Source organism: Xiphophorus hellerii, chromosome 14 (genome assembly GCF_003331165.1).
Source record: "Xiphophorus hellerii strain 12219 chromosome 14, Xiphophorus_hellerii-4.1, whole genome shotgun sequence".
Lineage (NCBI taxonomy): Eukaryota > Metazoa > Chordata > Actinopteri > Cyprinodontiformes > Poeciliidae > Xiphophorus > Xiphophorus hellerii.
In genome coordinates this window covers 27,997,940-28,142,118 of record NC_045685.1, presented here as the reverse complement: position 1 = coordinate 28,142,118, position 144,179 = coordinate 27,997,940, and the positions used below count along the sequence as shown (strand labels likewise).

Below are 144,179 nucleotides of genomic sequence, written 5' to 3'. Positions count from 1 at the left end.
CACACATTTAATTTTCCTTTGAAATGAATAAATAATTTAATCTCCAACATTTTCATTGGCCCTTTTCCACTGGTTCTAATGGACCCGGCTCCACTTATCCAGGTACTTACCCTTCAAATGAGATGAGCTACTATTACTGATGATATTATGTTGTTTCTGAATTTATCATTAAAAAATAATTTCTTAACTCACATCACTGAATGACAGATTTATTAGTTTCTCAGGAAGCAAAAATGTCCTGAGAATAAAAGCTATTTACAGCTGCTTCAAAAAACAAAAACAATTTTTAAGAAACAGCAGAAATTAAATTTAACTTAGATTAGATACGCCTAACTTCAGCCAATCAGAACGGTTAGAAATTTCAGTTCAAACTTTAATTAACCGTAAAAAACAGGAACCAATCAGAAACAGCCAACAATCTACCATGCATGTATTAATTAACAACAGCCAATCAGAAATGCCAAACAATGAGCAGAATAAAAGAATCGGCCACTAAAGAACAAAGTAGGATTTTTAGGCTGATTTACCTAACGGGAGCCCAGCGCCTGGTGTTTTTCTGCCAGTTTCTTTATTGCAAGCTGCAGAGAAGTAAGTTTCAGCCGTAGTGCACCAGAAGCTGCCAAGTCCAAATGATTTTGGTATTTGGACTGCATGAGGAGGACCTGGCTGAATCCCTGCTCCATGAGACATGTGGTCAGGGAATCAAGCAGCAGCAGCCGGACCTTCTGCTAAAGAGGATAACAGGTGGTGTATTTGGTCCACATGCTGCCCCAACGTTGCACTGGACATCAACCAGATGCTCAGTGTGACCACGTCCTCCTGAAAGGGCTGAACCACCCAGACGGGAACTTCCAGGTCCAGAAGGTTCTGAAGTTCATTTCCAAATCAGCCTGAACCGTTTTCAGGTTTTAACATAAATGAGGAGGCGGTCATCGGTTAGCTCAGACACCTGTAATTATTAGGCTATTATTATTAATATTAGCATGAATTATTAATAATAAATAATTATTGCTATGACTATTAATAATTCACCTAAATTAAATAAGTGTAATCAACTATAATATCCATCTTTGTTAATTGTGTGAAACAGGCCAACTACCTTCTGCCTGTGCTGTTTGTACAGATCCAGCCTGGAGTTGAAACAGTGAATGACGGCTTTGCTCTGGACAGTAACACCATTTCCTTGGAGCTTTAATGTGACTTTGTTCATTTTTTCAAAGACGCCTGTGAGGTGCATGATGTCTCAGTGGCTGGAAGTCACCTGTTCCCCCAGAGCTTCATCTACCGACTCCAGAAACTCCACAATGGAGTCAAACAGACGACAAGAAAGAACAAGGCAGTTTCCCCTGGAGAGCAGCGCATGTCTGTGTGGAGAAGAAGACGCTCAAAAATCTCATCATTCTCCTGGCGTAGCTGTTGGAACAGTCTGTCATTTAGGGTGTGGGCTTTTATTTTGTTAACTGCCTTGACTGTGATATTATTGAGGGACTCGTTGGGAGCTGGACTTTTACATTTGGCTACAAGGTTGTGGCGATGCAGGAAGCAATGGACAGTCAGGACCTTTGGGACCTGTGAAGCTGCAGTACCTGCCAACCATCAAGGGGCGCCATCAGTGGCTCATGCCAGGATATTTGTTATTGGGATGGACTTTTCCTGTAAATAACCATGAAGGGCATTGAAAATGGTCTGACCTTTTGTGTCCGTTTTCAGATATTTTGAAAACAAAAACTCTTCAGCCAAGTCCTCACTGCTGGGGGCCTGAAAGTGGATGTAAGCCATCAACAGAGCGTTGTTGTCGGGAGTCATCGTCTGAACGGAGAATCCCTTAAGATGGCACACAGCTGCTCCTCTGTATCACCACCATTTCATTAATTCTGCTTGCTACAGTGTCATTGCTGAGTGATATGGACTTCAGAACCTGCGTGGGGTCCCGCTTCAGTACAGTAGAGATTTAATGGCAGGGAGCATCAATTTTTCTCCAATTGTATACGGCTGCCCACATTTGGCTACTAGCAGAGAAATGTTATAGGACGCCACTGGCCCACTATCAGTCTGGCTGCTTTTCCAGACAGAGAGATGGTGATGTTCTCCTACCATGCTGCTCTTTAAGAGCCTGAAAGAAGCTTGTTAGCTTTATCTGTGTGGATCTTCATAAGGTGCTCCTGGAGACATGATGGCTTCATTGCCTCTTTGGAAAAACCTTGTTCACACAGTAAACACTGTGGAAGTTGTGTGTTTGTTGGAGAAGCTATGAACCCATAATCAAGGTATTCAATCAAGTACAGACAGCATTTCTTCTTCTGTGCCGTTTTTGAACACGCTTCTTGCTAGTCTCACAGAAACAACAACTGAAAATGCAGCGCAAGAATATGACAAATGTATCACTGTTGCACGGACCACATGTAGTTACTAACAATATGGCAGAATTGATAACAGGCTGTTTTGTTCATGGAGTTTGTTTGACATTGGTTGTGCTATTTTAGATTAAATAAACCTCTTTTGTGTTACATGATTTATGCTTTCGCATCGTCTTTTATTCATAGATGTATCAAAGATTGTAGACACAGAGACACATCTGGTTCTGGTACCATCTGGTTCAGAAAACAACTGGAACCAATGAAATGATGTGACTGACTTAATAAGTCAAAAAATCTGAATAATAACTGGGCTGAAAATTAAAGCAGAGGTCCATGAAATCATTTAAATTTCCTCTAAATCTAAATAAATGTTGCAACTAAATCTTTTAGTTGCAACATAGAAACTCAAAACTCCATGTTGTCCACAGGCTGATTCTACTGGCAACCAGCAGTAGAAACATGGCAAGAGTGTCCACCATATTGGGAGTGGCATGAAGTCCTTAGAAACAGGACTTCATGTTGAAGTCATGGTTCAACATGAAGTCCTGACTCAGTCACTCAACTTTCTGTCCAACTAGTGAATAGTTTTCAGTAAACTGTCCTCATTTTAGTTCTAGTAATATTGATCAGTGAGATAAAAAGATCATAATAACATAAAACATGAAAATTAAACTGTGCTGGAAATGCAGAACAGCAGAATATAAAGTTATAAAAATACTAAACCAGGATAAAAACTCAACAGCTTTGAAATATGATGAAAATAATCATAACATGGCGGAGATTAAAGTTAATTCTTCAGTAGTTTGATGAAACTGTGTGTAACTGAATCTGACCTGCAGCAGAAACAAACTGGCAGAAAACCACAGACAGCAGGAACAGAGACGCAGGAAGAGAAGAAGCCATTTCCTGGTTGAGTCGATCTCTCCGTCCGAAATATAGATTCATGCGACGTTTCTGAGTGGAAAATATTGTAACGAAACACCAAAAACATTCAAGTTTAACTTATAATACAGCAGTCTGTTAGGAGAGCGATGAAACTAGAATAAATTAAAGTCAGGAAAGAGAAACTCACAGCGCTGCGACAGAGATCTGCAGAGGCGGAAAAGGGTGGGGCTGTAACGGTCTGAGCCAGACGAGGGAGCCCTCCCTTCAGCTCATTCTTCTTCTTCTTTTCCTTTTTTATGGCGGTTGGCAAGCAACTTTTAGATGTGCATTACCGCCATCTACTGGAATGGAGTGTGGATCGGGACGCTAACTATATACACCCCCCTCAAAACAAAACAAACAAACAAAAAAAAAAAAAACACTCAAATCTTTTCTATCAATTTTGTTTCCTTAAGATAATTAATTAAATAACTTATATCTTTAGAATTAGAATTTTTTCCCAAAATATCTTGTAAATTTAACTGTAATTTATTTTCTTGTAACCGGCTAACTAATTTCCTTCTCTCAACAGAATATTTGGTACAGAACAACAAAACATGTTTTACTGTCTCTTCTTGACCACAAAAATCACAACTTCCAGTTCGATGTTTTCCTATTTTAAATAAATTACTGTTTAACCTTGTATGTCCAAAACGCAACCTAGATATAACTGTTTCCTCTTTTCTATTTCGTCCCGTTCTCCTCATTGCACCAACTTTTCTTTGAATACTGTACAGCCATCTACCATTTCTATCTTCCTCCCACTGCTTCTGCCATCTTTCCTTAACCTTTTGTTTAATAATAGATTTGATTTCTTCTCTACTAAATGGAACTAATATATCAATATCACTATATTTTGAAGCTTGTTTCGCATATTTATCAGCCAACTCATTCCCTCTTATTCCTATATGTGATGGTATCCATGTAAATATAACTAATAACCCCATTGCTTGAATTCTATATGTTATTAACTGAATTTCTAATAAAAGATCCGGTCTACTAATAGCATGATTATTTTTTAATGAATATAATGAAGAACTTGAATCAGAGCATACTATGCTTCTTAATGGACGGACTTCCTCAATCCATCCTAAAGCTAAAATAATTCCCATCATCTCTCCAGTATAAACTGATCCTCCATCAGTAATTCTTTTACATTTTTTAACTTTGAATTCTGGAACAATGAAAGATACCCCATTACTGCTATTTGAGTTTTTAGACGCATCTGTAAAAACGTGGACATATCCATAGTACTTACTATCTAAATATGATTGAACCAAATATGGATTTGAAATGTTTTCTCCTTTCCTTTTCTCCAACAAAGTTAAATCAACAACATTATTATGAAATAGAGACGGATAAACTGGAGAAAGAGGAACTGTTTGACTAATGTTTATACCAGATAAACCAAAATTTTTTATAACATTTTCTATCTCCCATCCAAAAGAATTTAATTTCTTCTTTTCTTTTTCCCAACTAGATTTTAAAATGTCTTGACATGGATGATTTCCATCATGGCCCTTTAAATTACACCAATAATTGGACTTTAACTGTAATCTTCTGAGATTAAGTGGCATCTCTCCCATTTCTATTAGCAAAGCTGACGTTGGAGTTGTTCTAACTGCTCCTGTACATAACCTCAAGGCTTGATACTGAATACTATCTAATTTTTTTAATAGTGTGTCTGATGCTGACCCAAATACAATACTTCCATAATCAAATACAGACCTTATTAACCCAGTATATATTGATTTCAATGCCTTCCTCTCAGCACCCCATTCACTTCCCACCAAACACCTCATTACATTTATAACTCTCTTACATTTATTCACTACTTTTTGAATATGATTTTTCCAAGTAAGTTTTTCATCCAACCATAAACCCAAAAACTTAAATTCCCTTACCCTTTCTAATTCATGATTATATATTTGCAGTTTTAAATTTTCAGATGCTTTCTTCCTTGTAAAAAATAAAGTCTTTGTTTTGTCTATAGAAATCTTAAATCCCCATTTAAATGACCAGTCTTCTATAATACTAATTGCTTCTTGTATCTTTTTAACAATAAACTTTAAATTTTTCCCCCTCTTCCATATTGCTCCATCATCAGCAAATAAAGAAAACCCCATTCCACTTTCCAAATTATCAAACATATCATTAATCATAATAGAAAAAAATAAAGGACTCACTATACTTCCCTGAGGTGTACCATTCTCAACAAAAAACTTTTCTGACAATTGTTGTCCTATTCTTACTTGTATTGATCTATCTTGTAAAAAATCTTTTATCCAATAAAACATTGATCCATTAATTCCCATTTTTCTCAATTTAATTAAAAATCCATCTTTCCACATCATATCATAAGCTTTCTCTATATCAAAGAAAACAGCCACTACACTCTCCTTGTTAACTTGCCCTTTTCTAATTTCATGTTCTAAACATAATAAAGGATCCATAGTGCTTCTCCCTTTTCTAAATCCACTTTGACATTTTGATAAATATCCCCTCTTTTCAACAAAGTAGCTCAATCTTTCATTTACCATTCTCTCCATTATTTTACAAATATGAGAAGTTAAAGCAATAGGTCTGTAACTTGCTGGATTTGACTGATCTTTCCCTGGTTTTAAGATTGGAACTATGATCGCTTCTTTCCATGCCAGAGGTAAAATACCCACTTCCCATATCTTATTATAGAATTCCAATAAAACCTTCTTAGATGAATTGCTAAGCTTATTAACCATAATATAAGAAATATTATCTTTTCCTGGAGATGAATTTTTTGATTTTCCTAAGGCATTGTTTAATTCAAATAAAGAAAAGGGACTATTCAATAAATCATTATTTCTTACATTTTCTTCTAATAAATTTACATTTTCATTAATTGTACAATTTCTTCTGCGGTTTTCTTCTACACTTAAATTATTACAACTATGAACTTTAACACATTTTTTAACTAACATATTTGCTTTCTCCTCCTCAGTCACAGCAATAACATTTCCATCTTTCAGAACTTGATATCCATATTCCCTTCTAATTCCATTCATTCTCTTTATCATTCCCCAGACTTTTGAAATCTTTGTTTCCCTACCTACAGAATCACAAAAATTACTCCAATAAACCTTTTTTGCATTTTTCACCGTTCTTTTAACCAGAGCTTGTGACCTTTTATATTCAATAAAATTCTGAAAATTCTGATTTCTCTTTAACAATCTAAAAGCTTTATTTCGATATTTAATTGCACCATCACATTCCTTCGTCCACCATGGAACAATTTTCTTCTTATATTTTCCTTTTTTCCTTTGGATTGTTTCTCGAGCAGCCCCTAAAATGGCCTCACAAATAGAAGAATTTATCATATCTACCTCCAAATCTATATTAACTTTTTGCATCTCTTCATCATTTATTATTTTATATTTTTCCCAATCAACATTTCCAAATAACCATCTTTCTAAGTTCTCATTAACACTTTTTCCTATTTCTTTACCAATTTCAATAGGTATAGGGTAGTGATCACTACCTATAGTTGATTCTCTTAATATTTTCCACTTACTAATCCCAGCCAAATTCTTTGAAACTAAAGTTAAATCTAACGCTGATTCTGATCCATTTCTAATATTAATTCTCGTTCCTTCTCCATTATTAAGACAAACCAAATGTTTTCTATCCATTACTTCTTCCACCACTTCTCCATTTGCATCATTCCTATTACCCCACAAAGTACTATAAGCATTGAAATCTCCACAACAAATGAACTTTCTTCCTATATTTTTAAACATTTCCTCCATTTCCTCTAAATCCAATTTTTTACACGGATTATAAAAATTTAAAATATTAATACTCTCTTTATTAATCCAAATTTCCACAGATATCCATTCGAGTGAAGCTCCTTTTCCTAAAAATCTATACTGTATTCCTTGTTTTATAAATATTACACATCCTCCTCCACTTTCTTGTTCCCTATCTCTTCTAATACTATTATACCCTCTTATGACAAAATCTAACTCTGGTTTAAGCCATGTTTCTTGAATACAAATAATATCTGGTTTATTTTTCAAATAGTTTAAATATCCTTTAAATTCTTGTCCATTTGCTAACAAACTTCTTGCATTCCATTGTAAAATAAGCATTAAATTCTTCCTCCACCTTGCTTCCCATCTATTTCAAGCCTTTTATTTATCAACTCCCAAGATAAATCCTTCACAGCTAGAAATTTTTCTGCACCTTTCACTATAATCTTGATTTTTTCAGTTTTCTGTTTCACCTGATCAGTACAATTAATAACATAAGCCATGAATAAAATTAATTTATCCATTGTAATTTCCATTCCTGACATTGTTTTTTGACTTGGTTCACGATCTGGACTAGAAGACACTTGCTGATTTTTCTGAACTATTCTTTTTTCTTGAACACTTTTTACTGCCTCTGCATAAGAAATGTTTTTAACTACTTTCAGGTGTTGAATTTCTGCTGCCTTTTTCCTTGCTTCACACCCTCCATATGCTACATTATGCTGACCACCGCAGTTACAACATTTCAACTGTACATCTGCTCCACATTCATCATATCGATGATCTCCACCACATTTAGCACATCTTTGCTTCCCTTTACACACTGATGCAATGTGACCATACCTTTGACATTTGTAACAGCGCAAGGGAGGAGGAATATAAGGTCTAACAGGAAAACTCAAAAAACCAATTTTCACTTTATCAGGAAGAACATCACCTTGAAACTCCAGAAGTATCGAAAAACTTTCTATTTTCTCCCCATCCACAGATTTTAACAATCTTTTCAATCTCCGCACTTCACCACCATGTATATTTCTTTTAAGTTTTTCTAAATCTTCCTCAAGCGGAATACCTGTGATTACACCACGTGATACTCTGTTTTCTCCAACAATTTTCTTTTCACTCACAACCTTTTTACAAATGTTATCAATCTGCAGGCTTTTATTCTTTTGTTCTTCAGACTTACATTTTATCAACATATTACCATCTCGCAAGATTTTTACAAACTCAACTTCCCCTAGTTTCTTTTTTACTTCTTATTACCTTAAACTCCTCATTTACCATTTTCCTCCTAACCACTCTGTTTTCTTCATCTGAACTATATTCTTCTAAACTTCTCTTACTATTTAGGTTACCAATCTCTCTATCATCTTTCGAAACTTTTTCCTTCCCTCTACCCCTTCCTCTACCTACCGTAGTCCATTCGTCAAAATCCATATCATCTTCATCACCACCCCCATCTACCTTTGTGGTCATCCCAATCCAGTCACACTCCAGTTTATGCCAACCGCCAAAATAACAAATCCCTTTGTAAAGTTGTTTCAAAAACTCTCGCTGCTCGAAGACGCCACCGACCTAAAACCGGGCAGCTACTGGGCGGAAGTCTCTCCCTTCAGCTCATTTACGCATGCACTAAAAGAAATACTTCCGGGGTTTTGCTTTTTTTTCTTTGTTTTTTTTTAATCATCATCATCAACAACATACATGGTATCAGTATCAGATGAACACAAACCTGAAAAACTTGAAGAAGCCAAATCAGGTTGCTTCCATACTTACAGAGAGGATGAAAAAAAAAAGAACAATAAAAAATAAAAACAAACAACAAAAAACACATCAGGGGTTTCCCATCAGTTTCAAATAGTTTATCATATTATCCAATTCTGCATCTTGTTTTTTGTCCATGAATTTTAAAGATAAGAAGAGGAGGCAGATTTAGGGAAAAGCCAGAAGTGAACATTATAACAGAAAACTTTGCAATAAACATTCATAGAAAAGATGTTCAGTCGACTCGATATCACAAAATAAACAAGTTTTATCATCAATAGCAAATCAAAGTCTAAGGATTCCTTAGAGGGAAAAACAGCTGAAAAGATTTTAAAGTGGACTTTCTGGAGGAACGGGAAGATTTAAATAATTTGTTCTAATTTTTACTATTTGAACCTTTGAAAAGAAATGAGATATAAAATTTGGATTTGATACAAAAGGAAACAAAGTCCTAGTAAAACATTCCCTAATTTTTGAGTTTTTTAGTTTATTATCTGTGATATTGGGTCCATTAATCAGAAGTCCAGGTGGATCAGGGGTTCTGTAAACATGGTTCTCATAAAAACATTTAGCACTGTCATGGAGCAGGGGGTTTTTGGTTTTCTTTTCCTCTTTTTTGTTACTCACCATTCAACCACCAGATGGAGTCAGACCCACCACCTGTCCAGAGATCGGTGCATTACTTGCACACCGGTGTTTCATCACCTCATCAGGCCAAGAGTACAAGAGGAGCGGGCTGCCAGCACTCCGACGCCAGAGTGTTAGCCAGCAATGGTATTCTGAGCCCTCTAGATCTAGGCTCTGTGTTTTCGCAAGAGTATTTCTCCGAGTGAATCCTCTCGTGTTTTTTCCCCGTCTTCAGGTGTTCCCTTTCGAGACGCCTTGGATTTTCCAGTGACGATCAAGTCTGGTTCCTCTATTGGACTCTTTCCCTCGTGACGCCGTGGGCCGTACCCACTGGTTGCCCGAGTTCCGTCTTCTACTTCCCCGTTGTGTTACATGTCTTCCCTGGTTTCCTCCGGCTGGTTGCCGAACCGCTCCTCTGTCTCCGGTCTGCCCGAACTTACCTGCCCGCCCTCCGCCGCGCCTCCACGGACTGCTCCCTCCGGACTGAGTTTTCTCATCCCCCCAGTAAGATCGATCCATTGTTTCTGTTGTCACTCCTATTTCCCACCGTCTGTGAACTCATCCTTTTCCCCGCTGTCTCTGAGTTTTGGCTGCTCCAAGAGACTTTCCCCTTCCAACCCGGACCAACAACTGTAGTTATTTTGTATATGTATATATATATATATGTATATATATTAATAAACCTCCTTTCACTGATTCCGTTTCTCCAGTGTAGTGTTCTGCATGTGGGCAAGACAAATAAAACCCATCATGACAAGCTGTGCATAAAATATTTGGGGGAAAAGCTCTAATAATGTTTTGAAATTCACTTTTATTAATTTGCAGGTTATATTTAACACTGAATCCCTCCATTATATAATAAATGCATCACAGACCAAACACCTTGTTCTAGCCAATTATGTGCAAAGATTTATTATTAATTTTTATGTAACAGCAGTTCCTTAGGGAGTATTGTGTGGGCTATAGTTATGTTTATAGATTAATCTCCAATATAATAAAACTTGCTGGTGAAAGAAGGAAAGTTTAACAGGCAGTTTTTTAAAGTCAAAGTCACATAAGAAGAAAATTAACTCCACCCAGATTTGAAAATATTTTACTTGGAATATGGAACCATAATTCATTTTGATTTGTTAGAAATGAAATTTATTTTTAAAGTTCATGCTGTCAAATTCAATATCTTGCAGTTCTTCATCTTTAAACTATTTGATTAAATTACTTTTTCTGATTTAGTGAGTTTTCTGTTTCCATATAAAGTCAAAATTCATCCTGTTGATAGATTTGATTTCTGAATTATTGTTTATTCCTAATGTATATGCAGGGTAGATAAGTCTGGAAATACTTTCCATTTTGGTGAGAAATATTCTTCCCAGAATAGATAAATCTCTGTGTGTCCATTTATTTAAATGAGTTTTACATTTTTGAAGTTTCTCCTGAAGGTTATCCTGCAATAGTCAGCCCCGCCCACTCCTCACTACTCCCCAGGGCTGCCTACTGCCCAGTTCTCCGTCTAACAGGTCCGGAAAATCTCTCTGAGACCTGGGTATTACCCTAAAAGTACTCTATAAGAGATAATCTATTTAAACTGGTGGCGAAAGTGACTCGTCTAGCTCTAACTACCTCCAATCCAGAAGTTATGACCCTTTACAGTTAAGAAACAATCAGCTGAGTAGCCCTCGCAGCTGCATAATTCCAATAACCACTTCTGTTAACGGTAGCCCACTTTCTAAATCATAACTTGCACTTGGAACCGGCTAGATTATGTTTAGTGACTTAGATGTAAGTCCCAGGGTCATTATTTATTCTCACCAAAGGAAATTATGAAGCCTCCTATTTACTGGAATCATGTACATTAGTTTTACCTTGATTAAAAGAACTGGACAAAGATTAAATGACTCTAATAATTCCAATGTCCACCAACCTCATTAGAATTTTATAGTATAAATTTATTAAGCAAGCTTAAGCAGGGATATGCGACATACAAATCAATAATCAATCGTATATAGATCAAAAACAGTGTAATAAAATTTACATGTACAATCATACTACCCTGTCTCCTTTCCCTAAGAGTTAAGTCGCACTTTCTGAAATGGAATTTCAATGAGCAGATTCAACTCATACCCAGGTGATGGTGGATCTTTTGGCAACAGGAATTTCTAGCATCCTTGGTTGAGGTCTTTACCTTGTGTGGAAAAACTCTCCTTAGAAAAGAAACAAAGCAGAACGGGTCTGAATCCTTTGCAAAACCCAGTTCCTCATCCCTAAGGGACCTTTGTCCTTCCTCCAAGTCTTGTTGCTGAGTTTGAAGTGGCTGGGTTGAGACGAGACCAACGGTCGAATAAAGAACCAGAGAAGGGGCGATGGGACCCAGTCCTTCCTTGGCGGTGTGAAGTCCGAGCTTCCCCGTGGTTCTGAAGTGCGGTCCTTAGATGAGTCTGCTTCTGCAAGTTGTTTCTCCTTCTGCGCCGCCGGACTGGGAACGACTGGTTCCTCTTTGCAGCCCGTATTTATACATTTCTCCCTCATGTATGTGTATGGGGAGGTTTGGCCTACGTGTCTTTCTTCACAGCCGCTGCGTCTTTATGAAAAAGCCCCCACATTGCCCAACCTGCTTTTGCTGACCGGAGTGGAAGTTCCCGTACTTCCCCTTTTTTCCAGCCTGTGCGCCCTGGCCATCTGTTCAGAACTGTTTGCGACATTTCCTGTTTCAGGGCTGTACTGCATTCCTCTCCTCTCCTATAACTCACTATTATTTATTATAACTCATTAAACACATTCAACCTGTTGTTAAACCTGTTTGAATTAATTTCAAATGATTACAACTTCACATTATCACAAGTTTGATCCTCAGTTAATAATCAATCACATCTCTTACTTATTACAATTCATCAACCATATCTTTCCACAGTTAAATCATTACAGAAATCTTTACTGATCACATTTCAGAAAATGCTTTTCAGAAGGTTATTATGTGATTACTTGTATTCATTTTACTTATTCATTCATATTCAATTCAATTAGCTTTTAATCAAACTACAAGATTACTTATTTTCTCCCAGGCCTCGATGCACCTTTTCTGCATGCACCCGGAAGGATCTCACACCCTATGCCAGTTTTCTTGACACCCCCTCCTTGAGATCGGACGGTGCTTCGCAGAAACCACAAAGTCCAAAGTCAAAAGAGATCAAGTCCATCACCACAATCGGTAGTGAGGATGTCCCGCTCATAGCAGGTAACCGGAGACGATGAAGGTGTCCAGGAATCCACAACCTCATACTCCGACAGATTGGATGGCGGAGAAAGCCAGTGTTCTGCGCCCAAATCGTTGTCAAGTGTAGATTCCCCTGAGACGGGAAGGGTGGAACGTTCCAGTGGAAGCTGCAGAGGCGACGGCAAGTCCATGCCGAAGTCTGGCAGCGTTGATGGATGGTTGCAGTAGCCGTCCAACTCTGCCAGCAGATCCTGGAATTCCATATCGCTTGGTGATGGAGATGAAGGGGAAAGGATGTCCTCAGTCTGGCATGCTGGGGGAGATGAACTGAGGTTCTCAGTTTGGGTACCTCTCTCGTTAGTCGCACTGCTGGCTTGGCATCCGACGTCGATAAACAAATCTGGAGACACGGGACGTGTAGGCGGAAGGTAGTCGCCCACCGCCACAATTCGGCCATCCAACAGGTGTAGAGTTGGGAGGCATTGCCGAGTAAGTTGGTGTTCCCATAACTTATGAATCACGGGCAGCCGTAGTCCCGTATACAACGGAGATGCTGTGAAGTCGTCGTCGTCTAGGCCAAACGCAGAGGTCCACACGATTTTGTGCACCCGTTCCAGGGATCTAGATGTGTAATCCGCTATGTAGGGCAAATCCTCCAGCCCTGTGGCGCAGAGGATTGCCGTTACATTGCTAAAATTGCTGCTCACGCATTTGTGACACCAGCGGAGGGAAGACGATGCAACCCAAATGAATCCATAAGATTCTGCAGTGATTCCACACCCCACACAGCAGGTTGATGCCTGAGGAGAAACAGTAACCCAGGTAACTTCATGATCAGTGGTTATTGATTAACTACATTTACTTACAAAGATGAAAAGGCGAAAGCGAAAGCTGAGAGAGTAGGCTGGCTTAAGCCCGTGTGCCGGCTTGTTGTGCGAGCCAAGGTGAATTAATCACAGGAGCCGGAATATCATGATCTGGAGCTGGTTCACCTCGATCATAGACATGAGCTGAATCATGGAATATTGCCGCGTAGGTCATCAGCCATACAACAATGGCTAGGTCCGAGGTCTCACGGAGCCAGTAGAGGACCACCAGGATCCCCCAAACCGTTGCCCAAAGAGCCAGAATTATCCACTTTTGCATCCAAATTCGCCGCCCCCGACCCTTGATAGACAAGGCCTGGCGCGCTAAGTAGATGAGGATGGATACTGCAAAAAGCCCTTCTAGAATAGCTGTGAGGATCTTAAATGGGGCGGTTCGTGTGGCTTGTGTGCCCCCAAGGACCAATTCCAATATTAGTGCTGTGGTATCGGTGAGGAGCCATAGGCAAACCACAACACCCCTGCGCCAATTAATGCGGGTACGGCCCATCAAGTAACAAGCGAAGAGGGATGAAGCCAACCCCCATTTGTGGAGAACGACGGGACGGAGGATCAGCTTGGCATATCCTTGTAGCGCGACGAAGATCCTCATAGGATGTCCCTTAGGCCAAGGACCGGTGTGGCAGAAGACTACCCAGGCCAGGGTAATCCCCAAATGCTCAAGGGTACTCACTTGAATCGGTGCAAAAAGTGAGTTGGGATTTGAAGAGTTGGTTGAAGAGTTGGTTGAAGAGTTGGTTGAAGAGTTGGTTGCCATGATGTGAGATGACGGTTGCTCTGGATCAGGTCCTGTCGGCAGCTGCGGTGAAGGTCGAATGGTTGGCAGGCACACGGCAGCTCTCTCTTATGCAGAAGTAGGCTCCTCCTTAGGGGGGAGGGGCTGGTAGTTCCTCTTTTTACAACGACACAGTGCTCTTAGCCACGCCGCCAGGACGATTTTACCGATGATCAACGCCACAGCGACGCCCAGGAGGCCCAAGAGGTATGGCCACAGCAGACTCAAAGCACTCATCAACCATTGTTCAACAATGTTGAGGCCTTCTTCCACCACATGAGCAACTTCTTCCGCAACCTCAGAAATAGCGGCCACCAATGTTGCCCCCATAGTCTCGTACCAGTAACAGTCATGTTGATCAGCGCCTTCTCCACATTTTTGCCAATTCTCTGTAGTGGTTGAGCAGGTGAGATTGGAATACAAAAGGTTAGGTCCTACCCAGTCAAACCCTGAGTCTATGTTGCCGTCACACAGACTTTTCCGGAAAGCATGTCCTTCTGCGATGGCTATAAGGGAGTCTGGGACGAACGGAACAGGAAGACCAAGTATACTCTTGCGCTTCTGGAGATGATATCCTAGAATTGCATCGGTGCAGGTCCGTCCGCTCACTATCGCCCTTCGCCAGGTTCCATTGAACTTGCGCCAAGTGACCTCAGAAGAGTGAGTGTCATACTCTTCTGCATAATGGTCGTTGCAGTAACTTTCCCAACCTCGGAGCTGTCCGCAGGGTCGTCTGGCCAAACCTATTACACATTCAAGGACGTTTCTGGTGTTGTTTTTACAAGTCATGCGCCACGGTCTTGGGCTTACGTAACTGTCCGGTCTCCAAAAAATCCCAGGCCAAATCATGCGTTCCTTAGAGTAGACCGTAGCGATGTACTGGTACTTTACCCAATAGTTTGTTGATTCTGTAAGGCATGGTGTTACCCAGGCTTCAAACTCATCTTGTTGGAGTCCCCACCACTCGTAGTCCCAATTTCGAGTGTAATCCTCGTACCAGGCCCGCAAAGCCCACTTGGCCGTAGGTGCTTTGTCAGGATCAGGGCAGTTGTACCTCCAGGTGGAGTGAAGAGCGTTTCCAGTTTGCCAGAGGTCACAACGTGGCGACGAGTGGGTTTTCTTCCAACAGGTGTCATTTAGGCTCTCGAAAATTCTTTTGGCGACACATTTGTCAATTTTTGCAAAGTCCGTTTTAGGAGCGCTCAGAAGGTCGTCAGGAGTCGGAAGGCGCTGCGTACGCAAGTTGGCAATGTATAGATCCGTTAATCCAGTGTGAGAACGAACGGTCCCCTCTGGGAAGTCTCCCATAAAGAACGTTTGGTCTTTGGCTATGTACGTCCACGGGAACGTGTTGTTCAGCCAGGGTTCAATTTCTGTACGGTGTGGACGTGTAGAGTGCCAAAAATCAGCCCAGTACTCTTCTATGGCTGATACTATATAATTCTGTCCTACACATTTCACAAACTTGTTCCAGAGGCAAGGATTTAACCAAAGAAAGTGGTGTTTGTAACAGTGCTGTTGCTCGGCCTGATACATAAACCGTCTAGGTCCTTGTTTGATCAGGAAAGCCGTCACGTTAGTTAAATTGGCTGGTGTAGGCGAAATCGTTGCATTGACTGGAAGATTACCTCGGGAGGCCTTCCGGAGGGTCCAGTTCCCCGTTGGTGCTGTTGGGATGGTGTCATCCTCTCTGCAGTTGAGGTGATAGTCTCCCCAAAACTCTCCTCGTGGGAGCCAGGCTCGACAGCCTGAGGACCTGTGTGGGGCTGGGTATACTACTTCTGTATCCCAGTACCCTTGATTTGGCAACAGTAGCAGCGATCGACAAGCCATGTTGCAATGCCATTCTGGCATACCTCGGTCCGGGTGAATCCAGTTGCATCTGACAGTCCGTCGTTCTTTGTTTTGCAGAACCCGTATCCAGCAGAGCACTCCGGTGTCGAGGAAGTCATAGTTGTAGATCTCCCAGGTGCGATTCTGAAGGTCGTCTAGGGTGGAGTCGTTCAATCCGAAAGCTCGGCGTTCCACGTACTTTTTCCCGTTGTCCTTGCTGAATAGGTTGGTTCGATTCTGGGCAGAAGTTTCGTTGTCCCATGGAACAAAAATAGCCGTGGTGCTTGTATTCCAACAATTGAAGTTAGCGTACTTGGAATGTCCATAGGTGACTCTTGTATGCGTAAGATACCATGGTCCAACTCCGATGAAGTAGAAGATAGTGGCAAGAACAGCAGCAGCAAACAGCAGGGCAAGAAGCGTTAGCAGCCCTTTCAGGCATAGGGATTTTCCGGTTATCGTAGTCGTTTTCCGTAGCAAAGGTTCGTTAGAGGTTTCCGAGTCGTCGTCATTGTCAGTAGAGCTGTCTGATTCCGATGTAACATCCAGCAACTCCGGGTCTGTAGGCCGGCGCTTCATGCCGATAGCATCCATCCTGGCCAGATTAGTGCTTCTCTGGGGTCTGATGTATCAGGCTTTGCACAGATTTTCCTCAAAGCCTTGAGGTGGCGCTGGTTGGCAGGGTTCTTTCCAACCCGTCTGGTGGCCCTTCTCTGCTGCAGGGCTGTAAATATGGGAGAGGGGTAGGGTAAGTCGGGCTCCAACCCCCTCCACACCCACTTCCAGTGGAACACCCTCCAGTAGTCCGGCCGAGGAAACGCGCCTTGGGCGGTGCCAGTTTTCAGCGCCTGGTCATACCAGGATTCGTGTTTGTACCCTATTGGGGCAGGCACTGAGATGTAGGTGTATAATGATTGTCCATGCAGATTTAGTCTAGTGCGGTACCCCCAGGATGACGGAGTATAAATCCTTTGGTGTGGTGGATTGGGGTAGACCCTGTCTATTTCCAATTTCAATGGAAGCTTGGTGTTATTAAATATATAACATTCTGGATCCGTTTCCCTCTTGATTATGGTTTTCGCCATGCTTGGTGAAGTGGTCCAAATGACCATGTTGTTAAGTGTGATTTCACAATACAGTCCTTGCAGTGGTTCAAGGTAATGGGGACCCCACCTAATCCGCAGCTCGATCCCCCGTACCCTGAAATACACTGTATTAAAAGTCCATGGTAAAGATCTTGGACACATAGGTGAGATTGATGCAAAATTAACCGTGTTTTCGGATCCTCTTCCTTGCCAAGCAGGCGGTGCGGTAGGGATAAATAAATGTGGCTTCGTGGAAGGGGGCGTCGTGTATTCTTCACTTTCCCCCACCTGTTTTACGTTTTGGAAATTGGTGGGTCGGAGATATATGAGAAACTTGAGAAAATAGGCTTCGGTGAGCGGATTGGAAACAGTGAAATCTTCTCTTGGCATATCGAGTAGAATGGAGGTGGTAGGGAGTCTTAAAAACGGGCCTCTGTCTGACAGTCCCGATGAGACTCCAACCCCCACTTTGAACAATCTAGTCACAAAACACTGTCTCCCCTTTCTCCTTTTGGGTTTTTGCTGACCTTCAGACGTGACGACTCGTTTTCCTCCTTCCGGTGCGTCCATCAGTCTTGGTTTGTCTTTCTCCATGGAAATGCTGAGGTGAGTTTTTGCCAGGCGTGAGTTTTTGGTTTCTTCTTGGGAGGCTCCGGCTCCGTACTGGACACGGTGGCGTAAGTCTGCTCGTCTGGTACCACTTTGATGGCTGCTCCGACTGAGTAGATCCCTTTATAGGGGACGGTGATCATGCGCACTGACAGCTGGACCTGACAGGAGGTGCTAGGGTCAGAGGGCGTGCCCGCCCTGTGAGCCACGCCTCCCGGGTGTTGCAAAACTCCATCCCGAAACTGGGATTCCGCTGTCACCCAGAACAGGCAAGACTTCTCCTTCGGTCTCACCGCGTTGCTGCCCCACCCGTCCACTTCAGTGGTGTAGTAGTACATGTCTGAGCTGCGCACCCCATCTTCCCGTGGTGCATCCGGCAGATCTACTATTGGTATTGTGCAGTCATTGATGACCTCCAAAATCAGATGTGCCCAGGTGGTTAGCTCCCAGGGGCCTGTCCACCCACCGTTAACGGCTTGCTCTCGGGCGTCATCTGGGAGTGCACTTAGCTCCTCAGCTGATGGTTGGTATGCATGAGGCCGATGTACTCGGAAGACCACAGGAGAATGGTTGGTATTCAATGGTGGAAATGACAGAGAAGCTCTAGCAGCGTCGTACGGCCAGGCGGCTTGAACAGAATCCCACAGGACATCCTGCGGTCCTTCTTCCCTCTTCCACACCCATGGGTCCAGTTCTTCTGGAGTGTTCGGAGGGGCGGAAGGTCCTGGTAATATTATCGGTATGGGGCTCCCATAGTTCGACTGCACTTGCCCATAGGTTCTGTAATATCGCAGTGAGCTGTAGAACCTTGTCACTTGCCACCCTTCAGCTTCGCCAGTCAGTGTTACCTCTCCGCTCCTTAGCTGTTCCTTGCACACAGGACAGTGATGTAGCACATCTCCATCCCACGTGCAATAACAAGTTTTTGGTTTTTCCTTGAGCCACCCCCATTGGGTTTCCAACTTAAGCCGGGGCAGGTAACCCACTCGGCAGTTCCCACAGATTGTATTGTTCAATACCGTGACCGGGGAGACGCGAAGATGTTGTAGCATCTCTGCGGTAGCCCCCTGGTGCCTTGGCTTCTCATGGCCCGGTCCTTCCCAGATGACGGGGAGATGGTGGTCCATTAAACAAACCGGACAGCCGCTTCCAGCTTTTCCCCAAACCAGCATTTCTCTGTCCTCCGACAGGACTCCATTTTTAGCCCAATCCAATTTCTTCAGGGCTCGTCCTGCCCAAATCCCTGAAGGTGTTCTTCTAATGACAACCACCCCTTTCACGGTGGCCAGTCCGAGATAGGGTGGAATGGTACATGATTCACTGGCCATTTCACCGGCTTCTGTTTCACTTTAGTCAGGAACTGGCTTGAGCTGCTCAACTCCTTGGATCCCTTTTCTTTTCAGCAATACTGTGTTCCTGTCCAGTACTTGCTTGACGATGTCAGTTGTGTCAAACTTGGGTTTCACTGCTGCATGTACAGGTTGCTCCCTTGCCTTGACCCACACGCGCTGTCCCTCTCGGAATGGCACTCTGGGCGTCAGCTTCTCCTTTTTGTCGCTGGAGCCCCGCCCCACTTCCTTCGTGGTGAACGGCCGTTGGTTGAGTTCCATCGCGGGGGCGGGTCTTTCGGCTCTGCTTCTGTCGTTTAGGGCCTGCCCTATTTCCACCGCTTGGGTGCTCCAACCGTTGGTGTTAGCATTTTTAGCTATCCAGCTTTTTACTAACCCAATGGCTCGTTCCACCACTCCGTTGGCTTGTGGGGTGTAGGGTGGCGAGTAAACTCGCATCACTCCATACTTCTGACACCACTGGTCAACCTGTGAATTACGGAAATGAGTCCCATTGTCCGTGCGCAGCTCTTTCGGGATTCCCAGGGCACTGCATACTTGTTCCAGCATGCCGACAACGCTATTGCCGTTTGCTTTCCTGGCTGCTTTTGTAGTTACAAACCCCGACATAGAATCCACCAGCACTAAGAGGTACTTCTCACCTCTCCTTCCTGTTATCCCCATGGGACCTGCAACATCCATGCAGACTGAGCCCCAGGGGACCGTGCTTTTGATGGACAACCCATCCATCCGCTGCCCTCGGCGACCTGCGTTGTATTGACCACACACTTCACAGTCCCTTAGCACGCGTTGGACTTGTTTCACTGGGATCCAAAGATCTTGCTCCTCCAGTTCCTTACGTGTAGGTCGCACGCCTGCATGTCCAAGGGCCTCATGCACGCTCCGCACGACCTCGACCACGTATTCTTCTGGGACCTCCCGTCCTCTGGGAGTACTGTCCCACTTCTCGGTACCGACAAAGACGATCTTTCTTTGTTGGACATAACAGTCCACTTCATCATTCCCACGCCAATGAGCTCCCTCATGCGTGTGTGCTCTTTGATGTTCAACATCTATTTCCAACTGCAGTGTTAGCTCAGCAATCTTTTTCCACAAGTCTTTGTGTGCCACTGGTTTGCCCTTTGCTGTCTCGAAACCATTTTCTTCCCAGATGGCCAAGTCCTCTCTAAGGGCCTGAGCACAGTAGTAACTATCGGTTACTAACCTGGCACTTTTGATTTTCCTTTTCACCAGCTCCAGCAATCCTTCCAGTACTGCCGTCACTTCTCCGGCTTGAGCACTACCGGGGGCTTTTCCCTTCTGACGGCATCTCTCTTTGCCGTCTTGCTTCAGAATAAATCCCCAGTAAGCCGACTGGTCGGACCCCTTTCTGGATCCATCGGTGTAGATTGTCCATTCCGGTTGTCCTGGCTTCTCAGGTGTTTCTTGTGGTTTTTTCTTACTGGTGGGTTGTGCTGGCCCAATTTCAAGCTCCGGGTCCAGCAAGATGTCCTCCCATCTTCCCCACCGAGTATTGGTTGCTTTAGTACTTTCCACAGTCCCTTTTCTTAGGTACTTGTGAACTTGGCTTTGTGTGATGACTTTAACTGGTTGTCCTTGTGCTAAATCTTTCAGCACACCCCAATAGCGGGCTAACACCGCTAGCTCTTTCTCTTCCTGCGGGTATTTCTTCTCAACCGAAGTGAGGGTGTAACTCCACAGGGTAACCAAGCCTCCATTGTCGTTACTCACTTTGATCATGGCATCGTCATTCTCGCAGCTGATTTCTGCCACTAGTCTTTCTGACAAACTCCTTGGCTCCAATCTCACAGCTGCTTGAATGGCCCTTCTCAGTTCCTCTAAGTTCTGTTGATTGGCTGCTGTCCAAACCCAGGGTCTTTTTCCGTCTTTCTCTTCGTCCTCACTTTTCCTCAGGCAGTGGTACAAGGGTTTGGCATATTTCTGATAGTTGGGCACATGGTCTCTGACATAGTTGCACAGTCCCAATATTTTCTGTAAGTCATTTTCTGACTGAGGTGGTTGAATGTTCGTCAGCTTTTCTCTGTACCCATCCGAGAGTCCCAAGTCTGACGTGACTTGGAAACCCAGATAGTTCACCTGGAACTGTCCAAATTGACATTTCTTGAGGTTTAGTTTTAGACCTGCCTTTGTGAGGTTTTCGACCACTTTTTGTAGTCTTTCTAGGTGTTCTTCTTCTGTGTCATCAGCAATAAAAACATCATCAATGTACACAGTAGCACCTACTTCCCCCAGTACTTCCATCACTGCTGACTGGAACACATTTGGGGAGTTCTTGTATCCCTGGGGTAACCTTTGCCACACATAGCTTTTGCCTTTGTGAGTGAATGCAGTTTTACCTTGCGATTGTCTGGCGAGGCGTAGAGAGAAAAATCCATTAGCTAGGTCGATGCAAGACTTGAACTTCTTGACTCGAAGAGTTTTCAGCGCTCCTTGTGGATTGATTAGACTGGCTCGGTTTGCTATTGTTCTCCGATTCAGGGCCTTGAAGTTGATAACTGGCCTCCAACCCCCTCCAGCCGATTCAGGTTTCTTCACTGCCTGGATGGGGCTGTTGGTGATCGGGTTGAGTTCCTCTCTGATGATCTCTAGGGCCCCCAGTTCCTTCACGATCTTGTCCATCTCCTCGACTGCCCCTGGGTTCAACGGGTACTGCCGAACAGGTGGATGAACCCCACCTTCGATGTGATGAACAAACTTTGGGCCCAAATCTCCACAATCGTTCTTGAACCGTGCCACCTGCGCCGTAACGATGATCTCCCGCAGCTTCTCTTTCCCAGCCGGGGAGAAGTCACTCTCTTCAAGTTTCTGCTCCGTCACCGTTGGTATGTCGACCGGTTTGTACCAGTCTTGCTTCTCTGATCCTGTTTGGGTCGGGCCGACTTTCACCAATCTTGCTTTCAAGCTTGTCAGCCTTCGCTCCAGTCGGCGATGTGTGCCTTTCTTTTTACTGAGTTCGTCTAAGTCTTTTACGGTGAGGAGATTGTAGGGACCTTTCACCCACACTACTCCTTTCCAGGTCCCATATGGCATTTCTTCTATTTTTCCATTAGCAAACTGAACCTTCAGGTGTCCTGCTGTTTTTAGGTCTTTGCGGGTCATAGACACCTCCGCTCCTGTGTCTACTAGGTAGGGTACTCCCTCCACTTTAGCGTAGATTTCGTCCCCCTCCCAGTAGGCATTTTCTAGAATGACCCGCGACCTGGACGCCATTACTTTGGTGACCCTCCGGCCCCGGCTTTACGGGACTCACGGAGGGCCGTCCTCTCTTCTGGGCTCAATTTCCTATACTCCTCATCTGTCAGGAACTGACCTTTTCCTGGCTGGTTTGATGAAGCCGGAGGGTTGGTCGGTTTCCCTTGTGGTCCTGGTGGTTTCTGCTGGAACGGCCGGTTCCGGAAGTTGGATGGCGGTGCTCCTTGTTGAAACGGTCTGTTCTGGAAGTTGGATGGCGGTGCTCCTTGCTGGAACGGTCTACCCTGGAAGTTAGATGGTTGTCTGATGTTAACCCTTCCAGGTGGCTTTGCCGGTTGGCTAGCCTCCTTCTTCCTTTTGTCCTCGTAGTACTGCTGTTCCAGGTCGAATCCTTGCACTGCTACATCCATCTGAGCGACTGTTGTGCTTCTCACTGGCAACTTCACGAACACGATCTCTCCCCTGCGTCCTTTTGTCACCTCACGCAGCACTTTCACATATCTCGCAGGAGAAACGGTCTGCTTAAGTGTGTGCCAAAGCGGTTCCAACCGGCTTCCTCTGTCCAGCCGTCCTCTGGCCCTCTTCACCTGGGATTCTTCATCATCCATGTCCTCCAACACCAGCCTTTCGTAGTTGCTCTGTGCTGAATCCGTTCCAACCATCGGGTCCGTGGTCACGCTGGTCAGCCACAACTTTTTGGCTCCTTCATGGTTGGTGGTGGACAGCACGGTTGGCCAAACATCTTTCAAGTATTCTTCATTGTTTTCGTCTGCGTTTTTACTCCTAATCACCAGCCTTAGATTCTTCAATTCGGCGTAAGCATCCTGTCCTGTATTAGTGGCAGGTGGCTGAGCTGACACCTCTGGTTGTCTCACCGGGATCTGCGGTCCTGGCTCCGAAGACGTCGCCTGAGGTTCCTCTTCATCAGCCGACACTTCGTCCAGCTGCTGTTGAGTTTCCCTGGAGTACTTGTAGGCGGCTTTCTTCAGTCGTCGCAGCATCACATCATACATAATTCCAATGTATGCGTTCCTGAAGTTGGTAGTCAGGGAATAGTGTGCTGTCAGGGTGGAGCAGGATGGTGTCATCAGGATGTTGGCCCATTCTCCGATTGTCGCTTCCACCTCGAGCCGCACCCGGTCTCCCAATCTGCTGGCCCATCCTGCCGGGATCTGGTACTCGGTTTGGCCGACCTCGGGTACATACGTACGCCGTCCGTCCTTGGCCTGTACTGGACCCCAGGTCACGTCTCTCGCCAGTCTTTCAGAAGGTTTCTCGATGTCAAAGGTTTCCATTTCTTTCTTCTTACCCCGGTGCTGTCCTGTTCGGAGTGCCTTATGCTCTGTCGGTGGTTGCTTTGGGTCGGAGAAGATGCTGCCGTGATCACTTTCCTCCTCTTCTTCTCCAGGATGTTCGATCTCCGGTTGCTCCTCTCCGTCCTCCGAGTCGCTGATGTCCTCATACTGCTGTTGTCGAAGAGGTTCTCTTCTGGGGGAGTTCAGCGGTCGAATCTTAGCTGGTTTCATCGGTCCTTCTTCTTTCTGGACCGTCGGCTGCTCATTCTTGACTCTTCCCTTATTGGGTTTTTTCAGTTCGCTGCTGCTTTCTTCAAACGAGAACTCCTTAACGTACTTTGCTGCGGAGAACCCTGGTTCAACAGGTGCCTCTTTTATCTTTATCCTGGGTGGCTGCATGACTTTGGCTTTACCTATCTGGGTGGTGTTTGAAACCTCACTCTGGGGAATTCTTAAGGGATATTTCTTGATTTCTTGTGATGGATGGCTAATGCAGCCTTGCTTCTCCATCTCGGCTGCCAATTTCACCCCTTGCTCAGTGCGGAGTCGATGCAGACGGGGGTCAACCACCACCACCACCTCTTTGAGCACAAAGAAATGACTGTTGGTTCTGGCTATATTCACCACTCCGTTCTCCGCAATTGATCTGGCGGTGTCCCTTGGCAGATCCGGTGATCTTAGCCCCTGTACACTCACTATCACTCTTCTCATGCATTCGTTGCTGGCTGCCGTCAGGCCCCGCTCGAGTCCGTGCCACATCTTCTTCCGATATTCCTCCAGACTCTTTCCTTCTTGGTAGACGTCAATCGGGACTAGAATTACAGCACCATAAGGGAGATTATGGCCTTTCATTATTATTACGTCTCCTCGAGTTGCTGCGCTGCAGGAAGCTTCCAGCAATTTTGAATCGGTTTTGTAACACTTTCCTGCCTGGTCCTTAAGGTTGCGTCGGAAGTTTTTATTGTGGATCTTGTATCTGTCGTTGGTGAACACAATTAGTCCATCACCCTCAAGATCCCATATTTCCCCAATAAACTGATAAATCATGAGCCCGGATTGCAGTCTTATGCTGACGGTCCCTGATGGTATTTCGGCCAATTCTCGGGCCATCCTCCAGGTATCCGATTTCTGAGTCTTCTTCTTGGGGCGGCCGGTGCACCACTGCTCCTCGTCCGATTCCTCTTCGTCTTCGTCGGAACTGCTGGCCGCTGAAGTCTTTGTAGATGGCAGAGGATGCTTCCTCTCCGTGCTGTGGACTCGGGGATGAAACCCGGGCTCCAGACCTTGTCGAGGGGACCATTCCCTGGCCGCTTGCTCCAGCTGCTCCTCGGTGAAACCGACGACGAGTGGTCCCTCGGGGTCTTCCTCATTGGTCGGTGCAGGTGGGATGTCCTCGTTCCGCGATGGACCCGGTGGAGCTGAGGGACCTCCGTCGCTGTCGTCGCTGCCGTCACCGCCGTCGTTGTCGTCGCTGCCGTACGTCAGGTCTATCAGATCCCTCGTAGGTTGCTTCTGCGGGCGTGTCGGTGTCGGGGCTCTGCTGGGCAGTCGGGACGGAGCCTCGGCCACCTCCGACCCTGCCTCCTCGAAGGCTTGCTCCTTTTCTTTGCCTTCTTTGTAGGTTGAGAGTCTCTGCATGGCCTCGGTGTAGTCTTTGTACTGGCTCACCCCCTTGACGTTTGGGTTCACCAGGATTCCATCGATGCCCGCCGCCAAGGTAGCTGTTTTCACTACGCGGTCATACTTCTCGGAGGGGCTGTAGACAACCCGCAGCTCACCATCCGTCCATCCTTCAAGGAGTTCAGCGAACCATTCCAGCCATCCCTTAACCTCCGGCTTCTTAGTCACTTTCACTGGGCATCTGACGACCCCCAGTCTGTGGCCGTGTTTAAGCTGGGTGCAATAGTATATCCGGCTTTGCACTATGATTTCCATCGGGTTCCGAGCCACGTCCTTATTAGTAGTATAGTGAGATTCAAAGAAAGTCTTCTTATTTATCTCAGTCCAGGAGTCCAATCCATCACCGAGTAATATCAATTTTACAGGAATTTGTGATAATGTAGATTTGGAAAGGCGGGATTGATGATTCTCCCCATCCCGGCCGGTGTTGCTTGCCTCTTGTTCCTTTGCTGGCTCTTGTAGGGGATCCAGTTCCCCTCTTTCTTTTCCATCCATATTTGTCTTTGTCTTCGAGTCGCCTATCCCCCAAAGCCTCTCTTTGCGCTTTCGAGTAGGGATGGGTCCAGGCTGTGTTGGCTACTGGCTTCACTGTCTGGATCTGGTCATTCCATCCTCAGTAGAAGCTTTCCCTCACCTGTATGCTATACGGTTACTGCGAGGGTTGTGACTGATGGCCTTATCAGTCACCACTAACTCTCTTCCCTAAGAGCTAGTAACCCAAGTGAGCTATTCAGAGTCTCACATCTGTTTTTACTGACTTGGTTTCTTTGGGGCCCGCCTACTCAGTTGTGCGCCGCCCCACGTTGGGCGCCATGAAGGTTATCCTGCAATAGTCAGCCCCGCCCACTCCTCACTACTCCCCAGGGCTGCCTACTGCCCAGTTCTCCGTCTAACAGGTCCGGAAAATCTCTCTGAGACCTGGGTATTACCCTAAAAGTACTCTATAAGAGATAATCTATTTAAACTGGTGGCGAAAGTGACTCGTCTAGCTCTAACTACCTCCAATCCAGAAGTTATGACCCTTTACAGTTAAGAAACAATCAGCTGAGTAGCCCTCGCAGCTGCATAATTCCAATAACCACTTCTGTTAACGGTAGCCCACTTTCTAAATCATAACTTGCACTTGGAACCGGCTAGATTATGTTTAGTGACTTAGATGTAAGTCCCAGGGTCATTATTTATTCTCACCAAAGGAAATTATGAAGCCTCCTATTTACTGGAATCATGTACATTAGTTTTACCTTGATTAAAAGAACTGGACAAAGATTAAATGACTCTAATAATTCCAATGTCCACCAACCTCATTAGAATTTTATAGTATAAATTTATTAAGCAAGCTTAAGCAGGGATATGCGACATACAAATCAATAATCAATCGTATATAGATCAAAAACAGTGTAATAAAATTTACATGTACAATCATACTACCCTGTCTCCTTTCCCTAAGAGTTAAGTCGCACTTTCTGAAATGGAATTTCAATGAGCAGATTCAACTCATACCCAGGTGATGGTGGATCTTTTGGCAACAGGAATTTCTAGCATCCTTGGTTGAGGTCTTTACCTTGTGTGGAAAAACTCTCCTTAGAAAAGAAACAAAGCAGAACGGGTCTGAATCCTTTGCAAAACCCAGTTCCTCATCCCTAAGGGACCTTTGTCCTTCCTCCAAGTCTTGTTGCTGAGTTTGAAGTGGCTGGGTTGAGACGAGACCAACGGTCGAATAAAGAACCAGAGAAGGGGCGATGGGACCCAGTCCTTCCTTGGCGGTGTGAAGTCCGAGCTTCCCCGTGGTTCTGAAGTGCGGTCCTTAGATGAGTCTGCTTCTGCAAGTTGTTTCTCCTTCTGCGCCGCCGGACTGGGAACGACTGGTTCCTCTTTGCAGCCCGTATTTATACATTTCTCCCTCATGTATGTGTATGGGGAGGTTTGGCCTACGTGTCTTTCTTCACAGCCGCTGCGTCTTTATGAAAAAGCCCCCACATTGCCCAACCTGCTTTTGCTGACCGGAGTGGAAGTTCCCGTACTTCCCCTTTTTTCCAGCCTGTGCGCCCTGGCCATCTGTTCAGAACTGTTTGCGACATTTCCTGTTTCAGGGCTGTACTGCATTCCTCTCCTCTCCTATAACTCACTATTATTTATTATAACTCATTAAACACATTCAACCTGTTGTTAAACCTGTTTGAATTAATTTCAAATGATTACAACTTCACATTATCACAAGTTTGATCCTCAGTTAATAATCAATCACATCTCTTACTTATTACAATTCATCAACCATATCTTTCCACAGTTAAATCATTACAGAAATCTTTACTGATCACATTTCAGAAAATGCTTTTCAGAAGGTTATTATGTGATTACTTGTATTCATTTTACTTATTCATTCATATTCAATTCAATTAGCTTTTAATCAAACTACAAGATTACTTATTTTCTCCCAGGCCTCGATGCACCTTTTCTGCATGCACCCGGAAGGATCTCACACCCTATGCCAGTTTTCTTGACACTCCCAAATATTCAGATTTTCTAACTCAGATTTATTTTTATTTATATTCACACCCAGATATTTTACAGGAATATTAAAAGCAGTGGATATAGGACAGTCTGTTAGGGGCTAAATTTCACATTTGTTTAAACTTAATTTAAGTCCTGAAGCCTTTGAGAAAGTTTCTATTAAATGAAGAATTTCAGGAATTTCATTCAGGTTATTTAAGTAGATAGTTGTGTCATCAGCTGACTAATAGAAAACTCTTTGCCTCCCACTGATAATTTACCAAATTTATCATTATAATTGATATGGAAAACATTCCTGCAGCAGCAATAAACAGCAGAGGAGAGATTGAACAACCTGGTTTTCTACCTTTGTTAAATCTTTGAGAGGTTCCATGAGGAAGACACACTGAACTGTTTGTATCTTTGTAAAATGTTTTAATTACATTAATACATTTATTTCCAAACCCAAATAAATCTAAAGCTTTGAACATAAATTCATGTTCTATCATATCAAAGGCTTTATAAAAGTCTAAAAATAATACAAAGCCTTAATTTTCAATTAAGTGGTTCTAGTCAATTAAGTCCAAAATAAGGCGGATATTATTATGTATAGACGCCTTTTATAAATCATTATTTAATAGTTTTATTGGTCTTATTGATCAAGAAGAGTTGGATCTTTTCCAGGTTTAGCCTGATGACACCTTGTTTGGGTCAAACAGCCGTTTTCTAATAGTTCTGTCAGCATCCCTGCCCGGGTACTGATGAGGAGGCATAAATATGACCATATCACTCCTGTCCTCAAAGCACTCCACTGGCTACCGATCAAACAAAGAATTCATTACAAACTCTGTTTGCTCACCTATCAATGCATCCATGGCCCCTGCTTACCTCAATGAACTCCTCATACCACATGCCACCTCTCGAAGCCTTCGTTCCACCTCCTCTCACCGCCTGCATCAACCAAAGACCAAGCTTGCCACCATGGGAGACAGGGCCTTCCAGGCAGTAGCTCCGCGGCTTTGGAATGTCCTCCCAGAGTCTCTGAGAGCCCCACAAGGTGTGGAGGCCTTCAAAAAAGGTCTTAAGACACACCTTTTTAAACAGGCTTTTTAGATCTGTTAGTTTTTTTTTTAAATTGTAAGTTTTAATTTGTTACCATTTGGTGTGAGATGTATTATTGTATGTTTTATTGTAAGTTTTATAATCAATTTTCGTCTCTGTAGCACTTTGAGATTTCTCTGAAATGTAAGGTGCGTTACAAATAAAATGTATTATTATTATCCAAACAAGGTTCTGATCTGAACCCAAAAATGTTTATAAAAGTTCCTTGTTAAGCCGTTTCAGCCTGGAGTTTTGTCCTTGGATAAAAAGCTTTATCCAGTTCCTCTGTGGTGATGTCTGCCTCACATATCTGCTTCAAACTGTCATCAGTTTTAGGAATCAAATGTTGAACAGAATGATAGAAAGTTTCTGCCATTGAGTTATTATATAAATTGCTATAAAAGGTAAAAATTTCTTTGGATATTAATTTTGAATCAGTTCCTGGTTTATTATTAATTTGCAAGCAATTTATGGCATTTCTTTCTTGTCTAATTTTTTCTAATCTACAAAAATATGCAGAACTTTTCTCACCATCTTCAATCCTCAGATATGATCCTTTGGCTTTTTTAGTATAAAAATCATTTAACTGTTTGTCATCATCATTAAAAACGGTTTATATTTTTGATGTGACTAAGTTCCTGAATGATTTCTAATTCCTTTTCCTTATTTTGGGTAGCTATTAATTTACTGTTTGATTGAGATTTGATGGACTTTAAATTAAAAAAATTCCCATTTTTCCATGTAAGAATTCAGATTTTTATCACTACAAATTAAATTGAGATGCTCCAGGATTTCGTTATTAAACTTTTCGTTGTTAAGCAGGTTGAGTTAAACTTTGTTCTGGGATTTTTTCAACCGAGTTGTGATACTAAGTTGTATCAGGCAGTGATCAGATAAAGGTGAAATTCCAGCATTTACACTATTTTGCATCAGACTGTCTGAAATTAGCCAGAAGTCGATACGGGACTTAGCTGAGCCATCAGGTTTAAACCAGGAGAAAAACTGACCTCTGACCTCTGACCTGCTTCTCTCCAAGGATCCACCAGGTTCAGATCTAAGCAAAAGTTTTATAAAACTACATTTATATGATGAGGTTGGAGTTTAGAGGGTGATCTATCAAGCCATTCATTGTACACCATATTGAAATCTCCTCCCAATATGAAATTGTTAGTGGAATATTTCTGAGCTAGTTCTGTTAGATGACTAGTTAATTCAGACAATAAGATTTATTCTGAGTTAAACTGTTGTAACCATCAATGGTTACAGAGAATCAGAAAACTAGTTTCCATTTTGAGAACAAATAATCCAGTGGTTGTCTTTCCTATGAGTTTCTAGTTTATTCTGAACATTTTGAAATAGTAAAGCAACACCAGCAGATTTATTAGAACCATGAGACAAAATTATTTCCCCCATTGATTAGACCAGAAACTCTGATCTGCCTTAATAAAGTGTTTCTTATAAAAATATGCAGTTAGCTTTTGCATTTTTCCAAAAAAGAAATATTGATTTTCTTTTAGTACCATCTCTCAAACCTCTAACATTTAAAGACATTTAAAGTTAAAGATATAAATAAACACAGACAGAAAAAGGAAGCAGCAGAAACAAGGAGAAGGAAACTGAACTTCTAGAGTTCAGGAAAAGGAAAGAATGAAACACAAACTAACTTAAACTGAGTTTAGAACAGAAACTGACCTCTAACCAAATAACAAGATCAGAATCTATTTATCCATAAGATTTACCAAACCTGTGAATATTTAACTTTGCCTTTCTAAATAGTCTTATTTATTGAATTGGCCTTTGTTAGAATAATTATGTTTTGTTATCATTCTTACATTAGCAGTTTTACCAGTTTGTTTTTCATTTAAAGGTTTAGTTTTCACACCCCAGAGGAGGAATCTGTTAAACCGTGTGAACGACAAAACTTGCTTTTTCCCTAAACCTTGAAGCTGCAGCTGCTTCTTATCTTGGGTTCCTCCTTAAACTGCTTGTGTGTAGAATGTAGTTCTTCCTTGTTTCAGAAAAGCCATTCTTTGATTTATCACTCTCCCACATTTCACTCTCGACTCCTTTCTTTTCTCATGCTTAATAAAAAGACAGGATTTGAGTCATGAACAAATGGTGAACTGATCGGAGGAGCAGTTCTCTGTGTCTTCTCCTTCTGCAGAAGCTTGGTTGAAAACTCATAAACGTTTTCTGTGGTTCTTTTTATGTACGTTTGAGAAATACCTACCAGCCTATCAAATCAATAGGAACTTTAGAAATAAAAGAGTACAACTTTTCTTGAATCATAAACTAACACCTTGAGTTCTCGTGCAATAGTGTGTGATTACTAGACACTAAGACTGGATCTTCAGTCAATCAGGGAAAACCTGAAATCCACTGATGCAGCCGACGTACCCTCGGCAGTAGACATTTCACCCTCGGCAGTAAACATTTTACCCTCGGTAGTAGACATTCTACCCTCGGTAGTAGACATTCTACCCTCGGTAGTAGACATTTTACCCTCGGTAGTAGACATTTCGCCCTCGGCAGTAGACATTTTACCCTCGGCTGTAGATATTTTACCCTCGGCAGTAGACATTTTACCCTCGGCTGTAGACATTTCACCCCCTGCAGTAGACATTTTACCCTCGGCTGTAGATATTTTACCCTCGGCAGTAGACATTTTACCCTCGGCAGTAGACATTTTACCCTCGGTAGTAGACATTTTACCCTCGGCAGTAGACATTTTACCCTCGGTAGTAGACATTTTACCCTCGGTAGTAGACATTCTACCCTCGGCTGTAGATATTTTACCCTCGGCAGTAGACATTTTACCCTCGGCAGTAGACATTTTACCCTCGGTAGTAGACATTTTACCCTCGGTAGTAGACATTCTACCCTCGGTAGTAGACATTTTACCCTCGGCAGTAGACATTTTACCCTCGGCTGTAGATATTTTACCCTCGGCAGTAGATATTTTACCCTCGGTAGTAGACATTCTACCCTCGGTAGTAGACATTCTACCCTCGGTAGTAGACATTTTACCCTCGGCTGTAGATATTTTACCCTCGGTAGTAGACATTCTACCCTCGGTAGTAGACATTCTACCCTCGGTAGTAGACATTTTACCCTCGGTAGTAGACATTTCGCCCTCGGCAGTAGACATTTCACCCCCTGCAGTAGACATTTTACCCTCGGCTGTAGATATTTTACCCTCGGCAGTAGACATTTTACCCTCGGCAGTAGACATTTTACCCTCGGTAGTAGACATTTTACCCTCGGCAGTAGACATTTTACCCTCGGTAGTAGACATTTTACCCTCGGTAGTAGACATTCTACCCTCGGCTGTAGATATTTTACCCTCGGCAGTAGACATTTTACCCTCGGCAGTAGACATTTTACCCTCGGTAGTAGACATTTTACCCTCGGTAGTAGACATTCTACCCTCGGTAGTAGACATTTTACCCTCGGCAGTAGACATTTTACCCTCGGCTGTAGATATTTTACCCTCGGCAGTAGACATTTTACCCTCGGCTGTAGATATTTTACCCTCGGCTGTAGATATTTTACCCTCGGTAGTAGACATTCTACCCTCGGTAGTAGACATTTCACCCCCTGCAGTAGACATTTTACCCTCGGCTGTAGATATTTTACCCTCGGCAGTAGACATTTTACCCTCGGCGGTAGACATTTTACCCTCGGCGGTAGACATTTCGCCCTCGGCGGTAGACATTTCGCCCTCGGCGGTAGACATTTCGCCCTCGGCAGTAGACATTTTACCCTCGGCAGTAGACATTTCGCCCTCGGCAGTAGACATTTTACCCTCTGCAGTAGACATTTTACCCTCGGCGGTAGACATTTTACCCTCGGCAGTAGACATTTTACCCTCGGCTGTAGATATTTTACCCTCGGCAGTAGACATTTTACCCTCGGCAGTAGACATTTTACCCTCGGCTGTAGACATTTCACCCTCGGCAGTAGACATTTTACCCTCGGCAGTAAACATTTTACCCTCGGTAGTAGACATTCTACCCTCGGTAGTAGACATTCTACCCTCGGTAGTAGACATTCTACCCTCGGTAGTAGACATTTCGCCCTCGGCAGTAGACATTTCACCCCCTGCAGTAGACATTTTACCCTCGGCTGTAGACATTTTACCCTCGGCAGTAGACATTTTACCCTCGGCAGTAGACATTTTACCCTCGGCAGTAGACATTTTACCCTCGGTAGTAGACATTTTACCCTCGGCAGTAGACATTTTACCCTCGGTAGTAGACATTTTACCCTCGGTAGTAGACATTCTACCCTCGGCTGTAGATATTTTACCCTCGGCAGTAGACATTTTACCCTCGGCAGTAGACATTTTACCCTCGGTAGTAGACATTTTACCCTCGGTAGTAGACATTCTACCCTCGGTAGTAGACATTTTACCCTCGGCAGTAGACATTTTACCCTCGGCTGTAGATATTTTACCCTCGGCAGTAGACATTTTACCCTCGGCTGTAGATATTTTACCCTCGGCTGTAGATATTTTACCCTCGGTAGTAGACATTCTACCCTCGGTAGTAGACATTTCGCCCTCGGCAGTAGACATTTCACCCCCTGCAGTAGACATTTTACCCTCGGCTGTAGATATTTTACCCTCGGCAGTAGACATTTTACCCTCGGCGGTAGACATTTTACCCTCGGCGGTAGACATTTCGCCCTCGGCGGTAGACATTTCGCCCTCGGCAGTAGACATTTCGCCCTCGGCAGTAGACATTTTACCCTCGGCAGTAGACATTTCGCCCTCGGCAGTAGACATTTTACCCTCTGCAGTAGACATTTTACCCTCGGCGGTAGACATTTTACCCTCGGCAGTAGACATTTTACCCTCGGCTGTAGATATTTTACCCTCGGCAGTAGACATTTTACCCTCGGCAGTAGACATTTTACCCTCGGCTGTAGATATTTTACCCTCGGCAGTAGACATTTTACCCTCTGCAGTAGACATTTCACCCTCGGCAGTAGATATTTTACCCTCGGCAGTAGACATTTTACCCTCTGCAGTAGACATTTTACCCTCGGCGGTAGACATTTTACCCTCGGCTGTAGATATTTTACCCTCTGCAGTAGACATTTCACCCTCTGCAGTAGACATTTCACCCTCGGTAGTAGACAATTCAATTTTCAAGAAATGTTATTTGTTCTTTGCATGTAATATTCAATGCAAACAATATGTAATAAAAAAAATTAACATTTTTACAATATTACCATTGCTCCTTAATAAAGAAACCAATAAATCAGGGTCGAAAGGAAAACAACAACAAAGGCCTTAAGTGCAAAGAAAAAGGTTATTCCATTCCACAAAATGTTCACTTATTCAACACATTTTAATAAATTAACAGGCACCTTCCATGCTGATAACACCTCTTCGTTCCTTTGTATCAGTTTTTCTCTCCACATATATTCTTTAACTGATGATCCCACAATCTTTAAAACATTTGTTTTGGATATTTCATTTTTCTGTATATCAAAATGTTTCTAACTTTCCATATTGCCTCTTTAACACAATTTACCACTATCCATCAAATCTGTTCACCTCGTTCCCTTTCGTCTTTTAACAAACCATAAGTCACCTTTTCGTATGTTAAAAGGTGACATCCCAACATTAACAGCCATACGTTTTTTGCAAATGGACAAATTCCAAAACAAATGTTTTGTTGTCTCGTCGTCACCACATCTAGGTCTAGGGCATCTAGGGCTTCTTGTACAATTTCTTTTGTATAAGAAAGCTCTAGTTTGTAAACATTGATTGACAATTTGCCAAGCCAGATCTTTGTGAATATTCGACAAGTTTTTTAACTTCATCCTCATTAAATTTTTCTACTGGTGTCAATCTATCACAAGAACCCAATTTATTCTCTATTTTATTTTAGACTTCTTTTAAGCCGCTTTTTAATGCTTGAATTACAATCTGAGAGATTGAGGGATACCTTTCTGCAAAGGGTGTATCTAAAGTTATTCTTATATTCCATTCTTTCATTACTCTCCTTCCCAACCAAAATTTAGCGAAAGGAGGCCATATGGGTTCCGGTGGTAGATACAGACACGCTCTTAAAATTGGTGTGATGAACATTGCCTTAACTTTTGTTCCAAAGTCAGGTACCTCTCTCCCTCCTTTTTCTAGTTGTCTATACATAATTTATCTTTTAAGCCTTTCCTGTTGACTACCCCACAAGAACATAATTTTTCTAACCTTTACCATTATCCTATGTGGCATAGGAATGTTGCTGCAGGGAAGCTAGAGGTGATATTACATCTGCTTTTATCACTAATACTTTGCCTATAAAAGATAATTCTCTATCTTTCCATTGTGTTAGCTTCCCTTGGATTTTTGGCAGTTTAATTTTCCAGTTCTCCACCTCCATGTCTTTCCCTATTTGTATTCCTAGCACCTTTATTGTGTCACTTTTCTCTATTAAGTCCCATTTTTCTCTTATTTCTCTCCAGTTACTATATAATATCTCACTTTTTTGTTTATTGATCCTCATTCCTAAAGCTCTTGTGAATTTCTCACATATGTTTAAACTTTCATATATAGAAGCATTGTCTGTTAACAAAAGGGTCAAATCATCCATATACATTGTTAGTTTTATGGCTTTACCATCATTACCAGGTGGGATTATTCTGTTGATTATTTTATTTTTCTTAATAGCACATGTTAATGGCTCTATTGCCACTATGAATAATAAAGGGGACAGAGGGCATCCTTGTCTTACTCCTACTTGGATTGTAAACGGGGTTTAAAAGTCCATTCACTGCAGCTACTCTACTGCACCCATTGTATAAAACCTTCATCCATCTTTTAAAATTCTTCCCAAAATTAAAAAGGTCTAATGTTCCCTCTAAAAATTTATGATTTACGCTATCAAGGCTTTTTCCAAGTTCCTAAAATGGCCATCGAGAGATGTCTCTCCTGACTATATAAATAACTATCTCTAATCAGGGCCAAGCTACACTCAAAAAAATGAACTTTGGGGGTTATTACATTAACAAAAGAATATCGTACTTTTAACACAATAATTTTATGTTTCAAACAAAGACGTGACACAATCATGTTGGATAAACAAGAAATTCAACAACTTAACGTTTATGAAATTGAATCATGTTGAGATAACATGATTCATTATAGTCAGATTGATCTTGTGCTGAAGACGAGTGAGATCACAGGAGAATCATTTTTTGTCTCAACTTGAATAAAATCTATTCAAGTTGAGACAACGTGATTCAATTTAGTCTGATTGATGTCCCTCTGAAAAAGGTCTAGCGAGATCAGGAGATCACACCAGATTATGGAAGATCAGGGCCGTGCAGAGACCTTTGGAGGGTCAGGGGCTCAAATTTAAAAAGGGCCCCATTGAACAAAAACTCCGTACAACAACATAGCAACAACCCATATTAACCAAGAATCTAACTGGATCCTACTGGATCATCGCCATCATGCAGGAAATGCAAAGCAAATCTAGTCTCTATTTTCCCCAACAGGTAAAAAGTTTCTGTTTCTGCTGCTGACAGTCCTGGAGGGCTGAGCTGATCTGAGACTGTAGCTGTTAAACAGGCCAGAGGAGAGAAGGTCAAAGGTCATGAAGTTATGAAATAAGCTAATTTGCTGCCATTTTACTAATGAAGCCCTAATAATATCTATTTAACCTCTAGAACAACCTGGCTGCAGACTGATTTATAGATCAGAAACTCAAAGGGGTTAAAACTATATAATAGTTTGATGTTAAACCTCTAGATCTAGAATTATAAGACTGAGATATCAAGGCAAAGAAAACTCAGTAGCTGCTGGTAGGGGCCATTCAGGGGCCTCCAGACACTCAGGGGCCTCCCGACATTCAGGGGCCTCCAGACATTCAGGGGCCTCCAGACACTCAGGGGCCTCCAGACACTCAGGGGCCTCCAGACACTCAGGGGCCTCCAGACACTCAGGGGCCTCCAGACACTCAGGGGCCTCCAGACTCTCAGGGGCCTCCAGACACTCAGGGGCCTCCAGACATTCAGGGGCCTCCAGACATTCAGGGGCCTCCAGAGATTCAGGGGCCTCCAGACATTCAGGGGCCTCCAGACACTCAGGGGCCTCCAGACACTCAGGGGCCTCCAGACATTCAGGGGCCCCTAGAAATGGTCTAATTGTACCACAGACCATAGATCTAAACCTGTAGCATCATTTATAGAGAATAACAATGTTATTACATTTTATTAAATGCATCAGCTGAGAAAAATAAATAGTACATTTAGGATTTAACTAGGACGTTTACTTTGTAAAAGTTTAAAGAATCATCTTGATAGTTTGATTGTTGTGTTACCATGGTTACAATATGGTGTAATCTTTGTGTTTGAATTGGGTTTGTTCACAAATACATCACAGCCAATAACCAATAATCAGTGATTGATTTTAAACTGGGCCAATAAACCTGGTCTCCCTCTCACAGATTCACCTGATCGACATTTAAACATGTTAGTGATGCTGAGGTTCTTAGTAGGACGGGGGGTTCTGGCTAAGGCCCCATATTACCTTGGGCCGGCCCTGGAGGAACAGCTGCTGCCATGCGCATCTCTGGAATCTACCTGGAATCTACCTGGAATCCACCTGGAATCTACCTGGAATCCACCTGGAATCTACCTGGAATCCCCCGGTGGCCCCTGTCAGTCCCCCGATGCTTTGGAGACATTTTGGTTCATTTCATTGTGGCATGTTTGGCTTTTTGCTGCGGTTCTGATTATTGCTACAATATTTTCTCTGATGTTTATTTCATGAACTCTAATTGGGCCGAATCTTCCTTTAACACTTGAGGTTCTGCAGTAACTTCTGTTTACAGCCCAGAACCTCCAGCGGCTTTAACCCGCCTGGTAGAAACGGTAAGGAGAAGCAGAGAACAGAGAGCAGGTGGTACCGGGTGGTACCGGGTGGTACCAGATGGTACCAGGTGGTACCGGGTGGTACCGGGTGGTACCGGGTGGTACCGGGGCTTTGAGCTGCGTTGCGACTCGCGGTGACAGTCTCAGTGTCTTATATCAGGATGTCTGATATAAAGACAGATATTCTTTCTATCTGTCGGTGGTTCCGACCCAGACTGCCTGTAGTGAACCGGGCTTTTAGCAGAATGATGAAGTTAAAGTCAGAAGTTTCTCTGCAGCATTTCTGAGTTTAGTGGTGAGGCGGGTTTTGTCCCACTATTGCAGGACGATTATAAAAATATAAATAGAAACAGTTTTTCTAACGTCAACATCAGACCTACGTTTTTATTCACAAACCAGTTAATGAAAATATTGTTGCCCATAATTAGATAGATAGAGGAACAGATCCTCCTCCTCCTCACCATGGAGTCTGAACAACATGGAGGCTCTGGGAGTCATTATTAGCCTGAGGGCAGCCAGACTAGTTTATTTTACTACATTATTATATTTAGAGAAATATTATTGCTGAGGGGAACAAACAGGCCTTCTGACATACAGATTAGAAATAAAAATAAATTTTTTTTGAAAAAAAAAACAAAACTTAAAAAGGGCATCAAGGATAAAAAGGGCAGGCCCCCCCCCCCTCCTCTGCACATGCCTGAATTCAACCAGTAAAAACAGGAAAACCAAACCACAAAGAGATTGTTGTGATTTTAAACTCGATGGACCAAAAACGTGTGAGCACACGAACAGGAAATCAGCCACACAGAATAACCAGAGTTTACTTTTTTTATTCTATTTTAGCGCTAGAAAAGAGAGACGCTTACCCTCACAGGCTAATTTGTTGTGAAGTGAATATAACCGAAATTATACAGCATCTGATCAAAAACGGACGATCCATTCCCTATATCTAAGTCACGCCTATTGGTCGCCTGATGTGTTACGTCAGCTAAGTTGTTATTTCTACAAAGGCCTTTGTGTGAAAGTGAAACATGCCAGGTGTGTAAAAGTTTGTGTCCTTGATAAGCGTCTCAACAAGATGCACTGGGAAGCAACACTGGGAGAGAGACGGAGGAAGAACCTGGACCAGGTGTGACTGTAGAGTCAGAGATGTTGGTGAGTTTCTCTAGAAAGAAGAAGCTGCTAAATAACCATCTGCTGTAAACATCAAGACTCAGAGCTGAAGGAGAAGCTGCTCACCTGAGGAAGAGGAGGAGGAGGAAGGTGGAGAGGTGGTTGGAGGTTTCTCTAGAATAAAGAGGTTTGATTAAATATATCACCAGATTGTGGATTCTCAGACATTATCAATGAGATTCACTGTTAGAGGATGACCTCTGACCTTTGACAGAGATCCTGCTGGATGGAGACTCTCCATGACCTTTGACATTACATTTATAGAGGCCTTCATCAGAGCTGGAAACATGGAGGAGGGTCATGTGACCTGATGGTCCATCACCAATGAAGGAGCCATCTTTATAGAAAGCAGCTGGGAGGTTGTGGGTTGGATTCTTTGCTCTGCAGCTCAGAGTGACGTCATCTCCCTCCATCACAGGGAGGACAGGACTCTGCAGGATCACTGATCCACCTCAACACAGAGACAAACTACAGCATTTCATCCATTTCCACACAGCTTCAGCAACACTAACTCCACAGTCTGATCTTACCAGAGACAGAGAGCTGGATGCTGCTGCTGGAGGATCCAGACATGGACTCACACCAGTACAGACCAGTATCTGATGGGTGCATGAAGGTCATGTTACAGGTAGAACCATTTAATTTCCCCCATACATCTCCACATCGGTTCCTGGTTCCTCTGCTTGTGTTTCTCCTCACAGTCCATCCATCAGGTCTGTTTTCATCCTCACAGATCAGAGTCACTGATTCTCCTCTAAAGAACTGAGATCTGCTGGGACTCACAGTCACACAAACTGGGAGGACTGGGATGGAAGAGATAAAGAACACATCTGTTATTCCAGCAGTTATTTTTTATTTCTTCTCAGAGAATTGATCCAGAATCATTTTCAAACTTTTAAAATATTTTAAGTGAAATATTTCAAACCTTGACCTGACATCCAAAACAGCAGTGAGATCAGAACTGAAATTAAATAAAAGGTTTATTTAAAAAAATCTTTGAGCATAAAGTATTAACCAACATCAGATTCTCTACATACCGTATTTTCCGCACTATAAGGCGCACCTAAAAACCTTCAATTTTCTCAAAAGCCGACAGTGCGCCTTATAATCCGGTGCACCTTATATATGGACCAATATTGAGCCACAACAGGTATCGCAACTACGGTAAGCAGCCGCTGACTTCATTTTCCCGTAGAAGAAGAAACGGAGGAAAGCAGCCGCCGATGCAGCCAGCGGTGCACGCTGGGTTTTGTGTAAAGACCCCAAAATGGCTCCTATTAAGAGACACGCTTACAATGCAGAGTTTAAGCTCAAGGCGATCAGTCACACAGTAGAACACGGGAATGGGCTCTTTGCACCTGCCGCACTGACGTCACAACCGCATGCGCAAATGCGGCTCTTGTTTTCGCTCTGAGTTACCATGACAGCTAGAAAAGATAAAGTCTTATTTCAGACGCAAATAAAACAATACTATGAACATTATTGTCTTCCTAATATAATGGGCTTTTAAGTTTTTATGGATTTCCAAAAGATCCTGAATTAAGAAGACGGTGGCTTGTAAATATTCGTCACTACCAGTTAAAGCTAACGCTGCACAGCAAAGTTTACAGCCTTCACTTCACTCCGGATCAACTTCTTCAGCCTAAAGCAGAAGGTAAAGGAGCCTCCTGTGTTATTTCCATGGAATCACTTCTGTATTCAGCCTGAAAGGGTTTATGGGAACCAGAGAGCAGACCAGAGCCAGACAGCCGAGCAACTGACCCGCCTGTACACACTGCTGGAAACACCGTCCTGCTTCACAAGAAACATGCTAAACTAATAAAGCGAAGTAACACGGAGACCTTAAGGAACACGGCCATATTTTTCTAAAAGCAACAACTCTGAACCTGAACAGTCAGCTGAACTAGAACTCCGATACCAGAGCTGCTCTACTGTTAAGCTATGGTGTGACGGACGTGTACATTGATGGCTAGTCGCCCCCTCACTGACTATGTGCTCCGGTCAGAGAACAGCTGCGACTTTAGGTGATGTTATGGGATTTATTGATAAACATATGTGTATGTGTGTGTGTGTGTGTGGTCTCTGCAAGATAAACATATACAGAAAGAGTAATTAGAATATTGTACATCTAAATTCCACGTATACATATACAAATTCTAACGTATGCAAAATATTCGATTTCAGGTAGAATCAAATATACACATCCAGTTACATTAACAATATATATAATTGTAATTGCAATTCAGTAACACTTCAGTAACATTAATGTAACAAGGAAGAGAATTACTGCAAGTAACAAGTAATAACAGGATAATATAGGTGAGAACTAGGCACTCAAAGTGTTAATACAGAGCATATAGATGCAGTACACTTAATGACCACAGGGTGGCACATAAAGACCACGAATGGTAGAAGCGGTTCTTCCCGCCGCAAGATCGAGAAAATGTTTATCCACTCGAACATACCGGCTCCATAAGCGCTCGATGCTACATTTGGAAGCTAGTTTACCGCCCTGAACATCTTCAGAACAGTAGAAATAACACTACAATTCAGAGTACTGCCAGACAACTCTCAAACTGAACTATTCTTGTAACGTTAAACCAAGAAATGAGCGTTTAGCCAGGCATTTAAGAAATAGGCATTTCCTCATCAAATACGTTGGAGCTCGCGGTAACCAAGGTTACACGGTTGCCGAACTAAACAGCGTGTAAGAAACACAAGCGGATGAAATGAATTATGTACTTACATTGTCATCAACGCACACGTACACACAAAGAATTCAACATTTTAGTGAGGAACAGAACTGCATGTGTCTGCTAGCGAAGCACACTGAAAGTCAAGAGTCATGCATACGCGCAGGCGCGTGGTACATCCCCAATAATGTCTCTGACGTCACGACGCTGGCTCCAGCAGGGAGTTTTCCACAGCCGCCCCCGGATTCGTGGAATGAATACGTAGACCAGGAAAGTCTCTGCTGGATTAGCGCAGCTGGGTTCTCAGTTGTCAGGCATCTCCGGAAGTTCGACCAGCTTGGCGACGGGACGGGTGTAGAGGTTACCCTTGATGTCTACCTCTGCAACTCGCACCTTGCCGTCGTCGCTGGGGATGATGCGGGTGATGCGCCCAACGGGCCATAGCGCCCTTGGGAGCTGTGAGTCGAGCACCATGACGACAGTGCCCACTGCCAGGTCTGGGGTAGTAGTTCTCCACTTCTGGCGTGGCTGTAGACCAGGTAAGTAATTACGGATGAAGTGACTCCAGAAGAGGTCGGCAAGTACCTGACTATGTCGCCATCGGCGTCGTCCTAGTAGGTCGCTGGACCCGTAGACTGCCTGGGGAAGTGAAGCATCTCGCCGCCCCATGAGGAGGAGATTGGGGGTAATCGGGTCAGGATCGGCCAAGTCTGAAGATGCGTAGCCTAAGGGCTTAGAATTGAGGATTCCCTCAACTTCAATGAGTACAGTCATTAGAGCTTCCTCTGGCAGAACTTGGTCCTTCAGGACTGTCTGGAGGGAGGCCTTGGCCGATTTAATCTCCCTCTCCCACACTCCCCCAAAGTGTGGAGCGAGAGGGGGGTTGAATTTGAATATGATGCACTGTTTGGCCAGCTGTTCCTTGAGCGATGGCTCAAGTGCGGCAAAAGATTGCTGGAGTTCTCTCTCACCGCCACGGAAATTGGTACCCCTGTCACAGAGTATCTCATAGGGCTTGCCCCTGCGTGCTATGAAGCGGCGGAGGGCAAGAAGAAAGGAGTCCGTGTCCATACTTGGCATCAGATCGAGATGGATACAGCGGGATGTGAGACATTTGAACATGATGCCCCAACGTTTCTCGTGCCGTCGTCCCAACTTGGTAGTGTATGGGCCGAAGCAGTCCACTCCGGTGGACCAAAATGGCGGCTTGTTAATACGAAGACGCGCAGCAGGCAGATCAGCCATCTTGGGGATCGTAGGCTTACTTCGCCATCTACGACACTCAACACAGTGTCGTTGGTGTTTCTTGATAGCTTGGCGGCCTCTGAGGACCCAGTATGACCTCCTAATCTCCGCGAAGACTCGCTCTGGACCAGCGTGTAGAAGACGGTCATCGTAGTCCTTCACCAGGAGCTGAGTGATGGGATGCTCTGGTGCCAGGACGACCGGGTGGATTGAGTCTTCGGGTAAATCATCAGCTTTGCGGAGGCGACCTCCCACCCTAATAAGGCCAAGTGTCTGGTCGTACTCTGGTGAGAGAGATCTGAGGCGACTACTAGGTCGGATTGGACGGTCGTGTTGCAGAGCACTGAGTTCTTCAGGGAAGCTATCTGCTTGCACCCGCTTCAGGAGAGCTACTTCTGTCTCTATGCGAGCTGAAGCGGGCATGGGGCCCACAGCCGCCCCGTGTTGAGACTGGTAAGTAGCGTCCACTAGGTCAGACCAGGTCACGTACTGCAGTGGATCGGGATAGGTGTCAGGGACTGTAACCTGGCCACAGAACATGTACTTCCTGAGCTCTACTGTATCTTCTGCTTTCGCCACCAAGTTCTCTGGCCATTGGCTGGGGGGTTCATACAGGAAGGCAGGACCATTGTTCCAGCGGGTGGGCTGAGCGAGCTGATGTAGTGACTTCCCCCGAGTGATGTCATCAGCTGGGTTCTGGTCGGAGGGAACGTACCTCCAGTCACTGACATCGGTGTGCTCTTGGATTTCCGCTATGCGAGTTCCAACAAACACCTTGTATTGAGCTGAGTCAGACCGGATCCAACTGAGCACCGTGGTGGAGTCTGACCACATGACGGTGTGACTCATAGTTAGAGTGAGCTCAGAGTGCAGCAGTTTGGCGAGCTGTGCTCCGGTCAACGCAGCGCTGAGCTCCAGGCGAGGCATGGATAGCTGCTTCCGTGGTGCGACCCTGGATCGTGCCATAACGAATGACACATGTGAGTGTCCTTCTGCATCTTCCATACGGAGGTATGCAACGGACCCGTATGCCTTCTCAGAGGCGTCACAGAAGACATGTAGGGAGACATTAGAAGGTTTAGCGCTCACGTTGACAGGCATGTAGCAGCGTAGCATGCTGACGTGCTGAAGGTGAGAAAGTTCAATCTCCCAATTTTGCCACACCGAGAGGAGTTCCCCGGTGATGGGCTCATCCCACTGTTGATCGTGTCTCCAGAGGGCTTGGATCAGGACCTTAGCACGAGTGGTATACGGAATAATATACCCTAGTGGGTCATACTGGGACGCTAGGACTCTGTACACGTTCCTCAGTGTGGGCTCAGAGGTAACTGGTTGACGGTACTTGTAGCCAAGCGTGTCTGAGGGACAGTGCCACCGTAGACCTAGGGTTGACTCCTGAGGATCCGCTCTCTCCGCAGTTAGCCACAACTCGCAGCCTTCAGACCTTGCCTCTGACGAAAGGTGGGCGATTACCTCTGGTCGGTTGCTTGCCCACTGCCTCATATCGAATCCACCAGCAGCAAGCAGAGCTCTCATCTTGTCTATCAGCTGTCTGGCCTGTTTTGGAGTGCAGACAGACTGAAGGCAGTTATCTACGTAGAAGGCGTTATTGACTGAGTTCAGGACCTCTTCGTTGCTGGCACTGTTGGTCTTGACATGCTGTTGCAGTGCATATATGGCACAGCACGGACTGCAGGTAGTCCCGCAGGGTAGAACACGCCATTCGTAGATGTCTGGGTTACGCTCCTTCTCCATGTCACGCCACAGGAAACGAAGGAGTGGTTGGTCTTCTGGAAGTAACCGGATCTGGTGGAACATCCCACGGATGTCTCCGCTGATGGCTACCGGGTACTCTCTGAACCGGAGGAGCACGCTGAGGAGTGAGGCTCCGAGGTTAGGTCCAGGAAGTAGGATGTCGTTGAGGGCAGTCTGCTGGTACTTGAACGAACAGTTGAACACCACTCTGGCCTTCCCGTTGTGGTGAACAATATGGTGCGGAATGTACCAGGACTCCTCTGACTGGCTTGCTTCATCGCTGCTGATTTTGACGACGTATCCAGCTCTCTCCAACCTGTGGATCTCTTCGTTGTATACCTTGGCCAGATCTGGGTTGCCGGATAAGCGTCGCTCTGTGGCTCGTAGCAAGGGCATCACTGCCAATGGAAGCGCATGTAACTTGGGGGCTGATGACTTGCGAAGTAGAGGTGTAGCGTAGCGAGCTATACCATCTACGGTGACACGGGCAGTTCGTTGTTCCAGTGTGTTGACAGCCAGCTGATCTTGCTTGGAGCGTGTTGCTTCCTTCTCAGAACGAAACGGCAGGGTGTCGACTTGCCAGAGCATCTCAACATGCCGATGTAGGTCTTGATTAGGAGACTGGAACGCTGCTTGGAGACATGACGTCTCTGTGGAGGGGGCCTGCAGGAAGTTGGTCGGTCCCTGTATGGCCCATCCCAACAGAGTGCACACAGCGACTGGACTGCCTTGTGGTCCTCTCAGTACCGGACATACAGGAGTGATCAGGTGTGGGTGATCGGAGCCGATGAGGAGTAAAGGCTGTACTAAGCTGAAGCCTCGCACCGGAACTCCACGGAGATAATCAAACCTCCTCTTGAGTATCTCTGCCGGGCAGGACTGTTCTGCAAGACTGAGCTCATCTGCGGTAAAGGCATGACTGATGGCGTATTTCTCTCGAGTGCTGTTAGAATTGCATACCTCGAATGACACCGACGCTCCATTAAGCTTCACTACATCTTGTCTGATAGTGCGAAGCGACAGAACTTCATTCTCCCTCTGCAGGCCAAGGTACTTGGCAGCGGCAGGGAGGAGAATGGTTCTTTCAGAGCCGTCATCCAGTACGGCGTAAGTGTCCAGCGTCTTGCCTCCGCTGTGCAGCTGGATAGGGACGACCTTCACCATGACGCGGCTAGAGTGACTGGACTGGCTGACGTACACCATGCTGGAAGATGTAGCAACTGTGAAAAGGCTCTGGCAGGCTTTGGTGGCCACTTCGTGCAGGACAAGAAGGTGTTGCTCATTGCAGGTGGAGCATGGCTTCTTCAAGGTGCAGCTCTCCGGCTTGTGTCCACGCCCACATCGCCAGCATTTACTCTTCTCTTTGATCCAATTACCTTTCTCAGTTGTGCTGAGCTTGGCGAACTCTGTACAGGCACTGAGGTAGTGTTCTTGGTTGGAGCAGTAAGGGCAATAGGGCTTAAAGCGCTCTCGCTTCTTGGATGCTTGGCCGGGTTTAGAACTGGCTGGGAAGGTAGCAGAACCTTGTGGTGGCTCTGAGTTCTCAGGCTGGTTAGTCACATAGATAGTAGCAGACTTAGGTGGTTGGGTCTTGACGGTCTTGTGCCTGCGCTCGGGCTGAGTGACTGCAGGTGTGGAGGTTTCAGTAGCACGTCTTGCCACCTGAATAGCTTGTGCCTTGCGTTCCAGCCAATCGGCAAAATCAGGGAGTGTGTATGTCCGGTCACTGCCACTGCGGATGATCCCTTTAGCTATGCAATACTCTGCGAAGCGGTCTCTGTAGGTGGCGGGCAGCTTGCTCAGCAGCGTGTCCACATGAGAGCCGCATCTCAGTTCAGCTCGAGAGGAACCATCGATAGTGCTTAGCAGGCCCACTAAAGTGCTGACAGCGTATGAGAAGTCCTCAAAGGCCTGTGCGTCACCTGGCTTGATAGGGGGAGAGTTCAGGATAGCCTTCAGCTCTCCTTGGACAAGCTGGCGCGGCTGACCATAGCGCTGTTCAAGGGCGTGCATAGTACTGGTGTATGGCGTTTGGTCGTTGACATACCTCTTTGCCACCTGATAGGCGTTTGGTAGTTTGAGGAGGTCGAGGAGTACTTGGTACTTGTAGTCCTCGGTTAGGTGCTTGTGTGGACCCAGCACACTGTCCAGTCCCTTCTTCATCATTATGAAGTCACTCTCCTTGCCAGAGCTGAATGGGATAAGCTTAGGCTTTGGAATGCCGTAGGAAGAGGCAATGGCCATTTCCAAGATGCCAGGAGCTGTAGGTTCCGATGGTAGGACGGTTTGCCTGTTAGGCGTTTGCGTTAGCATTGTAGTTATTGGTGTAGCTGGCAGGAGTGATGGGTAATGGGAGTAGTGTTGAACTGCAGGTGCATAGGCAGGGTACTGAGGGTAGGACTGATATATGAAAGGAGCCTGAGGCATAATGGGCTGTGGCACAGACCGTAGCGGTTGTCCATTCTGTCTGTTTGGAGTATGGGGTGCAGAGATGGGGTTGGAAATCCATCCGTCATCAACCGGCACTTGTGCCAAGGCCTGGTGGACTGGCTGGCTAAGCATGGCTTGGTCTTGTGTACCTGGCTCCCCGGTCTGCAGTTGAAGACTGGGCTGTCGTGATGGGGAGCTGCGCTGTGACATTGGCTGCCGTGGGGGTTCTTCGTCAACTACAGTAGTGTAGCGAGTGGGGCTGTGTACTGGTGTTGACCAATGGCTGCTAGCAGGACTGTCCAGGGTTAGCCTTGGCACTCTAGTGATCTGTGGAGGATAGGGTGGCTGATACACTGGAGCACTTTGTGGGTAGGACAGTCGTTTAATATTGTCCATTGCGAGTTGCAACTCCTGTAGTTGTTTGGTTAGGTCATTGTGGTGTGCTTCCATGCGATGCCATTGCTCCTCTTTGCTTGCACTCTGCCGAGTTGGAACAGGTGTGATGAAGTCGGCAGGCGCTAGCTGGCTAGCTGGTTGACTCTCGGTAGACTGATGGGGATGTTGATCAAAGGGAGGCAGGTGTTTGGCTGGGAAACCGAGTTCGTAGTCCCCAAGATGCCGTGGGACCTGTCTCACTCTCTGAGGACGGGCTTGGATGTTGTCCTCTCTGTATTCACCTTGGAAGGTCGCCATAGCGCAGTGGGCGGAGCTAATCCGGCTCGAAGGACCACTTGTGACGGACGTGTACATTGATGGCTAGTCGCCCCCTCACTGACTATGTGCTCCGGTCAGAGAACAGCTGCGACTTTAGGTGATGTTATGGGATTTATTGATAAACATATGTGTATGTGTGTGTGTGTGTGTGGTCTCTGCAAGATAAACATATACAGAAAGAGTAATTAGAATATTGTACATCTAAATTCCACGTATACATATACAAATTCTAACGTATGCAAAATATTCGATTTCAGGTAGAATCAAATATACACATCCAGTTACATTAACAATATATATAATTGTAATTGCAATTCAGTAACACTTCAGTAACATTAATGTAACAAGGAAGAGAATTACTGCAAGTAACAAGTAATAACAGGATAATATAGGTGAGAACTAGGCACTCAAAGTGTTAATACAGAGCATATAGATGCAGTACACTTAATGACCACAGGGTGGCACATAAAGACCACGAATGGTAGAAGCGGTTCTTCCCGCCGCAAGATCGAGAAAATGTTTATCCACTCGAACATACCGGCTCCATAAGCGCTCGATGCTACATTTGGAAGCTAGTTTACCGCCCTGAACATCTTCAGAACAGTAGAAATAACACTACAATTCAGAGTACTGCCAGACAACTCTCAAACTGAACTATTCTTGTAACGTTAAACCAAGAAATGAGCGTTTAGCCAGGCATTTAAGAAATAGGCATTTCCTCATCAAATACGTTGGAGCTCGCGGTAACCAAGGTTACACGGTTGCCGAACTAAACAGCGTGTAAGAAACACAAGCGGATGAAATGAATTATGTACTTACATTGTCATCAACGCACACGTACACACAAAGAATTCAACATTTTAGTGAGGAACAGAACTGCATGTGTCTGCTAGCGAAGCACACTGAAAGTCAAGAGTCATGCATACGCGCAGGCGCGTGGTACATCCCCAATAGTGTCTCTGACGTCACGACGCTGGCTCCAGCAGGGAGTTTTCCACATATGGGCTTGTTGTTCCTCAGGCTTCAGAAGCAAAAAGCCTGAACCGTAAAATCCCCGTTACTTGGTCTCTGACACTAACGACAATAAACCACGTAATATACTTGAACATAAGGTAAAAACATTGTCCGTTAGAATGGATGAAAAATGTTTAGATAGTTAAATAGCACATTTTTACAAGAAAAATGTCTAGCATAAGCTAAAGCTAATGTTAGCCACAAAGTTTAAAGAAAGTAAAACTCACCTTCGTATCTGTGTATAACGAGGCTAACATGTTAAAACCTTTCTCCAGCTTATTGTCAGGGCTTCGGATCGATGTTCATCATTAATTGTTACCTTGGACAAGCCCTGCAAATACTGAGTCTAAAGAGCCTTTTTCAATAGATCGGAAACGATTGAGCCGCTTTTCCCCGAACGCGGAAGCTGAGGAGCAAAGAGCCCACAGAGCAGCAGCCAGAGAATTTAACATGAACAATCAATGGTGCTGAAGTGGAGGAAGCAACAGCTGTTCATTTTGGGAATGAACAGAGTTTTCAGAACGCTGGTTTGTAATCTATTAAAGTTTGACTGACCTATCTGACTATTTTGTCGACATTCCCTTTATTGCAGCTCCATCTAATGGATGCATAATGTAACCGCAGCCTCTACTGTAGGGTCTATTCTATGCGCCTTATAGTGCGGAAAATACGGTAAATGTGATTCATTTATAAAGTTGACATTTAAAGTATTTCTAATATTTCTTGTGCAAATATTTAAATTTACAAATGGTTTTTCTTGAACATTTAACTTTCTGTCCTTCATTTGGAAATATTAAATCAAACTGAACCAAATATTTTGTGGTTTTATTGGTTTAATCTTGTTATCGATCAATATATTTGCTCATAATGTTCAGTTTTTTGCTTCATTAACTTCTTGTTTAAGGATTTTTCTGCTGTCAGTCTGAGTTTGTGATGTCATCATTACACTTTTTATTGAATCATATTTATATGAAATATAAATTAAACTGATTTTAATATTGTGACTTTGAATTAACAGAATCTCCAGACCAACTTTTCTTTTTTCCCCTCATCTCCATATCAGTTATTAAACATTATTTCTGTGCTTACAGATCAGACGGTGAGCAGCTGCTTCCTTCATGGCTGCTGACTTTGACTGGACCGATTCACTAGAGGAGAGTCAGAGGAAGAAACAGAGTCCGCCTCTTCCTTTACACATTATGGTTTTAACATGTCTCAGGAAACGCAGCCTTGAGGCACTTTAAATAATATAAATACATAATTATAATTATAAAAATAATTATAACATTAATTATAATCTCTAAATATTAAACATTGAGGGATATAATTGAAAATCTTATATATTTTAGTGGATTATTTCTGGATACTGTTTTTAAACACACAGTATAAATCAACTGTGTGTTTATATGTTTATATATATATATATAAATAATCTCAACTGGTCATTATATCACCCAGTTAGAAATAATGTAATGCAATAAATGCACAAACACTGAATTTAACGTTAACTGCAGATTATTGCATTATTAGATTTATTTCTAAGCATTTCTACATAAAATCATTGAAAACATAAAGGTGATCTCTTTAATGTTTTTACCACAGACAGACTGTAGCTCCAAAGTGACAACTCTGGCACGGCTTTCTTAAGACGGGCTCTTTATTAAATGCCGTGAAAACTACAGAAATAAAACACAAAGCTTTAGACATGGATACATTTACAAACAGACAGGTGACACGTGCTTTGACAAAAAGTTACCTCGTGGCCGCCTGCCACTTCGGAGGTCTTTAACCGAATGATTCGTCGTTGTTCACTCTAAACCAAAATATTAAGTAATTAAAACACCATAAAACACCATAACCAATAAATTCACAAAACATTACAAACATAACTACAAAAATACCTGGACAGCTACAGGACATGAGGCTGCTACACATAGTTCTGGCACGAGCTTCTGCTTCTTCTATGGTTATTTAAGTCTCGCAGCCTCACACATGCACACAAATCTCGCGATAACTTTCGACAAAAAATAATTTGACACAAAATAAAATACAATCATTTAACACAAATCTTAAAACGTGAACCAAACAACTTAAAATACATTATTCTATCTTTTAGAAATAAACATACATTTTTTCAAGAAATAAACTATTTTATTGACACTTACACAGACAGACAGACAGACAGACAGAGAGACAGACAGACAGACAGACAGACAGACAGACAGACAGACAGACAGGATCATCATGTTTGTTAGCAACAAGCTGCAGAGCTGCAGGTTCAACAGGCTGAAGCTGCAGAGAAACAATGGAGCTGCTGAGGTTTTAACATTCAGACATTTCAAATAAAAACAGTTTCTGAAAACATGAGACTGAAAACTGAGAATGAAACATTAAATACATTCATGAGGCTTACAGAGAAAAAACTCAAACATATTCAGATGGACAGGTGAACATTTTTCTGGAGTTGATTTTATTCTCCTGCATTAATTTATTGTAAGAATCATAAATCAGATTGTTCTGAATGAACAACTTTCTAATGTTTCCAGTTTATTAAAGAAAGCTCTCTGAGTAACAGAACTGATGTTTTCTTCCTGTTGTCAGTGGATCCAGTTTCACATCAACAACATTTTCTGTCTCCAGGAGTTTCAGCATCAAAGTTTTTCTTCTTCTTCTGTCATGGTGGCGTACAGAACAGTAGTGAAGCAGCGCCGCCTCAGAGCTGCAGAAGAAGAAAACATCCAATCACTGAAGCTCAATCATTTAGCTGCAGCTAAGCTAGCCTCTTTAGCAGCACTGCTGTTAGCATGGCTAATGCTAACTGACTAGCCTGAAGCTAACTGTTGCTGCTGGTAACAGATGTTGAACTATAAAATGACTCATTGTTAAAACTTCCTGTCAGCAGAAATTTAATTATTCCATAAATATTGTAGTAATTATGGATCTGATCAGATGTTTCTGTCTCCATGTTCTGCTGAGGAAATCTGGATTCTGTCTGGATAATCTGGATTCTGTCTGGCTAATCTGGATTTTCTCTGGCTAATCTGGATTTTCTCTGGCTAATCTGGATTCTGTCTGGCTAATCTGGATTCTCTCTGGCTAATCTGGATTCTCTTTGGCTAATCTGGATTCTCTCTGGCTAATCTGGATACTCTCTGGCGAATCTGGATTCTGTCTGGCTAATCTGGATTCTCTCTGGCTAATCTGGATTCTGTCTGGATAATCTGGATTCTCTCTGGCTAATCTGGATTCTCTCTGGATAATCTGGATTCTCTCTGGCTAATCTGGATACTCTCTGGCGAATCTGGATTCTGTCTGGCTAATCTGGATTCTCTCTGGCTAATCTGGATTCTCTCTGGCTAATCTGGATTCTCTTTGGCTAATCTAGATTCTCTCTGGCGAATCTGGATTCTTTCTGGCTAATCTGTATTCTCTTTGGCTAATCTGGATTCTCTTTGGTTAATCTGGATTCTCTCTGGCTAATCTGGATTCTCTCTGGCTAATCTGGATTCTCTCTGGCTAATCTGGATTCTCTCTGGATAATCTGGATTCTCTCTGGCTAATCTGGATTCTCTCTGGCTAATCTGGATTCTCTCTGGATAATCTGGATTCTCTCTGGCTAATCTGGATTCTCTCTGGCTAATCTGGATTCTCTCTGGCTAATCTGGATTCTCTCTGGCTAATCTGGATTCTTCCATCAGATATCAATGTTCCATTAATCTGATTCTCTAAGTTGCTGTCAGGAGGAACTCTGGATGTTTTCATGGTTGTTTGTCCAGTGAAGAACCACAGAGAAAATGTTGAATATATTTTGGTTTGTTTCACAAAAGTCGGATTCAGAAATCCAGGATGAGATCAAGCCGGGCTTAACGCCATCAGTTCATCCTGACTTGATCCATTCAGACCAAACCAGGCTGAGGAGCTGCAGCCATGTTGAGTCAGACTGAAGTCATTCAGGTAAATCAGCAGATTTCTAAAGTGACCAATGAGATCCATGAGGTTCAATGATGCTACGCTAGATAAAAACGCCAAACCTCCCACCAAACAAACATGTTTTGATTGAGGATTATGAGGAACTGAAGCAGATCAAACTAAAGAAAGAAACTGAAGCTACAACAGAAAACAATAGCAGGAATATTGAATTCATAATTAGCCCAAAATATACATTTCCAAACCATTCCTGACTAAAATAATATAATCCCTGTTATTTGTTCAAATAAGCAACTTTAACCTTATAAATGGACAGTATTATATATAACGTGTTAATCTGACAGAGCATTCATTCATTCATTCATTCATTCATTCATTCATGCGACTGTTTTTGTTCCACATCTTATCAACATTTATACAGAATAAACATGACAACAGGTTGAGATTAAATGCAACAACATTAGAGATATTAGGTTCACCCTTCAATCATAATTTATGACTTTATGGTTATGAATATGAAAATAGGGTTTGGAGTTTAGGGAGGTTTATATGTTGATGAATTTCTCTCCTCTCATCGCAGCAGGTGGTAGCTATTGATGTTTCTGAAGTTTTAGAACGAACCGTCTGATTTTCTTTAGCCGACTAAATTTAACCTCCATAAAGTTTTGCCTTGGAGCAAAACAGGTTCTGAGTTTGAAGGTCAGATTCCTTCAGCCGTCTGCTGAACCTGGACTCACTGTAAAATAAAACAGTTTAAACCAATATAATGGAAATGAACAACTTTTATTTTAATAAGTACTCTATCGTTTGCCTGCTATAAAAACAACAATGTAAAAGATACAAAACTTTTTTTGCAGGGAAATTGTTTCCTACAGACAAACATCAGTTGTTCCTGTTAATCCAGGAGCTGCAGAAGAAGAGAAGTTCATTAATGTTCATATTACCAGGATTCTGTTCTGGTTGTTGTACAAAAGACTGTTAATTATCTGTTTTTAGCCCTCTAGTTTAGTTTTTCTTTATCAAGGTGTTTCAGATGTAGCGTTTTTTTTCAGCCACTGTGTGGCTTCTCGTTCATTTTGCTACTTCTTGCTTATAGATCTGAGTATTGAGTAGTGCGGCTCTTACACTGAAAAAAATAACTCTTTGGGGGGCGCTAGTGAGCACCGTATGGAGTAGACGTGTTTTTCCAGGCTCCTCACCACTTACAAGTAATTTCTTATTTATTTTGATTTTCCACTCATATTTCGGTTCCCCTGTGCTTCGACCATCTGTCTTGACATTGAGGATGACTAAACCCAAGGCGGATAAAGGAAAGAAGCAAGATAAGCCTTCAGAAGAGCCGACGGAGCAGCACGTGCTGGAGCTAGCTAAGCAAGCTACAACCATGGCGGGCGCTGATTCAGCGTGTGAGCATGATGCGGGATCCGCTACCGTCCTCACGGCAATAAATAACATGAATAAGATAATGAACGATAGATTTAATGATCTTGAAGCAACTCTCGCTTCGACCCAGGCAACGTTATTAAACCTTGTTGACCAGATTAAAGAGGTGGAAGATGCTGCATCCCAGTGTTGTATAGTAACGAAGTAAAAACACTTCACTACTTTACTTAAGTATATTTTGGAGTACTTCATACTTTCCTCGAGTATGAAAATTTTTGATAACTTTCACTTTTACTTCACTATATTTCCGAACTTAATTGCGTACTTTTACTCCGATACATTTTCAATGTGTGGTTTAGTTACTATTAAAAAAGAGGATCATTTAATGCTAGCTTTGGATAAAAAGTTTTGGCTCTTTCCTCTTTTAATCTTCCGAGTCCTCGGCGAGCGGCGGCGTTCTGCTAAAACGAAACAACAACAAAGCGTGTTGACGTCACAGATCACAGAGTTTAATCTCATACAAAGCCATCGACAACAAAGCTGCAGAGGAACAGAGATATACATTTTCTCATAAGAATAAGACACACAAGGGGAAACAGACAAACACAAAACAAAGACAAACAAAAAGCAAAGAGGCCTCTTTGGAGAGAAAAAAAGGCAAAATGTTGGCCGCTCTCTCTCTATCTCAGCATTGACCCAAATTTTATACTGAGTAGGTGTTCCTTCAATTTAATATATGCAGTCAAGGCGTTCCGGTCTTTGACCAATTAGAAACTCCGTAGGGACTCAGAAAAACTTGGAAACTCCCCTCATTATGGCAAAGGTGTCTGGTTTTTGTCTAAGTAAAAGGGCGGACCACTTCGTGGTCATCTCTGTCTGGTACGGGCAGAGGCGCCAAAGAGTCTCTTGCCCCCTATCGGACTGTAAATTTTATTGTTGTGTCTGTCAGCGGGGGAGGAAAAAAGGGCCCTGCTTCGGCCTGCTTATCGCATCTCAGACGAAACCTGTTCCAAATAAGAGTATTGTATATAACTGTTACACATGTCGTAGATTAACTGTATTAAACACTAAAATTAATCCTTTTTCTTAACATTACTCATTACAAAAAAGCGAGAGAGAGAAACGCAAGTGTTTTGAACCCACCTACTGATTAGCAAGTAGCAAGTAGGCTACCGAACAAAGTCCGTAGCCTACTTGCCTGGGCTTGTTCATCACCACCAATAGGATACACCTGTTTCGCTTCTCCCGTTAAACACAAAGCAAGTCTGGCAATCAGCAGCAGCCACATGGAGGAGGAGACGGAGACCACAACGACTGCAACTACGTCGGACACGGCTCCAGGGGAACCACCAGCTGGTGATGAGAGCCCATGGCCTTATTTAAACACAATACACTCTTTCGTGGGTGTTAAAGATTCGTCATACCGCATGCAGTTTATGTTATTCCTGCCCGAAGATGTGGAAATTCTATCTTACAAAAACTCCCCGTCCAACTTGAAGAAACACATCGAGGTAACGTCTTATGAAATGGTTATAATCCTCCTGTTTCAGTAACTATAGCTTGGTCACTAGGCACTATTGTGAAATCTTGACCATAACGTTACCTGTATAAATGAACTTTGTTTGGCATTGTTTCAGTTCCACACGTGGTGTATTTAGCTTAGGCCTAATGTTGACTGTAGCAGGCAGAAACCTGGGAAAGATCAGAGTAACCCTGTAAATTACAGACCAATAGCTTTAACATCTAATCTGTGTAAACTGATGGAAAGGATGGTGAATGAGAGATTGACACAATATTTGGAGTCAAAACATTTAATTGCTCCTTATCAGAGTGGTTTTCGTAGAGGGAGAGGAACAATGGATCCTATTTTATGTTTAGAGGATGATATTAGAAAAGCTCAGATTAATAAGGAAACTGTTATTGCTGTGTTTTTTGATGTGGAGAAAGCATATGATATGTTATGGAGGGAAGGGTTAATGATTAAATGACATCAGATAGGTATAGGAGGTAATATGTTTAATTGGTTATGGGATTTTTTACGGGATAGAAATATTCAAGTTAAAATAGGATGTCAGTTTTCGAAATTATGTAAAATAGAAAATGGAACCCCTCAAGGAAGTGTGGTAAGTCCAACATTATTTTCAGTTATGATCAACGATATTTTTAAAGAAATATCCATCGGTTTTGGTAAGTCACTTTTTGCTGATGATGGAGCATTATGGAAAAGGGGAAGAAATGTGGACCATCTTATTGTTAAAATACAGGAAGGTATAGATAAAGTGAGTAAGTGGGGAGTAAAGTGGGGCTTTAAATTGTCAATTGAAAAGACAAAAGTAATGTTTTTCACAAATAAAAAAATAGGGGTTGATAAAAAGTTGTGTTTATATGGGAAAGAGTTAGAAAGGGTTGATTGGTTTCGTTTTTTGGGAGTAGTTTTTGATAAGAAACTAACTTGGAGAAATCACATAGAACATATTATGGAGAAGAATAAAAAGGTTCTAAACATTATGAGGTGTTTAGCTGGGTTGACATGGGGTGCAAATTTCGATTCCCTTAAAAATATATATGTGTCTCTAATTAGATCAAGAATAGATTATGGGAGTGTGGTGTATGGATCAGCAGCTAAAACTAGGTTAAAAAAGTTAGATGTTATTCAAGCCAGAGCACTGAGAATATGTTTAGGGGCAGTTAAATCAACACCAATATGTGCATTACAAGTAGAGTCAGGAGAAATGCCATTATGCATTAGAAGACAGCAGCTAATGGTAAATTATTGGATAAGTTTAAAAGGACATAATGCAGATCACCCGGTTAAGAAAGTATTAGGAGAGTGTTGGGAAAGAGGAAAGAAACAAATTGATAGCTTTGGGTGGGTTGGGGATGATAGAGCGAAACTTTTTAATGTATATTATAAGGAATTTAGTCCAACTGTATTGTGGCCTTTGAGACCGACATGGACTTGGAAATATATTAATGTAGACAGAACACTAACAAATATTAGGAAAAGGAACACATTAGATACTTGCCAAGAATTTTATAATCAACTGCAGAATAAATATAATGAATATTTGCAAATTTATACGGATGGGTCGAAAGACCCTAAAAGTGAAGCAACCAGTATAGCTGTAGTGATTCCTGAATTAAAGATTAGTATTTCAAAAAGAACATCTGATTATTTGAGTGTATTCGCGGTAGAACTAGGTGCTATTTTAGTAGCTTTAGAATGGGTGGAGGAAACTAATAGGAATAAAATAATAGTTTGTAGTGATTCTCTATCTGCGTTGATGAGTATCGGAAAGGGACGTACAAAAAATCATCAAAATATTTTATATGAGATTATGGCGGTTCATCATAGGATATGTGAACAAAATAAAAATGTTGTATTATTCTGGACTCCTGCTCATGTAGGTATTATGGGGAATGAAAGAGCGGACAGGCTGGCTAAGGAGACAATTAAAAAAGATGATATTGATATGCAAATAAAGTTGTAAGAGCCAGTTAATGGGGAATTCATATAGAATAATAATTTAGATTAAAAATGTATAAATATGCTTAATTTAATTTTAAGAAATTCATGATGAGTATATTTTCTAGAATGTATAACTTAGTTAATATAAAGGGATACTTTTATTGTGAAAAGTAATTTTGGCTTTGTTAAGAAAAATTATTATTTTTGGTGTTTAATACAGCTAATATACGACATGTGTAAAGGTATAGCCAACACTTTGGAACAGTTTTCTGTGGAGCATGTGGGAGCTGACAATAGCAGACATTTAAACAAGCAGGGCCCTTTTTTCCTCCCCCGCTGACTGACACAGCAATAAAATTTACAGTCCGAAGGGGCAAGAGACTCTTTGGCGCCAGGGATCTTCCGTATCAGGCAGCGATGAGCACCTAAGTCAGGCATGTCCAAAGTCCGGCCCGGGGGCCAATCACGGCCCGCGGTCAGATTTTATACGGCCCGCAGCTTCGGTCTTATAATGTATTATTTATGGCCCGCCTGCACTGTGAAACAGAATAAATAAATCATAAAACTTGAAACTGTAATTCCTCCTTTCACCAAATGGTGGCAGCACCACTTTAATACTATCAGTCTGCCTCCGTGCAGCGAACCCCTCTCCACTCATTTCTGCCATGGCCACTGCAAAGAAAACAAGTTGACAGTGAGGGCCGCCGCTTTCAAGAGAGATGGGAATTATAATACTTCTTCACTGAAAATCAAGGCAATTGTGCTTGTCTAATTTGTAATGAGACGGTTGCCTTGTTTAAGGATTTCAACGTATAGAGACACTACCAGACTAAACATGCTAACACATACAACAAGCTAACAGGAAGTGACCGTGCTGAAAAACTGAAGGAGCTCCAAGCTGCACTGGCATCACAACAGCGATTCTTCACGCGGGCCTGTGAGTCAAAAGAAAATACCACCAACGCAAGCTACGATGTTAATGTTAATAGCTAAACATGGCAAACCTTTTACTGAAGGTACATTTATCAAAGACTGTGTTATGAAAATGGTGGAGAACATTTTGCCCTGAGAAGAAGCAAGAATTTGAGAAAAATGTTTGCCTGGCACGTAACAGTGTGGCACTGAGAGTTGAGGACATGAAACTGAGTGTTTTGAACGGCAACATCTGTCACTATCAGCAGTGAAAAGCCAAAAGAACATTTATGCACCTGGATTTATGGCACTTATTTTTATTAAACTCTTGAGTAAGATTTGGTTATGAACCTGTAGATATTGTAAATGACGAGCAAAATTCACTTGTTTTAAGATTTAATAATAACAGACAACTTTGCATTACTTTAACTCCTGTTTAAAATGTTCTTGAGGCAAAGATATTTTTAAACTCATGTAAATTTAAGGTATTTCATACAGTTTGTTCAATGTTATCTGACTCTCCAGATATGAAAGAAAGGCAGAATTTGTGTTTTTAGAGTTGTTCTCATTTGCCTGAGTGGCTTATATTTGTTTGTTTTTTTTGTCATTTGAAAAATAAAGATAATTGTGACAATGAAAATTGTTTTATAACAGTGTGTGAAACTTTTGTAGTTAAAAAATGTCCGAACAAACTATTGGCCCCCGGGCATCTTCACTTGATCAAATCTGGCCCTCTTTGCAAAAAGTTTGGACACCCCTGACCTAAGTGGTCCGCCCTTTTGCTTGGACAAAAAACAGACACCTTTGCCATAATGAGGGGAGTTTCCAAGTTCTCTGAGTGCTGAGGGAGTTTCTAATAGGTCAGCACGAGGAACGCCTTGGCTGCATAAATTAAATAGGGAAACACCTATTTGGTATAAAATTACGTACACGGAGCATGCCAAAGAAAAAAGAGAGAGAGAGAGCGGCCGCTATTTTTTGCCTTTTTTGTCTTTGTGTTCGTTTGTCTTCCCCTTGTGTGTGTTTTTTATTTTTATGAGAAAATGCATATCTCTGTTCCTCTGCAGCTTTGTTGTTCATTGCTTTGTATGAGATTAAACTCCGTGATCTGTGACGTCAACACGTTTTGTTGTTGTTTCGTTTTAGCAGCACGCCGTCGCTGCGCGTCGCCCACGGAGAGCGTCGCTCGCCGAGGATCCCGGGCAAAATTAAAAGAGGAAGGAGCCAAACGTTTTATCCAAAGCTAGCATTAAATGATCCTCTTTTTTTAATAGCTTCCACTACATAATGCATAACATTAACATTGCCCGTATGCACGTTTGAGGTCAGTTTGCAGTTGGATACGGTAAGAGTATAATCAATGGTAACCCTAACCATTTGCTACTTCTGAAGACTCAACCAACCCTGCCTCCAGGCGTCTTCAGCGAAGATGACATCAACACCAGAAGAAGGTGGAAGCAAGTCCAATATCTCGCAGACTTATTCTGGGCTCGTTGGACACGCGAGTATCTTCCACTTCTTCAGGAGCGACAGAAATGGCTGAAGCCTAGAAGAAACTTCATGGCAGGCGATGTAGTGCTTTTGGTGGACAGTTCCTCCCCCCGCAACTCCTGGGTCATGGGAAGAGTAGTTGAAACACTGCCAGACTCAAGTGGAGCAGTGAGAAGAGTGAAGTTGAAGACCAATACCAGCACGCTGGAGCGACCTGTGAACAAGCTATGCCTGCTTCAGGAAGCTACGCCAGAAGACTAATGAAGAAGACAAGTTTATATGTGGACATTTTATTTAAGGATTTTGGCTCTTGGTGTTTTAAGTTTATAAATGCTTCGTTTTCCAGCCTCACCAATTAGGGGCCGGGTAATGTAAGAGCCAGTTAATGGGGAATTCATATAGAATAATAATTTAGATTAAAAATGTATAAATATGCTTAATTTAATTTTAAGAAATTCATGATGAGTATATTTTCTGGAATGTATAACTTAGTTAATATAAAGGGATACTTTTATTGTGAAAAGTAATTTTGGCTTCCACTACGTAATGCATGTTAGAGATTTTTTGGTATTATCATTTTATTCTTACTCTAGTTCACATTCAGCCTATAGATCTTTGTGATTTTCTGTTTAAAGTGTTCTCTTCTTTAAATGACCTGGAGGTCACTACTGTCTGTTCAACTCTACGAGAAATAGATAAAACTAAGTTTCTCAGACCTTAAATCCTTTTACAAGAACACCTCCTAATTTAGTAACTACCTGTGAACAGTCGTATTTTGTTTTGTTGACAGTACTGACCGAGATTTGAACCGGGCTCAGACCTTTGATCAGATATCACATCTGGAACTGGGTTGTTAGATGTTTGGGTTAGAAGCTTTACGACCTCTGTTGTTTTTCCTGACTGCCCCCTTGCCTGTTCTTCTTTGACAATAAAAACAGGAGTTTTTGTGAGGGCAGATCAGAACGCTCTGTAGAACTGCTCGGAGGAGAAGTTTGATAGAGCCTTCCCTTTTGCAAAAGCTCTACATAAAATTCATATACGTTGTCTGTGGTTCTTTCTTTTATTTAGGTTCGAAAGGAAAATACCTATCAATGCATAACATTAACATTGCCCGTGTGCACGTTTGAGGTCAGATTGCAGTTGGATTCGGTGGAAGCAACACAATTTTTTGACCGATCTGTACCGAGCCTTTCATTTTTTCTGTAAGTGAACTTTTGGAGTTCTTTAAGTAAACATCATAAAAGAAGACTTGGTTTCAGTCGAGTGATTCAAATATTTGTTGTTAGACAAACTGCAAAGGTGGTACAATGAACTTTTGGGACGCAGAGTGCCACTACAAAAGTTATCTAAATCTGAAGGCGAAAGTATAATTTGGAAAGAAAGCAAGAAGATGTGGGAAGCTAGGTGGGTAAATGAAATAAATGGAAGACATTTATTTAGAATACAAAATACAGTCGATGTAGAAAGAATCAGAGGATTAAACAGGAGGGAAGAGATAATTATAAATAGAATAAGAACTGGGCATAGTTTCCTAAACGGAACTCTCTTTAAGATGGGGAAACACCTTACTGGTTTATGTAGATCAGGGCTCACCAACACGGTGCCCGCGGGCACCTGGTCACCCGCAAGGACCACATGAGTCGCCCGCAAGCCCGTTCTAAATATAGGACAACTCACTAGTGAGCTGTGTCTAAAATTTTTTTTATTCTGTTGCTATTCTTTTTTTAATCACACTTGCATTTATATAGCTTTAAAAATGACAGTATCTTAAAAATATCCTCATTATACATGACGTTTAGAAAAGTTAGGGTGAACTCTGACTTACTCTAGTTCTAATTCAATGGTCAGTATTGTGCGCATGACAAAACCAGTGCCAATGGAACGTAGGCTAGCGGACACAGCGAAGATGGGTGCTGAATGCATTTTCTTTCCCCAAAAATATGGCTGAAAAAAGAAAGAAAACTTATCACTTTAACGAGGAATGGGAGAAGGAGTTCTTTTTTACGGTTGTGAAAGAAACCTGCGTGTGTCTCATTTGTGGGGCGACCGTAGCGACGGCAAAGCGGCACAATATTGAGAGACATTTCACTACGTGTCACAAAAATTACCATGCTAACTACCCACCGGGAAGCGCAGTACGTGCAGAAAAAGCCAGTGAGCTAAAGGCAGCTTTGGGTAAGCAACAATCTTTTTTCACGAGGGCGGGAAAAAAGTCACTAAAAGCAACCGAAGCCTCGTTCAGAGCTACACATTTTCTGATCAAGAAGAAGAAGGCATTTTCAGATGGAGCAGTTGTCAAAGAAGCAATGATGATAATAGCTAACACTGTACTTAAAGATGACAAAAATGGAACCGATCTAATCTGTACTCTCTCCGACGTCCAACTGGGGGCATCTACGATGGCTAGACGAGTGTCAGCTATGTCTGGTAACCTGGGCGATCAGCTGGACCGGGATCTGGCAAAGTGCAGGTGGTTTAGCATCCAGTGCGACGAGTCCGTGGACAGCAGCAGTACAGCTCAGCTGTTGGTCTTCATCCGGATGGTGTTTGAAGATTTCTCCACAAGAGAAGAACTCCTGACACTACTGCCCTTAAAGACAACTACGAGGGGAGTTGACATTTATAACACGCTGAAGGAGTTTTTCGTGCAGAAGAAGGTAGCATTGGAAAAACTGGTGGCGGTGACAACAGACGGGGCTCCTGCTATGATCGGCCGACATACAGGTTTCATCGCTCACTGTAAAGGTGACCCAGACTTCCCAACATTTCTGCATTATCACTGTGTCATTCACCAGCAGGCGTTATGTGCAAAAGTGATCGGCTTTGAGCACGTGATGACTCCCGTTGTAAAAATCATTAACAACATCCGCTCCAAAGCTAAACAGCACAGGATTTTCAAGGTGCTATTGGAGGAGATGTCAGCTGAAGATGGTGAACTGCTGCTACACACAGAAATCCGATGGCTCAGCAGAGGACGAGTTTTATTTCGTTTTTTGTCACTTTTGGGTGAAATCAAAGAGTTCATGCAGTCCAAAGGCGAAGACGTCTCACTGCTAGAAGACACAGAGTGGACCCTTGACCTTGCATTTTTGACGGACATTACTGGGAAACTAAACGTCTTGAACTGCGAGCTGCAAGGCAAAGGTAAAACTGTTGTTGATATGATAAGTGCTTTAAATGCATTTAAAGCCAAGAGGAACATTTTCTCTGTGGATTTACAGAGAAAAAAAGTGCTGCACTTTCCCTCTGTGCAGTTGGTGCTGAAAAACAATGCTTCTGCATCTGAGACATTTGACAAAGTTGCAGAAAAGTACTGTGAAGTCATAAACAGACTTGGGCAAGAGTTTGAGAATAGGTTTTGTGATCTTGATCAGCTTGAGCCATGTGTGTCATTCATTTCCAATCCTTTCATGAATGTGGACACAACATACTTTGCTGAGAAACTAAGTGCAACATTCAACTTGGATGCTGGACAGGTGGAGATGGAAATCATAACATTGCAAAATGACCTACACCTCAAAGTTTACCAGACTGCACCAAACTTTTGGTCCCTTGTTGACACAGAGAAGTACAGTGGTGTATGCACAGCAGCTATGAAGGTTGCCAGCCTGTTTGGTTCAACCTATCTCTGTGAATCAGCGTTTTCTGACATGAACTTCATTAAGAACAAACACAGAACATGCCTCACTGATGCACATCTGAAAGATGCACTCACAGTTGCAGTTTCAAGTTACACACCAGATTACAGTGCACTGGTGAACAGCATGCAATGCCAGTCTTCTCACTAATAAAGAAACCAATGCCAGATGTTAGTGGCAACATGGCAGTGTCATGGCAAAGTTTAATTAAAATATTGAGGAATTGTGTTCAATTTAAAAGTGTGTTCATGACATATAAGTTATAATTTTGTTAAAAATGCAGCAGATTTGGTCATGAGTTCAAAATGTGACAAGATTTATTTAAAAATATGTAAGTTGATTTTTCTTTAACATTACATAATTGATAACTTTTTGAAACATGGTGCAACATAGTTCATGATTTGCTAAAAAAAATGTTTGTGAGTGGCTAGTGAAAATTGGACATTTTTCCTATGAAATGTAGTGATGTAAGTGATTATCTAAAAATGTGACAATTACTGAGATTAAAAGAGATAAAGTGCTGAATATTGATATCTGTTTCCCACCTTGTTTTCATTGCTAATTATTGGGAGAAACCATTAACATGATCAGTGTCTTCTCATAGATGAGTATCATTAATCATTATTGATAATGTATAACTAAAGGCAAACTGAGTAAATTTGTTATTTCAGAAGAGCGTGTCAAACTGGTGCCCTTTGTATGACTCAGTACCCATGAAGTAGCTCTCAGTTTCAAAAAGGTTGGTGACCCCTGTCCTAGAGATTTTCTGATGAAGTTCATTCCGGAACTGCTTGGTGTGGATCAGTTTCATACACAGCTGGATGTGGACCGGGCGCATCGGCTGGGAAGCAGGCTGCCTGGTGATGGCGCGTGGCCGAGGGTAATGATAGCACGAATTCACTACTACTGACCAAGGAGACGATTCTTCGACTGGCCCGTCAACAGTTCCCCCTCAGTTTCAAGGGGAAGCCGATCTACATTTTCCCTGACTACCCAGCAGAGGTGATGAAGCAGCAGCAGGCTTTTGATGCGGTGAAGAAGCGGCTCCAGGATTCTGGAGCGAGGTGCGGGGTCCTGTATCCTACGGGACACCGCAGGATACAGGACACTGTTGGCTCTACGGGTCACCGTTGGCTCTACGGATAAGACGTTCTCCTCGCCGCGGGATGCAGGGATCTTTGCAGAATCCTTACAAAGCCACTGAGTATCTGGAGGTTAGAGCCACTGTGGTATGTGCTCATTGTTTTGGGTCATTGGGGACCGGAATCGCTTTTATAACAGCTGGATGTTTGTACCATAATCTAAGTCTGTTAAATTTGAATGGATAGAGGAGCCTTTTTGCGGAGTTAGTTCGGTATTTGTATGGCCCATACGCCCGGCTTGCTCTATTTTTCTATGTGGGGTTTTTATTCTCGCTTTGTTTGGGAAAGTGGGATGGGGGGAGGGGGGTAACTTTTTTGTTTGTTTTTCTTGTTCAAAAAGTATTTTACATGTTGCAGTACACTGTCAGGCTAACACATGAGTGCTTTGAAGCCATTCTGTTGAAAATTTTCTGTGTACCATAACACGTCATTACAGGGCGGTGGCATAAACTTTACCAGTTGGAATGTCAGGGGTTTGGGGCATGTCCTAAAAAGGGCTAAAGTATTTTCTCACTTAAAGTCCTTATCAGCGGACATTGTATACCTTCAAGAAACACACATAAGACCAGGCAGGGAGAGGTTATTGAGATGCAGTTGGGCAAACCAAATTTTCCAGTCTACTTTTTCAGGTAAAGCTTGAGGGGTGGCAATTCTGATTCGTAGAACAGTTCCTTTTAGACATATTTCCACTGTGACTGACCCAAATGGTAGATTCATATTGGTAACGGGATATTTATACTCCTTTCATGTCACGCTTCTTAACGTATATGGCCCTAATTTTGATGACCCGGGCTTCTTTAGAAAAATATTTAATTTGCTTCCTGACCTGGCTGATACTCATCTAATTTTGGGAGGGGATTTTAACTATGTGCTAGACAACTACCTGGATAGATCAACTCGAACAAGGCAGCCTCCCTCCTCCTCCTCTGCGGTTTTGAACACCCTTATGACCTCAACAAATCTGGTTGATGCCTGGAGGCTGCAGCATCCGGTGGAGAGGGATTATTCCTTTTTTTCAAATATGCATAAGCCTATTCAAGAATAGATTATTTTCTTCTTGACTCTAAATTAATATCTAATGTAATATCTTCAAAATACCATACAGTTTTAATCTCGGACCACTCTCCAGTCTCACTGACTCTCGACCTTAACCATAAGAAACAACAGTACTTCTGGCGCTTTCACCAATCCTTGCTATCAGAGGAGACATTTTGTAAATTCCTAGACGATAAAATTTCTGAATTCTTAGACACTAATGATACAAAAGATGTTACAGATTCTACTCTATGGGAAACTTTTAAAGTTGTGATCAGAGGCCATATTATTTCTTTCAAAAAGTTTCTGAAAAACAAAAGGCGAGAACGTCTCGCAGGAATTGAGACTGAATTGGCACGCTTAGAATTTAACTACAAGTCCTCTAATGATCCTATGACTTTACAAAACATTTTTGCTCTAAAATATGAATATAACACCATCGTGTCCAGACAGGTGCTTGATCAGTTGTTCAAAATTAAGCAGAAACACTTTGAGCTGAGTGATAAGCCCCATAGATTACTGGCTCGTCAACTGCTGGGTTTGCAGGCCAACAGGGCAATTCATGAAATTAAGTCCAGGACAGGAAAAATTATAACTGATCTAAAAGGTATAAATGACTCCTTTAAAGAATATTATGAACGACTGTACATGTCTAAGGCAAAAGGAAATATCTCAAACTGGCTCAAAGATCTAAATCTCCCTAGGATGAGTGAAGCCGCTGGTGAGGCTCTTAATGCAGACATCACTGTGGAAGAGATCCTGGATGTAATTAAAGCATTCCCCAAGGCCAAAGCCCCAGGGCCTGCGTCTGCCTCACCACCTACACCACATCAATTCTTGACAGATTTTCAGTCTAAAATCTCAGATATTATTGATTCCATTAAAATGAAGGTTGTGTCTGGTAAAAAGAAATCTCCATGGAGAAATGCACAAACAGTTAGATCTGCAAGACAACTCTGCCGTAGGGCAGAACGAAAATGGCGTAAAACTCAACTCCACGTTCATTGTGACATCTATAAAGAAAGTCTACGTAACTATCATTTAACACTAAAACATGCAAGAGAGGCTTTCTTTGCAGATGTCATAAACAAAAACATTAACAATGCTCCAGCTTTATTTGCAACAGTTGACAGGCTCACAAACCCTCCTGTGACGTTACCGCCTGAATTCCAATGTATTGCTGCCTACAACCAGTTTTCCAGCTTCTTTTCAGAGAAAATTCAAAAAATCAGAGGATTAATCTGAACATCCACTATAAAGTCAGTACCAATGCTGAGCCCAAACAAAACAAATACAGGAAAAATGACCCAATTCCAACTACTTAATTATAAAACCCTACAGGAAATTATAAGTCAAATAAGCTCCAGTTCCTGCTGTCTGGATGTCCTAGATCTATAACTCTAGAACATTTCTTTAAGAAAGTCCTGCCTGTTATTGCTGCTGATCTGATCCAGATAGTAACTCATCGCTCTCATCAGGCGTTTTCCCCCAGGCTTTGAAAACAGCAGTAATCAAACCACTTATAAAAAAGAACAATCTGGACAAATCACTAATGCAGAATTACAGGCCGACCTTTGACCTCTGACCTCTGATTCATCAGCAAAGTTATTGAAAAAGCTGTTTAAACAATTAACTAGCTTCTTTACGATAACCAACCGCTTTGACTCCTTCCAGTCTGGTTTCCATGGTTACCACAGCACAGAGACTGGCCTAGTCAAAGTGTTCAATGACATCCATATAAATACAGACTGTGGCAGAACCACAGTGCTGGTTCTGTTGGACCTCAGTGTTGACCATGACATATTACTGAATCGACTGGAGAGTTGGGTCGGACTCTCCGGTCCAGTGCTTAACTGGTTTGAATCCTACATAAAGAACAGGGATTTCTTTGTTTCAATTGGAAACTTCTCATCAAAGAGGTCAAAGGTCACATGTGGGGTACCCCAAGGTTCAATGCTAGGGCCCCTTTTATTCAATATTTATATGCTCCCACTAGCTCAGGTTATAACAGGAAATAATATTAGCTACCATAACTATGCAGATTACACACAGTTCTACATTACGATGTCACCAGGTGACCTTTGACCCCATCCAATCACTGAACAGATGCTTAGAACAGATAAATGTGTGGATGTGCCAAAACTTTCTCCAGCTGAACAGAAACAAAACTGAAGTTATTATTTTTGGACCTAAAGAGGAACAATCTAGAGTTATAGATCTAGAGTTATAGGTTTAGAGTCATAGATCTAGAGTCATAGATCTAGAATTATAGATCTAGAGTTATAGATCTAGAGTCAATGCACAGCTTCAGTTATTACAACTGAAAACCAGCGATCAGCCTGAAACCTGGGAGTAGTGATGGACTCTGACCTGAACCTCCAGAGCCACATAAAGACAGTTACAAAGTCGGCCTTCTATCACCTGAAGAACATTTCCAGGATTAAAGGACTAATGTCTCAGCCAGATCTAGAGAAACTCATTCATGCCTTCATCTTCAGTCGTATTGATTATTGCAACAGCGTCTTCACAGGTCTGTCCAACAAATCAATCAAACAGCTGCAGCTGATCCAGAATGCTGCTGCTGGCGTTCTGACTAAAACCAGGAAGATAGAGCACATAACACCAGTTTTAAAGTCCCTCCACTGGCTCCCTGTAGCTCAAAGAATAGACTTTAAAATACTGTTAGTTTATAAATCACTGAATGGCTTAGCACCACAATACATTAAAGATCTGCTGTTGTTGTATCAACCTTCCAGACCTCTCAGGTTCTGGTTCTGGTTCTGCTCTGCATCCCCAGAACCAGAACCAAATGAGGAGAAGCAGCTTTCAGCATTTATGCACCACAAATTTGGAACAAACTTCCAGAAAACTGTAAAACAGCTGAAACACTGACTTCTTTTATATCTTGACTAAAACCAACCTGTTTAGGATTGTATTTGAAATGTAATCAATTACAAATTTATTGATGGAACTTGACTTAATGCTGTGTTTTGATTATTGGGGCCTGCCATGCAAAGCAATGGCAGGAACCTATTACTCTACACCCAACAAAGCGTCTCTTTAATCTTTATTTTTCTTCCGTAACCGTTAATGCGGCTCATACCGCTGCGTGCACACCTACAAATGAGGTATCAAAACGTGCAGAAAATTCACGCCATTGGAGCTATTACTTTTGGTGGGATTCGGGGTTAACATGGCGACATAATTCGCAAAAAACTACGAAAAAACCCCCATTATAAGTCAATGGGAAAAATCCTAGAAATACCCTATTTTTGAGGATTTTCTGTGTCGTCACGAATTCACGTAGAAATGCCATTCAAATTTCATTTTGTAGATACGTCTGTGATGTCTTCGAAAGTGAAGACGGCTCGTCGATACCAGTTACGGTTTGTCCACAATTTGCCTCTAAGCGACCCAAAGTTTCTCATTTTTCCTAAAATTAGAGTGAGTCAGGGCCTTTAGATCTCGGCTAGAGTGAGAAATGAAGAGAATTTTTCACCCCAAAATAATTTTGAAATCGCCATCACGCCCACAAATATCGCACGATTGGTATCAAAATCGGTCCTGACATTGATACGCATGTCTGCTCCGGTAAAATGTTTTCGAAATTTATCTAGACCGTACGGTTTTCTGTCACGGTGCTTCAGAGCAAAGTCATGCGACAGGATTTTCTGAGGCTATCTCAGGCTCTCTCCCATGTATTTCACTACAATTCCAGATCTGGGCACAACATTTCTTTCTCTCATCGCTGTAAATGCTCTGAGTGAGGTACAGACATGAATCTCGGGACTATCGCAGAAGACACATTGACCTCTCATACGCTTCAAACGGTTTTCGAATATGTATTACGGTTCCCGAATGGAAAGGATTTGTTTCCAATGCTTTTTTTGGGTAAAACTGGCTGGCTCAAACAGAGATTTGTCTGCCCCAACCTCTCTCACTAACACTTCACACTTTGGTGAGAAACTTATTTAACATAGCAACGGAACTCAAGAGGCTATTGGCTGTTGATTAGGACTACAAATACGCATCATTGTAGTTCTATCTATAGTGGAACCCTCAGTTGAAACAGATCAGGACTTAACTGGCCTTTAGAACTACTTGCTGCTATGGGCTGTATATAACTGATTTAACTCAGTAACTGTTACACATGGGATTAGTTTTGAACTTTAAAATGAAGCATAATAATAATTTCAAAATAAAAGCCTTGAATATTTTTAAATCAGGTAATTGCTCTGTTGAGCATTATATAACTGATTTAACCCAATGACTGTTATACATGGGATTAGTTTGGCCCTTTGAAATAAAGCTTAACAAAAATTTCAAAATAAAAGCCTTGATAATTTTTACATCAGGTATTTGCTCTTTTGGGCATTATGTGACTTTTTTATCCAAAGCACTGATACACATAGGATTAGTTTGGCCCTTTGAAATGAAGTTTAACAAAAATTCCAAAATAAAAGCCTTTAATATTTTTACATCAACTACTTGTGTTTTGAGCATTATATAACTATTTTAACCCAATGACTATTACACATGGGATTAGTTTGGCCCTTTGAAATGAAGTTTAACAAAAATTCCAAAATAAAAGCCTTGACAAATTTTAAATCTTACTGAATGGTGCACGTCCACCTTACTTAACGTTCTTGTGATTCTCCACATGCTATTGATTTCATTGCAGCGTTCTTTAGCATCGATGCTAATTTCTAGCATGACAACGCCGGGCCCAAACCGACGGGCACGCTTTGGCAGGCCCCGGCTAAATTTCTTCAGAAATGTTCTAGTTGATTCTATATTGCTTTGTGTTTCTGTGTTTGTTATGATGTAAAGCACTTTGAAATGTCTTGCTGCTGAAATGTTCTATACAAATAAAATTTGATTGATTGATTGATTGATAGTTTAATTATATGAGGAAACTAAAGTTATTTACGTTATAAATGTTACTTTAAGCTAAGAGGGTTAATTTCTATCAAACCTAGAAATGATCAGTAAATGTCGTCCTTCAATGGAGGGAGTTTGCTACATGCTAATATGACTTAGTTTAGTTAAAATACGTTTGTTTCTTTATCAGTCGTTTCTCTAATCATCTCATTGCTGCAACGGTCTATTAAAGGCCTTTCTATCAAACTAGAACAGCGCTCTAAAGGAACAATCCAACAGTAACAGTCTGATTATTTTAACATTTATAATATTTTCTACCATCATAATGTTAAAATGATAATAATATTCAGTCATTTTGACAGAAAACCAAAATGAATTTGTGGTTTTATAACACAGGTTGTTAGAAAAGAGCAAACAGACAAGAAAACAGAATCAGTGATAAAAGTGATTGATTTCTGATCGGTCTGATCAGTTCAGTCACTAAGCTGCTTCTTAGCTGCAGTTTTAGATCCTATTAAACAGGAATGCACCGATGTGAAAACTTGGGTCAATAACTGATTATTTCCAACATCACAGAGATTAAATATATATTTCTTTACACTTTAGACTCTCCAACAGCAACCACACTACCTCTGTTCAGCACCAGGGGGCGCTGAAGGTTCTGAACAGGTTAGAACCGCCCTGAAGGAAAAGGCTGTGAAAGCAGAAAACATGGCGGTCTGCAACACGTTTCCACCAGTAACCAGTAAACACTGGCCGCCTTCACAGGCCGCCTGCAACCCGCCCACCACATGAACATCAATTATTTTTATCACCAGCCGTTTTTCTCTCCTTATTTGGAGTCTTTTCAGACCCAAACGGTCCAGTCAAAGTCCCAGAAGCTCTGCTCTGAGAACAGAAGCAGAAGTGGTCGGTGGTTTGCATCGTCACTCTGCAGCATGGCGTGTTTCTGTGAAGTCAACTTCATTTCTACTTTATTAGATTTGTTATAAAACTTGTTCAATCAAAACTTCAGACCCAAAAACAAGAAACTGAAAAGTTGAAAAGTTTACAGCAGAAAAATGAAGCAAGAATTAAAGCAGCTCTGAAAAATGAGACACTGACTGAATAAAAGGCAGTAATAATATAAAACACATTATGTTTTATGAATTACTTCCTCATTGTAGTTGTCATCTCCAGCATTGCCTGGTTGTCTTGTTTCTGTTTAACATGAATCTAATTGTTTCCAGATGAATCTGTTAAATCTGTCCATCATGGCAGGAAACTTTAAACTCAACTTTTTCTGTTTGATTTCTGGTTTCCTGTCAGAAGTTCAGCTTCCTGCTGATGTCGGCTGGTTTCTGATCGTTTCTCTGCTTCTGGTTTCTGCTTATTTATTCTGATCCTAATTTTAGAAACTGATAGTTTCTGTTCCTGTGATGAAATGAGATTCAGGCTGATAGAGACGAGAAGCTGATCAGTTTCTCTGCTCAGTTTAAACATGTCGACATAAATACATTTTTATTCATTATTTGGTTATTAGCTGCTGAGAGGAGATAAAACCTGATGCTGTTTATGTAGACAGATATATTAAATGCATGAACATCTGTAAAATAATCCCCATTTGAGTTTTGAATTCATTATTACTTGTTTCTTCAGACTCTAAAAAATAACATGAACAGAATCTAAAATGGAGGCCAGGAAATCCTCATTAGGAAACATTTTCTGATCAATCTGAAAATCTAACAGAAACAAAAACACATGAACATAATCACCATTTCCTGTTCCTGGTTTGCTTTTCTTCTGTTTCCTCTGGAACATCCTGATGTTTCTGGAAGTGATGTCATCCTCTCCTCTTCCTCCTTCATCACCTGAAATAAATCCAAAGTTACCAGGAAGTTTTTCAGGAAGATCTGAAAAGTTTCACTGAATGAAATCAAGAGATTTAACCAAGAGGTTTGTCTCACCTTAGGTTTGCTGTACAAATATACGACCAGTTGAACCAGTAAAAACAGGAAAAACAAAACACAAAGAGATGCACTGGGAAGCAACACTGGGAGAGAGACGGAGGAAGAACCTGGACCAGGTGTGACTGTAGAGTCAGAGATGTTGGTGAGTTTCTCTAGAAAGAAGAAGCTGCTAAATAACCGTCTGCTGTAAACATCAAGACTCAGAGCTGAAGGAGAAGCTGCTCACCTGAGGAAGAGGAGGAGGAGGAAGGTGGAGAGGTGGTGGAGGGTGGAGAGGTGGCTGGAGGTTTCTCTAGAATAAAGAGGTTTGATTAAATATATTAGCGGATTGTGGATTCTCAGACATTATCAATGAGATTCACTGTTAGAGGATGACCTCTGACCTTTGACAGAGATCCTGCTGGATGGAGACTCTCCATGACCTTTGACATTACATTTATAGAGGCCTTCATCAGATTTCTTCACTGAGTTGAGAATCTTGTTGCCAGTAGTTTCATCACCAATGAAGGAGCCATCTTTATAGAAAGCAGCTGGGAGGTTGTGGGTTGGATTCTTTGCTCTGCAGCTCAGAGTGACGTCATCTCCCTCCATCACAGGGAGGACAGGACTCTGCAGGATCACTGATCCACCTCAACACAGAGACAAACTACAGCATTTCATCCATTTCCACACAGCTTCAGCAACACTAACTCCACAGTCTGATCTTACCAGAGACAGAGAGCTGGATGCTGCTGCTGCTGCTGGAGGATCCATTGATGGACTCACACCAGTACAGACCAGTGTCTGATGGATACAAGGTTTTGATGGTGCAGGTAGAACCAGCTGAACTACCAAATCCATCATCTCCACATTGTTTCCTGGTGTCTGTGCTTGTGTTTCTCCTCACAGTCCATCCATCCTCACATATCAGAGTCGCAGGTTCATATTGATAGAACTGAGATCTGCTGGGACTCACAGTCAGACGAACTGGGAGGACTGGAAAGATACAATTATTATGATTTCAGTTATTAATAATAATAAATAACATTATATTCAGTAATTATACAAATTAACTTTTTCCACTATTTTTAAATTCAGATGTAACCTTTAATCCAAACTGCATCTCTGAATATTAAAAATCATTTTAATGTAACATAAATTTCCCAACCTGGATCTGTTGAGCAGCTCAGCAAGAAGATCAGAACTAGAGAGAAATAAAAAGATGTTTATTAGAAATTAAAGCTCTGAAACTGTGTAATTCAGACTATTTGTATTTTTAAAAGCTTTACTTTAGTATTGACCTGCTTTTATTTCTAACATTATAACTGATTGTTTTGTTCAGTTGTTTATTGAAACAGCTGATTCACTAAATTCATCTCCTGGCCCTTTATTAGACACCAGATCCATTTTATACACAGAAACATAAAGTCCACAGTAATTCTATTATCAGATGATCATTTAGTCAAATGTTTCCAGTGTCAGTCAGACAGAGAGAAATGCTGATCCAGCAGAAAGAGACTAAAACTGCTCTACTTACAGATCAGACAGTGAGATGTGCCTTCCATTGTTCTTCTCAGTGATCTGACCTGACGATGTTTCACTGAAGCTGAGAAGCTGAAGCTGAGCCCGCCTTCTTCCTGCTGCTAGTCCGTCTGCTGCTCTATGGAGACACTGAGAGAGGAGGGGCTGCAGGTTACTGACACTTTCATCACTCATGGTTCCTTCACAAACTTCACTTTTCTTCCACTCTAATAGACCAAAGCAGTGTTTCTGCTGCTCAGGCCTCCTGACCAGCATGTTGGACATTTAGTGTCTCTGTCCACAACAGCTGGTTCTAATGACTGCAGAAGCTCCTCTGCAGCAGAATCAGGCAGTAGCCTGATCATCAGCCACTGATTCAGTTCAGCTCTGTGACAGAAGGGGAACATAAAACCTGCAGGACAAAAGGACCTGAGGACCCAAATGACAGAAACACTGAATGAATCTGGACTAAAGGAACATGGAGGAGCTTCAGCTGGCAAACTGAGGAAGACTATGGAGAAGGTGATGGAGGTGATGAAGAAGAAAATGCTGAAGGCTGCTGATGCAGTAGAGATTAGGGAAGAGACGCAGACAGGCGCCCCCTAGTGGTAGCAACTGGAAGAAGATTATAATTAAAATTATTTTATAATAATTATTATAATGATAATAAACCTTCTGGGCTGGTTCCACTCAGGACCACAGAACCCACAGCAAGCTTACTGGTTTCTCATTGGTTTGTTTTTGACTTTTTCTCAAATAAGTTTCTAAAAAACACAATTTCTCATCTTGGACTCACTGATAACTGAAATATGTACATTGTAAATGTTTTTATTATAGTTGATAATGTTGCTTCTCATGTCTCCTTTATTTCCTTTTTCCTGTAGTTGATAGAGATGTAAATATATTATTTATGGTAAAGACATAAATCATAACTCTAACCCTGCTCTCCTCAACGCTGGAGCTTCACTCAGGGACCGTCAACAAATGTCCGACCCAAACTCTGCTGACAAACTAATGTTAATAAAACCTTTGTGACCAACTGACACTAAAAGTGCTAATTCATGCTGTTACATGAGACACACTGTCCTCTGTGAAATGTTAAAGTCATATTCAATATTTTAAATAATTTTAATATTCTAAGATGGCGGCGCGCGTAGACGCAGCGGCTCTGTGCTCACCGACTCAAAGTTTGTCTTTTCCACTTTGCTCGGTTAAAAACACCTAAAACCGACAAAATTTACTGGCCATTGGTCAAGCAATCGGGGAAAGTCTGTCACAGGAGCTTTTCCGTGTCCACAACAACATTCCGGTCGATATTGCTCGGACACCGGGCTCTCCCTGGATTACAACCCCAGTATCTACAACAGGGCGACGGCGCAGAGATGTAAACAAAAGAGGGGGAGTCGCAGCGGCGTGTTAGCGAGGCTTAGGAAACAGCCACACAAACCACCGCTACCAAGCATCTTTCTCTCCAACGTGAGGTCTCTCGCTAACAAACTGGACGAATGGAAGTTGTGGATTGCAACTGACAACCTCATCCGGGAATGTTGCATTCTGTTGATCACGGAGACGTGGTTAAATCCAACCATACCGGACCCGGAGGTCGAGCTAGCAGGCTACACAGCACCGATCAGCAGCTCCGGTCAGAAAAGAGGAGGTGGACTATGTGTTTATGTAAATAACAGCTGGTGTACAAACTCCACAGTAGTTGTTAGCCACTGTTCTCCCGGCGTGGAGTTCATCACAATTAAATGCAGACCCGATACCTCCTGTGGTTTACATAGCACCGGATGCTAACGCTAGCTCGGCCGTGGGACTCCTGCATGATACTATCAGCAACAACCAGAACAAGTTCACATCGTCTCTGGGGACTTTAATCATGCTGATCTGAAATCAGTCCTCCCCAAATTCCATCAACACTAAAGTGCACAACCAGGGGTGATAAAACTCTGGACAAGCTGGACACAAACATCAGACAAGCATACAGGGCTAAACCCTTAGCACACCTTGGCCAGTCTGATCACGTGTCCCTGCTACTGATCCCTGCTTACACCCCCCTGCGGAAACGTGTCCCCAGTACAACCCGGACTGTCACCATCTGGTCTGAGGATGCCTCTCACCAACTACAGGACTGCTTCCAGAGAACTGACTGGGAGGTTTTTGCACATCAGGACCTGGAGAACTACACCTCAGCAGTCTTGGACTACATCAGGTTCTGCACGGACAATGTCACCAGGAACAGACTCATGAGGATCTATCCGAATAGGAAACCCTGGATGACTAAGGAGGTCCGGGGCCTCTTGAAAGCCAGGAACGCTGCTTTCAGGTCTGGGGACAAAGCACTCTACAGTTCTGCCAGAGCCAACCTGAGAAGAGGCATCTGCCAAGCTAAGGCATCATACAGAGGGAGAATAGAGAAGCAGCTCAGGAGCAACAACACCAGGCAGGTGTGGCAGGGTGTCCAGCACATTACAAGCTACAGATCCAGCAACCAGCCATGCACGGAGGGAACCACTTCCCTGGCAGAGGAGATGAATATCTTCTTTGTCCGCTTTGAGGCGACACCAACCACAGCTCCATCACAGCTGCCTGTCCACAGCAGCTCTGCTCTCTCAGTAGAGGAGTGTGAGGTCAGGCAGGTGATGAGGAAGGTGAACCCAAGGAAGGCTGCGGGACCTGACGGTGTGTCGGGACGGTGCTTAAAGACTGTGCAGACCAACTGGCTGGAATCTTCACAAAGATTTTTAACCAGTCCCTGTCTCAAGCCACTGTCCCTCCCTGCCTAAAGTCCTCTACCATTGTCCCCCTGCCGAAAAGAACCAACATCAACACCCTGAACGACTACCGTCCAGTGGCACTCACACCGATCATCATGAAGTGCTTCGCGAGACTGGTGCAGAGTCACTTCCTCGCTGGCCTGCCTGCTGAGCTGGACCCTCTCCAATTTGCCTACAAAGCAAAGAGGTCCACAGAGGACGCTGTATCCACAGCACTTCATGCTGCCCTGACCCACTTAGAGAAGCAGGGGAGCTACGTCAGAATGCTCTTCGTGGACTTCAGCTCAGCATTTAATACTATACTTCCCCAACGTCTGGTGTCCAAGCTAGCAAACCTTGGGCTCCCATCAGCCACCTGCAGTTGGATCCTGGACTTCCTAACAGGTCGCTCCCAGAGGGTCAGACTGGGCCCCCACACCTCCACTGCTCTGAGCCTGAACACCGGATCGCCACAGGGTTGCGTGCTCAGCCCACTTCTCTACACCCTCTACACTCATGACTGTGTCTCCAACCACCTCAGCAACAAGATCATAAAGTTTGCAGATGACACGACTGTTGTTGGTCTCATCTCAGGCGGGAAGGGGGAGCTGGAGTACAGGGATGAGGTGAAGCGGCTGTCAGAGTGGTGCAAAGTCAATAACCTGCTCCTCAACACCTCCAAAACAAAGGAGCTGGTGATCGACTTCAGGAAGAACAAAACGGACATCCAGCCTCTCACCATCAGTGGGACCTGTGTGGAGAGGGTCCCAGTGTTCAGGTTTCTGGGCATGGAGTTGGAGGACAAGCTAACCTGGAGCACCAACACCAAGGAGCTGTTGAAGAAGGCACAGCAGAGACTGTACTTTCTGAGAATACTCAAGAAGAACCGTCTCCCCTCAGACCTGCTGCAGGCCTTCTATCACTGCTCCATAGAGAGTGTGCTCACGTACGGTCTGTGTGTCTGGTACTGCAGCAGCACATCCGCGGACAAGAAGGCGCTCCAGAGGGTTGTTAGGGCAGCAGAGAGAACCATAGGCTGCCCCCTCCCCACTATGGAACAGATTTACACTTCCAGGCTCCACAAGAAAGTTTTGGACATTTTAAATGACTCTTCACACCCTGGCCATGGTCTCTTCCAGCTGCTGCCATCAGGCAAGAGATACAGAGCAATAAAAACCAGGACAAATCGCCTAAAAAACAGTTTTTACCCGATGGCAATCATGGCACTAAATTCAAAGGCATAAGAACTTCTGCTCTTGACACCACTTTGTTAAAAATGTCAATTCTGTTGCGACACCTCCAGGCGCTGCAACCATCTTCTGATGTCTATTTATTTCTCATTTTGTACTATTTATTTCTTTATCTTTTTATATTATGTATATACACATAACCTGCATCTTAACTCGAGTCGAGCAAATCTCAATCTGGTTGTAATCTGTTGATGACAATGACAATAAATCTTATCTTATCTTAATAATGTTTTCTTCAATAACTTCCAAGTCATGTGACCCATTGACTGAGAAATTATTTTACATCTCATCCTGTCTCCTGGCCCTTATTCACACAACGCAGAAGTGATTTGTTCTGAACGATCGCGATTGTTGAGGTTACATTGGTGCCTGTGACTCGTTATTCAACTACGCCAGCGCGGGTGGGTGTGTCTACTTCCTGGCGGATTGTGGGCGGCGAATCGGTCCCGGGTATCGGACAATCGGTAATTTTAATAAGGAATTCAAGATGAGTCAATTTGCGGATGATACAACATTTTTTCTAAGAGATAAAACTATGGTAGACATTGCGCTAAAATCTATTTTAATGTTTTCCGGCGCATCTGGTCTGTCTCTCAATATTGATAAATGTGAACTTCTGTCGATCCATTCCAGCTCTGAGGGTCTGCTGCCTCCATTACAGTTAAGTCTGAAGTTAAATATCTGGGAATACTGATTTCAAAAAATACTATTAGAAGAGAGGAGGAAAACATTGGAAGTTGCTTGGATGGCATGAAGAGATCCTTGAGTCTTTGGTTAACTAGAGATCTGACTATTTTTGGACCAACTCTTCTGTCCAAAGCTGAAGGAGTGTCCAAGTTAATTTATCCATGCCATTCTGCTTTTATCTCTGACAAGAATATTAAGAAAAACAATTCAATAATCTTTCAATTTATCTGGAGGAACAAAACTCACTATTTAAGATGATCTCATCTTATTAAAGATTATGATAAAGGAGGAATTAGAGCTTTGGATTTTGAGGCTCTGATTGGTTCATTTAGAATAAATTGGCTGAAAAACTATTTGTCTCATTCCAACTCAATGTGGTTTCATATCCCTAAATCTATATTTAATAAGCTCGGTGGCTTGGATTTCTTGTTTAAATGTGATTTTGAATTAACCAAGATTAATATTGCACCGTCTAATTTTCACAAATATTTTAGGAAAATGATATTTACCCACAATTTTACCCCACATGGATCCGTTGTGTGGAATAGCAGATCAATATTAATAAATAGAAAATCTATTTTTAAAACTGACTGGTATGAAAAAGGTATTTTATTTGTAACTGACTTAATGGATAGTAATGGTTTTTGTTAAATCATAGAGATTTTACCAATAAATTTGATCTGAACTGTACTTGTAATGAATATCTAAAAGTATGTAAATCTATTCCTGTAGCTCTGATCCATCTCATCCAAAACACCTTCAGATATTCAAATGTTATTTCATCTTTACCCAAACTGAAAATTGGAGAATATAGTGTGACTGATAGAAAGTGCAATAATGTTCTGCTTGTGACGGCCTTCAAATCTAAATTATTTAATGATTACAACAATAATATCTTGACAACAACCAATCTGTCTATAATAAAGAATTTGTTCTCCCAGTATGTAAAATGGCCGATTTCACCAAAGGTTAAAGAAACTCAATTCAAAATCTCTCACAATTTTTACCCAGTGGCTGAATTTTTGCACAAAAGATTTAAATTTGATTCAACATGTTGTATCTTTAGTGAATGTCCAGAAGAATCATTAATCATCTCTTTTTTTCTGTCCTTTTTCTTTTAAACTATGGAGAGACATTAAAAACTGGTTGTCCCTTTAAATTGAAGCGATAACCATCACCCACATATTATACTATGTTGATGGCCTTGATAGTCAAATATCTGACATGGTAAATATTGTCTTCTTGCTTGTTAAATATAAATCCTGCTGTAAATGGAGAGGTTTTACACCTTGTTTTGATTTTGTTCTTAACCAATTTAAATTGTATTACACCTCATTGAAACATTTGAAATCTGTTTCTGCAAAAAAAAGTAACTGCCAGTATCTCTACTTTTCTTTTGTTTTAAAATCTTGCTCTATTGTTATTCATTTGTCTTACTGTTTATGTGCTTATCTTTAGTCTTAGCTCCATGTTTTTGTTTATTTTTTCTACCTATGTTGCAATGTTCTTATACCTCAACCAGTCTCTGTATACTGTTTGTTTAATAATAAAAAATAATTTAAAAAAAGAAGCCGTGGCACATACTTGTGACATCATTAGCAATACTAGAGTATCTTAAAGAGACACTACACAATTACGGCTGTTACATTTTCCCCCCTGGTCAAAAAAAGGCTGCCCTCAGCCGAACACAGCAAAGGCACAGTCAATACTTCACCAGCCTCCATACATGGATAAGCTGTTAAAAGTAAACAGGGAATATACAGCACAATATTGAAAAGCCGGCATACATGACAGTTTCCAACAAAGTGAATGTCTACTTGGACAAATATTGTAAAACGAAAATAGACTGAGAGCATTCAGGACAATTACAAAATGAAATTCCCGTTTTGTACTTTTTTTTTTTTTTTTTTAGAATCTCAGAACAATTAGCACAATATGTGAGAAACATTCAAACATGGTCCATACAAAACTTAAACAACAGTCATAACATCAATGAACACATAAAATGCAAATAAGGTCACTTCAGGTCAAACCTGGAAGTATGAAAAGGGTTGGTCCACTTATGGACTGACCAGTCAGTGGTGACCCTCGGAACACGTCATGGTCTAAAGTTATAAGAAACCCCAACAGCACACCCGTTGTTAGCAGGGGGCGAACATCTGTCTCCAAAGCAGTGTCAGTGTATTGAACAGAGTTTTGGTCCAAAAAGGGTGAAACAGGGTCAATGTAGTCAAAGTCAGTTTCAGCTGGGACGTCGCCAGAGACAATAGCAGTGTCGACAACATCACAGTCAGTCTCTGGGTCCAAAACAGCAGGGGGCAAACTGCTGTCTGGCAAACTGAAATCCAAATCTGCAGAAGCCTTTCGCCTTGAGTGTTTGTCAGATGGAGCTGTATCCCAGGTGTAGAATGGTTGAAGGTTTGCGACATGAAATACTCCAACTTTCTCTCCAGTGTCTGCTTTGGTTAGACAGTAGTTCACATCAGACATCTTTTTGTAGACACGGTAGGGACCCGTGTAGAGAGGTGCTAGCTTTGCCGAAAAGTTAGATGATGCATCTGACTTTGGGTGTGATTTTGCTCTGACCAAATCTCCAACTTTAAAAGAGACTGGGCGTCGTCTTAGATCATAGTAATGCTTTCGCCTTGTATGACTTTCTGCGAGAACCGTACGAGCATGGTCATGAGCATCTTGAATCAAAGCTCTCAGGTGATCCGAGTAAGAAGTCTCAGGGTCGTCCATTCCTTCCCACAACGGCTGAATGATGAGGTCCAAGGGAGTGTCCAACTCCCGTCCATAGAGCATCATTGATGGGCTCAAACCTGTACTCTCATGAGGTGCAGTACGCAGTGCAAAACAGATCTGGGGAAGATATTTGTCCCATGAAGTGTGTTTATCCTCAATATGTGCTTGAATGGCTGTTTTCAGTGTGCGATTCACACGTTCAGTTGCATTAGTTTGGGGATGGTAGGCCGTTGTCAGACTGTGCTCAGTTCCAAGTTTTGACACAACATGCTGAAGGTTATCCTGCAATAGTCAGCCCCGCCCACTCCTCACTACTTCACAGGGCTGCCTACTGACCAGTTCTCCGTCTAACAGGTCCGGAAAATCTCTGAGACCTGGGTATTACCCTAAAAGTACTCTATAAGAGATAATCTATTTAAACTGGTGGCGAAAGTGATTCGTCTAGCTCTAACTACCTCCAATCCAGAAGTTATGACCCTTTACAGTTAAGAAACAATCAGCTGAGTAGCCCTCGCAGCTGCATAATTCCAATAACCACTTCTGTTAACGGTAGCCCACTTTCTAAATCATAACTTGCACTTGGAACCGGCTAGATTATGTTTAGTGACTTAGATGTAAGTCCCAGGGTCATTATTTACTCTCACCAAAGGAAATTATGAAGCCTCCTATTTACTGGAATCATGTACATAAGTTTTACCTTAATTAAAAGAACTGGACAAAGATTAAATGACTCTATTAATTCCAATGTCCACCAACCTCATTAGAATTTTGTAGAATAAATTTATTAAGCAAGCTTAAGCAGGGATATGCGACATACAAATCAATCATCAATCGTATATAGATCAAAAACAGTGTAATAAAATTTACATGTACAATCATACTACCCTGTCTTCTTTCCCTAAGAGTTAAGTCGCACGTTCTGAAATGGAATTTCAAGGAGCAGATTCAACTCATACCCAGATGATGGTGGATCTTTTGGCAACAGGAATTTCTAGCATCCTTGGTTGAGGTCTTTGTCTCGTGTGGAAAAATCCTCCTTAGAAAGGTAACAAAGCAGAACGGGTCCGAATCCTTTTGCAAAACCCAGTTCCTCATCCCTGAGGGACCTTTGTCCTTCCTCCAAGTCTTGTTGCAGAGTTTGAAATTGTTGCTGGGTTGAGACGAGACCAACGGTCGAATAAAGAACCAGAGATGGGGCGATGGGACCCAGTCCTTTCTTAGCGGTGTGAAGTCCGAGCTTCCCCGTGGTTCTGAAGTGCGGTCCGTAGCTCAATCTGCTTCTGCAAGTTGTCTCTCCTTCTGCGCCGCCGGACTGGGAACGACTGGTTCCTCTTTTCAGCCCCTTTTTATACATTTCTCCACCATGTGTGTGTATGGGGGAGTTTGGTCTACGTGACTTTCTTCACATCTGCTGTCTCTCATGAAAAAGTCCCCACATTTCCCAACCTGTTTTTGCTGACCGTAGTGGAAGTTCCTGTACTTCCCCATTCTCCGTTGCCTCAGCCAAACTCACCGCACCACCCATCCTGTGCGCCCTGGCCATCTGTTCAGAACTGCTTGCGACATTTCCTGTTATCAGGACTGTACTGCATTTCTCTCTTTCTATAACTCACTATCATTTATTAACTCATTAAACACATTCAACCTGTTGTTAAACCTGTTTGAATTGATTTCAAATGATCATAACTTCACATTCATTGACAATAAATCACATCTTTCTTCTTATTGTTAATCCTTAACATAATCATTACATAATTAAATCATCACAGATCATCAATCAGAGATTCTTTGCAGAAAGTTATGGAGTGATTACTTATACTCATATTATTCAGACTTATTCAACTTAATTAGCTTTTAATCAAACTACAAGATTACTTTATGTCTTCCAAGCCATTATGCACCTTTTTCTGCGTGTGCCTGGAAAGATCTCATACCCTTATGCCAGTTTTCTTGACAATGCTCAAACAGTTCACTGATGAAAGGTGTTCCCCTGTCTGAAATAAGGTAGGATGGGGAACCATGTCGGGCAAATATGTCGGTGATGGACTTATTAGCAGCAACTTGAGCTGTTGCTTCCCTCACAGCGCTCACTTCAATCCTTTTGGAGAAATAGTCCACAAAAACAAGGATGTATGCATTTCCCCTTTGAGTGTGAGGTAGTGGGCCAATGTAGTCCACACCCGTGTACTCCCATGGTCTCTGTGGTTGGATTGGGACCATAAGACCTGCTGGTTTTCTCTGAGTTGGCTTAGTGGTTTGGCATGAACAACATGACACCACATATTTTTTACATCAGAGTTCATGTTTGGCCAGAAGAATCTGAGACGCAAGCGTGCCAGAGTTTTTGCAATGCCCAGATGTCCGGCTGTAGGATGATCATGGTAATACTTGAGCAGATAACTACGGAGTGCAGTAGGAGCAAAAAGTTGAATCTGCTTGAGTGGGTGAAGACCACACGTTGTTTTTGGATCAATGAAATATAAGAGTCCATCTTGTACAATGTGCTGTTGCAGATCTTGGTTATCCTCCTCACTCTGTTGGTCATTTTCGAGTTGACGGAGCAAGGCGCCTGTGACTGGGTCCTCCAGCTGCAACTGATGAACATGAGGACAGTCTGACACAATCACAGAAGGCATAGCGCGAAGATCCATGCTTCCGATCATGGCATAGGGAGGAAGAAGATCAATAGGTGGATCCACATCAGGGAGGGGGTTACGTGAAAGGGCATCGGGCACCTTATTACGTTCTCCAGGTTTGTGAATGACGCTGAAGTCGAAATCCTGAAGGCGAAGAGACCACCTGGCAAGCCTACCAGAGGGATTGGGTCGAGACATCAACCACTTGAGGCTGCTGTGGTCAGTGTAAATAGTCACATGTAAACCTTCAACATAGGGACGGAAATGTTCCAATGCCCAGATAACAGCCAGACATTCTTTTTCTGGAGTCGAATAGGGCTTTTCTGATTTATGCAGAGCATTGCTAGCAAAAGCCACAGCTACATCTTTGCCATCCTCATCCTTCTGCATCAATGCTGCTCCAAGTCCAGCATCACATGCATCAGTGTGGATGAAGAACGGACACGTAAAATCTGGGAACTTGAGGACTGGTGCCGAAGTTATGGAATGTTTCAGAAAGTCCACAGCTGCTTGGCACTTGTCACTCCATTGAACGTCACATCTTTTTTTGTGATAGTGAAGAGTGGCTCTGCATGACTGCATAGTCTTGTACAAAGCGGCGTAGTAACCCGTTAGGCCAAGGAACTGTCGCACCTGCTTTGTAGTGGTTGGCACTTTAAACTCAGTCACAGCTCTCACCTTGTTGGGGTCAGGATGAATGATAGATGGTGTAACACGGTAGCCGAGGAAGGTGAGTTCTGTACGGCAGAATTGACATTTGCTCAGTTTCAATGAGAGGCCAGCAGATTTAAGCCTGTAAGGACCTCCTCTAGGTCAAGTAGATGCTGCTCGAAAGTTGGTGACGCAACAACAATATCATCCAATATCATCATTCACAATGACTACAGGAACTGCCTGTGGTCCAGATGCAGGTTCAGTGATGTTGTCCATTAACATCTTTTGTACTTGTACTTGTCCACATGTACATGTGGAACAATGAGAAAAGGTTTATCACTTAGTTTAATAACAAAGGAAATACTGCATCAATTTAATGATCACTCAGATGATCCAGCCGTCCAGCAGCACGTAAAGGCAGCATGACTTTAAGGGCCGAGGAATATCATGTTACACTTAAAGATTGTACTGCTCTATATTTTATCAACCAAAGAAAAACAACACATGTCTGTGTCTTCCTAAAACACAACTGCTTGCAAAAAAAAGTTTTCCAAGCTATGAAGCGTTTAATGTACATTCAGTGTTTGAGTCGCTTACTTTCTCCTGATTAAATTCTCGTTGACAATGTTACCTGAGAAAATACGTCAAAGATAATTTGGTCCTAAGAACGCTCACTCGGTCATGGTTCTACAAATACAATATATCGTAAGTCAATATGTCACACTCTGATTAAATTTCAAACCCGAAGTATTTTGCCTCTTCTTAGAATGAATTTTGTTATGCACTAATTATGAACTTCACTACCAACTTATTGATGTAACTAATTTCCACCAAATTATATTACAGTATTTGACCAAATGGAATAACATTGGGACTTATTTTCAGCCCTGGAGCTTCATGCTTCAGACCAATGACCCACAGAACCTGTTATTAATAAAATCATGTAATTATAATGTTACATGTTGTCTATAATAACACGATGTTGTGCAAACGTAGAAGATCGTATTGTATTTTTAGAAACATGACCGAGTGAGCGTTCTTAGAAACAAACTATCTTTGACGTACTTTTCTCCAGTAACCTTGTCAACAGTAATTTAGTCAGCGGGTCGTGAACATTGAACTTACATTACACGCTTCGTAGCTCGGAAAACGTTTGTCTTTGTAAGTATTTATGTTTTACAAAGACTCAGAAATACGTGTGGTTGTTTTTCCTTTGGTTCATAAAATATAGAGCAGTGTACGTAATTTTTGAGTGTACCGTTAATATTTGCGTATCGGCTATTAATGTATATTTCCTTCCGTCACTAAAACCGGTCTGAGTGCAGAATTAAGATGAAGCTACTGGCCAGTAATGTATTTTCTCATTCTGTTGTATTTCATTTATAAAAATGTTCAGTTGTATTTCGGTTACAAAATAAACGGTGGCGGTATTGCGCTGATAAAGTGTTTTTGCTAAACTGCAAACAAGACCTAAAAATAAAAGAAGCAGGGCTAAGCTAGCTCGGCTAAGCTAGCTCGGCTAAGCTAGCGCGGCTAAGCTAGCTCGGCTAAGCTAGCTCCACCTCCATATTTTCCCGCCTGTGCGGGGCTCTGTCGTTTATTTGATTAATCCTAATTTCTCCAAAATTCTAACTGACTGTTGTGTTTTCAGTTAAACGTAAGGGTTTTTTGGTGTTTCTTGGAAATATTTTCCACTTAGAAACGTCGCATGACCCTAAATTTCGGACGGAGAAATCGACGCAACCAGGAAATGGCTTCTTTGACTGATTCTCTGTTCCTGCTGTCTGTGGTTTTCTGGCAGTTTGTCGCTGCTGCAGGTGAGATTCAGTTGTTACTTAAGTCACTTAAACTAGCTCTTTAAAATCCCAGATCTCTCTGTGCTAAAGCTCTATTAATTAATGATTTCATCACTCAGCATAATATCCATGTTATGTTTCTGACAGAAACATGGTTGAATGATAATAATGAATCGATCGTACTAATTGAATCTGCGCCTCCTAACTACAATTTCTTCAATGAGAATAGAAAACATAAAAAAGGAGGAGGCGTGGCTTCAATATTTAAGAATACCATAAATTGTAGTAAAATCTCTTTGGGTCACTTCACCTCTTTTGAGTATCTTGGAATTGAGGTTAAAGGCCGCAAACGAACTTTGACAGTAACTCTATACAAAACTCCAACATATATGAGGAAGAACCACCTGTCCTCAGAGATCCTCACGAACTTCTACCGCTGCACCATTGAGAGCATCCTCACCAACTGTATTACAGCTTGGTACGGGAACTGCTCTGTCTCCGACCGGCAGGCGCTGCAGAGGGTGGTGAAAACTGCCCAGTATATCGCCGGGGCACCGCTCCCTGCCATCAAGGACATCTACAGGAAGCGGTGTTTGAAAAGGGCCGGGAAAATCACAAAGGACTCCACTCACCCAGCACACACACTCTTTTCCCTCCTGCCCTCTGGGAGGCGCTACAGAAGCCTACGGACCAGAACCACCAGGCACCGGAACAGCTTCTTTCCCACAGCTGTCACGCTTTTGAACGCCTCCTGACATAAAACATAAACTATAAGGACTGTACTCCCCTATCCTCTCATACAACAATAACACATGGACTATCCTCACACACACACACATCACGGACTGTTTTCTTCACACACACATACAACCTGTAAATTGTATCTGCCATTATTTATCTATAATCCATTCCCTAACATTCTTGTATATTCTGTATAATCTGTGCATATAGCTCCCTTATTTATATTTATACACAATATCTACAGTATATCTCTTGCTATAACCCCTTATAGTCCATACATACATAGTCTTGTACATCTGTAAATAAATATTATATCTCGTAGAGCACTTCTGGATAGATGCTAACTACATCTTGTTGCTTGTACTTGTGACAGTGCAATGACAATAAAGTTGAATTCTATTCTATTCTAAAATGTCTTTACTGACTTGAATGAACTTCTATCTCTTATATGTATTGATTATGATTGTTTAATAATTGTCGGTGATTTCAACATTCATGTTGACAACCCCCAAGACAGAGGGGCAAAAAAGCTCGCTAATATTTTAGAGACTTTTGGTCTAACACAACATGTCAAACAAGCAACACACACTCAAGGACACACACTGGGCCTGGTTATCAGTAAGGGTGTGAATATTTCCAATCTCTCTGTAACTGATGTCGCCTGTCGCATCACTTCCTGTTATCTTTGAAAGTTCTTTATCTTTTAACCCACTTGGACAAACAGCAACCATCACAAAACGTTCTCTCACTGAAAACACAGCAGAAACTTTTAATCAAATCTACTCTTCTTCCTCACCCTTAAGCTGTAATGATGTAGATAAGTTGGTAAATGATTTTCAGTCTAAAGTCTCAGATATTATTGATTCCATTAAAATGAAGGTTGTGTCTGGTAAAAAGAAATCTCCATGGAGAAATGCACAAACAGTTAGATCTGCAAGACAACTCTGCCGTAGGGCAGAACGAAAATGGCGTAAAACTCAACTCTACGTTCATTGTGACATCTATAAAGAAAGTCTACGTAACTATCATTTAACACTAAAACATGCAAGAGAGGCTTTCTTTGCAGATGTCATAAACAAAAACATTAACAATGCTCCAGCTTTATTTGCAACAGTTGACAGAATCACAAACCCTCCTGTGACGTTACCACCTGAATTCCAATGTATTGCCGCCTGCAACCAGTTTTCCAGCTTCTTTTCAGAGAAAATTCAAAAAATCAGAGGATTAATCTGAACATCCACTATAAAGTCAGTACCAATGCTGAGCCCAAACAAAACAAATACAGGAAAAATGACCCAATTCCAACTACTTAATTATAAAACCCTACAGGAAATTATAAGTCAACTAAGCTCCAGTTCCTGCTGCCTGGATGTCCTAGATCTATAACTCTAGAACATTTCTTTAAGAAAGTCCTGCCTGTTATTGCTGCTGATCTGATCCAGATAGTAAACTCATCGCTCTCATCAGGCGTTTTCCCCCAGGCTTTGAAAACAGCAGTAATCAAACCACTGATAAAAAAGAACAATCTGGACAAATCACTACTGCAGAATTACAGGCCGACCTCTGACCTCTGACCTCTGATTCATCAGCAAAGTTATTGAAAAAGCTGTTTAAACAATTAACTAGCTTCCTAACGATAACCAACCGCTTTGACTCCTTCCAGTCTGGTTTCCATGGTTACCACAGCACAGAGACTGGCCTAGTCAAAGTGTTCAATGACATCCATATAAATACAGACTGTGGCAGAACCACAGTGCTGGTTCTGTTGGACCTCAGTGTTGACCATGACATATTACTGAATCGACTGGAGAGTTGGGTCGGACTCTCCGGTCCAGTGCTTAACTGGTTTGAATCCTACATAAAGAACAGGGATTTCTTTGTTTCAATTGGAAACTTCTCATCAAAGAGGTCAAAGGTCACATGTGGGGTACCCCAAGGTTCAATCCTAGGACCCCTTTCATTCAATATTTATATGCTCCCACTAGCTCAGGTTATAACAGGAAATAATATTAGCTACCATAACTATGCAGGTGACACACAGCTCTACATTACGATGTCACCAGGTGACCTTTGACCCCATCCAATCACTGAACAGATGCTTAGAACAGATAAATGTGTGGATGTGCCAAAACTTTCTCCAGCTGAACAGAAACAAAACTGAAGTTATTATTTTTGGACCTAAAGAGGAACGATCTAGAGTTATAGTTCTAGAGTTATAGATCTAGAGTTATAGATCTAGAGCCATAGATCTAGAATTATAGATCTAGAGTTATAGATCTAGAGTCAATGCACAGCTTCAGTTATTACAACTGAAAACCAGCGATCAGCCCGAAACCTGGGAGTAGTGATGGACTCTGACCTGAACCTCCAGAGCCACATAAAGACAGTTACAAAGTCGGCCTTCTATCACCTGAAGAACATTTCCAGGATTAAAGGACTAATGTCTCAGCCAGATCTAGAGAAACTCATCCATGCCTTCATCTTCAGTCGTATTGATTATTGCAACAGCGTCTTCACAGGTCTGTCCAACAAATCAATCAAACAGCTGCAGCTGATCCAGAATGCTGCTGCTGGCGTTCTGACTAAAACCAGGAAGATAGAGCACATAACACCAGTTTTAAAGTCCCTCCACTGGCTCCCTGTAGCTCAAAGAATAGACTTTAAAATACTGTTGTTAATTTATAAATCACTGAACGGCTTAGCACCACAATACATTAAAGATCTGCTTTTATTGTATCAACCTTCCAGACCTCTCTGGTTCTGGTTCTGGTTCTGCTCTGCATCCCCAGAACCAGAACCAAATGAGGAGAAGCAGCTTTCAGCATCTATGCACCACAAATTTGGAACAAACTTCCAGAAAACTGTAAAACAGCTGAAACACTGACTTCTTTTATATCTAGACTAAAAACCCACCTGTTTAGGATTGTATTTGAAATGTAATCAATTACAAATTTATTGATGGAACTTGACTTAATGCTGTGTTTTGATTATTGATTCTATGTTGCTTTGTGTTTCTGTGTTTAATATGATGTAAAGCACTTTGAAATGCCTTGCTGCTGAAATGTGCTATACTAATAACATTTGATTGATTGATTGATTGATAGAAACATATATGGAACGCTCTTGCCTGTTGTAGCTAACGTGACGTAGAGCCGCCATCTTGGACCGGTCGATTGCTCCACTCAGCATTATCTGTTTGCCAGGCGCAATGAAGTATCAGCGCGTTTAATTAAGAACAACTTGCTAAATAGCAAACAGATTTTTACTCTAAAACTTATTCAAACAATTATTAAAGCTACATGTACAAGGACATTTTTTATTATTACTTTTGAATTGGATTGATACATGGTTCAGCATATTTCAATATTCTTAGTGGGGAAAACAGAATAAAATGGAAATAAAATATTTCTGATTTGACCACTCATAATTTTTTTAATATTTATTTGGTAATATACATATTAAAATAAACATATAAATATGTACATTTTATATGTTTATATAATAAACATGTAATATACATGTTTATATAAACATGTATGCATGTAATATTCAGTATTATTACATGTATACTTGTTTATATAAACATATAAATATGTATTTCAATCTGGAGAGACTCAGACGGAGATAAGAAGACAATTAGAAGGGTTTATTGACAAACAGAATTTAAGGTCTTTGGCGCTCGGGCCCCGGCTGGGGATAACGGTTATCGCAGCGTTAGCGATAGGCTTCAGATGAGCATCCCCGATGCTGTTAGGAACGTCATCCCCCCAGGGCCCGGCACTGGTGGTGGAGGTTGAAGAAGGGTGCGGGCCTCAGGACCGGGCGAATGGAGGAGAAGGGGTGGTGGTGGGTTGAGCTCGGCTGGAGAGCGAAGGACGCCATGAATGAAGGTCCTTATCAGCTGGGACTTGGTCGATGATTGGACGTGACGTGGCTTGGTCCGGCGTTGATAGGTCGACGATTGTGGGCAGGTCGCTTCAATTAACGGGTCCCGGTGGGGATAAAAGAGTCTTCCAGTTTGAATTTGCGCCTAGGCTTCATATTACTAAATAAGTATAAAATACATAGAACACAAAATAATTCAAATATATTATAGAGAAACAATGATTCAATAATGGTTAATACTGAATATATATTACACTATACATATTTATATGCACCTGTACATACATACTGTATATATCTATATAGGTTATTTCCCATGTTTTCTGGCCCTATTGATTCAGCAGCTGAGATTCATCCTGTGCAATGAATTCGTCTCTCTTTAAAGACGAATTCCCATTTCTTCCTCACATCGTTGCCGTCAGGAAGCCTTCAAAATAAAAACAGGAGTTTTTTAGGTATCTTACATTTGATAGAGTGAAAGAATTATATATAAATAATAGCCTTTGCCACCTGTGTAAACCGGTGAATGTTATAACATATAGTATTATATTTATAATGGCATATATAATGTTTTATTTCTAAGGTTGGCTCTTGTATCAGATAATCTGACTCGGTTAGCCTTCATAACGGGGGCTGAACCCCAGCATTACACCAAACACTAAAGCTAATATCAGCTGTTATCTTGTCGGTGGACATAAATACAGTTTAGTAATATTCTATTCACATAACGGTAATATGTTCACCTTACTTGTGAAACGTTATCCCCCAAGATCTCACGTCAACAGACTGTCGATCTGAACAAAAATATCTGGCAGTGCTGAGACAAGTAGGAGGGACGACCGCTCCAAGATGGCCGCCATATTTGTTATGAAGCCTAGGCGCAAATTCAAACTGGAAGACTCTTTTAGCCCCACCTGCATCATCCAACCGGAGCTTCCGGCTCATCACCGTTGATTGATCAGCGCCGGTCCAAGACTTGTCACGTCCAATCACCGTCCAACCCCCAGCTGATAAGGACCACCATCCATGGCGTCCTGAGCATTCCAGCAGAGCTCAACCTGTTCAGCCGCACGCTTCAGCTCCTCAGTCAGCTATCTCACCAGATCCTTTTCTTCGTGATTGTTCGTCCTTCCACCTCTAGTGTCCATCATAAAAGCCGCTTGCTTGGCTCCTCCTTTCCCTCGGACGCTCCTCAGATGGAAGAAGAATTACTCTCGCCCCGGCCTCATTCATTCCAAGCAGCTTCTCCCGCCGCTCTCTCGCCTGACCGGGATCCACCGTCCCTTGCTCCCGCGTTACCCACTCCACGGTCTGTCTCTGGCAAGCGGACACATAATCCCACTGTCTTCATCCCCGGGCCGTCTTTCTTCGCCTCAGGCCCTGGCCGACCTGCCAAGGTCTCGCCCCACCGATCTCCCTCGCCCTCCCAGCTCATTGTTCATCATCTCTCCACCGCCGTTCATCACATTGCCTTTCCACCGGTTCCTCGCTCTGGTTCAGCCACTTCAACAGCTTCACTCACTTCCGCATAGCTGCTGGCAGCCCGGTCATCAGCTCCTCCCTTCGGATTTCCCACGCTACGCCCGCCTCGGGCTTTCAGGGTAAGACATAGCCTCACATGTTCCATTCATGTTTTGCAACGTTAGGAAACGCAGAACTTAGTCTATCCCCTTCCCGAACTTGCAGGCCCTATTCGCATGTGCCACCCGGGTGCATTTCAAATGCTTCAGAGCTTTTAATTGAATGAATGCATAAATAAATGAGCAAATAGTAGCATCCCTCCCAGCGGTGACCCAAAGTGGATCGCCAACCTCTTTTACACGCTCTTCGTAGTAACCTCTGTCATTCACTGTCATTAAGCCCCATATATTCCTCCTTTAACTTTATCTTGCCCGCACTGGACTTCCTGCTCCTTTTCCCGTCCCTCTCAAGTCAGCGGCTGTGTTTGGTCACGTTTATTTGCATTAGACCACAGGAATCAAACTCCAGTCCTCAAGGGCCGCTGTCCTGCAGTTTTTATATGTGCCACAGGTACAAAACACTGGAATGAAATGGCTTAATTACCTCCTCCTGGTGTAGATCAGTTCTCCAGAGCCTTGCTAATGACCTAATTATTCTATTCAGGTGTGGTGCAGCAGAGGCACATCTAGAAGGTGCAGGACTGCGGTCCTTGAGGACTGGAGTTTGACACCTCTGCATTAGACGATGTACACCCAGCTACATAGAGCCGTTTACGGGTTGTCATGGTTATTGCATTAATTTCTCTGCTTCAACATGTGTTTTCCGAGTCTCCGTGTTGTCTCTCTCCCCTTGATTGTTTCCAGGTGTGTCTCGTTTCCTGATTACTCCCTGTGCATCTAATGTCACCTATGTCTCAACGTCTCTGCCGGGTCCTTGTCCTCTGTTCGTAGCTGTCATTTGTCATGCGTTCTCGGTCCTTCGTTCACCCTGCTGCACCTGTGCCGAGCCCTGGGTTCCGCTCAGCAGCGCTGCCTGGGATTTAGGACTGTTTTGGATCATCATACCGTTTATTCATCATTAAACATCATCATTTTCATGACAGCCGTTCGCAATTATACGCTGGCAGAAGAGAGGCGACCCGCACTGACTGCGAGTTGTAAATTATCATTAGCCTAATTGTGCCTCTTGTCTCAGTAGTAGGCAACATGTGCCGTAGAACGTGAAGCTGGCTAATAATCCCTCCAGGGCACATCGGTACAAGTCAGCTCAGTGCTTTCACCTATTGGTAACCAAGTCACTAATCGTCTTTTGCCAGGGCTATCATCCCATCATCGTTTCTCATCAAAATTTGTTTAATGTCCCATTCACTACTCATCAAAGGTAATTTTAAATAGAAGGAGGTTTATCATCAATTTAAAGAATATGCGTTTTGGTGTTTGACCTACAGTAATTCTCCCTGTTTTATTATGCATAGAGGCCGATTGCTATTTCATGTTTCATCCCAGACGTGCAGTACTGAGTAAACTAGAAGACCTTAATGATCTGGCAGTGGTTTTTCACCAGGCCTTTAACAAAATGTCCCCTTTTCTTAGCTTAAGTTTTTAGGATTGTCCAAGTCGTTTTCTGGGTATATCCCTGGTCTCAGAACTTTACCTGCTTCCCCGCCAGGCCCGGCGGTACGGGTGAGCTTCAAAGGGTATTGCTTGCCCAGAGTCAACAGTGCACCTCCTCACCACCTGAACCGGAAGCTGTCTGTTTCCACCTTAGAACGGGAAATTCTCAGTTTTTCCTATATCGATTTGATACTATAGGGGTTCCTGCACTTCACATATCTGCGTCCCCCGTCACTTTTAGCAGTTAAAACTGTTTAATCCGTTAACACGTTGTAACCCGTTTTCCGAGCCGACCTCAAACGCAACTTGAATGCTGAGAGGCTTGCTGGGTTTACACCCGTGCGGCAGCGAAGGAGACTCGCTGCTGCTGTGCAGAGCGGCGTATGTGCATTATAATCATACCAGCAAACGCAGAACTTTGCTAAGTTTTCTCCCAAAGTAACCGACCGAGTTGAGTAACCCTGTCGGATGCAGGTAATGTCAGCTAAAAGAAACTCGGCTAATATTACAGCGCCTTAAGCCTGTTAACAAGTAGCCTGCGCTATTGAGTCGTTACCTACGCTCAGCTACGCAGATTCATTTTGCCCCCAGAATAAGTCTAAGCCCCCCGTTACTTGCTGTAACCGGGGCCAACAGTACACTGCCTCGTATTCCCACATTTCAAGCTCATGTCCCTTCTGGCGCTTCTAGGCTTCATCTCCCATCCAAATCGTCCGAATTCGCACGTTATCATTTCCCAGGCCATCCCGTCACTTCTAGGTCTCTGCAAGCGTCCCCGCATTGCTGCTCTCCGCCATAAGCTGTTATATTTGACCCACAAAGCCAAACCCCCACCTTTTTATTGTCACCAATTGCCATTAATCAATTTAATCACCTTTGCTTATTAAAGATCTGGCCATTTTAACACTCTCGCTGATAAGCTGTCTCTCCCAGCCTTCATTCAGTTCAGTCCAGCTACTAGACAAAATCATTCATTTCAAACCTTCATCCACGTCTCGCACCGTAATTTTATTCTCCATAGTTCCTCAGTTTCTCATCCTCATGTCCAGTCTTAGTTTTCTCTTTATGTTCATCCATCATTCCAAGCCCCTGCATTTTCGCAACCTTGAGGCTATAATCTATACGACATCATTCAACTCTTTAGATCACATTTAACCAGTATTCAAGCTATCCTCTCGACCTTACGCCAACAGCTTCGTAGTCATCTCCAGTATTCTCTTCATATAATTATACGTATCTCGTTCTCAGTATTCGCAGCTCCTTCAGTGCCTGATGAGCACTGCGCAAACCGCTGGTGGTGGATGGTCTTCCTCATTTAAGCACGTGCTCCTTCCCTACATCGTGACGCCACTTTCCCCTTCCGCTCTTCGCCCTCATTTCAGGTTTCTTTCAGAAGTACTTTCTCCTATCGCCCGCCTCTTTCGGCCATGTATCGTGAGTTTAATTCCTACTCCACCTTCCCGTTTCTGTAAGAAGCAGTCTATACCTCTCTTTTAAGTTCTCCCTCACCATTTCATCCTTTAACTCAGCTAGCTAGCACCTTTCTCTCTCTCATTTCTATACTAATTGTTCCACCCTCAGCTGGCTCTCTTCTCCTGGTGTTACATCACCCTACGCCTCGAAGGCTTTTTCCAGAGTCCCCATATCCCATGACCTGCCGCATTCATGCTGGCTTTATAACCAGCATCCTCTTATCCCACGCCCTGCAGCATCCCCAGCCGGTTCTCATCTACCAGCACCCCATGCCCTGCCCTGCATTCTGTGCTTCCCATTCCCTGTGTTCTGTGCATCTTACCTCCCCTTCCCCCGCTATGTTCCCCGCTGGTCTTCGCCTTCCTTTCTCACTCTCCCCTCCCGTCGCTGTCACGCCGCCTCCTTCTGTTTGGTTCTTACCTTGCAATCTAAGTCAGCGCAACTCCTCTCCTCTTTACCTCCCCGTCTCCTATCCCCCGGCCTCGGCCCTGGCCTCGACCTGTTTCGAGGGATGACATTTCTATCAGCATATGAATGCTGTCACTGTGACGTCACCTCCTTCTGTTTGGTTTTTACCTCGCAATCTAAGTCAGCGCACCTCCTGTCCTTTAGCGCTTTCCATCCCCGATTCTCCGGCCTCGACCTCTTTTTGGGGGATGATGTTCCTAACAGCATATGGAAAGCTCATCCGAGCCCATCGCAAAGTTTGCGATAATCAATGTCCTCAGCCGGGGCCCGAGCGCCAAAGATTTAATTCATGCTGTTAATAAACTTTCTAATTGCTTCCCTTTTCTCCGTCTGAGTCTCTCCAGATTGAAATGATATCAGACCAGTTTCAGAAAGTACATAATTAATTTGATGCTTTGAGGTGTGACCTCTGACCTCTGTGTTGTTCCCTCCTGCAGATCCGGTCTCAGTCAAAGCTAAAGCTGGAGCAGTCGTCACTCTGCCGTGTAAATTTGCTGGGGCCAAAGCTGTTGTCCTGGCAGAGTGGAGCAGACCCGACCAGACCTTGGCGCCGGTTCTTCTTTACAGGAACAAGAAGGTGGATGGCAATCAGCTGGCTGCCTATAAGGGCCGCACGTCTCTGCTGGCCGCCGAGAAAGGAGACCTGTCTCTGGTGCTGAAGAAAGTGGTGGGCAGAGACACCGGAAAGTATGAGTGCCGAGTTTTACTGGAAGGATCGGGAGACGAAAAAGAAGAGCTAGAGATAGAGCAGCCCCGGTCAGGCGGCAGAGGAGGAAGAAGTGGAACCTTTCTGACAAGTGACCCAATCAGCATCGTTATGCTGAAAGTGGAAGGTCAGTCTGTTTCTGGATCAGAACCTCCCTCTCTACTCCTGCTGAACCCTGGGGTCAAGGGTCACAGCTACCCACCAGCAGTAGGTAACTGGTTTATGCCTTAGCGCCCCCGCCTGGTGTGGAGGATGTCTAGCCACAGGATCAAACTGGTGTGGGTCAGGAGGAACGGCCTGCCTTTACCAGAACCAGTCCTTGATGCTGGTATCGTTGTTGCGCACCCCCCCCCCCCCCCCCCCCCCCCTCCTTTCTCTACTCTCTCACTCTCGTACTTCCTCTTCTGAGAGGGAAGATGAGGGAAGATTCCTAAATCTGCTGGGATTTACCCTGTCCAGAACTGAAGTAAACTCTGTTTAAGCTGGTTTCGAGAAACGATTCGCCTGGTTTCTGACGGCCTACATCCAGGTATCCCACCCTTCTTCCCCCTGTGAATTAGCCAGACTGAGCAGCCTACAGCCAACTAGTTTCACAGAGCACACCTGTTAACGGTCGCTCGTTCTCTATTTTACAACTTGCATTTGTTATTGAACCAGGTAGGTTTTAGTAACTCGGGCGAGTCCCAAGGATGATGTTTTACATTTGGGCTACCAGCAACCTAAAAACATTTTTCACTTTTCCCTCTCCAGAATCAAACATCACAGCTATTTTACAACCATCAAAGAACTTTAAGGCGACTCATTAACTGAATGTCCACAACATCTTTTAGATTTTCTTTATGCTAAATATTTTATTAGTAAAGCATTTTTGCAAGGGTCAGTACAGCTTCATTCAGTAGCAGAAATAATCAAATAAGTAAAATCAATCATCTAGTCTATCTTTCCCTACTGCTGACACTGAGAACTAAAAAAGGGTCACACAGGACTTGGTGCTGGCAGGAAAAAAGGCACCAGTTCTTCTTCTTTGTCTTTGCCTTTGTCTTCATCTTTGTCTTTGGGGTCTGAACCCAGCCGATGAGAGAAGTGCGATTTGAAGCCACAGGTTGTGGGCCTGACGGGTTGGTCTCCATGAGCAGGACAGTCTTCGGCTCCGTGGCCCCGGCTCTTCTTCAGCTGCAGAGTTCTTTGTCCATCTCGATCTTGGCTCGAAGCTGCCCGGAGGATCCAACCAAAGATTCCTCTTTTGCACCCACCTTTTATAGGGTTTATCCACCCTTTTGGTGCGTTTGCATTGGCTAGCACTGTTGCTGTGCTTGTTTAATTGGCTGACTGCTTGGACAGATGATCTCATATCCATCACTGTCTTAGAGACATTTCCTGACGTCTGTGCTAATGTCTCAGGGTTGCTCAACCTCCTATGTCCCTTGCCTGCACAACCTTTTCTCTGAAACATTCATTTATGATTTTATAACCATAACTTATTAATTATACTTATTATAATCTTAATGTGAGTTATTACATATGTTTTCTGAAAAGAAACCAAGAATAATCCATGATTCTAATTATTTGATACCAAAGTTACAGTTACTTGTTTTTCTTGTAAGTGTTCTCACAAATGTAACTGTAAGTATTATTACAAGTAAACCTGTATTAATATAAGTATTTTACTTTGAATCTCATCAAATTATTCAAAATGTTTAGATTTCATTCTTTAAAACTTTCATGCTTTAAAATAAGGAATAGTCTCAGCTATTTTTATAAATCTGCAGGCTGGAAACTTACTTCCTCTTTTTCCAGGAAACCTGCTTTTCCTGTTTCATGACTCTTACAACATCTCCGTCAGACTGGCTATTGCACGATAACAGACATGGCGTCCCTGGGACTCTCTCTGACTGACTATGATTTCTTATGATTAGATAGAAAAAAGTAGAATTAAAGCAAAGTTTGCTGGAGACAAAAACAACACACACAACCAGATTTATTTTATTGACACCTAAGTCTACTGTTGGGCCTTGATGTCACTTGAGTGATTCATTTTAAAGATAACTTTATTTATTATTACTGTTAAACTAAAATCTCCAGCATGGGGAAGTGGGATGAGCTCGGATTTTCTTGACACCCCCTCCACGAGGTCAGACCTTTCACATGCTGGGAGTCCATCACCCTCCTGCAGTTCGCCGTCCTCATCCCCTGGAAAGAGAAGATGTTCGTCTGGGATGTGAAGATGCAGATTCTTCATCCTCAGTTGTCACAGAGGGCTCAGTGTAGTCATCAAAACTCCACTTCTCTTGACACCCCCTCCTTGGAGTTTTGATTTCCCCCATGAGGTGATGAATGTCGAAGAAAACTTGGATCACTCTGATTCTTCTACACGAACCTTCGCTGGATGAACTGTCGGGTCTTCAGGATGTGGAATGGTTCTTTAGGGAAGGGAAGATGGGCTGAGACAGAAGGCCTCAAAAAAAAAAAAAAAATTCTGACTGTTCAGCAGAGCAAAGCAAAAAGCATAAGCATCATGACGCTTTATCCGTAATCATGATCCTTTTCCATTTTAATCCATCAGGTTGTGACAGGAGTTCTTCTTTAGCATAGTCCAATTTCTTCACGGCCCTCCCAGTCCAAAGCCTTGAAGTTGTTCTTTGAACGGCAACCTTCCTGTAATAGTGGCCAGTCTAATGTAGGATGGCATGGTGCTTGATTCTCTGGCCATCTTCTCGTAATGTTCTGGTTCGCTGTAGCTAAGAACTGGCTTGAGCACTGCTTCCTCAGGGACCCCTTTCTTCATCAGTAGTACTGTGTTGAAGTTCAGTACTCACTTTACAAAATCTTGGGCGTTGAATCTCAGCTTGATCCCCGTAGTTGCAGGCCGATCTTGAGCTTTAATCCAAACTCTCTGCCCTGTTTTCAGTGACACTTCGAGCTGCAACTTCCCTTTTCCTTCTCTGAGCAAAAAGGAGATGTGTCTTCGCCTCCCTGCTTTCTGTGACGTGAACGGAGTTCCTCTGCAGGGGAAGACCTGCTCTTCTAGCAGTTGTCACTGTGTCCATCAGCACCAAGAGGTACTTCTCACCTCTCTTTCCTGTTATCCCCATTGGCTCTGCTACGTCCATGCAGACTGAACCCCATGGGACTGTGCTCTTGATGAACAAACCTTCCATCCGCTGCCCTGGGTGCCCTGCGTATCGACCACATACCTCAAAGTCACACAGCTGCATCGGATGGGCTGAAGGGACATCCAGCAGTCCTGCTTGCTCAGTTCTTCACGGGGGTGTAGCACGCCTGCATATCCGAGGGCCTTATGCACGCACCGTACTACCTGCTCCCCGTGCTACTCTAGGACCACCTGTCCTTAGGTGTTCTGTCCCACCTCGACCCCGGCAGAGACAATCTTTCTGGGTGGCACAAAAGGTCGTCATCTTTGCCCCTCCATAGGGCTTCTTCTCAGGTGTGCGCCTTGTCGCTGCACCTCGAGTTTCAGGCGGAGCCTCAGTCCTGCTTTCTTCTTTCATAAGTTGTGATGAGCTACTTGTTTCCCGCTCGCGCTCTCAAGCTGCTTCTCTCGGGTCTGCGTGATGACTTTAACCATGTCTGCGTCTGTGTGATGATGTCAGTTGCTGGTGTTTGTTCCTCTGTTGCCGGATGTCTTCTCGATGGCTGCAGTGGAGGACGCGGTGTGCTTCCTCATCCATCGTCAGCTGATGATACTTTTCTCTGTTTCTTGTGCATGCTTGCTGGCTGGTCTTTTCTTTTCTTGTCAGCATTACATCACGAACCACTCCAGCAAGACTGAGCCAACTTTCCTTTGTCAGGGGTTGATGTTTCAGTTCCTCATTCTTGGAACCAACTTCCCCACTTGCTTCAGGTCTGAGTCACAGTAGCTGTGTAGAAAGCTGATGCAGTTCTGTTGAGGTCTCCTTATTTTCCAAAGGATCTGGGCGGCTGGCTTCCTCCGGTTTCTTCCCCAGATTTTCCTCCTCGAAGTGATCATCCATCACTCCGTCTCTCTGTCGGTTCGAGTTGTCTATCCCCCAAAGCCTCTCTTTAGCCTTCGAGCAGGGATGGGTCTAGACTATGTTGGCTACTAGCTTCACTGTCTGGATCCGGTCATTTATCCTCAGTAGAAGCTTTCCCTCACCTGTATGCCATACAGTTACTGCAAGGGTTGTGACTGACGGCCTTATCAGTCACCATTAACTCTATTCCCTAAGAGTTAACAAGCCAAGTGAGCTATTCAGATCCTCACATCTGTTTTTACTGACTTGGCACATAGGGCCATCCTACTCCGTTGGATCGAGCCCCACGTTGGGCGCAACTTGTTGTTGCGCACCACCCCCCCTCCTTTCTCTACTCTCTCACTCTCGTACTTCCTCTTCTGAGAGGGAAGATGTGCTACCAGCTCTCCTTCTAACGGGTTAATTGAGTTTCCTAAATCTGCTGGGATTTACCCTGTCCAGAACTGAAGTAAACTCTGTTTAAGCTGGTTTCGAGAAACGATTCGCCTGGTTTCTGACGGCCTACATCCAGGTGCCCCACCCTGCTTCCCCCTGTGAATTAGCCAGACTGAGCAGCCTACAGCCAACTAGTTTCACAGAGCACACCTGTTAACGGTCGCTCGTTCTCTATTTTACAACTTGCATTTGTTATTGAACCAGGTAGGTTTTAGTAACTCGGGCGAGTCCCAAGGATGATGTTTTACATTTGGGCTACCAGCAACCTAAAAACATTTTCCACTTTTTCCTCTCCAGAATCAAACATCACAGCTATTTTACAACCATCAAAGAACTTTAAGGTGACTCATTAACTGAATGTCCACAACATCTTTTAGATTTTCTTTATGCTAAATATTTTATTAGTAAAGCATTTTTGCAAGGGTCAGTACAGCTTCATTCAGTAGCAGAAATAATCAAATAAGTAAAATCAATCATCTAGTCTATCTTTCCCTACTGCTGACACTGAGAACTAAAAAAGGGAACCTTTGAGAGAGACGGACAGAGTTTGGCGTTTCGAACCCCAGACCTGGCCTGATGATGAAGAAGGTGTTGCAGCAGGAGGAAGAAGTTGATCGACGAAGGCAGGGATCTCTGTAGGTCTGATGAGCTTCTTCTCCGCATGGATGGTGAGGTCACACAGGACTTGGTGCTGGCAGGAAAAAAGGCACCAGTTCTTCTTCTTTGTCTTTGCCTTTGTCTTCATCTTTGTCTTTGGGGTCTGAACCCAGCCGATGAGAGAAGTGCGATTTGAAGCCACAGGTTGTGGGCCTGACGGGTTGGTCTCCATGAGCAGGACAGTCTTCGGCTCCGTGGCCCCGGCTCTTCTTCAGCTGCAGAGTTCTTTGTCCATCTCGATCTTGGCTCGAAGCTGCCCGGAGGATCCAACCAAAGGTTCCTCTTTTGGACCCACCTTTTATAGGGTTTATCCACCATTTTGGTGCGTTTGCATTGGCTAGCACTGTTGCTGTGCTTGTTTAATTGGCTGACTGCTTGGACAGATGATCTCATATCCATCACTGTCTTAGAGACATTTCCTGACGTCTGTGCTAATGTCTCAGGGTTGCTCAACCTCCTATGTCCCTTGCCTGCACAACCTTTTCTCTGAAACATTCATTTATGATTTTATAACCATAACTTATTAATTATACTTATTATAATCTTAATGTGAGTTATTACAGATGTTTTCTGAAAAGAAACCAAGAATAATCCATGATTCTAATTATTTGATACCAAAGTTACAGTTACTTGTTTTTCTTGTAAGTGTTCCCACAAATGTAACTGTAAGTATTATTACAAGTAAACCTGTATTAATATAAGTATTTTACTTTGAATCTCATCAAATTATTCAAAATGTTTAGATTTCATTCTTTAAAACTTTCATGCTTTAAAATAAGGAATAGTCTCAGCTATTTTTATAAATCTGCAGGCTGGAAACTTACTTCCTCTTTTTCCAGGAAACCTGCTTTTCCTGTTTCATGACTCTTACAACATCTCCGTCAGACTGGCTATTGCACGATAACAGACATGGCGTCCCTGGGACTCTCTCTGACTGACTATGATTTCTTATGATTAGATAGAAAAAAGTAGAATTAAAGCAAAGTTTGCTGGAGACAAAAACAACACACACAACCAGATTTATTTTATTGACACCTAAGTCTACTGTTGGGCCTTGATGTCACTTGAGTGATTCATTTTAAAGATAACTTTATTTATTATTACTGTTAAACTAAAATCTCCAGCATGGGGAAGTGGGATGAGCTCGGATTTTCTTGACAGAACACACTAATGAAATAAATCTAGTTTTTCACTTCACTTAAATCCTAATGAAGCAACCAGTCAGAAATCAGGAGCAGTCAGCATCATGCTGTGGGACTAACGGCGTGAGGCCAGCAGGGGGCGCAGTCAGCGCCCAGTTCACCGTTCAACCACAAACCAACTTCATCCATCTGTCACCGTTACTGGAGACAAAGTGACACACCACTAAAAATAATACCACCAATAAAACCTGGCAGCCCAGCAGGCTGATGATTCTCTGGTGAAACTAACATCTTTTAATCCTGAAATATTCTCTCCAAGTTTCTCATTACAGTTAAAACTGAGTCAAAGCAAATTCTGTAAATATTCAGAACGGTAATGAAAAGTCAGGAAGGTTACTGCTGGAAATGATGTGAGCTGATTGTGTGTCTGGAAGTCGTTTCTGTGAGACAGAACTGGACAGGAAGCTGAGGATGGAGCAGGAAGTCTCTGCTTTGGTCACAACAACACATCAACGTTTCCAGTGTTTCCAGTGTTTGGATGTTAACCTGTCCTGTCTGCTGGCTCCTCTCTGCAGGTGGGCCCAGGCCCGGAGGAGACGTGCAGCTGAGACCCAACACCGTCCTGCCAGTGGGCCTGCTGGCTCTGCTGGCTCTGATCGCTGGACTGTTGTGATCCGCTGCAACATCCGCAGGTTCATCCTGCAGGGGGCGCCGAGGCTCTGAAATATTAAACGTTAACTTTAATCTGACACAGCAGATTCTTCTACATCTCTAGATTCTTTTTGAGCTTTTATTGCTTCAACACACCTGAATAATCTTAAAGCTTATTCTCAGTTTACACATGAAGGTGAAGTTTTAATATTTTAATAGTAGTGGTGATTAATGTGTTTATAATAACGTCCATTGCTTTGATCAATTCCATGAGTCAAACGTTTAATTTTAGTGATATTTACCATTTTATGACTGAGTTATTGTTATTAGTTTCAATTAAAACAAATAACAGGAGTTAATAAATTCCATTAGTGAAAAAATATTTTATTTGGACATAAGGTAAATGTTGTGGTTTTGTATCTGTATACATCTGACTGGTCAGGAAACAAGTTGATATTAAACTGTATTTGGAGAGTTATGTCACATTAAAATAATTCAGCCAATGAGTGAAGATCCTCTGACACAGCCAGAACAGCGACCCGCCCACCAACACATCCTCCATCTTTTCTCCTCATAGGTTCAGATCCAGAATCTGGATCAGAACTGATCAGAACCTTCTGATCAAACACTTTGTCTCTACAGCCAGGAGTCAGCAGATCAGCTGGAGATGATGAAACAGAAATAACAGAACTGAGAAATCTGGAGAGAACTCCAGATTGTGCTGGATGATAAATTGTCCCAGAATAATATTATATTGAGACCATTTTACTGACAGTGGTAAAGGCATAATAATATAAGAACACATTCACAAAGATCAATAAACTGATTTCTAATGAGCATTTAACACTGGAACTGGAAGACATTTTAAATATCCAAAATAAACAAACAACAATATTAAAAAATAAAATGAATCATGAAGTCTCTGGAAACAAAACTGTCCTTCAAAGAAAGAGCCAGTTGAGACCAAAGCACCAGACTGAAGTTTAACTTCCAGAACAAGCAGAAGACGACTGAGAAAAATGATAAAAAATCAGAAAATGCCAAGAGGCAAAATTCATTTCAGGCCTTTTGTGATTTAATGCACTTCATGGAGCAAAGTTTTAACTTTCCCAATAATTACAAATACTTAAAGGCGCTAAACTGGGAGCTTCATTAACAGCACGAAGTGTCGCTCTGACCACTGATTGGACACTGGGCCGCACGTTTATAAACAGTACAGTAGTTATTTAGCCTGTCATGAAGAAAATTCAGTCACCAGCTTACTCCTACATTTATAAATGTCAGCGTTCCAAACTAAATATTTAGCATTAAATATTTAGTTAGCAAGTTAAAGATTCGGCTGAGATTTTGGTTTTGCTTTTTATTTTTTACTGGCGCCAGACCAGTTGGTGGCGGTAATGCACCATCTTCGTTGTTTCCCAACCGCCAGTAAACATTACAGAAGAAGAAGCATTGCTCCATCTCCACATAGGACCTCTCTGCAGCTCCACCTCTCTGCAGCTCCACCACCTGAGTGAAGTTGCCCCCCCACCTTCTTCAAATCAGACAAAATTGGTGTCAAACGTTTGTGCTGGTTTGTGCAGCAAAAATGTTCGTTTGTGCCGCTATCATTTTAAAGATATAAAGAAATGTTTTTAGAGGTCATCAAAGGTCAACCAGCCCCCCCACCTCAGACGAAATGGGTGTCAATTAACTCAGCTACGTTTGTGCATACCCACAGTATTGATTCTAAACATTTAAAGCAGGAACGGTTGGAAATAAGCAGAACCACAAGTCACCTGAACATCATTGCCAACAAATTCTGTCCATCTGACATCTGAAGACAGACTTCTCTGATCATACAAAGTTTTTAAGTTAAAAATGATCAAGGGCATATTTCACAACATAGAAATTATAAACATGTATGAGAATGCAAGACATTTATATACATTGCAGATATGTTTAAACAAGACGTGGTTCATTCCCACTCAGAATAGAGCAAGAACACAACGTAATAACTACTAACAGAAAAGAAAAAGGTTATTACACATCACGAAATATACAAAGGATTGGTAGGAAAAAAGGCATGTTTGAATTAATCACTGTAGATTCTTTAACATTATTGTTCCTGTTTTGTAGGATTTAACAATTAATTTTTGAGTCACAATGGCTTCCAGATACCAAATATATATTCTGCAAAAAATTAATTGAAATTGTAAAAGTGATATTGCTCAAACAGCCAAAGGCAGGTATTAGTTAATTAGATTTACTCAATTACTCTGTAAATTTTGACCCCATAAAATTAATTAAAATTAGGACTATTTTTCCATATGTTATACTCTTTAGTAAATTTTGTTGATATGCAACCTAATGCAAGTAACTTAACTGAATGAAGAACACATTTTAATCCATAAAATAATAAAACACGATACACAGATAAATGTTTATGTTAGGTTTCTTCTAACCTTAATTTGTTGTCTTGTATTAATATTTTTCATTTTTGGTTTTAAAATACCCAACAGTGCAGATAACTTCACTTTTATTCATGTCTGCTGAAATAAATGGGTAATATTATTTTGCACATTATGATCAGTAAAACAGTAGTTAATAATAGCCATTTCACCAAATACTTTGTTACTCTTACTAGTGCAGTTTATTGCAGTTACTTACTAAAACTATATTGAAGTTGTGCTACTCGTCATTAGAGTATCACATCTGGGTACTACACCCAACTATAATGGCTGCTGTTAGTTTATAAAATATATTAGACTTTCCAGAAATTTAACATTGGTGTACAAAACATATTTAAAAAAGATTAACCTTTAAAAATAAAAGAAAAGCACTAGAACATTCAGGGGCCTCCAGACACTCAGGGGCCCCTAGACACTCAGGGGCCTCCAGACACTCAGGGGCCCCTAGACACTCAGGGGCCTCCAGACACTCAGGGGACTCTAGGCACTCAGGGGCCCCTAGACACTCAGGGGCCTCCAGACATTCAGGGGCCTCCAGACACTCAGGGGCCTCCAGACTCCCAGGGGCCTCCAGACACTCAGGGGCCTCCAGACACTCAGGGGCCTCCAGACACTCAGGGGCCTCCAGACATTCAGGGGCCTCCAGACACTCAGGGGCTTCCAGACACTCAGGAGCCTCCAGACACTCAGGGGCCTCCAGACACTCAGGGGCCTCCAGACACTCAGGGGCTTCCAGACTCTCAGGGGCCTCCAGACACTCAGGGGCCTCCAGACACTAAGGGGCTTCCAGACACTCAGGGGCCTCCAGACACTCAGGGGCCTCCAGACATTCAGGGGCCTCCAGACACTCAGGGGCCTCCAGACACTCAGGGGCCCCTAGACACTCAGGGGCCCCTAGACACTCAGGGGCCTCCAGACACTCAGGGGCCTCCATACTCCCAGGGGCCTCCAGACACTCAGGGGCCTCCAGACTCTCAGGGGCCTCCAGACACTCAGGGGCCTCCAGACACTCAGGGGCCTCCAGACATTCAGGAGCCTCCAGACATTCAGGGGCCTCCAGACACTCAGGGGCTTCCAGACACTCAGGAGCCTCCAGACATTCAGGGGCCCCCAGACATTCAGGGGCCTCCAGACACTCAGGGGCCTCCAGACATTCAGGGGCCCCTAGAAATGGTCTAATTGTACCACAGACCATAGATCTAAACCTGTAGCATCATTTATAGAGAATAACAATGTTATTACATTTTATTTAATGCATCAGCTGAGAAAAATAAATAGTACATTTAGGATTTAACTAGGACGTTTACTTTGTAAAAGTTTAAAGAATCATCTTGATAGTTTGATTGTTGTGTTACCATGGTTACAATATGGTGTAATCTTTGTGTTTGAATTGGGTTTGTTCACAAATACATCACAGCCAATAACCAATAATCAGTGATTGATTTTAAACTGGGCCAATAAACCTGGTCTCCCTCTCACAGATTCACCTGATCGACATTTAAACATGTTAGTGATGCTGAGGTTCTTAGTAGGACGGGGGGTTCTGGCTAAGGCCCCATATTACCTTGGGCCGGCCCTGGAGGAACAGCTGCTGCCATGCACATCTCTGGAATCTACCTGGAATCCACCTGGAATCTACCTTCAATCCACCTGGAATCTACCTGGAACCTACCTGGAATGCACCTGGAATCTACCTGGAACCTACCTGGAATCTACATGGACTCTACCTGGAATCCACCTGGAATCTACCTGGAATCCCCCGGTGGCCCCTGTCAGTCCCCCGATGCTTTGGAGACATTTTGGTTCATTTCATTGTGGCATGTTTGGCTTTTTGCTGCGGTTCTGATTATTGCTACAATATTTTCTCTGATGTTTATTTTGTGACTCTAATTGGGCCGAATCTTCCTTTAACACTTGAGGTTCTGCAGTAACTTCTGTTTACAGCCCAGAACCTCCAGCGGCTTTAACCCGCCTGGTAGAAACGGTAAGGAGAAGCAGAGAACAGAGAGCAGGTGGTACCAGGTGGTACCAGGTGGTACCAGATGGTACCAGGTGGTACCGGGGCTTTGAGCTGCGTTGCGACTCGCGGTGACAGTCTCAGTGTCTTATATCAGGATGTCTGATATAAAGACAGATATTCTTTCTATCTGTCGGTGGTTCCGACCCAGACTGCCTGTAGTGAACCGGGCTTTTAGCAGAATGATGAAGTTAAAGTCAGAAGTTTCTCTGCAGCATTTCTGAGTTTAGTGGTGAGGCGGGTTTTGTCCCACTATTGCAGGACGATTATAAAAATATAAATAGAAACAGTTTTTCTAACGTCAACATCAGACCTACGTTTTTATTCACAAACCAGTTAATGAAAATATTCTTGCCCATAATTAGATAGATAGAGGAACAGATCCTCCTCCTCCTCACCATGGAGTCTGAACAACATGGAGGCTCTGAGAGTCATTATTAGCCTGAGGGCAGCCAGACTAGTTTATTTTACTACATTAGAACAAACTTCTAAACTAGGCCGTTGGTAGAAAGTCTCCTGTAGCAGTCTGTATTACAGCGGCTCTGAAGAAACCTCTGACTGAAGACTCTGGTTTTCTATAGCTGTGTTTCCAATACAAATATGTACAAATCTTTGTCTATTTTCTGCTAATGTTGGAAAAAAGCTGTTTTGCAGTTCTGTTGTTTCCATTAAATAAGACATTAAATTAAAATCACATGTGAAAAAGGTTTTTCATGCAATAAGTCATTAAGTCATGGCAGCGATGAATGTAAACAATTACATAACATATATTCATATGTCAGTCATCACCTCTCAGCCAATCAGAGGAGCATCAATAGCCAAAGAATTTAGATATGTTATTCAAAATCATCTTTTATATTTTACCAGAAATGTTCCTTTAAAATGAATCATAGGAGTTCTAACAGGTGTTCAGAGTTTTTAACAGAATATTTAAATATTTACCAAATCATGTTAACACAATTTGTTTACATTGTTTCATTGTAATGAATATTTATTATTCCTAATGTTTCAGTGAATTATTGATCCATGTAATTAAAATAAAAATTGTCTTATATTTTATACATTAAACAACTCTATTGAAATTGGGAGATTATATTTTTGTTTGTGTGATACATTTAAAAACATAAAATGTTATATTTTAATTTACCTTGTCCCTGTTGTAAACTGTAATGGTAACAGTAATAAATTATATAATAATTGTGAATTGAAATGATCTTTTCTTAGTTAATTTGTTTGAAATCCAAAATTTGATGCTGGAAAAGCTTGAAAATTTACCTTAAAAATGCTTGAAAAGTTCTTGAATTTTACTGCTGGAAAAGTGGAAGCCCTGAATATTTCTCATCCTTTTCTTCTCACATGGTGGAAATAGGGTTTGACCTTTGACCTTGTTTCTCCTGAGATCTACAGTGGGTGAGTTTTCTTTGATACCAGAACAAGTTGGGAAGTTTTCCGCATCAACAACTTCATGAAGAAGAAAATGAAGAAAATATGATTAAAGCAAAGGCAAAAAGAAGAAATATGTTGATGGATTTATAGAAGAAATTATCACTAAAGATTTTAATAGTACTTGAGCCTTAATAGGGAATTATAATCCATCCATCCATTTTCTAACACCTTTGTCCCTAGTGGGTCAGGAGGTGCTGGTCCAGTGAATGTTCAGAGGCGGGGTCACCTGGACAGGTCAACACAAGGCAGACAGGGCAAACAACCGTGCACACACACACTCACACATAGGGAGAATTTAGAGAGACCTTTTGGACTGGGAGGAAGTGGGAGAACCCGGAGAGAACCCCACCATGCACAGAACGTGCAGCCCAACTATAATACAGTAAATGTAATGAATATGAAGAAGGTAAATGGAGATTATTCTCCCTCTGTCAGAAATATAGAGATTAGAGATGAAACGATTAATCAGATTAATTGTGATGAATTGATTTTTTAAATAACCGTCAACTACTTTAGTAAACAAATAATCACTACAAAACAAGATGAAAGAACAACACACCCAAACTACAAACAATTAATCAGTTAATCAATAAATAACCGCCAGATCAGCTCTGAACAAAGTGTATATCCAACTAATGTCACATTTTTTACAATTGCATTTGTAAAACAGGTTTAAAACTGCACCAAAGTGATGTACAAAACGAATAAGTTGATAAAAAGATAAAGGAAAAACTAATAAGACTAATAATAAGTAAATAAAATAAAACAAAACATAATAATCTATGACTATAACAATCGTTAGCTGCAGCTAATTTATATTCTTTCTAAAATGATCAGATTAAATCATATTGAATAATTACAAAGAAGTGCAATATCTCAATTTCTCAAGGTTTGATAAATCATCTCAGACTGAATCGTTTATTTTGAAGAATATGAGATTTTTGTTTCATTTATTTTGAGCGTTGCTGCAGTACACATCATGCACCAGTTGGAGGCGGTAATGTGCACCTAACGATTTGTGCTAACCGTAAGCTAGCTCTATCTCTACGGTTTCCCGCCTCTGCAGGGCTCTGACTCATCGCGCTGTGAGTTATGATTTTTTCTCAGTTTATTTTATTTATCCTAATTTCTCCGCAATTCTAACTGTTATTTCAGCCAAACTATATTTTTTGGTGTTTCCTGGAAACGTTTTCCACTTAGAAACGTCGCATGAATCTAATTTATATAGCTATACTAATAATCGATCTCTCCGATCGATGCAACCAGGAAATGGCTTCTTCTCTGCCCGCACCTGTGTTCCTGCTGTCTGTGGTTTTCTGGCAGTTTGTTTCTGCTACAGGTGAGATTCAGTTACACACGGATGGCTGGTTTTCCATCAAACTAGTCGGCTCGAATCACTAACGTTTATCTCCGCCATGTTGAGAGTGGCATTTTTTAAAAATCCCCATTACAAAGCTGTTAGAGACGTTTTTATTCTCTGGTTTTAGGTCATTCTTTCTAGGTGTGTGTTTGTCATATTGCTATTATGAAAGTGGCCACAAGAAAATCAAGAACAAACCGCCACGTGGCGTTTTGACTTATTTACATATTCTGAAGAACTATCTATCTAGATAATCTAGACCTGTGGTCCCCAACCTTTTTATTACCGCGGACCGGTCAAGACTTGGCAATTTTGCTGCGGCCCGGGGGCTGGGGGGTGCGTCAGATAATGCTTCTGCATGTTGGCAAGGCCGTCACGCCCCGATTTTCACTTTACAAAAATCTTACAACGTTCTGCAGTGTGTGGCGTGTTCATATTCAACATTGTCTTGGCCCGATTATCTCAGCCTGTGGGGTTTTTCCCTGACTGGGAGTGAGAACAGCCTGTTGAATGTGACAGGTAGCCAATCAGAAAGCGGGGTGACGTAAGCACGGAGGGGAATCCCAAACAGCTGGCGTGGCAACTGACAGTCAGAGGTGATGTGTGGAAATGTTTATTACTATATGTAAAGGTCACTTTTATATATGTTTATTATATGTGGTTATGTTTATTCAGTTAAAAATGTTAACTACGAAAAAACACAACTCACGTCCAAATCATAGAGCAGCAAATAGAGCAGCTGCTGCCGCCATCTTTATCAAACCCTTTTCTTTTTGTTACGTCTTTTATCGCTTGAAATGAGCCATAAACTGTCACTGCTGCTTCTACGTCGTCATTTGTGTTTGATTATTCTACATTCATGTTTGGTCTGTTGGGGGTTTTACTGGACTTTCTTCTGGAATCGGTTCTGTGGTGTGTTAGACTTAGACTGACTTTATTGTCATTTTGCATGCACAGGGTGTATACAGAACCAAATTTCGTTGCATACGGCTCAGAACAATGTTTTGAGGTTCCAATGTTGTGAAGTTACTCCAGAATAAAATAAAATACAGTATAAAATATGAATCTAAATATAAAATATAAAGTGCAGGACTGACAGTAAAATAGAAGTTATTTAGCTCTGTACATGTGCAAGGTATGAAGTGGAGACCAGATTTTAAGTGCAGTCCAGTTAAGAGTTCAGCAGTCTGATGGCAAGTGGGAAAAAGCTGTTTCAGAACCAGGTGGACCTGCACCGGACGCTGCGGAACCTCTTTCCAGAGGGCAGCAGGGAGAACAGTCCATGGTGGGGGTGTGAGGGGTCACTGACGATGTTTCGGCCTCTGGGATGAAATGGAGGGAAGGGGGGCCCCGATGATCCTCTCTGCTGTCTGCTGTTGCTGCTGGACTCACGAACCGACCGAACCTGTTGGACTTTTATCGGCTCTGTGGTCACAGAGATTTGGAAAATCAGCCGACAATCCTTAAATCGTGCCATCTCGTCTCTCCACTGCCCTAACGCTCTCTGACTCTGGTCGCTATAGTAACGTTTACATATTCCTTCAAAATAAGATACAGATGCGCCACAAAAACAAACATTTTACTTTCTGAAAATTTTAACCCACGATAACGACTCATGGAGCCGTGAGCTTGTTTCTCCCATCTGGGAGAGATGAGAGACAATGAGACCGGAAGTGTTGCTGATGCTCAGGGTTCTTGGTCTCTAGTGGAGAAGCAGCTTGAAGCTTCATTTCCTCATTAACATCCGGTCACCATATCATGCAGAGCTTGGACTGTGGGAATCACCTACTGGGATAAATCCATCCTCCTGTCTCTGTTCCCTTCATAAAGAAACTTTACAAAGAATCTGATCCGTTTCTGACTCATTTTGCTGCTTGTGGCTCCATGTTGGCGGCCAGACGGAACCGAGAGAATCCGGTTAAAGGATTTTCAAAATAAAAGATCCTCCAGACTCAAATAATACATAAAAAGGAAATATTTACCGTATTCTCCGCACTATAAGGCGCACCACATTATAAGGCGCACCTTCAATGAATGGCCTATTTTAAAACTTTTTTCATATATAAGGCGCATAGAATAGACGCTACAGTAGAGGCTGGGGTTACGTTATGCATCCATTAGATGGAGCTGCGCTAAAGGGAATGTCGACAAAATAGTCAGATAGGTCAGTCAAACTTTAATAGATTACAAACCAGCGTTCTGAAAACTCAGTTCATTCCCAAAATGAACAGCTGTTGCTTCCTCCACTTCCGCACCATTGATTGTTCATGTTAAATTCTCTGGCTGCTGCTCTGTGGGCTCTTTGCACCTCAGCTTCCGCGTTCGGGGAAAAGCGGCTCAATCTTTTCCCATCTATTGAAAAAGGCTCTTTAGACTCAGTATTTGCAGGGCTTGTCCAAGGTAACAATTAATGATGAACATCGATCCGAAGCCCCGACAATAATCTGGAGAAAGGTTTTAACATGTTCGCCTCGTTATACACAGATACGAAGGTGAGTTTTACTTTCTTTAAACTTTATGGCTAACATTAGCTTTAGCTTATGCTAGACATTTTTCTTGTAAAAATGTGCTATTTAAGTATCTAAACATTTTTCATCATTCATTAACGGACAATGTTTTTACCTTGTTTTCAAGTATATTACGTGGTTTATTGTCGTTAGTGTCAGAGACCAAGTAACGGGGATTTTACGGTTCAGGCTTTTTGCTTCTGAAGCCTGAGGAACAACAAGCCCATAGCTTAACAGTAGAGCAGCTCTGGTGTCAGAGTTCTAGTTCAGCTGACTGTTCAGGTTCAGAGTTGTTGCTTTTAGAAAAATATGGCCGTGTTCCTTAAGGTCTCCGTGTTACTTCGCTTTATTAGTTTTGCATGCTTCTTGTGAAGCAGGACGGTGTTTACAGCAGTGTGTACAGGCGGATCAGTAGCTCGGCTGTCTGGCTCTGGTCTGCTCTCTGGTTCCCATAAACCCTTTCAGGCTGAATACAGAAGTGATTCCATGGAAATAACACAGGAGGCTCCTTTACCTTCTGCTTTAGGCTGAAGAAGTTGATCCGGAGTGAAGTGAAGGCTGTAAACTTTGCTGTGCAGCGTTAGCTTTAACTGGTAGTGACGAATATTTACAAGCCACCGTCTTCTTAATTCAGGATCGTTTGGAAATCCATAAAAACTTAAAAGCCCATTATATTAGGAAGACAATAATGTTCATAGTATTGTTTTATTTGCGTCTGAAATAAGACTTTGTCTTTTCTAGCTGTCATGGTAACTCAAAGCGAAAAAAGAGAGCCGCATTTGCGCATGCGGTTGTGACGTCAGTGCGGCAGGTGCAAAGAGCCCATTCCCGTGTTCTACTGTGTGACTGATCGCCTTGAGCTTAAACTCTGCGTTGTAAGCGTGTCTCTTAATAGGAGCCATTTTGGGGTCTTTACACAAAACCCAGCGTGCACCGCTGGCTGCATCGGCGGCTGCTTTCCTCCGTTTCTTCTTCTACGGAGAAAATGAAGTCAGCGTCTGCTTTCCCGTTTCTTCTTCCACAGGGGAAAATGAAGTCGGCGTCTGCTTTCCCGTTTCTTCTTCCACAGGGGAAAATGAAGTCGGCGTCTGCTTTCCCCCGTTTCTTCTTCTACGGGGAAAATGAAGTCAGCGTCTGCTTTCCCGTTTCTTCTTCTACGAAAAATGAAGTCAACGTCTGCTTTCCCGTTTCTTCTTCTACGGGGAAAATGAAGTCAGCGTCTGCTTTCCCGTTTCTTCTTCCACGGGGGAAAATGAAGTCAGCGTCTGCTTTCCCGTTTCTTCTCCTACGGGGAAAATGAAGTCAGCGTCTGCTTTCCCCCGTTTCTTCTTCCACGGGGGAAAATGAAGTCAGTGTCTGCTTTCCCGTTTCTTCTCCTACGGGGAAAATGAAGTCAGCGTCTGCTTTCCCGTTTCTTCTTCCACAGGGGAAAATGAAGTCGGCATCTGCTTTCCCCCGTTTCTTCTCCTACGGGGAAAATGAAGTCGGTGTCTGCTTTCCCCCGTTTCTTCTTCCACGGGGGAAAATGAAGTCGGCGGCTGCTTACCGTAGTTGCGAGACCTGCTGTGGCTCAATATTGGTCCATATAAAAGGCGCACCGGATTATAAGGCGCACTGTCGGCTTTTGAGAAAATTTAAGGTTTTTAGGTGCGCCTTATAGTGCGGAAAATACGGTAATTATTTCTTGCGCGGCCCGGTACCAATTGGTCCGGGGGTTGGGGACCCCTGGTCTAGACTAAAAACATTCTGATGACTAAATTATGGCTAAAACTAAAACACACCTCAGAGTTCAGAGATCGGATCCTTTCTTTCGCTCACCGTCTGTTGAAAGCTGATGTGGAAGGATAGAGGCCCACTGTGACCTCTGACCTCTCTGTGTTTCCTCTCCATCAGAACAGACCAACATCAAAGCTACAGCTGGAGAGGACGTCACTCTGCCATGCAGCGACCCTGACAATAACCCCATCCAGGTCATAGAGTGGAGCAGACCCGGCCTGGGGGCAAAATTCGTCCTCCTGTTCAAAGACGGGAAGACGGATGTAAACAAGCAGCATCCGTCTTTTAAGGACCGGGTGGAACTGCTGGATTCTGAGATGACGGGTGGAGACGTGTCTTTGGTTCTGAAGAAAGTGCAGGCCAACGATACGGGACTATTTGAGTGTCGAGTCATTCAGACAGCCCACGGGGAGGAACTCAGGAGGAAGGTCTACCTGGACGTAATAGGTGAGTCAACCTGCATGTAGCTCCGCCCCCTCCGCCAGGTGAGAGTTTGTCTCTGGATCAGAACCTGCAGCTGCTTCCTGGTTCTGGATCTCAGATCAGATGATGATGATGATCTGTGATATGTTAAGGAATATCTGTGTTTATCCCACACAATCTGCAATATTTCCATTCATTTATTTTCATTATGTGGTATTTGTGTATCATCTATTATTTTATGTATTTGTGTATCATCTAAGAGGAAGTAGTTAGCAGCAGTTTGCAGATTTTAAACATACTTCCCATTAAGCCCAGATTTTTGTTATAAATATTTTTTATTGATAGAATAATTAACTATCATAGTTTTCTAAGCTGCTCAATGGAAAATCATCATCATCATCATCATCAGAAACAAAGGCTGGAATACTTCAGTCAGTTTGGAATCAATCTATATAAAAAGTTACACTTAGTGAATAGCTACTGCAAGAAATGAACTCTTCATTTTTCTGATTTACTGTCACCTTTACTTCTGCTAACTAACATCTACTAGCTAACATTGTTATGGACTAAAGGAAGGAAACTTCCAGACGGTGACATGAAGACGATGCCTGAAGCAGGACTGTCCACTTATCTAGTCTGAGCGCTTTGATAATGTTAGTACTGCTACACCAGGTAGTAAAAGGTAGTAAATTAAATTAGCTCAAATTAAGGCAACAAATAGAATTTGACTTGGTAGTAAATTTTTCATGACCTCTTCAATATATTTATAAATATGAAGCCTAGGCGCAAATTCAAACTGGAAGACTCTTTTATCTCCACTGGGACCCGTTAATTGAAGCGACCTGCCCACAATCGTCGACCTATCAACGCCGGACCAAGCCACGTCACGTCCAATCACCTACCAAGTCCCAGCTGATAAGGACCTTCATTCATGGCGTCCTTCGCTCTCCAGCCGAGCTCAACCCACCACCACCCCTTCTCCATTCGCCCGGTCCTGAGGCCCGCACCCTTCTTCAACCTCCACCACCAGTACCAGGCCCTGGGGGGATGACGTTCCTAACAGCATCAGGATGCTCATCTGAAGCCTATCGCTAACGCTGCGATAACCGTTATCCCCAGCCGGGGCCGAGCGCCAAAGACTTTAAATCCTGTTAGTGAATAAACTCTTATAATTGTCTTCTTATCTCCGTCTGAGTCTCTCCAGATTGAATTACATTGATGCTGACGTTTTGTTTTAAGTTCGTTTAACTATAAAATATGTATTAAAAATGATATCTTCTCCCAGGACCTGAGCTGACGTTGATAGACTCTATTGACCTTTTTCACGTTTTAAAGTGGATGTGGGATTTGACTACTAATGGTGGCTATAGCTTTAGCATTAAAAGGCTAGGAAAATGGCTGAGTCTCAGTTGTTTTTGTTCAGTCCCTGGTTGTTCATGTGGGGCAGATACAGCCGTATCTGTCCTATCATTGGTTCCCAACGGACCCGGACCAACGGAGCCAGTGGATCCACGCGATCCGAAAAGATGAAGGTCCCGACTTTTGCATAAAGACAAGCAGCACTTTCATATGGAGCCGCCACTTCACACTGCAGGATTTTGTTAGTGGATCGACCACCAGCTGTTCCTCCCTTTTTGCCTGGAATAACTTCACTGCACCAGCAACCAGAGAGTCTGCTTTAGAGAGGCCTGAGAAACAGCAGTCTGTCCTCAGAAAGCTGCCAGGCTGAAGATGCTGCATGATTATGTTGCACATCCACCTGCAGGTAAACGTCAACTTAAGATAGTACATTGTATACATTTGCCATGTTAGATAATTTCAGTCAAATATAACTATTACTATAATAATGTGATTATTATTATGATCACATAATAAAGTCATTATAATGAGATTATGTGGTAGTTATGTATTTTGTGGAGAGATTGTTTATATACATACATGCTTGGACTCACAACATGTATTGATCTTCACAGAAGTAATGTTACATCTATACAATTAAAACTTCTTGCTAACCGTATCTTAAGCTATTTTATTTTGTGGTTTTACAGATGCACTTGATGAAGCTCTAGATTTTACCAAGTAGTTGGAGGCCAGACTTCAAAAAGTGGATTTGTCTGCCACACTTTTTAGCCGCTACTGTGCCTCTGATGACCAGATCCGGTTCTACACCAAATTTCCATCTGAGTGTGTGTTCTGGATCTCCTGGGAGCCCATTGCACCCTCTGCATCACGCCTTGTGTCCTGGACCAGAGCACAGAAACCTGGAGAGGAAGCCTGTGCTGAAGCCAGCCCTGCAACTTTACCTTTGAACCAGGGCAAAAAACTTCCAGAAAACTGTAAAACAGCTGAAACACTGACTTCTTTTAAATCTCAACTAAAAACCCACCTGTTTAGGATTGTATTTGAAATGTAATCAATTACAAATTTATTGATGGAACTTGACTTATTGATTGATTCTATATTGCTTTGTGTTTCTGTGTTTGTAATGATGTAAAGCACTTTGAAATGTCTTGCTGCTGAAATGTGCTATACAAATAAAATTTAATTGATTGATTGATTGCAAGCTGCAGGCCTCTGATTGATGATGATGATGAACTCATTCAGGGTAGCCGTGGGATGAAGGAGCAGCTCATTGCTGACATGTTTCAAATCAGCAGAGCCGCTGTCAGCCCAGTGACCATCACTTGGGCCGACTTCCTCTTCATTGTCTTCTCTTCCATCAACCTGTGGATTAGTTATGAGAAGGTAAAAACCAGGATGCCTCAGATTTCTGAAGTTCTCTCCAAATGTCCGTGTCATCTTGGACTGCACAGAAGTTTCTCTGGAGACGCCGTCATCCCTCACCTTACAGTCTGAAATGTTCTCTGCCTAAGAACCACACCACTCTGAAAGGGCTGATTGGATTTGCTCCCTGTGGGTGGGTGACTTTTATTTCAGCGTTGAACACAGGCTGCATCTCTGAATAACGAAGGTCAGTGGAATCCTTCCTCTGCTTGAGCTGGGAGATGAAGTCCTGGCAGATAAAGGCTTCCTCATTCAAAACCTCCTTCATGAAGTTGGAGCCAAACTCATCATTCCTCCATTTAGGCATCCAGGCCAGTTCAGCAAGAAAGAGACAGAGGAGACCCAGACCATTGCTGGACTGGGGATCATTGTAGAGCGAACAATCGCCAGAGTAAAGTTCTGCCACATCTGGGATTCTCCGGTTCCTCTCACTTTAATAGGAACTGTCAATCAAATCTGGCACAACTGTTGTGTTTTGGCAAATTATCAAGGCCCATTTTGTGTTGCACACTAAATTATTTCTGTATGTTAATTGTTGTAGTGCTATGTAAAAAGTTATTTAAATGTCTAGACTTTAAATAAATATATTCAGTTAAAACACACTTGAGCAGCATACTGTACTATTTGTTTTCTATTTTATTGTTTAAGTTTAATTGGAAGGAAAACAAATCGAGTGCAATTTACAATATCTAGTAAAAACAAAAAACCTTCAACTATTTCATATCTTATCATTGTACACCATACATTAATTTAAATTATGCTGCAAATTAATATACGGTATATCACATCTAAACAACAATAGTTGCAAATACTGAAAGATAACCTTAAGAAGAAACATTTTTAAAACAGGTTACACAACAACTGCAGTTAAAACTAATTTTCGTAAAATATGCAGAAGCCTTTTAAAGAAATTTTAACATCTGTGTATGTTTCATGAGGAACTACTATTTGAGATTGGATATTTGAAATGCAAAGGAACAAAAGGGTAAGTTACACATTTTATAATTCTTATTGCATTGACATGAACACATCAATCAAGGTGTTGAAGTAAAATAAGTCCAGTTTAGATTTAATCTGATCTCTGAAAGACTCGTCACGCCGTGACAAAGTCTCACCATTTTAATCCACTGGTTTCCAGTTGACCCTGTACCTGCCAGTAGTTTGCCTGTGAACTCCTCAAGACAGCCTGGCCATCCTGAACCTTGAGCTGAGCAACCTGAGACACATCATTCTTCATGCTGCTTTTCACCTCAACCAGTCCAAACGGGGCTGATTCTGACGGGTCACACGCCTCGCCATCCGGAGTTGCACCAAGATCTGATGTGTCGGGGCCAACAATGATTCCCACAGGGAGCAAGTTGACCCTCAACGGCTCAGCAGAGTTTGCCAGCAGCTCATGCTTCATGGCAGCAGGTTGTCTAGTGACCCCTGACCATCCGAGATGCAGACTCCTCCTCTGCACTTCCTCTTCAAGCATCAGGGAAACGGCTGGCAGTGAGTCTTGGTTGTTGAAGTTGTACCCCTGCAGGACATCTGGACTGCTGTCTTGTTCTGGCCTCTATTTCATAAGACATTTCCAGTGATGCTTGCAGAGACTGAAGATGCATAAGTTGACCGAGTTTGGGCACAAAACACATATTCAGAAGACTATGCAGCATCAAAGGAAGAGAAGGGAAGTCTGGAGCCATGTGGTGCAGAATGATGCTACCAGAGGACTGTGAGGTGGGCACTGATCAGACATTGGTGAGCCCTGGGGCACAGGCCCAGATCTGGATGGAACCAGCTCCAGATTTGAAAGACCATCCAGGACCAGAGCCATAAGTTTTTGGGACTCCAGCTGGCGTAGTTTTTCTCCTGATGCCAGAATGTCGGGATCTGGAAGTCGTCCTACAAACATCAGTGACAAAATCATAATAATCATAATAAGTTTTGACAAAGGAAATATACATACAAAAAATAAACCAAAAGTTATACCTGTGTAATCTCTGTAAAGTGTGGAGTGCAGATATCTTTTCCCCATAGTTTTGGGCTTCCTATAGTACTATTATTTTAAGATCATATATCTGACAGTACAGTGAACCTTCGCTATATCACGGTTCACCTTTCACGTCTCGCTGCTTCACGGATTTCCACCTGCATTGTGTTCTGCATTCTGATTGGCTAAACAGTCTCTCTGCTTCTTCTCTACCTGTGTGTCAATAACGTCGCGGTTTAATATGTACGTAAAACAGCTTGCCAAATTTAAGTTCGCAAATTCTCTTGCAATTTCAAGAATCTTTTTGCCCAGAAGGAAAAAGAGCAACAACAACCACCGATAACTATGATCTTCTCTTGAAGAAACACACCTGCCCTGCGGGCTTTAGAAGAAAAAACCCTACAGAGCGGAGTCAGGCTGCAGCGGCTCAGTCAGAAGAGCAGTGAAATACACGAGAGTAACTATTTGTCCTACTGTACTTTGTTTTGTTTTTCATAATCATTTTTTATTTCCTCCCGTTCTAATCCAATAACTCAGGTCGCGGTGGGGCGGCACTGATCTCTGCAATTCGGGCACAGGAATCCGCTTTCAGTTTGTATTAAAATTATTATTTTACAGTACAGTAGTTATTTGTAAAAAAAAAAAAAAAAATGTTCATACAGTATTATTATTTGTTAAACAAATGTTTGGGCCTGTAAAAAGGTTTTGTTCTTTGGTTTCAATGTATTATGGAATATTTTATTGTATAATAAATGTAAAATAATAAAGGTAACTACTTCGCAGATTTCGCCGATCATGGGTTATTTCAGAACGTTACCCCCGCGAAAACGAGGGTTCACTGTATGTGTAATTAGTGTATGTGGTATATTTAGTATATTTAGTATATGGTAGGATATCACATATCAGGACAAAGTGTTCCACTGTGTTTTTCTTACCTGTGTTCTTGGTTTGTACCATCTTAGTAAATCAGTTGTGCAGGAGGATCAGTTGGCAGCTGGAGTTGGGAGTAGTGTGCAGTTTGGTAAAGAAGTTCAACTATATGATTGCAAAAACCTTTACCAGCTGCACAGCTACAGGAATAATCCAATAATTCAGCCTTTTCTTTTCCAACATCCAGTGATATCTAAAATAGACAAGTGTTTTAGTAACACATATATACATCAATACATACAGCATGTTTAGCTTTAAACAAGTAATAGATTCTAGTTTGAAGGTTCAAAAACAGCAGAAAAAAACAGACTATGTTGCAACAGAAAACAAATAGTAACAACTGAACAGGAAGATGTTAATAAGCTCTGAGTCCAGAAATCGTACTTAAAATTCTTCAGCTGTCAAATATGAACAGGAACTGAACTACCAACCAAGAGCCAACCGGCTTTCTGACTGTTTCAAACCTGCAGCTTGTGCGGTTCCTCATCTTTCTTCATGGATCTGAAGCATCGAGCTCTGACAACTTCCTGTCCCTCCACAATATCCGACACTGCAGGCTGCAGAAGTAAAGTTTCAACATCAAGCTTCCTCTAGTATCTCATAACTAAGTTCTAGTTCATGCCGCTTTTCACAAACTGTACTGGCAAATACATTTCAGAACGGTCATGGTCACAGCATGATGATCACGCTGTGTTACTTTGACTGGTCCATGTTTGTAATTTCTGCTGGTTGTGTTACTTTGACTGGTCCATGTTTGTAGTCTCTCCAGGTCGTGGTCATGCTGTGTTACTTTGACTGGTCCATGTTTGTAATTTCTGCTGGTTGTGTTACTTTGACTGGTCCATGTTTGTAGTCTCTCCAGGTCGTGGTCACGCTGTGTTACTTTGACTGGTCCGCCGGTGTGTTTCCACAGAGCCGTTTCCTCCCTGGGTCATCGTTCTGCTGGTTCTGCTCAGTGTGACTCTGACTGCTACTACTGTCCTGGTGTATAAGTACAGACACTACTTCAACTCAGGTGAGTGAGTGGAACTGCGTTACCCATAATGCCACTGGCCCGGCCCGGCTCACCCTGTCTGTCCTCCTGCAGCCCCGGCGGCCCAGCAGCAGCAGGAGGATGATGATGATGACTACGATGATGAAGATGATGAGACGAAGATGAACTCAGAGGATTAACATCATAAACATTTCTGGACTCATCGAGTTTCTGCTTCTTTAAATCCGATTCCTGGATCAACATTTCAGATAAACTTTATATTTTTAATTTAAAATTACATTTATTCTACTGGTTTTATTTAAATTCATGTTTGGTGGAAATTTAAACTGATTACTAAGTTTAAAACATCCAAACATTAATATGCACTGATTTTACTGAATTGATGTAAATAATCTGTATTTAATAATTTCTTTAACCTCCAGCTAACAGATTAATTCTGATTCATTTCTGGTTCTTATTTATTTCAGTGACTTTTAGATTCTGGAGTTTTTAATTAACAGAGATTTTTGTTTTAATTCAGAGAAAGGAAATAATTAATCAATTGATCACATGATGAATTAAAATGATAATTTATTAAGGACAATTTAGTTCAGAAACTTTATTATTTTAATCAGTTTTTCTGTGAGCTGTCAGACAAAGACAAGTTTTGTTTAATTATGAGAATATTAATAGAATAGAGACATAATTTTATCAGCAAAATGCATTAATTAAATTATTAAATTATTTATTATTAATTAAATTATGAGAAAAAATTTGTTTTAGTAAGAAAAAGTTCAGATCATTAATTTAATCATTTTTCATTTTATTGTGATACGACAGAAGAGCTTCAACAAACTGAGCAGAAATGAACCTGACTCCAGAGGGCAAAGGTCAAATTGTTTTAATTTTATAATAAAGGTTGAAATACAGATTAGATTTTATGATGAACGGGAATTATGATTTTAAATTTATAATATATTTTCTCTCATCTTCCCTCCTTCTTTCTGAGCCTCCAGCGCCCCCTGCTGGTTGAAACACTGATCTAAATAAAGTGAATATTTCTGGTTTTAATATTTGGACCTGATCTGAACTGACCTGGATAATTTAAAGAGTTAAAATACCAGAGATGTTTCTGGAAGCAGGAGAACCCAGAGAGAATCGTCACCATCACAAGGAGAACAGAAATAAATCTGATCCTGAAACGATAAACTGAACTAAAATTCAGCTGGTTTACAACAAACTGAACGAGTGATGATGATCTGCTGAACCAGTTCAGAGGAGATGAAGCAACCTGAGCTGCAGGTTGCTGCAACTTCCTGGATGAAGCAACATCAACCCAGAAACCCGTTGAATCTTTAAACTAATGATGTACTTTCTGAAACTGGCCTGATATCATAACGAAGAGCAACGATAACATGTTGGTGCTGCGGCTGTTTGATGTTTTTAGGGATGTTGCAAACAATTATTTTATTAATCAAGTAATCAATGAAAAGTTTGATCAAGTAAAATATTGGTAATAGCTGCCATAACATCAGTATTAATATCGGATATCAACGTCAGTCCAAATTTTCATATTTCTGCTTCCCTAACAATTACTTGTCTGTTCAAAGAATAGACCCTCATTGGCTGCTTGGGGCAGGAAATACGGCGGCCATCTTGGACTGTCCTCCCTCCTATTGAGAAGGACCTGGCTGCAGCAAACAGGAAGGGGGTGAGAAGGACCTGGCTGCAGCAAACAGGAAGGGGGTGAGAAGGACCTCGCTGCAGCAAACAGAAAGGGGCGGGGACGGACCTTTCCGTCAGTCCCATACCTTATTTGGAAATGGGACTATTGCATTCCGGAAATGAAGGGGGCGCTATTTTCATAATCACTAGTATAAATACCTTAAGACGCGGGTTAAGAGGAACAGAAGAAGAAAGAAAGAAGTTTGAGAGGTTCTTCCACTGGTGTTCGGCTCACGATCAACAATGCAAAACTCACAAAGTCAACAAAAGGTATTTTTACCTTCTTAAATTTTTTCACATAGTAAATCAATACGCTTTTCTAGATTAGGTTGAAAATATAATTAAGAGCTAGTGAAATTCGTAATTCATACAGGGGAAGGCTAATTTTAGCATGTAGCATAGCTAATTATTATCCCGCAGGGCACCATTAGATAAAAATAAAAAAGTAGATAACATGTATAATTGAGAAATGTATTTTATGCTCAAACTGTTTTTTATTTTCATTATACAGATCCACGTATCTATTTGCAACATGAACATAAATACTGCTGTTCCCTTTGCTCATACAAGCTACAGAACCATTTAGCACAAACTGCTATGGTTCAACATAACGGTATGTATAACTACACTTGAAAAATATAAAATATTTTTTACATACTTACCAGTTTTCTAGTGTTTTTCTTTTATTTTTAAAGGTTAATCTTTTTAAATATGTTTTGTACACCAATGTTAAATTTCTGGAAAGTCTAATATATTTTATAAACTAACAGCAGCCATTATAGGTGGGTGTAGTACCCAGATGTGATACTCTAATGACGAGTAGCACAACTTCAATATAGTTTTAGTAAGTAACTGCAATAAACTACACAAGTAAGAGTAACAAAGTATTTGGTGAAATGGATATTATTAACTACTGTTTTACTGATCATAATGTGCAATGTGATTTTTTATTTTGTTTGTTTTTTTGTTTTTTTCAGATGCCTCTGGATGTTCTTGAAGCTGTTCTCCAGGAGGTGGCGCTAGCACAGGGAGACTCAGCTTACCTCACCTTGGCATTGACCTGCAAGTGCTTTGAAGCCGTTGTGTCTGAGCCAGTTTTCAGGAAGAAGACTCACTTTGCTTGGCTGGATGGTAAGGACCTTTGACTTTTTTCACCTAAAACATGTGAAATTAGATTTCAACTACATGAAATCGATTTTTCATTAACAGGTGAGATCAACTGGGGCAAATTTTCAAAAACATTCAAGGCAGAAAACCGGATTCCTTTTGCAGTTGTAACGTGTTCTTCCTGCCACCGGTGATATAAAGACTGTGGGCTTCACCGGCAATGGAAGACGAGGAGAGTACCCTGGTTACTACTGTGATGGCCGACCTGGACACTGCACTGACTGTCAATACTGAATGCAAGGAGAATATTAGTTGCTTTCCTCTGTCTTTCACACATTTCAGTTGTCACACATTGTTCGTTTTTTTTGTGACATGCCATTTTAAATCATTTCTGCTAAATAATATTTGCCTTTTGACGTGTGCAGTCATCCTTTTTAATAATGTGTTCTTTCAATATTATTTACATTTTTGAATGTTCCTTTTGTTGTAGCTCAGTTGATTTACATTATTTAGTTTTCACAGAAATGGTGCCGTTTCCACACAAAGTTACATTGTGGCTGTAATTTGTTGGAGAGAGTAGAACCAATAAAGTAGTTGTAAATATATTGTAACAGCGTTATTTAACAATAGGATAACCTTGTTTTAAAAATTTTAAATGCAAGCAAAGCTAATAACTTGCAATATTTTATATGTGTAAATGCAATGTTTCCTATACTTTTTGAACAATGACTGGAATCAATACAAATTTTTTTTACAAACCTGACATACAGCTAAGTTGTTTATGTTTTAACAGTCAGAATCAACTTGGGGTTTTTTTGTAATAAAGCAAGCACATACAGAAACATATTGTTCAGATACAAACAAGATTAAACGAGCAGAGCGAAGGTGTAGTCGGGGTGGAGGTGATGGAAGCTCAGATGAGGAGCAGTTGCACACATCAAGCCGGACTTTATGAAGGGTGGAGGAGATGAGCCCGGCGCCGTTAGGCTGGGATGGAGACACATGATCAGGTGATTGGCTGAGCAGCTGAGATGAAGACAGTTACAGTTAGAATTTACACACTGGTTTAATTTATGTAACCAGTGACTTTATTCAAAAAGGTTTTCATATAGAAAAAAGATCATTCTCTCTGGCAGTTACCAGCGCAGTGTCTACTGCCGGGGTCCGAGCCCCAAAGATTATTTCTTGTCAAATAAACTTTCTAAAACTTTCTCTCTGTGTGAGTCTTTCCAGATTGAAGCTACATTTAAAGTTTTAAATTAATCCCTTTGGGTTTTGCAACAATTGGATATTTAAGGGCTTTATTTTATGAATCGATTGCAATTGATAGAATTGATATGGGATTTCTAAATGGAATAGTGGGACACCAATCAGTTTACTGGTTGAGCTGGAGTCCTTATAGCAAAAGTTTCCAATGAGACATTATGGTAAACAATGATAACAGCTGAGCCAGGTCACCTGCAACTAAAAATATTCTAGTTTTCTGAACTTCACTTGTTAGAAGTTCAAAAGTCCTTTGGTTTGTTTGTAAATTATATTCACAATGTGAATAATAAGAAAAATATTTGGCAAATAAACAACAAAAGTGCTCTGTGAATGGACGTACTAAGTTGGCCAAAACTGTTGACTAAATGTTTTACTGACCAAACCTCTTTACCATCTAGTTCTTATTTAATAAGCCGGAGGCTATTATATTTTAGATTTTAACTTATTTATTTTAAGAGTACCATTCACAACATCAAAATATATTATTTGAACTTCATTTGTTTATATCTGTTTTCTTAATCTGCGACGGACTGGCGATCTGTCCAGGGTCAGCAGCCCTCATGACCCAACTATAGGGATAATTCATGATAATTAATGGATGGATAAATGTGCTCTTAATGTAATGTACATTTGTCTCCAAAATATTGATTTGATTTATGTTTTATTACTTTTGTTTGAGATAGATTGGGTGTAAGGATAGATAAATACATCTCCATAATGTTTCCTTATTGTTGCTTATTCTAGATTGTTTGTTACTAATATAATTTTAAATAAAGGTTTAATAAAGATTTGGAAATAAAAAAGTGACTTACCACGTGACAGACATACCACGTGACATATCACGTTTTGTAGCCATTTCTTTACTATTTAATTTGTATTTTTAATGTTGAAAGTGTTCTTGGGTGTTTTAAAAGGCGTTGTCAAATAAAATACGTTATTATTAGTATAATTATTATAACACGGTCGGTACAGGAAATAAAAGAGAGAAGTTCAAATACATGCTGAGAGTGAAAATATATCAGATTTCAAAAGAAAATTAAAACGGGAGACCGCAGACAACATAGGAAATAGCGCCCCCTTCATTTCCGGAATGAAATAGTCCCATTTCCATATAAGGTATGAGACTGACAGTTGTCCGTCCCCGCCCCTTTCTGTTTGCTGCAGCGAGGTGTACTTGAACAGGAAGGGCGGGACGGATCACTGTCAGTCTCATACCTTATTTGGAAATGGGACTATTACACTCCGGAAGTGAAGGGGGCGCTATTTCCTATGTTGTCCGCGGTCTCCCGTTTTAATTTTCTTTTGAAATCTGATATATTTTCACTCTCAGCATGTATTTGAACTTCTCTCTTTTATTTACTTCAGAGCAGCTCACAGTTTTAACTAATTCTGTAGCTTTCGGTGAACTTCTGAATCTGTGTTGCATCTTTTCGGGCTTGGTACTGCCTCTAGTGGCGTGGGGTGGTAACACAACCAATATAATTACATTACTAAATCAGAATACCACAAAGTCTTTATTATTTATTACTACTTTCGGCATTACTGGCACCGTAAAAGATAAATTATCTTATAAAACACCATATTTTGTTCTTTTCTTAAGGATGTAGGGCTAATTAAATGACAAAATACTTTTACATTATATATAATATCTATATATCTCCATCAATTATAGGAGTGTGATGGAAAAATTACTACAAGTTAACATCTGCTAGTCATGTTATATGAATGCTTGTGAACTCTCACCAAAAGAACCATTTGGTTCCATGTAGAAGGTTGGAAGTTGTTTTCTGCAGCTGCATCAGAACCAAACTGTCTCTCCTTTGTTTTAATTCTTTATCTTTGGTATAAAACTCATGTGTTTCTCTGCCTGGCAGCTTTTCATCCAGACCTGCTTCATTACTGATTGTCTCTGTATTCTGATCAATATATGAATAAACCTGATTGAGTGATTTTACCTGAACAGTGATTGGAAATAGTTTTTTTCCATGACAAAAAATCAAAAAACTTAAGATTAAAAAGTGATCAAAACAAAAAGTGAATTCAACTCAAATAGTCACTGATGCACCGTGGGTTCTGCTTTACGCAGTTCACAAGATCAAAAAGGGTGAAAATGCAATTCTTTCTTTGTTTTATTTAAATGTTCAGACAAAAGAGGTTACAGGTTTCACAGGATTCTGCTACTTCTGCTCAGATTCCTGCACCTGTTCTTTTACTGATCGACTGACAACTGGCTGACTGAGACTGGTAAAAAAAAACACATGACCATCCAAGACCTATTTATACCGTGACACACCCACGTCCCACACTGAAATTAATCAACCAATTAAGTGAATAATTAGCCAAAAATCTATTCTAAATAAAAATTAAACAAAAATTCTAATTATAGATCAGCTAGAAAATAAGCAAAAAATACAAGTAAACTAAATAATCTAAATTCTAAGATTTAACTGAAAATGGAGAAATAGCTCCTACAAACATAATCACCATTTCCTGTTCCTGGTTTGCTTTTCTTCTGTTTCCTCTGGAACATCCTGATGTTTCTGGAAGTGATGTCATCTTCTCCTCTTCCTCCTTCATCACCTGAAATAAATCCAAAGTTACCAGGAAGTTTTTCAGGAAGATCTGAAAAGTTTCACTGAATGAAATCAAGAGATTTAACCAAGAGGTTTGTCTCACCTTTAAGTTTGTTATGAACTTGTTTCACCAGTAAAACCAGAACAACCAGTAACACCAGGATAACCAAACCACTAACAGATCCAACAATGGGAAGGATGGAGGTAGAACCTGGATCAGGTGTGACTGTAGAGTCAGAGATGTTGGTGAGTTTCTCTAGAAAGAAGAAGCTGCTAAATAACCGTCTGCTGTAAACATCAAGACTCAGAGCTGAAGGAGAAGCTGCTCACCTGAGGAAGAGGAGGAGGAGGAAGGTGGAGAGGTGGTTGGAGGTTTCTCTAGAATAAAGAGGTTTGATTAAATATATCACCAGATTGTGGATTCTCAGACATTATCAATGAGATTCACTGTTAGAGGATGACCTCTGACCTTTGACAGAGATCCTGCTGGATGGAGACTCTCCATGACCTTTGACATTTGTCAAGAAAACTGGCATGGGGTTATGAGATCTTTCCAGGTACACGCAGAAAAGGGGTGTAAAGGCCTGAGAGAAATAAAGCAATCTTGCAGTTTGATTAAAATAATAATTAAGTTGAATATGCATGTATGTAATTGGTAATATGGGTATAAGTAATCACTAAATAACTTTCTGAAATGTAAATCCGAATAATGATCAATGGTAACAACAATGTAATGATTATGTATTGATGATTTATGATAAGAGAAAGATGTGATTAATTCTTAATGAATATAAAAAATGTGATGATTCGAAATCAATTCAAATGGTTTTAATACAGGTTGAATATGGTTAATGATTTGTAACAGATAAAATAGTGAGTTATAGAAAAGAGAGGAAGTCATGATGTTGAAATCAGCATGATGGGTGAGGACCTGCTGTCAGGATATGTCGCAAGCTGGGGAAAGATGGGACTTTCACAAGACTTAGCTAACAGGTTGGGGACCATCGGGGCTTTCCACACGAATCAGCAGATGTTCAGAAAGTCACGTAGACCAAGCTCTCCATACACACCTATGGTAGAAAAACGTATAAAAGAGGGCTGAAATGAGGAAGCATCTGTTCTTAGTCCGCGGCGCTGGAGATGAGTCAACACGGAGAAGCAGATTGAGGAACAGCAGAGGACCGCATCTCGGAGCCACGGGGAAGTTGAGACTTCGCGCCGCTAAGAAGGGACAAGATCCTACCGCCCCAGCCCTGGTTCCTGATTCGACCGTCGGCCCTGCCTTGACCCAACGATCTCAAACTCTGCAACAGACTTGGAGAAAGACAAAGATCCCTGAGGGATAAAGAGCTGGGTTTTCAAAGGATTTGGACCCGTTCTGCTTTGCTTCTATTCTAAGGAGGATTTTTCCACATAAGGACAAAGACTCTGACCAAGGATTCTGAATGATTCTGTTGCCAAGATCCACCATCAAATGGTTATGAGTTGAATCTGCTCCATAAAAGTCTATCTCAGAAATTGCGACATAGGTTAGGAAAGAGAGACAGGATCGTATGGTTATACATGTTGATTTTATTATACTGCTCTTGAAATTATATATAATTGATTATTGATTTGTATGTCACATGCTCCTGCTTAAGCTTGCTTAATAAATTTATACTATAAAATTATAATGAGGTTGGTGGACATTGGGATTATTTGAGTCAATTAATTAATTTTTCAGTTCTTTTAATTGAAGTAAAACTAATGTACATGATTCTAGTGAATAGGTGGCTTCATAATTTCCTTTAGTGAGTGTAAATAATGACCCTGGGACTTATATCTAAGTCACTAAATTTAATCTAGCCGGTTCCAAGAGCGAGTTATATTTTAGAAAGCGAGCTACCGTTAACAGGAGTGGTTATTGGAATTATGCAGCTGCGAGGGCTACTCAGCTGATTGTTTCTTAACTGTAAAGGGTTGTAACTTCTGGATCGGAGGTAGTTAGAGCTAGACGAATCGCTTTCGCCACCAGTTTGAATAGATTATCTCTTATAGATCTCTTTTAGGGTAATACCCAGGTCTCAGAGATTTTCCGGACCTGTTAGACAGAGAACTGGTCAGTAGTCAGCCCAGGAGAGTTGTGAGGAGTGGGCGGGGCTGGCTATTGCGCAATAACACACACATTACATTTATAGAGGCCTTCATCAGAGCTGGAAACATGGAGGAGGGTCATGTGACCTGATGGTCCATCACCAATGAAGGAGCCATCTTTATAGAAAGCAGCTGGGAGGTTGTGGGTTGGATTCTTTGCTCTGCAGCTCAGAGTGACGTCATCTCCCTCCATCACAGGGAGGACAGGACTCTGCAGGATCACTGATCCACCTCAACACAGAGACAAACTACAGCATTTCATCCATTTCCACACAGCTTCAGCAACACTAACTCCACAGTCTGATCTTACCAGAGACAGAGAGCTGGATGCTGCTGCTGCTGGAGGATCCAGACATGGACTCACACCAGTACAGACCAGTGTCATGTTGGAGGATGTAGGGTATGTTACAGGTAGAACCATCTGTTGTTCCCCATCCATCTTTACACTCAGTCCTGGTTCCTTTGGTCGTGTTTCTCCTCACAGTCCATCCAACCTCACAGATCAGAGTCACTGATTCATCCTTAAAGAACTGAGATCTACTGGGACTCACAGTCAGAGCAGCTGGAGAGACTGGAAAATAAAATGATCATGATTCCAGTTGCTGAGAAAAAACATCTGTAATGAAGGCATTTTTAAAGAACATTTGAAAATATAGAATAATTTACAAGAGATTTTTACCAACCTTTAACCCCAGTAGAGCTCAGCAATGAGGCCAGAACTAAAGAAAAAATTAATATTTAGATCAAAAACTGAAACTCTTTAAAATGTGACTAGCTTGGGAGACAATGAGAATAATTATAAATTTTAAAAACTTCTGGTTTTCTGATTGTCTTTTAAATTTTGACTCCAAACTCAAAATAAAACCCTGAGAATCATGAAAGCCAGCAGCAGTTTGACCCAAACGGATCATAAAGTGTTTGTACTTACAGAGTGAAGCTGGTAGAGATGTTGGTCTCATCGTAGCTCTGACTGATCAGTTCAGCTTCAGTTCAGCTGCTGTTACTGAGCTGAACCCGCCTCCTTCCTCCACATCAAGGGATCAGAGCAGCAGACAAACCTTCACAGGATGAAACTCACATTTCACTCAGGAACCACCTTAATAACAGCAATGAAAAGCAGGACAGTGTTTACAGGTCGCTCCCAGAGGGTCAGACTGGGCCCCCACACCTCCACTGCTCTGAGCCTGAACACCAGATCGCCACAGGGTTGCGTGCTCAGCCCACTTCTCTACACCCTCTACACTCATGACTGTGTCTCCAACCACCTCAGCAACAACATCATAAAGTTTGCAGATGACACGACTGTTGTTGGTCTCATCTCAGGCGGGAAGGGGGAGCTGGAGTACAGGGATGAGGTGAAGCGGCTGTCAGACATTTTAAATGACTCTTCACACCCTGGCCATGGTCTCTTCCAGCTGCTGCCATCAGGCAAGAGATACAGAGCAATAAAAACCAGGACAAATCGCCTAAAAACAGTTTTTACCCGATGGCAATCATGGCACTAAATTTAAAGGCATAAGAACTTCTGCTCTTGACACCACTTTGTTAAAAATGTCAATTCTGACTTCCGGTGGACGCGGAGCAAGATGGCAGCATAGGTTCGAGCTCCCTTGTCGAGGAAAAAAAAACCCTCCCTAATCCAAGGAAATTAGTCAAAATACAATTTTAACCAGACACGAAATGAGTGGAGGACTCAAGCAGAGAAGCATAAGGAAGAAAATGGCAGAAGTATGCGACCCCGATGTTGAGCAAATGGAAGAAGACAGCGGCGACTCGAGTCAGCTACAGGCCGTGTTGGAGGGGCTACATAACATCACGGCGGAAATCCGAGACCTTAAAAAGGAGGTGAAGGAGAATCTCACAAAATTCAAAGACGAATTCAAAGAGGAGGTGAAGCGAGAATTTATGGGCTTTAAAGAAGAAATTAAGAAAAAAGTGGCACAGAATGATGCGGAAACAACAAGAAGACATGACTGAGGCGCAGGGCCGCATAGCAGAGCTGGAAGTGCAACATGGAAGCGAAGGACGCCATTCTGAACCTTTTAAAACAGCAGAGAAAACTACAAGAGAAGCTAACGGAGTTGGAAGGACACGGCAGGCGCTGCAACATGAGAATTTACAACGTGGCTGAACAAGACGACGAATTAGTCCAAGAAAGGGTGGAGAAACTGCTACACCGTGAGCTAGCCCTACCGGTCGGAACCGAGTTACAGATCCAGCGGGCTCATAGAAGCCTTGGAAAGAGACCTCCACCCGAAGCTAATCCCAGGTCCATAGTGGTTAACTTTCTTAAATACAAAACCAAAGAAGAAATCCTGACAAAAGCATGGAAAAAGAAAATCCAAGTGGAGGGGAAGCGGATATTTTTCGACCATGATTACCCCACTGAGGTAATAGAAAAACGCAAATCCTACTCCGAGATTAAAAAGGCTCTGAAAGACCGAAGGATCCGCTTCCAGACGCCAATGACTAAAATACGGATTCACTGGTCAGACGAGATCAAGATTTACAACAACGCGGAGGAAGCTGCAATAGACATGAGGAGACGAGGGCTGGAGATGGAGAACCAGAACGACACCGGACCTTCGCCCGAGGAGAGGAGCCAGACGGCGGTATCCTGGCAGCGCTCCGGGAAGAAGCATGGGGCGGACGACGGGTCCTCCGCTACGGGTTCTGGCCAGAATGCGAGTAGCCGAGCGAGGGAACGGCTGCAGGAGTTTCAAAGAGGAGGACACTGAAGACGCGGAGGTAAAGGGGGCATAAACTGCTCATTAAAGAAGGGGGATGGAAGAGACTATAGTCTTCTCTGAAGTTTGACTAAATAACGACAGGGAGATCCACCAAACAAGGGACTGTTGGACTCGCCTAGCAGGTCGGGGGAACCCAACACAGGTTTGCCCAAAACCACTGGGGGGGGGCCCTCTTCATAAAAGGATACCCCCCTCCCTTCCCAGCAGGGGGACAGGGCCTCTTGGGAATATGGCCCATATTTGGTCGGGAGTTCAGATTTTTTGTTAGTTTAGTTCTTGTTCATAGTTCAAGTGGAGAGGCTGAGATTCAAACCAAGATATACGAACAATGTCTAAGGTCATAACTGTGGCATCACTGAATGTCAATGGCTTAAATAATACCAAAAAGAGAGATAAGGTCCTAAAAAAATTTAGAAAAGAAAAAGTACAAGTTATTCTCTTACAGGAGACACACCTAACAAAAAAAGGGCATGGAAAGTACAAAAAATTAGGGTATGGAAACTCATATTCCTCCTCATTTGGAGAAAGGCATAAGCGAGGAGTTATGACACTGATTTCAAATAGTGTAAAGTTTGAATTGTTGGAGGAAATTGGGGATAAAGAAGGAAGATACTTAATGATAAAGGGCAAATTGGAAAACCAGTTAACCACACTACTCAATGTATATGCCCCTCCAGAAAGTGACAAAGTACTTTTTAAGAAAATATTTGATCTCATTAACTTGGAAGCAGAGGGAATATTGATATGTAGCGGGGACTTTAATGTGGTGTTAAATTATAGGATGGATACTACAAGCAAGAAAAATAGTAAAAATCAAATCAGTAGGTACATGAACACCATGATGTCAGAAATGGCAATTGTAGATGTGTGGAGAGAATTTCACACCTTAGATCAAGAATATACTCATTATTCAATACCACATGGTATTTATTCCAGAATTGACTATATACTAATGAACAAGAGAGAACTACACAGAGTGAAAGAGTGTAGGATTGGAGTTTCAGACGTTTCCGATCATAACGCAATCTATCTTAAGATCCATCTGGACAGCAAAATGAACAATACTCTACAAATAAACAAATAAGGAAGCTAAGAGATTTAGAACAACAACATAAACAAACAAATGACCCAGATGTATTTAAGCTGATTAAAGAAACCAGGAAAGAAATGTGTAGCGCCCCTTTGCCTACATTGCTGGCTAAACGTCCAAAACCATGTAAAATAACCAAATACGGGCGCCCTGAGTTCCTATCATTAAAAGGTGATAATCTGTAGTCGTTATTATCGGATTAGTTATGAGTTCCCTTATAGAATCTGTTAATGAAATAATGAATTGAAACAGTAAATGTCTTTCTTCTTTTTACTATGAAAATATATTTCAAATGAAAATACCCTGAATTTAGTAAAATGAAATATCTTACATTTGTAAATAAACCGTAAACACATTCGAAGGAATGGGCACAACTTAAAATAACTCAAATTACCTTTAAAGCAATGTACAGTCAATAAGGAATGTGAATTAACTCAAAACCTTACAATTAAAGTTTCCCTTTAAAGTTCAAAAATCGGTGTCCATCAGTCACTTTCAGGGCATTAACAAACAAATACAACAAACAAAATCATCAGAGTCATTAGCAAATCCTAAGCTATGCCGGCTTTATAATAACTAAAATGACCCAAAAAAGTACCCGTTGCAGGCCTGAACGTCGCTTGAGTGCGTTGGGGCCTGGAAACTTAAACACTGGCCGCTTCACTCAATGAGCAAACAAAAGAAATTGACTCGGTACCTGACTCGTTGCGTTTAGAAGTGAAGAGTAGAGCGTTCACGTGCTCACAGCGTGGACCTGTCGTGGCTCGTGGCTCCGCACGCGCCTCCTGCATGGACTCCCGCAGCACTGAATCTCCCGGTCCCCACCGTGTAGTCGATATCGGTCGCCTTTTCCAAACGAAACCACAACTCCTCCGGTGTCCAAGACGATTCTCACCTCTAAGTTCACAAAGAACAGCAGTCGTGTAGCTCCCCGACACGGTAGCCAACCCTCCTCACTGTCTTTTAACCTAGCGTGCTCTCGCGTGTGTCGCGTCAGTTTTCACAACAGTCCAAGCTGCGACTTCTTGAATAAAACAGAGGAAAAGTGTCCCACCGCACATAACCAAAGTCCACTGCTTTCATAAATGTCCTGGCCGAACACTTGACTGCAGCTGCCTTTCCTTAGCTGGGAAAGTTTTAGTTTAGCATATGCTAACTGGGAGGAACAACCCAGCAGACTGTCTCCTTCACCTCCCTCTGTCGAACTCTCTCTCTTTTTTTCTCCTCTTCCAATTGCGCAACAAGGATCAGTATCCTTAACCAATTAGAAACTAGTAAAATAATTTGGCAATTATTAAATACAGAAATAAAATACAAAATTGTACATAACAAAGGCATTTGACATAGAAATATTACTAATGTTTGGAAATTGCTTTTTAAACATTTTTAAACATCTTAACTCTTTTTTTTTTCTTTTTTACCGTTCACAGGAATTGAAATGAATGAACCCAAAATATAACGCAGGCTACACTCTCCCCCACTCAAACGGTTTACATGTCCCTATGAAACCTAATTCCCATGAACACGAATGAAAACATAATTACAATAACACAGAAAAGTGAAACGAAAATTCCCTTAACCAATCTTTATGACTACACCCCTATGTACTATAGTCAAAGGCTGGTCTCTAGACTTCCCTACCTCATCATAAGTCAGTCTGACAACAGGCCTAATAGACCCCTTCTCACGTCTAAGGGAATTTCTCTGAGGTTGGACTTCCTCAGTCATCCTAACAGGAGAAGGTCTTTCAAGCTCTGCACTACCTGCTAGTTCAGCAGGCGTCTCTACCTCATCGGAAGCATCAATTTCACCATCGCTAGAGTCTGCAATGTTCAGTCTCTTCATCATGATCAGATGCACTGTCCTGCACAGTGTCTGTTATTGCGCAATAGCCAGCCCCGCCCACTCCTCACAACTCTCCTGGGCTGACTACTGACCAGTTCTCTGTCTAACAGGTCCGGAAAATCTCTGAGACCTGGGTATTACCCTAGAAGAGGACTATAAGAGATAATCTATTCAAACTGGTGGCGAAAGCGATTCGTCTAGCTCTAACTACCTCCGATCCAGAAGTTACAACCCTTTACAGTTAAGAAACAATCAGCTGAGTAGCCCTCGCAGCTGCATAATTCCAATAACCACTTCTGTTAACGGTAGCTCGCTTCCTAAAATATAACTCGCTCTTGGAACCGGCTAGATTAAATTTAGTGACTTAGATATAAGTCCCAGGGTCATTATTTACACTCACTAAAGGAAATTATGAAGCCACCTATTTACTAGAATCATGTACATTAGTTTTACCTCAATTAAAAGAACTAAAAAATTGATTAAATGACTCAATTAATCCCAATGTCCACCAACCTCATTAGAATTTTATAGTATAATTTTATTAAGCAAGCTTAAGCAGGGGCATGTGACATACAAATCAATAATCAATTGTATATAATTCAAGAGCAGTATAATAAAAATCAACATGTATAACCATACGATCCTGTCTCTCTTTCCTAACCTATGTCGCAAATTCTGAGATAGACTTTTTGGGAGCAGACTCAACTCACACCCGGTTGATGGTGGATCTTGGCAACAGAAACATCCAGAATCCTTGGTCAGAGTCTTTGTCCTTATGTGGAAAAATCCTCCTTAGAACAGAAGCAAAGCAGAACGGGTCCAAATCCTTTGAAAACCCAGCTCTTTATCCCTCAGGGATCTTTGTCTTTTCTCCAAGTCTGTTGCAGAGTTTGAGATCATTGGGGTGAGGCAGGGCTGACGGTCGAATCAGGAACCAGTGCTAGGGTGATAGGGTCTTGTCCCTTCTTAGCGGCGTGAAGTCTCAGCTTCCCCGTGGTTCCGAGATGCGGTCCTCTGCTGTTCCTCAATCTGCTCCTCCGTGTTGACTTGTCTCCAGCGCCGCGGACTAAGAACCGTTGCTTCCTCTTTTCAGCCCCTTTTTATACTCTTTTTACCCATATGTGTGTATGGAGAGCTTGGTTTACTATTTTTTTTCTGAACTTCTGCTTTGTCTCTCCCATCTGTGTGTATGGGGAGCTTGGTTTTCTATTTTTTTTTCTGAACTTCTGCTTTGTCTCTCGTGGAAAGTCCCATCTTTCCCCATCTTGCGACATATCCTGACAGCTGGACATCACTCATTATGCTGACTTTAACGTACTAAACTCCTCTCTTTTCTATAACTCACTTTTTTATCTATTACAACTTATTAAACACATTCAACCTGTATCAAACCCATTTGCATTGATTTCAAATCATCACAACTTTGATATTCATTAATAATTAACCACATCTCTCACTTATTATAACTCATCAACCATAATTATTACATTGTTGTTATCATTACAGATCATTATTCAAAAAGTTGTTGAGTGATTACATATTCATTTTACCAATTATATTCATACATATTCAACTTAATCATTATTTTAATCAAACTACAAGATTGCTTTATTTCTCTCAGGCTCTCATGAACCTTTTCTGCGTGTACCTGGAAAGATCTCACAACCCCATGCCAGTTTTCTTGACACCCCCTCCTTGAGATCGGACGGTGCTTCGCAGAAAACATACAGTCCAAAATCAAAAGAGGTCAAGTCCATCACCACAATGAGTAGTCAGGATGTCTTGCTCGTAGCAGGTGACCGGAGATGATGAAGGTGTCCAGGTATCCACAACCTCATACTCCGTCAGATTGGACGGCGGAGAAAGCCATATCTCGGCGTCCAAATCGTTATCAAGTGTAGATCCACCGGAGACGGGAAGGTTTGTGCATTCCAGCGGAAGCTGCAGAGTCGGAGGCATGTCCATCTCGAAGTCTGGCAGCGTTGATGGGTTGTTGCAGTAGCCGTCCAACTCTGTTAGCAGATCCTGGAAATCCATATCACTCGGTGATGGAAATGATGGGGGAAGGGTGTCTTCAGTCTGGCATGCTTGGTGAGACGAACTGAGGGTCTCAGTTTGGGTACTTTTCACGTGAGTCGCACTGCTGGTTTGGCATCCGACATCAATAAACAAATCCGGAGACATGGGACGCGCAGGTGGAAGGTACTCGCCCACTGCCACAACTCGTCCATCCAGAAGATGTAGAGTTGGGAGGCATTGCCGAGTAAGCTGGTGTTCCCATAACTTCTGAATTACGGGCAGCCGTAGTCCTGTATACAGCGGAGATGTTGTAAGCTCGTCGTCGTCTTGGCCCAACGCAGAGGTCCACACGATTTTGTGCACCCGTTCCAGGGATTTAGATGTGGAAGCCGCAATGTAGGGCAAATCCTCCCGCCCGGCGGCGCAGAGAATTGCCGTTACATCATTAAAATGGCTGCTCACGCATTTGTGACACCAGCGGGCGGACGATGCCACCCAAATGAATCCATAAGATTCGGCGGCGAGTCCACACCCCACACAGCAGGTTGATGCCTGAGGAGAAATAGCAACCTAGGTAACTTCATGATCAGTGGTTACTGATTAATAATATACACTTAAAAACAACGAATATGCAAAAGCTAAGGCTGAGAGAGTAGGCTGGTTTAAGCTCGTGTGCCTGCTTGTGCTGCAAGCCATGGGGAATTAATCACAGGAGCCGCAACAGCATGGTCTGGAGCCGGTTCTCCCAGATCATAGACATGAGCCGAATCGTGGAATATTGCAGCATAGGTCATCATCCATACAACAATGGCCAGGTCCGAGGTCTTCTTAAGCCAGTATAGGACCACCAAGTACCCCCAAACCGTTGCCCATAGAGCCAAGAGTATCCACTTCTGAATCTAGCGACGCCTGCTCTGACCCTTAATGGACAAGGCCTGGCGCGCTAGGTAGACGAGGATAGACACTGCTAGAAGCCCTTCGAGGATAGCTGTGAGGATCTTAAATGGAGCGGTTCGGGTAGCTTGGGCGCCCCCAATAACCAGCTCCAGTATCAGGGCTGTGGTATCCGTGATGAGCCATAGGCAAACCACAATGCCCCTGCGCCAGTTGATACGGGTACGGCCCATCAGGTAACAGGCGAAGAGGGACGAAGCTAACCCCCATTTCTGGAGAAGGATGGGTCGTAGGATAAGCTTGACATATCCCGGTAGCGCGACGAAGATCCTCATCGGATGTCCCCTGGGCCAGGAGCCAGTGTGGCAGTAGACAACCCAGGCCAGGGTGACCCCGAAGTGCTCAAGGGTACTCACTTGAATTGGTGCAAAAAGTGAGTTGGGATTAGATGTGTTGGTTGAAGAATTGGATTCCATGATGTCCGATGATGGTTCTTTAGGATTAGGTCTTGTCGGCAGCTGCGGTGAAGGTTGAATGGCTTGCAGGCACACGACCGCTCTCTCTTATGCAGAAGTAGGCTCCTCCTTCGGGGGGAGGGGCTGGTACTCCCTCTTTTTGCAACGACAAAGTGCTTTTAGCCACACCTCCAGGACGATCTTGCCGATGACCAGAGCCACGGCTACGCCCAGGAGGCCTAAGAAATATGGCCACAGCACGCTCAAAGCATTAAGCAGCCAATGTTCAACAATGTTGAGGCCTCCTCCTACCACATTAACAACTTCTTCCGCGACCTCGGTGACAGTGGTCACGAAGGTCGACCCCATAGTCTCGAACCAGTTACAGAGATGTTGATCTGATCCTTCTCCACACATTTTCCAATGCTCCGCAGAGATGTTGCAGGTACGATTGGAATACAAAAGATTAGGTCCGACCCAGTCAAACCCCGAGTCTATGTGCCCGTCACACAGACCCTGTCGGAAAGCATGTCCTTCGGCGATCGCTATAAGGGGATTTGGGATGAAGGGAACTGGAAGGCCAAGAATGCTCTTGCGCTTCTGGAGATGGTATCCTAGAATTGCGTCGGTGCAGGTCCGTCCGTTCACTATTGCCCGCCGCCATATTCCATTGACTTTTCGCCAAGTAACCTCAGAAGCGTGAGTGTCATACTCATCTGCATAATGTTCTTTGCAGTAGTTTTCCCAACCTGGGACAGTTTGGCAGGGTCTTCTGGCCAAACCTATTACGCATTCGAGGATATTTTTTGTGTTATTTTTACAAGTCATGCGCCAAGGTCTCGGGTTGACATAGTTGTCAGGTCTCCAAAAAACCCCAGGCCAAATCATGCGTTCCTTAGAATAAACCGTGGCGAGGTACTGGTACTTGATCCAATAATTATCCGATTCCCGGAGACAGGGTATAACCCGGGCTTCAAGTTCTTCTTGTTGGAGTCCCCACCACTCCCAATCCCAATTCCGATAATAATCCTCATACCAAGCTCGTAGAGCCCACTTAGCTGTGGGATGGGTGTGAGGATCAGGGCAGCGATAGGTCCATGTGGCATAAAAAGTGTTGCTAGTTTGCCAGAGGTCACATCGTGGGGTGAAGAGAGGGTGTTCACCCAGGTGGTGTCATTAAGGCTGTCAAAAATCCTTTGGGCGACACACTTGTCAATCTTTGCAAAATCAGTTTTAGGAGCGTTCAGAAGTTGATCAGGAGTTGGAACGGGTTGTGTACGCAAATTGGCAATGTGCAGTGCTGTTAACCCAGTATGAGAGCGAACTGTCCCCTCTGGGAAGTCTCCCATAAAGTACGTTTGGTCTTTGGCTATGTATGTCCATGGGAACGAGTTGTTCAGCCAGGTTTCGATTTCTGTACGTACGGAGCGCACCTCGAACCATGATTCAGCCCAGTGTTCTTCTATGGCTGAGACTATATAATTCTGTCCCCCACATTTTCTAAACATATTCCAGAGGCAGGCATTCAACCAATTAAAGTGGTGTTTATAACAGTACTCTTGGTCGGCTTGATACATAAACCGTCTAGGTCCTTGTCTGATCAGGAAAGCCGTGATGTTAGTCCAATTTCCCTGTGGAAGCGGCCACGTTACCTGGACTCGAGAATTATTTCGGGAGGTGTTGTTCACCGGCTGTAGTGCCGTAATGTTGACATCCTCTCTGCAATTCAGGTGATAGTCTCCCCAAAACTCCCCTCGTGGGAGCCAGGTTCGACAGCCTGAGGACCTGTGTGGGGCTGGGTATACTACTTCAGTATCCCAGTACCCTTGGTTTGGCAACAGTAGCAGCGTCCGACAAGCCATGTTACAATGCCATTCTGGCATACCTCGGTCCGGATGAATCCAGTTGCATCTGACGGTCCGGCGTTCTCTGTGTTGCAGAACCCGTATCCAGCAGAGCACTCCGGTGTCAAGGAAGTTATAGATGTAGATTTCCCAGGTACGATTCAGAAGATCGTCTAGGGTGGAGTCGTTCAAGTTGAAAGCTCGGCTTTCCACGTACTTTTTGCCGTTGTCTTTGGTGAATAGTTCGGTTCGGTTCTGGGCCAAAGTCTCGTTGTCCCATGGCACAAAAATAGCCGTGGTGCTCGTGTTCCAACAGTTGAAGTTAGCATACTTGGAATGTCCATAGGTGACTCTTGTGTGCGTAAGATACCACGGTCCAGCTCCGATGAAGTAAAAGATAGTAGTAAGAACAGCAGCAGCAAACAGCAGAGCAAGAAGCGTTAGCAGCCCTTTCAGGCATAGGGATTTTCCTGTTATCGTAGTCGTTTTCCGTAGCAAGGGTTCGTCAGAGGTTTCCGAGTCGTCGTCAGTGTCAGTAGTGCTGTCCGAATCCGATGTAACATCCCGCAAATTCGGGTCTGTAGGCTTACGTCTCATGCAGATGTCATCCATCCTGGCCAGATCAGTGCTTCTCTGGGATCCGCTGTATCAGGCGTTGCACAGATCTTTCTCAAAGCCTTGTTGCGGCGTTGGTTGGCAGGGTTCTTTGCAACCCGTCTGGTGGCTCTTCCCTGCTGCAATGCTTTATATATTGGAGAGGGGTAGGGTAAATCAGGCTCCAACCCCCTCCACACCCACTTCCAGTGGAACACTCTGTAATAGTCCGGCCGGGGAAACGGGCCTTGGGCGGTGCCATTTTTCAGCGGCTGGTCGTACCAGGCGTCGTGTTTGTACCCTATTGGGGCGGGTACCGTGATGTAGGTGTACAATGATTGCCCACGCAAAGTCAGTCTGGTGCGATACCCCCAGGTTGACGGAGTAAAAATCTTCTGGTGTGGTGGATTGGGGTAGACCCTATCTATTTCCAATTTCAATGGAAGTTTGGTATTGTTAAATACATAACATTCCGGATTTATTTCCCTCTTTACTATAGTTTTCGCCATACTTGGTGATGTAGTCCAGATGATCATGTCATTGATTGAAATTTCACAATACAGTACTTGCAATGGTTCAAGGTAATGGGGACCCCACCTAATCCGCACTTCGATCCCCCGTATCCTCAGATACACTGTATTAAAAATCCATGGCAGAGATGTCGGACACATAGGTGAGATTGATGCATAATTAACCGTGTTAGGGGACCCTCGTCCTTGCCAAGCAGGCGGTGATGTAGGGATGAATAAAAATGGCTTCGGTAAAGGAGGTTGCATGGATTCTTCACTTTCCCCCACCTCCTTTGTGTGTTGGATATCGGTGGGTCGGAGATATATGAAGTATTTGAGAAAATAGGCTTCGGTGAGCGGATAGGAAACAGTGAAATCTTCTCTAGGCATATCTAGTAGAATGGAGGTAGTAGGGAGTCTCAGAAAGGGGCCTTTGTCGGATAGCCCCGGCGAGACTCCAGTTCCCACCTTGAACAATTTAGTCATGAAAAACAGTTTCCCGTTTCCTTTTTTGGTTTTTTGCTGACCTCTAGACTTGACGACTCGTTTCCCTCCTTCCGGTGTGTCTGTTAGTCTTGGCTTTTCTTCCTCCATGGTAATGTTGAGGCGAGCTTCTGCCAGGCGTGAATCTTGGGTTTCTTCTTAGGAGGCTCTGGTTCTGTGCAGGACACAGTGGCGTAATTCTGCTTGTCTGGCACTACTTTAATGGCTGCTCCGACCGAGTAGATGCCTTTATAGGGGACGGTGAT

At 42.4% G+C, this 144,179-nt stretch overlaps 3 protein-coding genes and 4 long non-coding RNA genes across 9 annotated transcripts in view; 2 read left to right on the top strand and 5 right to left on the bottom strand.

Annotated features, from left to right (window-relative positions):
• Positions 1 to 3,525, bottom strand: part of LOC116732561 (muscle M-line assembly protein unc-89-like) — a 444,643-nt gene extending 441,118 nt beyond the window's left edge. Inside the window, exons 1-2 of the mRNA XM_032582829.1 lie at positions 3,430 to 3,525; positions 3,191 to 3,311 (exon numbers count right to left, since the gene is read on the bottom strand). Coding sequence (XP_032438720.1) covers positions 3,191 to 3,302 — 112 coding nt within the window. The 5' untranslated portion in view covers positions 3,303 to 3,311; positions 3,430 to 3,525. The remainder of the gene's footprint in view (positions 1 to 3,190; positions 3,312 to 3,429) is intronic.
• A 35,410-nt stretch (positions 3,526 to 38,935) lies between these two features.
• On the bottom strand, positions 38,936 to 39,659 carry LOC116732304 (Fc receptor-like B). The gene is made up of 4 exons (XM_032582375.1): positions 39,569 to 39,659; positions 39,244 to 39,489; positions 39,105 to 39,152; positions 38,936 to 39,030 (listed from the first exon to the last, which is right to left on the bottom strand). Exons 1-4 carry the CDS (start codon positions 39,657 to 39,659, stop codon positions 38,936 to 38,938), a joined length of 480 nt encoding a protein of 159 aa, XP_032438266.1.
• A 10,895-nt stretch (positions 39,660 to 50,554) lies between these two features.
• On the bottom strand, positions 50,555 to 132,674 carry LOC116732618 (Fc receptor-like protein 5). 3 transcript variants are annotated; one of them, XM_032582944.1, is made up of 9 exons: positions 75,395 to 75,831; positions 74,233 to 74,366; positions 73,864 to 73,899; positions 73,425 to 73,691; positions 73,100 to 73,345; positions 72,943 to 73,008; positions 72,714 to 72,868; positions 72,522 to 72,617; positions 50,555 to 51,608 (listed from the first exon to the last, which is right to left on the bottom strand). In XM_032582944.1, exons 2-9 carry the CDS (start codon positions 74,258 to 74,260, stop codon positions 51,603 to 51,605), a joined length of 900 nt encoding a protein of 299 aa, XP_032438835.1. In that variant the 5' UTR covers positions 74,261 to 74,366; positions 75,395 to 75,831; the 3' UTR covers positions 50,555 to 51,602. The 3 variants fall into 3 exon arrangements, with proteins under 3 accessions (XP_032438835.1, XP_032438837.1, XP_032438836.1); XM_032582946.1 differs by lacking the exons at positions 72,943 to 73,008; positions 73,425 to 73,691; positions 73,864 to 73,899; positions 74,233 to 74,366; positions 75,395 to 75,831 and adding exons at positions 131,479 to 131,661; positions 131,741 to 132,001; positions 132,114 to 132,149; positions 132,359 to 132,674 and having other exon boundaries at positions 73,100 to 73,162; XM_032582945.1 differs by lacking the exon at positions 72,943 to 73,008 and having other exon boundaries at positions 75,395 to 75,830.
• LOC116732683 (uncharacterized) lies at positions 96,268 to 104,083 on the top strand. Its single transcript, XR_004341851.1, has 2 exons — positions 96,268 to 97,214; positions 103,910 to 104,083. It is a non-coding gene; the product is annotated as an uncharacterized LOC116732683 (long non-coding RNA).
• LOC116732669 (uncharacterized) lies at positions 120,525 to 122,743 on the bottom strand. Its single transcript, XR_004341838.1, has 3 exons — positions 122,118 to 122,743; positions 121,659 to 121,846; positions 120,525 to 120,635 (listed from the first exon to the last, which is right to left on the bottom strand). It is a non-coding gene; the product is annotated as an uncharacterized LOC116732669 (long non-coding RNA).
• LOC116732670 (uncharacterized) lies at positions 122,556 to 123,075 on the top strand. Its single transcript, XR_004341839.1, has 2 exons — positions 122,556 to 122,668; positions 122,741 to 123,075. It is a non-coding gene; the product is annotated as an uncharacterized LOC116732670 (long non-coding RNA).
• Positions 129,408 to 130,960, bottom strand: LOC116732667 (uncharacterized). Its single transcript, XR_004341836.1, has 4 exons — positions 130,229 to 130,960; positions 129,767 to 129,881; positions 129,628 to 129,675; positions 129,408 to 129,523 (listed from the first exon to the last, which is right to left on the bottom strand). It is a non-coding gene; the product is annotated as an uncharacterized LOC116732667 (long non-coding RNA).
• Positions 132,675 to 144,179: the final 11,505 nt, after the last annotated feature.

What these genes read in the sequence shown, in the direction of transcription:
- LOC116732304 (XM_032582375.1), bottom strand. Translation starts at nt 39,659, where the DNA reads ATGACCTTCATGCACCCATCAGATACTGGTCTGTACTGGTGTGAGTCC. An exon ending in CAGCAGGATCTCTGTCAAAG is followed by an intron (nt 39,153 to 39,243) that starts GTCAGAGGTCAT and finishes TCTTTATTCTAG; the next exon opens with AGAAACCTCCAACCACCTCT. An exon ending in CTCCTCCTCCTCTTCCTCAG is followed by an intron (nt 39,031 to 39,104) that starts GTGAGCAGCTTC and finishes TCTTCTTTCTAG; the next exon opens with AGAAACTCACCAACATCTCT.
- LOC116732618 (XM_032582944.1), bottom strand. Translation starts at nt 74,260, where the DNA reads ATGGAAGGCACATCTCACTGTCTGATCT. An exon ending in CACATCTCACTGTCTGATCT is followed by an intron (nt 73,900 to 74,232) that starts GTAAGTAGAGCA and finishes ATTTCTCTCTAG; the next exon opens with TTCTGATCTTCTTGCTGAGC. An exon ending in CTCCTCCTCCTCTTCCTCAG is followed by an intron (nt 72,869 to 72,942) that starts GTGAGCAGCTTC and finishes TCTTCTTTCTAG; the next exon opens with AGAAACTCACCAACATCTCT.